We start from the raw sequence: 144,179 nt of genomic DNA, 5'->3' as shown, positions 1-144,179 counted from the left end.
CTGAATTAAAGGGGAAAAACTTTTTATTGTTTAATTCAGTAAAGAAATTCACTGCAAAAATCATATTGTTATCAAGTGTTTTTTTCTATTGTTCTCCATTTAAAATTGTCTAAAGATCCTTAAAACAAAATACATTTACTTGAGAAGCAACATATAAGACATTTAGACTTGCTTTAAGAGAATGTATCTTACTGTAAATATAAGTGTATTTTGTGTAATATATAAGTAATATAAAATATAAGTGTAGTTTTTCCACTTGGTTATACTTCTGCGAGTGCAGTAAAGACTAAATATACTCATATTCAAGATATATTCTCTAAAAGCAAGTCTATATATCTTATATGCTGCTTCTCTGGTGAATGCATCTTTTTTTTATTATTTTTAGATATTTCAAAATATTTTTATTTTTTATATTATATTCAACATTCTCAGATTTTACAATTGAACAATTTTTCTTCTGCTGTATAGCTGATAAAGAAAATGTACTTTGTTTTAATGGAGTTTTAGATATTTATATTAGAAAACAAGCCAAAACAAAATCAAATCAAAAACGTATTTTGTTGCAGTGTATAATGGGTGAAGACTGCCCTCTCTCACCTTTCTGTTCACTTCAATCCATCTTTGACTCACTAACAAATAAACTCTCTCTTATTAATAAAGCAGCGTATTATCAATTTCCTTCATGATAAGTAATGCACAGTAACACATATATTATGATTCAATATGTCTTGAGCCATTACATGATAATTTAGCTGCATTAACCCTCTGGGGTTGACGGATGCGCCAGCGCGTCCTGCAGGATTTTTTCGTCATTACAGCAGAAACAACATAAAATTCTCCATCATTTTGTGGCATACTTTTATTTGTGTACACTCACAATAACAACAAAATCTTGTGCTTTTGTAAAATAAAGAAAATAAAAAGGGTGAGCTTTCAGCAGTCTCTGTGTTTGCGAGCATATTTCTGAAACACGTCACAAAAATGAACTGAAACTCCACGAATACTTATCACACAAACATGAAACATATGTCTAAAGAATGCTTAAAATGTTTAGTTTTAAATAAAACAATTCAAATTTAAAACAAATATTCTCCTGCAATGTAATCTGTATGAAACAAAGCAATGTACAATTTCTCCTGGCTCAGCTAATTATCTCTAATGTGATCACACCCACAGGCAGAGGGCACTATTCATATGCTAATGTGCTGAGACGATCAATGCAAATGGTACACGCCCCCGACTGTACCGTAAAAACAAAGTTCATTCAATTTTCTGCGTGTTTGAAAGACAGCACGATACACAGGTGAGAAAAATCCTGTATAGAGACAAAGTGTTAACATTTTCCTCAGCAGATGAGCGGGACTCCGATGAACGTTTGTATTTTGTAGAGTGACTTGATCAAGCCGAGGATACAATTTCGGATGTGTAAGTCATTTAGTTTTCATTAGTTGACATGCTGTTTTATATAATAATTTACATATGTTACTAGTGGGGCTGTTTCCAGACTTGCCAGCCAGGATTCAAAGTATTGAAATTTGAAATATGTCCTAATAAGCAAGTTTTAGTTACGTTTAAATGCTGTTTCTGCTAAAGCAGGTATTTAAATTGTATGCTGTATGATATAAATATGATATGTAATATGATATAAAAATAATCATATTCATATTCAATATCATAATATGAATGTTTAGATTATATTTTAACTAGTATTTATGCTGCCTCATTATCAACAAAGCTTGTGCTTGCAAATATGTGTTCAGGTGTGAATGAGTAAAATTCACTTTAAATATGCCCATATTAGAAAATCAGCATATTATAATGATTTCTGAAGGACCATGTGACACTGAAGAATGCAGTAATGATCAGCTGTGATCACAAATTGCATTTTACAATATATTCAAATAGAAAACCGTTTACAATATCACTGTTTTTACTGTGTTTTGGATCAAATAAATCCAGTCTTGGTGAGCAGAAGAGACTTCTTTTAAATGGTAGTGTAGGTCTAAAATTATGTAAAGTATTTATGTAAAGAAAATGTATAGTCAGATTACTTCTTTTAAACTTAAAACTTGATTTTGATCATTAAGTCTCCTCATTCTTTTTCTGTCCCATTCCTCATTGATATGCCCAGGGGAGGGGTATTTTGTCTCCTCGGGTGTGAATTACAATCAATATTCATGATAGTTCACGCCTCCTCGCATATGACATTTCTAACACTAAAAGTGTCTTACAAAAGTTAAATTACTATATTGTTTTTAATGAATGAGTGATCAGGATGATTTTCACATCACTTTGTATCAAAAACTCTAGGCTACAAGATCCAGTTCTCAAAAGGCTTGTGGACAAATGTTTATTATGTGTTATATGGCCTTATTTCAATTACTTAAAATGTTTGTTTTTTTTCAGAAACCATGCATAAACGTTATTTTCTCAAAAATACAAACATGTACACACATGTTGCTCACATATCATTGTAGCCCATTTTGTGTTGAATACAGTGTTATCGGACTTTAGCCATTAATGTGTTTTTAAGCAACTGAAAAAAGCACAAATGTCAAGGCATGTCAAAATTCTCCAGGGCCCAAAACACCCTCAGAACCCAGAGGGTTAAGCGTGCGCGCTCAAGGGATGAGCATCCCCACGACAGAATGTGCATCAGCCGGATGCAGTTTCAATCTCTCGCCCTTAGATCGGGACATTCGCACAACTCATAGAAGAGGCACTTACCGCTCAGAGAAATGGCAATTTCAGAGTTTGTAGTTATTTACTTGATCTGCTTCTGTATTTTTTTTATCTTTAATAAAGCTATAACATATTAAATGTAACTGCATTAAAGATGTAACACCAGGGTGTTTCTTTTAAAGATGCTCGACACGCAAGTTTTGCTTCAGCAGAGCGGCAGCTCCAGCACAACAAGAGCGCTTCTGTATTTACTTATTTGGTATTGTTGTATAATTCCCTCATACTTTGCGATCTACATCACCTGAAGCTGTTTGGAAAGTTTAGAGAGCATCTGGACTGTGATCTGTGTAATTCTTCCTCTCCTCAGTCAGACGCGAACTGCAGTGCTGCTCTCATGCGTTAACATTAGAGTTTGTTACATTAAATACGATCAACTGACTACTCGACAATGGAAATTTTTGTCAACAATTCTTTATTTTCGACGTTGTCGATAATGTCGACTATTCGTTTCAGCCCTAATTTGCATCATATTTAAGTATTTGACATTAAATAATTTTGAGAAGTTGGGATATTCCAATCATGTGGGAGGTTGACATGACCTGCAGTGTGGCATGTTATACTCCATCTTAAACTATTTGAAACAGCATTTTACTCATTCGTGTCTAGTTATTATGCATGCATGTTTCTCAAAATAATTGAGATGCTACATGGAATATTTGTTAACTTCACATTTTATTTGTCATATTAAACTAGTAAATGCAAAAAGGTGATTAAAAAACACCAAAATATTCACATTCCCTGATACATTCATATAAATTTCAACCTGAAATGTTTGTGTTGATTAAGAAAAGTATAGATATGGTTAAACCACACATATCTATAAAAACAGACCAAGTGCAAGTAGCATATGTTATAAACCTCTCTTGCTCTGCTCTGTTGATGGAGCAAAACCTTGAAGTGGTAAGTCCTCCACACCAAGAGGCAAAAAAAAGAGAAAAAATAACAACTTTCCCATAAACAAAGCCAGAAAAAAATTCCCCATCCCTTAGATCTCTTAGATCCTTCTCTCTACCTCTCTTCTCAGTGGGCTCACCGCACGCCATCTCCCTGCCTTCAAATATGCTGCTGGCCCTTTAAATCCTCTCCGCTATAATTCCTGGAGCGAGCAGCTGGCCATAAAAAAAGAGCGAGAAAGAAAGGGAAAAGCACATACTCTCTTCAAAACACAAACCCAGACACATATACATGCTTGCTCTCTCACCTCATCTCACTGACAGGTGGAGGGACACAGTGGTGTATTTTCTAGCCAGCAGAAGTGAGCAGGAAGACAAGAGAAGTTTCCTCTCAGACAGGCTTGAATCACTCCACAAGACATGCATTCCTTTCTAGTTTTTCCTGCTCTTCTTTGGATTTGGTAATTCTGTAGACTGTAAGTTCTTTAAACAGTCTGAGAGAGAGAGAGACTGAGCAAGAGAATGCCCCCTCAGGTCATAAGGATTTTATATGTCTTGTCTTATTTCTTTTTCCAAGGGGGCTTTATCAGGTAAGTCATGCCGTGGTTTTTAATAGCATGCCTGAATTTGTTGTTTGGTTATTCGTTCACTCTAAGAAATGCCAGAATTGTATTGTTTTCTGAGAGTATTTCAGAATTTTGATTTGAGAATAATAATTGGGAGAGATTTTCGGTGTGTAACCATCAAACATGTATCGGGGTCATCAAACATTCAAACAATATATGAAATGTCTCTGCTTGGACTGTAAATTAGCTCTCTGTTGTAACTTTAAACTTTAAGGTGGTTTGGAAGGTTTTTGTTAGCTTATTTTGTATACATCTTTAATTTAAAAAAATCATAGAAGTGATTGGTACATGTAAACTGTCTCAACATAAAAAGTATAAAGACATGCAAATTAAGATAGCAAATTGTAATATGATTGTCTTCCTATATTCTTGAGAAATGTAAAAAGAAATGTGTTCTGTTTAAACTAATAGTGACAGACTTTAAGTTGCTGAGAGCAAGAGCAGTGCTTTTCTCCTTCCAACACAACATTCAGTATTTCCAAATGTATGCAACATTTTGGAGGGAGAAAGGGAAGCTGTTGAAATAAGCTCTGGATAAAAAAAAAAAAGAAGTTTGATTCATTGTGTTTAGCAGACAAAATGAGAATATTTTATGAGATTGCTGAAATCATGGGCTGCCTTATTGGAAACCACTGAACAATATCCAATAGCACAAAACTCATTAGCGCACAGTGAGGGTTGTGTCTCAATATTTTATTTATACAAGAACAAAAGAAAGATTTTAAAGCATATAAAAGACATAGAGGGTTGTCAGCACTGTTTTAACTAAAGAAGAAAAAACATACCACAATTTTAAAAAGCTCATAGAATAACAGTTATAAAGGGAAAAAAAAAAGGCACCTCTTTTTATTCGTCTCTCTTATTTCACCCCCTCTCTCTCCCTTTGAATGAAAAAAGCAAAATGTTTTTGCTTTGAGTGTACTCCCTGTTTCATGCCCCATTGCATCCAGGTGTGAACAGGCTGAAGTTATATTTGCATTATCCCAGAGCCTGGGTCTGTCGACGTGAATCCGCTCTTGGAGAAAGGTACTGACAGGAACTCATCAGAGGAAAAGCAGAGAAATAGAAGATAGTGAGTTATGATAGGGTGAATTCATTCAAGAGGAAGTCATGATGTTGCAGATGATGTAAAAGATGGTTAAACTAGCAAAGGTGTGAGTGCATGAGACATCCACGGGGAGAATGACTCTCAGAGGAATATGTTACATGTTACAGTATATCACATGTTACATACACACACACGCAGAGATGCACTGACTTCTGGAGAGCAGGTATGATTCCAGAATGCTGGTCTCCTGCTGGTCTATGAAAGGCGTACGGTGTGAGAGTGGGTGATGACATCCCAGCAGTGGCATTCACCGGATCAGTGTGTCAACCTGCAGACACTGTGTGGGCGATTCAGAGTGAACAGAACATGGAGGCAGAGATGAGCACTGTTTGGGCTGAGCTGTTGGACTGTGAGGGGGCGAGAATGGCTGTGACAAGAAACCTGGGTTGAAATCCAGCAGGTGGCTGATTATCAGGCAGACAGGTCAGGAGCCCTGATTCCAGCTCTAGTCAGACAGACATGAGTGTCATAACTTCATCACTTGCGATTCCACAATTGCATGCCCTGCTGAATGTTAGGACCATGGACAGCACCATGAATATATTAAACGAGGAAAAGCCCAGCAGTTAACAGGTCAGCAGTGTGGTGATTAAGTGAAGTTGAATTTAAGAAGTCACTATTTGTGTTCACAGATCTTTCATATTTTGATGGAAGTTTTGAACCAAGTATAACCTCAGCGAAAACATGGAATGAAAATTACGTCAAGAAAAAGGACTAACATGGTTTGAAAGACCATCTTGCACTGTGTAAAATGAAGCCATCCGTCAAGGTTGAGACAGTGGTATTTGTAAGGTAATATAAGTGACTCTGCCTGTTGCACTGCTGAGATGGAAAAAAAAAACTGTAGAATTTGTACAGCCCAAACTACACTCCGTGTCTAATTATTAATGAAGAAGTATTTGAATTCAGGTTTTCGTCTCAGGGCTAGACATAAATTCCAGACATGAGCATGCCATTCACACAAATGAGCTAAGAATGTTTGCCAAATATGACCCTTTGACCACAGCAACACAATAATCAGCAACAGAGGAATTGCAGAGGTCAGGGGCCATAACTAAACAGAATTCAAAAACAAAAACATTTTCAAAGTTTTTATATTGTGTTTTTGTTTTACATGTCTGTCCTAAAAAAGGCCTCATTCATGAACCCCGAGCAGAACATTTGTAAATTTTTGTGTACATTGTTCATCCAGCCATTCTATGTAAATTCTCAGATATATGAAAGTTTGCATATTTTAAAAACGTTAGTTGGTACGAACAAAATTTGCACCTGCTTTGAATCGTGTGAAAGACAACCTTGTTCTTTCAGGAAAACTGTCATGACTACATTTTGATAGAAGTGAAATTAAATAAGTGGTGGTGGACAACCTCCTGCTGGCATCAACTGAAATGTTTTGACACTCATGTCAAACCATTTTTTTATTGACTATTGATTCACAAAGGAGCCTCAGATGACCACAAAAACATGTGATGACAGTAAGTCCTTCATTTATTTAATACACTATTGTGATTGCTAAATAACAATTTTACAATGTGAATGCATTTCAGTCATAAAAATTACTACATTATTGTTCTGCGTAAACGTTAACTACTGGTAATTACTAGTGAACCTTGTGCCTTCCTTATATGGCGTTTTCAGGGGTGAGGGTTATGGCAATTGTCAATGTCTGCCTGTTTATTCACTCAACTTTCAATAACATACACAAGTTTTACTAACAAATCTGGAGAGTATGAAGCATTTGTGAATCCAGCACAACGTTTTAGGGAAGTTCCATTTTACACTCAAATGTATCCAAATTGACTATATTTACAAGAGGCGCAAAGAGTTTATATCTTTATAGTATTTATAGTAATATAGTATATATAACTATATAGAGTTTATAGTATCCATGCACATTAAAAACCAATTATTTGTCTTATAATTGGTGTATCATGTAAATTTATAATTTTTCTTAAAACCTTATTAACAGACTGATCTCACTATGAATTTGGTGACAGTAGGTTGAAAGTTCTTCAGCTGAAATTGGAATGTGCTTACAGAAATTTGAACCACTGCCCCCAGTAACTGAAGCTGGAAGTGGTGTTGAACGAATGGGCACGTGTGAGCTCATTTCTGGTTGAAATGTCCATAGAATGTTGCCATAAGTAAGTTGTAATGCGAGTTACTTTAGTTGTAAATAATGTAATAAAGTCATAATGCCTTTTTTATTAGCCATACATGCTCACCCAAACCCCAACTCTTATCGTCAGTGGAGTGAAAATGTGGCCTCTAAATTTATGATCATCAATGAATGAATGCAATCACTTCCTTTGTTCCATGGAACCAGGACCCATGTCTCTGAGGCTGCTTGTGCAACATGCTATCAGTAACCCCATAGGAAAAGACAAACCCACTTGAACTGATGCAAAGATGTCTGAGGGGAGTTGCCACTTTTCAGTAACTCTTCAGAGTGGGAGCAATGATGCAGTACTGGAACATTCTACAGTAACATCTCGAATTCCTGTGTGATCATGTTAATATTAAAGATCTCAAAAATATTTCCATATAATTTTTTTTTTTAAAAAGACAGCATTTTTCTATTATATACAGTATCTGTTCCATAAGCTGGTGAATGTAGTTATAAGTCCATCCTCCATTCTAATGTTCATGATTCATAATGGCATGGGTTGGCATGCATAAGTTTAGCATTCCGTTCCTTAATTATAATAAATCTATGAGAAAATAAAAACACTTTGATGGCAGGCCAAAAGAACAAACTAATTTGATTTGCTTTCTAGGCATTTTGTAATAATGACATTGACCCTATAACAAACATGATTTCAGGGGGGTTTGGGGATTTAATTTGTATTTGATTTAAACGTTTTGCTAATTGGGATTCAAAAAGCAACTCTGATGCAACATTGCTATTCACCCATTTTGCTCAAAACAAACAATGCTTGCAACCAGCCCACAAATATTTGTCTGTCTACCTCAGCTGCTTCAAAATTGAAAGAGAGAGAGAGAGAGAGAGAGAGACTGAGCACACAACAGTATGCAGAGGGGTGGATGGCAGGGCAGATTTGACCCATAGAATGCAACATCACTGTGGCAGAGCAGCATAGGTGGTTTAGTGATGTGAGCATGGACATACGGCTGAGAGGTGACAGACTGCCATGCAGGACTGTGAATGATTGCTCCTGGAGCCCATTTCACATACCATCAAATTGTGAGAAAACAACCCATGCCCGTTACTTTTAATACAGTGAAATGTGTACTTTGCCTCTTTTTGGGTTTGTGTGAGGTAATACATGCAAACTTTGAGTGGTCTGAAAGATGAGCTCTTTTCACCAGACCACCTTTGAATTAGAACCCTGCTTAGGTGTAGATTTAGGTAGGGATGGTAGGGACATGTCCCAAACAACAATTTTACCACATAGAAAATACTTTATCTTCACACTATGTTTTTAATATTAATTTTGAATGAAAATTCAAGTTTCTCAGTATCATTATTCATGTGTAAATTATTGCCCGACCTCTTGGTTGGTGTTGTCACGGTGCACCTGCTACTTTTCTCAGCAATATTAAGGATGCACCAATCACAGTTGTTTGTGATTACTGCATAAATATTAAAAAGAAACATTCCTGGAGATTATACGGGTGGATTTCTATTTGTATTTTAGGTACAGTTCTTAATAGTGATTAATAGATTTATACACATTTTGTATACAAATCTTTCCTGTGCAAGTCAAAGCCCAATTATTGGAGGTTTCTGCTTTTACAGCCGGCATGCACCCTCTTGAGGAAGACATCTTTGAATTTGAATGACTGTGCCAGGCAGATTAGTGGTGAAGGATTTTAAGATGCAAGTATAATTGTGCAGAGAACTGATTGCTATCACAAATTAAGAATATTAGTGGTGATCAATAGAACTGCAGAATTGATCAAATTTTGCGATGTATCGCAAATAAACTTGCGGTATGATTTTAATGCATTAGGCTATTAGGCATGTGCAAAAGAGTCTAGCAAGCAGCTTGTCAAAATCAGTCGGTCTACATCAGCGCATGGATGTTTGCATTTTTAACTATTATTTTATATTTTGTGCACACAAAGTGGGTATTACAACTGTGCTCGTCAGATAACACAATATCAGGGAGAGAGGCAGCCCTATTCTCGGGAGAATGAAATGAGAGCACAAGCATACTAGAGCCGTGTAATTCCTCTGAACGCTGAATAAATCATTACCCTCTGTATGGTTACCTCTTGACACTGGCCCACTATAGTAGAAACAAATTAAATTCAATAGTGCTAATCACAACTTTTCAGTAAACACCCCACTAGTGCGCTGACCTCCAGACGGGCTCTCAAACCGGGCCACACCAGCCAATTAAATTGGTTTATTGATATTTCTGTGTCACGGCAGTTACGAGAGCACCGATGCTAGCTGGTGAAGATTTGCTCTAGCGGTCAGTTGCCATGACAATTGTGGTGTATTGATCTGTTTAGCTTATGGCCTTATCCATTACCCTGAATGACAGCTGATTTTATCCTAATGGATAAATAGAAGCAGAGGCAGTTTCTCAAGAGCAAAACAGCAGTGGTCAAGGAGGATATGAACCCCCTAAGGTCACACTTCATGTCTTGCATCACAAATATGTTCAAAATCATTAGCATGACTGACTGACTGTCTTGATGAGAAAAGTGAAACAGGCCATGAAGGCTGGAGCCACCACGTCTGAGTACTATGTTTTTATGGTAAAATATCAGACTATTCTGTAGGACAAATAGAGATACTGTGATTTTAGATACAGATCTTAGGCCAGCGCACGTGATTTCAGACATCCTAATAACCAATGCAATGCTGCTGGTTCAAGTACAGGTCAATGTCTTTATTACGAAATGCCTAGAAAGCAAATCAAATTTAGTTTGTTTCTTTTGGCCAACGGAATCATTTGACTGGCATTTTGCACTAGATTTAATAGTATGGTGAGGACTGCAATGCAAAACATATGCTTGCCAACCCATGCCATTATTAGGATTGGGAACCGAGAACCTTATTCAGAAAATTTGTATTCATTTAAAATAAGTGATCCAATAACATGTGGTCAGTTGAGACACATTGCTGTTTACACTTGATCAATAAATGCATCTCCTGTGACCACATGTGTTTGGATTTGGAGGTGAGGTCTCCGATTTCATGACGACATACATACTGTCAGTGTGTTACTGCATGATTATAAACTGCAAAAATGTAATAAAAGACAAAGAATGCACACAAAAAAAAGGTGCGCTGTTTCAAGCAGATGCAGATGAAATTTAATCTAAGCACAAACACAACATTTCCAGTAGAATTCTCAGTTATTTCCGTGGATTACCTGTATTAAAGGTGCATCAGATGTCTGCACTTCTCATCTGGTTTGATATCAAATACACTGATGAAGATCCATGAAGTTCTTGTGCTTGTGTATGTAATCACTTTTATACATTTCCCAGTTGGATGGTTATTTCCTTTTAAAGTCACTTGTAAACTGTAAAGTTTAAAATCTTGTTTTAGCTCAGCGGTTGATTGACAGGTGAAGGGTGGAGCTTCACTGATGCTGGGATGCATACAGGACGGATGGAGTTTATACCTCAAATACGATGTGGTCACATGCGATATGATCAAAAAAACCTTTTAGACCCCATTTATACCAGTATTTAGTGCTGACCACATGTGATCGGATCACCCGAAATGCATCTTAATACCATGTGTAAACGGGGTCTTGTACAGCTTTATACTATGCATGCCATTTAACAGGCTGTAAGTTTATCCCACACAGCCTCGTTTTCATTCACGTCAAAAATCAAATGTAGTCTGTAGAATAACATTTATCTAGCTGACAGAACAGATACATTTAAATCCATAAAAAAGTTTGTCTTACTTCATGTTGTATGTAACCTGTATGCAATCCCTCAGGTTTGCTGAGGGCTAAAGCTGTAAACAACAGCCAAAAAGGGTGAATTAGGCATGCATGACCACGCTGGCTTGCTCTTTATCTCTGTCGGCACAACCACCTGCAAGTCCATGCCCCATCCATTACTCAAGTGCTACACTATCAGCTCATCGGGTCTTCCCACACCGCTTCCCTGCTTTCCCTCACTTCTCTGTCTTTATTTTCAGCCTCACCTTGATGAGGAATTTTTCTTGCCACAGATCTTCCGGACCCAGGCCAGACTAGACCTGACACTGTTTACTTTGACTAATTGAAGCAGTGCAGGATTCCAGGAGGTCAGGTAGAATAGTTATATAGAACTGTCTGGTAGATTCAGCTAGTATGACTGTTACAGTGCCAGTTTACTTTCTGGATTGGAGACTATGTCCCCTGCTTGTACACAGCATGCAAGCACACAGAGCTATTAGCAGTTAAATCAGTGTAGAGCCATCCAAGTCATGCAGCATGCTGGCTTCTTCTCTAAGACTATTTCCCTAACACATCCCTGTTTTTATGGATTTTATAAAAGGATTTATGTTTAAACACTCTCAAAGCGAAATGGTATTGGTTACTATATGGTTTTACTCACACAATGATGAAAGATTTCAGAAGAAAACAGCACATCATAATGATGTGAAAGAAAAGGGAAAATCTGCTCATTAAAGGTGCTGCAAGCAATTATTTATGGAAAGGTATGCAAAAAAATGTCCTGCTCCCTGAAAGATATTAATGAAACAAGATTAGTGAGATATCTCAATGGTGTCTGTGACAGCACTAGACTCTGTAAACAGCAAACAAAATGGTGTCTGAGGGCCATGGCCTCTGATGCTTTCTGTCTGTCAATCATTTTACACATTCTCATAATATTGTAGTTGCAGTGAATTATTGAGGCTTAATGCCATTTTAAGCCATGTTGCTCATAACAGTTGTCAGTTGAGGGTGCTATTTTGCTGCTGTTGTTTTTGACAACTTCTCCTGCTTGATACTGGCTTCAGAAGCTCATTTGATATCTTTTGAGTGTAGGGTTTTGGAAAGAGGGGGCTGGCTAATTCAACGGTTCCGTTTGCGGAAATTCTATAATGGCTAAAATAACTTAGAGCACCTTTAAGACAAATTAACAAGTAGTGACTCTGTTAGACAAGAGAAGGGCATTTCCTCTTTATAGTCTCTTTTATTTTAGTAGACAAAAAGTACTCTACCACATTGTAAAGGGGTAAGCTGGGCAAAGATGTGGTGGGAACCAGCTGAACAGTCAACAAGTTTTTATAACATAAATGAACTGAAATAAACAAATACAAACACATTAACACACACATACAGTGGCAGCATGTGGCTCTCTCTCTCTCTCTTGGACTGGCACCTCCGGATCATCTTTATCCCCCTCCTGGCTGATTAGCCCGATTCAGGGCTGGGCGTGTGTCCTCACGGCCGGCCCCACACTCCTCCATCGTCCGATTCATGCCAGGGAAACCCCCAGCATGATGTACTCCCCTCCCTTCCTGGAGGGTGGGTGTTGCCCTTCCGGCCGTGCATGCCAGCAGATCTTCCCTGCATTTCTGGAGCCCTGGGAGACATGAGGGGAGGAAAAAGGACAGAGTGACTCAGAGCGACAGTGAGAGACAGAGAGAAGAGCGAGAGAGAGAACTGTCTCGTCAGTCCCTGGACATGCCAACACGGTCCTCAGCCAGTCCTTCAACCTCTGGTGGATGACAGCTCGCTCCTCCCCTGGTGGATGGCAGTGAGGCCTACGACTCCAGGTGGACTGAACAGCTCCTCCCCTTTCTCGGTGGATGACAGCAGTTCCTCTGATTCTTCAGCCGGCAACGACCCCTCCGTCCCCAGGCAGACGGCCGCGGCTGCTCCCCTGGTGGATGGCAGCGTCGAGGACTCCACGACAGCGCATCCCTCCTCTACATTTCGGCACTAATGTAATGGGGTAGATGGGCAAGGAGGAGGCAGGAACTGGCTGAACAGTCAACGTAAGTTTTAATAACATAAATGAACTCAAATCAACTTAAACACATGGATACACACACACAGAGGCTTCATTAGTCCTCCTCCTCGTCACACGCATGTAGACTTTGCATGATCTTCTGGGAGCAATGCCAGCCGTAGTCTAGATTCAGGATTCCTTTAACTCGCTCAGCAAAGCACATACTTTATCCTCTAATTGCTTCTAAGATGCTTGCACATGAAATACCACCCACATTGTGAGTAAGCTTCAGACTGTGCAACTGTAGCTCTCCCTGTTTTTAAAGATTAATCACAGCTCTTCCTGTATGAACCAGGTCCAAAATGTACTCCTTTGCTGTGGGACAACAGCCTGACAAAATCATTTGTCACTCGCTGGTGTTCAGTCGTAGCCTGATGCCAAGATCCGACAAGGAGCATTGAATATCGCTCCAATTAAAGTGGTTATTTCAGGAGAGGCTGTGCTGGTGCAAACTGTCTACATTGACATGTGTCTCACTCCATAAAGGTGAGGGGAACATCCTGACCTCACTACACTGGCACAAGAACCAGACACTGCTGACTGGACCCACAACAGCTCATCCACACAATTTGTTTTCATTGTCACAGTCCCTGGGTTCAAAATTGCATGAACATGTACTACTCATATTACTTTTAAAAGGAATTCAGTATGCAACATGCAGACTATAAGGATTATGCAAAATTGTTCTACACATGAGATCCAGATGACATGGTACATTCATAAAAATTTGAAACTTCTAACTCATTTTTTGGAAAATGACAAGTTAGCCATGTGCAAACTAGGGTTGCCTGAATATAGGTAGCTGGTATTGGGTTCACCTAACCCCATTCGCACATGGCTCATTCACACATGGAGTTTGTGCAATTGTGAATTTCATGCAATGAACTGTCGGTACTGAAAACTTTCCCTCATAGATTTCATGTGTATTTCAAGTTAGTTGAACTTTGACCGTGTTGACCAATAGGATGTTGCTTGGTTTTCAGCTACACTGAATATTCACAATGGACAAGGATATAATTTCAGTAGCAAGTTTCTTTTGAGCATCAATCTCATAGAGTATAAGTGCAGCATTAAAAAGAGGCTGTTTGGCAATTCGATTTTGCTGGTTTCACACGCACTCAATGTACGCCCACGGCATTTTCACCTGCAGAATTATGCTGTGCAAAGGAATATATGACTGCACCTTTATGAGGGCATTTACATAAGACATCTAGCTAGGGGTGCACCAATTGATTGGCCACTGATCTAAATCGTCTAATCTTCGACTTAAATCAGGGATTTATTTTATGTGTAAGAATTGCATGTTTATGAATATTAAGTTGCCCATTTTTAAGAATCATTATGGTAGTAATTCTGACTTGCTACACAATAAGCAAGGAGAGGATAAAGATACTGCAAACAGCTATAAAAATGAATTAAACAACAAATAAACAAGCAAATACAAATCTGATTATAAATGATGCAATGTGAGTCATGACAATTCGATTTTGTGTAAAGCGATAGAGACTGTTTGAGCGATCAGGAGCACTTTTAGTTTCACTCCCTTCAGCATGTGCGGTCCCAGTGTCAATCAAACAATCACACTCTCCAGTTGCTCTCAGTATCTCATCATTCACTCACCCCAGTGTTATTCTGTGAGGATCCCAATTTAAATCAGATTAATGCTGGTCAAAATATCACTAATCACAGCAATTAGTTTAACCTTTACAGCACCGTGTCTTCATGCATTTGCTTAATAATTGATTTGTGTTACAACACAATGCCAAAGTGCATTTCTCACTGGAGCAGTTTTAGAGTTGTAATGGATATATGTTACTTATCTTTCGTTTTGGGGGTTTCAGAATGAGTCTCCCTCTCTCTCTCTCCACACACAGCCGTGAATTCCCTCAGTCGATGACAGGGAACAGTTGTGTCAGCAGTTGTCAAGGGCAGGTAATGGTAGAATTCAAGTGATAATGCACCAATACCAACAAAGAATCGCCAGTTTCACAAAACAGCATAGGATACAATTAAAGGTACAATTATGGACTTCTGAAGCAGCAAAACTAGTTGGTATACCAAGGGTATCTGCAAATATTGATTCTTTGAAATCATTATATGCAAACAGCATGGGGGGGAAAAAAGCATTCTGCATAAACATGCTTATGGCCCTGAATACGCCACTGCACCAGGGCCCCCCCAATTTAAATTTATTTTGCTCCTGTAACTCTTATGGTGGGTGGTCTGGGAACCCGTTTCTATGTAAATTGGGCTCATTATAGATTGTGCTTCATTCACAAAACTTTTCCTGCACAATTAACAACTCACTATTACCACCAGATGGAAGCTAATCAGATGCAATTAGCTAATTAATTTAGCAATTGTTTGTGTTCAATTTGTCAAGTATGTAGCATCCAAACTAAATGAAAGTGAGAGAGAGTCCTGCATCTCTCCTTTTTGAAACCTGCACCACATAATTGTACAAGTCCTCAAGGAGTGTTACTCTCTCAGGGTTCCAATAAAGACTCCAACACAGAAATTGTAACTCTGAGCCATGATGGACTTCTAAATCTCTTTTAATGTATTGCAAAAGCACAGAGTGATTGTGAGGGCAGGAACAGCTTGAGGCTCTTAAATGTAGCGAGTACACTCCAAGTACTTTTCTCCCTGAACCGGTGCCAAACCCCATCAGATCAGGCTTTACAGACAGGTGGAGCATTGTGGAAGCCAGCTGAGACAGGACCACCTAAGAGAGAGCAATGGCAGGCAAAACATGCAGGAAGTGGAGCTGTGAACTATCCACCGCGGACTCAAGTGCACCACAGACCCTGAGGTGAGCAGACAGGACGGCCTCATTACCTGAGCAAGGGAAGCCAGAGAGAGAGTGTAGCCGATAAATGCGAGAAACAGCAGGATGCCACAAGCAGATCTTTGAGTGGATGGATGGTGTAAAAAGATTCTTATACACCCATGCAAATAATCAAGATCATGATGAGATCTGACACTCCTATTCATATTCATACAGCACAAGCACTTAATGGAACTAATATATCATTGAGCCTTAGCATTCCGCATGTCCTAATTAGACATTTACTGTACATACGTACATGTGTGAGAAGAGACCGAAAGTAGAGGAAGAGTCTGTGTCGCTGCTGAACCTCTCATTAAACCTTTCCATTTCCTGACCTTCATTTCTCTGTCACACCTCAATTACACCTAAATTTATCTCAACTCTCATTTCATTAAAAAAAGAAAAATCATGGCAGAGCTCCTCCTTTAGTAGGCTAATCTTTCTTCTTGGTGGTGATGTCTTTGCATTGGAGTAATGAGATACATTTTTAAAATGGTTGCATTTCAGACAAAATTAATATATTTATATATATATATATATATATATATATATATATATATAAATATATATATATATAAAATTTATTATTTTTGTTTTACTGTTAAACCTGACTTCTGCTGAAAAGACCAGTTTAGACCAAATTTGTAAGTCGTTTAAGGAACTGTCAGGATCCTAACTCTCTAGTTGAGTTTTTGTTGTGCTGGGAACTATATTTGTATCTGTCTTGTGTTTGTACCCGTCTTGTCTATCTAGCGTCTGGATCCTGCCACTTCGGTTGGTCTTGGTTATAGTTTTTGTGGCCAGTTGTGTGAGTGCACTTGGCTTTGTGTTTTCTTATTGCCACGTGCACTCGTGTCTGTACTGTCTTAATTATAACTCCACCCCCCTCATTTCCCTCATTAGTAGTTCATGTCCCTCACCTGTCCTCCTCGGTAGCCTCTTGCTTTTCCCCTCTTTATATTCCCCTTGTGTGATCTGTTCTGTGCTGTTTCATTCCTATTGTCTAGTTGGTCATCTAGTCGGTCTTGTCTTGACCCATCTCAGCTATCTGTCAGAGCCCTGGCACCATCAGCCAAACAATCAAAGAAGTTGAAGCGCTGTCTCACAGACTGACAACATACAATCGCCACTGACCCAAGTTTCCCTTCTGTCACTCACTCAACGTTGTGTCGAATGTAGTGGCACAAGGGGTCTTTCTTGAGAGCCTCGTGTACCTCTGTACTTGAGAAAAGGCCAATGGAGCTTGAGAAATTGGCAGACAGAATTTGCATGTCCCACCCCCAGACATACGGGTATAAAGGGAAACTGACGTGCATCTGTTAGTCAGATTTTTTTTCTCAACCTCTGTTGGTGAAGCACTGCTGTTGAATATATGGCACATTACCAGTGTCTTTCTCCCTCTGTGCACGCTGTGCAGTCCACGCCCCTGGGCGCTTCACCAGCACTTCTGTCTAAAAGAGTGTTTCCTCCTAAAATAGTTTTCACTCAAAAAAGAGCAATACACAGCAGGCGTTGAATGTCCTTTTCAAGACGTGTTGTTTAAAGATGCCTTTCCGCCTCTATGTAGTTTCTGGATGCGGTCAATATCTCTCCAAGACTGACGGTCATAGACGCTGCCTTGTGTGCCTGGGTAGCAATCACACTGAGGCAGCATTTGTGGATGGTTCATGTACTCACTGCGAGAACATGACCATGGCAGCGTTGCGGTCGCGGCTTTCATTTCTCAAAGTGAATGCCACTTCACCCCCCATGTTGCTGCTCCTTCCTACAGAATTGAGGACGACCTGGCTGGCGATGGAGGCGATTTGGGGATGGCAGAGGGTTCGGTTTCACCGGGTAAATCCCCACGAACCACCCGCCCCCCAGTAAGCTCGCTTGCTTTTATCCGGGCTCAAGGTGAGTGCGGCTCGCCTCACGGCCAGCCTGCGTTCTCCCTCCAGCCCCCGGAATTGGATGATGACGTCGCCGCTGCATCGTAGAGCGTTCAGGCATCTGACGCAGAGGACTCGACTGGGCTGCCACCTTTGAGTCAGCCCGCCCAGTCTGAGGCTGATGCGCAGATGGCCGGCATGCTTGCCCGGACCGCTTGCCCGGGCCTCCGTCCTCCCCACAGCCTTCACGGCTTGACAATTGGTACCTTGGGTCAGGGTGCCATTCCTAGCCACGCCCCCTCCCCTGGTACCTTTCTTCCCGGAGGTGCATGACGAGTTGACAAGGTCATGGAGGGCACCTTTTAATGCCCGAAACCAGCCTCCTCAATTGTCCGCACTCACTACCCTTGACAGTGGGGCGGCCCAAGGGTACACGGAGGTCCCTTAGATGGACAGAGAGGTTGCGATCCACCTGTGCTCGCAAGATGAGGTTGTTGCTGATCTCAAAAGCCTACAGCGCCACCGGACAGGCCGCCTCTGCCCTGCATGCCATGGCTCTCCTGCAGGTCCACCAAGCCAAGGCACTTATAAAACTGCACCTGGGCAGTTCTGACCCCGATGTGCAGCAGGAACTGCGCTCTGCCACTGACCTCGCTCTCAGAGCCACGAAGGTCACAACGCGGGCACTCTAGTGGGCGATGGCCACCCTGTCGGTCCAGGAACACCATCTCTGGCTGAACATGGTCGAGATGCATGATGTTGACAAGGCCTGCTTTCTCAACGCCCCCTTCTCCCAGCTGTTCGCTCCGGAGCTGGTATCAGGACCACCCCCTTCGAGCTGCGGTACACACATTCTCAATTAAAGAGCTCGGCAAGCAGGCGCTGATGAGTTCTGATGAGTTCCGAAGATGTTCTGAAGATGCCTCTCCAGGACCTCTTCCCCAGTCTCTAACCCGCCCCCTGCCGGGTGCATGGAGCAAGGTAAGTGCTTTGAGTCTTTTTTCAGCACCCAAGCCTCAGGACGCGCTTTTGGCTCGCAACATGCAATTCAGATTTTGCGAGCTGCAAGTACTCTGTGCTGGGGTAGGGCTCCACAGGCTTAATTCCCTCTTCAGGCAACTCCCTCTGATGTATTTTCCACGGTACGCTCCTCCTGTCTGTGGACCCGCGCCTCCCTTGGGCAGTCCCTCTGCCCCCGGTCGCTGTGTTTGTAGAGCTCCTCCCTCATCAGGTAGGACCTTCCACCGTGCCACTCCCATGTGTGGCTTGACAACCCATGTGGTGTATTGGCCACATATCACCTCCCCCTAGTCTAGGCAGGATGTGGTCTCCGCAGGGTCTTTACCCCCTGAAAGAATAGGATCGGGAAAGATTGCCTTCCCCAGTGCATTTCATAAGGTTAAGATAGCCTCAGCCGCTTTACGCTCTATGTGAGAAACATAGAGAGAGAAAAGGCCGCCTGTTCCCCCCTTAGGGGTGCTGGGAACCTAAGGTCTGTATATGACACCTTTTTCTGGGGGTGTTGGTGAGGGTTACATGCGGCGGATACAGTTGCTTCTAGCACGCAGCAGCCTGTTGCACCTGTGTCAGCAGTTCACATAACATGGTCTAGTGCATGGCGTTTTGAAATGGGATCCCTTGTGTCACTACATTCGACACAACATCAAGTGATTGACAGGGGAACATCATGGTTACTGTAACCTCCGTCCCCTGATGTACTTCCAATTATCTCCAATTTTTTTTAAATATAATGACTGATGAATTGCGCATTCAGTTTTACATTTAAAATGTATTCAAATAGGTTAATTAGTTAATTATGTGATCAAAAAGAAAACATCAAGGCTACAACAGAAAGGCAAAAAAAACAAAACTGCTTACAGTATCATGTTAAGCCCCCTGCAGTTCAGTACAAACTTCACAAAAGTACAGAATTGGATATTCTGTCTTAATTGTGTTAAACAGAGAATCAAAGCTAGGAAAAGATACAGCTAAGCCACTGTTTAAACATAATTCAAATCTGGGGGAAAAAGTGGCTGGGAGCATAGAGTAAAATCTGATAAAATAAATACAAAAATAGACCATCGTGGCATTAAATGTACTCTCAAAGTGTTCTGCAACATAGAATAAATTCAGCATTGACGCATGATCAGATCTTCTGTCTTCTATGATGTCAGACTCAAATTCCCCAAGGTTAGAGATTGCATTGTAAATTAAAACTGTGAGCTGTGAAGAGTTTGAGCTGAGCTAGACTTTTAATAAAGTTCTGAAATAATCTCTATACTTGTAATAAGTCATTGAAATTTAATTTCAACTGAGCTGATTTTGCAACACAGCATATATGGTTTAGAACATTGAGTTTTCTTCTGTGCATCTACTAACATAATAATGATCATGCAGGATTTGTAAACAGTGAAAAATAATCCTGCTTGGGAATGAGCTGTGAAGCATCTCTAATGATTTTAGAGCTCTGAAGCTCCACTCTATAACCAGACTGGTGAAAATAATTTTACTTCTTTTTATAATGCTCACTGTATAGCCCAGTACTTGAATGTTATTCTTCATCTATTAAATTTCAGACATTAAAAAAGAAATATTATGATTAAGATTATGATGCAAAATGCTTTTTAAAATTCTTTGTGAACAATGTTTTTTCTATTGGCTAAATTGTTACTAGCTGAATTTCGACCTAGAAAAAAGATTCACCTTGAAGGCCTGTGCTATATTTTTCCTCACTTGTGGTGAGATGATTGCTGACCACTGCAGTTTTTTAGCTATTTCTTTTTCTTTTCATGTTCAAAAAAGGGCATCGCTGACCTGTATATGTGATCCGTGTCAGATCCTAAACATGTTTTTCTACAGAGGCATCTGTCCAGTCACTGCTAAAGGGCAGTGGGTGATTAAAATCACATACCAGCACAATATCCCTATCATGTCTCCATGGACACAGGAACATAACCACAGAAGAGGCATAGATCACATCATCCAAGACAAATGCATATCAGAAAATTACAGTGCAAAAACTAAATTGTATTCCTCCATAATGCTGTTGCTCACATTCAAAATTAATATGCTTTCTGATCACTGGCTCCCTAATGAAAATCAATTAGTAGCATATGTTTGCAATTCATGTGCAGTGTATGCTGGGACTAACTGAAATCAGGGCAGCTCTGTGATTTTCATGCTGTGCGAGAATATGGCAATATTAAATTTGTTAAAAGTTTTGCTGTTGCATGAGTAACTGGTTTGACAATACTTTGAGTGAAACAAATGGTTTAAGGGTTTGGGATTTTTCCCTCTCTGTCTTATTCAGTGGTGGGGCTGCATTATTTAAGTATGACCTCTCTGGTGCCATGATGATGAGTGAGATAAAGAGAAGGATAATCTCCACATCCTCCTATGGGCTCTTAAATGGGCAGCCCTTTAGTCTGACCCCTTAAACTCATGCACATTTCATTATCTAACCAAGCACTGTTGTGTTCCTGTTGTCCCAGGGCTTAGAGCTGAATCCTGGACATATTTTACAGTCTGCTTTGAGATCTAGGTGAGATTATGTAGCTGTGTGTGCTTGATTAAACTTTGAATAAATATTAGTGAATTATGTGTGTTCATATACATTATAATGGCTATAGAGGAATAGGATTCTCTAGCCTCCATAACTTATAGCATACCCAGAATTAAGGGTTTCAACATTCTTGACAGTTCTTTCAAATTGAGTATTGGCACATGTATTTGTGTCAGGTTTCAATGCCTCTGAGGGAAACCTGCACATCTTGCTGAGGATCACATACTGTGCTGTATTTAACAGTTAGGAACAAAAGGACTCAGAATGCGTTTCAGCAGAGTCAGGCCTCTTATGAAGTTTCTCATTCCAGCATGTTGCTCCAAAATAATATTGCAGCTGACTGGGCTGAAATTTATCCAGATTTACTTTCCTTTGAAAGTTGGCACATTGTAGGTTATGAGACGGAATCTCTCCCTTCACATTCTTGCTCAGACAATTAACAAATTACTTAAAATATAAACAGCGCATATGGGCATATGTTAAACAAAACCTAAATAAGACATACTGTTTAAAGCATCAAAACAAGAACAACAAAAACCACCAGAGAAATCAGAGAGTCCATGAGTGTCCAAATGCTGTGGAAGGCCAGATACTTTGTTTCCACAAAAAGGTAATAAACAGAGAAAGTCAATACTTGTTTATTAGCATATTTCTGAAGCCCTGTCAAGCTTTTAAAGTTGAAGTGTGTGATTATTATGATGTTAAATATTTTCTTCTATCTCAGCTTAATATGCAGGTACAACTATACCATTTGTAGGGTGATTTTCCCTAATAAGTGTGAGTACTGTGCCTCTATGGAGCTGTTTGTTTGAGCACCCCAACCATTCTGACACAGCGACACTGGCTCAACCAATCATGTGAGTGTGTGGTAGGACTATCTGTTTGTACAACCAATGGAAGACAGGGGGAGTGTTTAGGAAACATGTTTGAAAACATTCATTATTTTTGGAATTTTGTTTGGTGATGCTGGTCAGAGAGTATTTAGCCCCGGGATGGAGCACTTGTATTAAAATGAAAAAGATAAATTGATACCCAATATGGCAGGTGCAGAAAAGGCAGTCCCACCTTACAGGTAAAAGAGCCTATCACAGTTAACTCGAGAATGCGCATTAGATGGATCAGCCTTACAAATATCTTTTTCAGAGTGATCTGAGCAAAACAAGCACAATTTATGAGACCATTGTTGTCAGATTTAACTGCTGATTTGAAAAATTGTATTTGATCGTTATCTTTAACCATTTTGGAGATTTATGTCTTTCCCCATTCAAGTATATATCAAAAAGCTGCCCGGGAGCATTCCCAAGATGGCCGACACTTTTGAAGTAGACTAACTTGCCATGAGAGAGACAAGTAGAGTCGAAATTATACACTTTAGCTTTAAATTGATTTTCAGGCATCAGTTTTGTGTGTACTTGAATGTGTGAGTGTATGTGTCTATGACTGTGTCAGCACTATGATTAATCTCAGGTTTGTGATGAAACAAGTGAAAATGTTTGAGCAAGTGTTGAGCAAGGAAGGTATGTTAAATATTCTTGTCATTCCTCAGACAGGGACACAGGGATCAGACGGTAGTATTGGGCCCTGAAAGGTCAGGCTCATTAAATGTACCTTACTTGCATCTCAATGATTTAGAAAGAGCCCAAGCTTTCATTTAACAGGCTTCTTGCGAAGCCATTACCAGTACCCCAATGCCCTTATGACCAGGCTGACAGGAACAGCTCCAATCTGATGAGAGGCAAACACTTCACATACATTTTTGTTAATTACTCTTTTTCTCTATATGTAGGGATGCACAATATATGATCATAATATGTCTGCAGAGATTTAGCTTCTGATATATATATATATATATATATATATATATGAAATATATATTTCCAACATCGTGAATATTACGTTGATTTTAATGCAGCTTTTATTTGGCCATTACATTTCCTAAAGATCGTGCCATTAAACTAGTTTCATGAACCTCGTGCAACACACATATATGACAGCAATAATGGCGTCTCTAATTTAACTTCAGTGGCAAAAATGCCGTTAGATTCAGGTCAGACAGTCAATTATTAAAAAAAATCGTATTCATTTCATTGTTTGCCTATATAGGCTCACTATTTTTAACTTCAGTGGCAAAAATGCTGTAAGATTTTCAATTTTTGAAGTAAATTCAAACAGTCAATTTAAATATGATGATTCATTGAATCGTTTGCCTAAATAGGTTCACTATTTTATCATATATTAAAACAATTTAACGATGTTAAAAACATAAATGTAGTAAAAAAAATACATGTAGGTAAAAAAAATTATCTGTTTATTTGAAAGTATTGTTAAAATAAATGAAAATGACAAACATCATTTTTTCTTGTGCTCGTTTATTGAAAATGTAGATAACATGGCAATTTTTTTTTTTTTTTTAGAGTACTTTGTGATGTTCCACTTATTTAAAAAAACGCCCTTGAAAGCCATTTCAGAACAAATATTTAAAGCAGAGTGCAAAAGCGATATATGCTATTTGCCCCCGGTGCAAATGGTGGCAGATACTATTTACACTCCTCATTAAATACTAACATACAGTCTAGAGGCATCACTGTGCTGTGTTTGTTGCGTTTATTTAGAGTCCCAAAAACACCCTACACCAACCCCTACCACTAAAACGAACCCTAATATTCCTTTACAAAAATTAACCATGGTTTTACAGTAACCAAAGTCTCAACATTGGATTTTTTTGTAAAATCCTAGTAACCACAAAATTAAGCATGGTTACAAAATAAACACCATATTTCTGTAGTAACAACTTGGTTAATTGCATTAAAACTATGGTTTTCGCAAAAAGGATATTACTACAGTAAAACCATGGTTAATTTTACCTAGATCAAACATTTCTCTCAACTCCATGACCTTCACCATGACCAAATCACAGCAAATAAATCAACCTTTATATATATTTGTTTATTTATTATTATTATTATTATTATTATTATTATTATTAAAAGTAGTATTAAAGGAAATATTTAGAGTGGAGACAGGAAACAGGATAGGACAAAATGCGGACTCGAACCCTGGTCATCTACACAAAAAGTATATCCACACCGTCGTTACACCCCACACCACTGCAGCAACACTATAGGGGGCAGTTTGTCTTTAATTTCTGTGTTTCCACAACACAATTGGAGTGCATAATGTTAATTAAAACCTAGTGCAAATTCACTCTGAATATAAATTATATATAAATATTGAGATCTACATCAAAATTCAAGAAACAGCATATTGTAAAAAGGCTGAAAAACAAGATATTTTTAGTTATATCACCTAGAACAATCTACATTCATTTCTACAGTCTTTTTAGCTACAGTTTTCTGTTATGGAATTTCTGGCTCTTCATTTAATTATTACCACAGTGTAGATTTGTTTATCATCTGCCATCTTGGGAATCCCCTTAGCGACTCATTCTCTCTATCCCAACATTTCTACTCCTCAGGAACACTCGACTCAGGCTTTGATGAGTAGCTCTCATGTTCGCACATTTACATGACTGGATTGCTGTGTTGGTACAGTTCTGTCCTCTGGGACTGGATCTGAGATACTATGAAGTGAGCAATGGGCAAGGCACTTATTATTCATGGCGGTTGATGCAGGGGTCAGCCATCTCTCGAGGCTTACGGTAAAAAATGTTGTTCTTCTTCCAAGGCTATGAAATGCTACAGCCCAGCATGAAACAACCTTAGATCTGCCTACAATAATAGCCCCCCAACCCCCCTCCCCCCAAGTTATTTCCCCGGCTCCTTTGGTAGGTTCAGTGTGGGGAACTTTATTCTAATCTTTACTTGTACCCCCTCTGAACTTTTCTGCGGTGCTGTTGAAAAATTTAGCATGCTATAATACATTATGCTGATGTATTCAATATTTGAAGCCATTTCTGATGACTAAGAACTCATGAGGGGTAAAATCCTGTCATGAATCTTTTCATTTCTAATCATGACAAAAATAAAAAGACAAAATATTGTAGAACAGAACACAAAACTATGTATTTAACATCTCTATAATCAGTACTGTAAATCCTCCAGACAATTATGGTTTCTCAAGGCACCAGGTCAGAGAAGAAGTTTATTAATTATTTTTAATTGAACACTGTTGACAGACAAATTTTGTGAGAGACGGCACGTAATCACACGTGACTAGCTAACTTAATCCCTTCAATGCATGTTAATAATTCTTTTCCTGACCCCAGTGAACTTTTCCGTTAAATGTCTGACAGATTTATTATACCATTCACATCCACATTCAAAAGTTTAAGCGTTCCCGTTCAGCTAGTCATCTTCAACTATATTCATTCCTGTCAGAAATCGCTTCTAACACTGCAAATTGAATTAAAAGAGATCTGCATTTCTTGTGTCAATCTGTCTTGTAGATTAAAGAGATAACATCATAGCAATTTGTCTTTCAAAGTTCTTCTCAAAATGCAGCACTGAAATATTGTCCAAGCTGTCAAGGAAATAATATTATAGACAGATATTTTTTGTGCTTGCAAAAACAATTATAATTATAAAAAAGTCATAATTTAATATACATTTTATGATAATTTTAATTATATACCTCAGTGGCATGCAGTGCAGAAACCGGCCTACATTCAGTCTCACTTGTTCTGTTGTTTTTCTTGCATAACTTTTTATTCAGATGCTGCAATTAACAAAGGCTGTTGACACACTGATCGTGAATACAAAGTCATTGACTGGGCAATAATTATGATTGCGCAAAGGAAATGTGTCAATTAAGTCATTTGAAAGAAATAATGTAATTTGGACTCGTCTGCATAAAATCCTCCATGGATTTTAAGACTGCTTGCTTTGTATGTAGCTGTCTCACTGTTCACTGTTAGCCTCAGGTCGAGAGGAAAATGTGGCTTCAGGAAGGAAAACATTCTTCAATTATGTTCAATGCGTTAGCCCTTCTCCTTGGAGCAGTGAAGGTGCAGACTGCTAATGGCCAATCCCCATGGTGAAAATAATACATTTGATTGGTCCGATGTTTTTGTCAATCTGCTCATATAAATTAATTGCAGAGCTCTTCGCGATATCCTGTGCAAGGGGGCACAGTAACATAGAACTACAGAGCGAAAATTAGTAGTTTTGAGGTATAATCTACAGTTCTTTTAAGTTGTTTTTGAAGTTGTATATCATTGTATTTTAATGCTATTATTTATGTTACGAGCCTGGCTCAACACAAGCAACAGAGTAGGAAAAGGCCACACACGGAATAGGAATAAACTAGATTTATTAAATTAATATAATTTTAAACAGAATAAACTTTGTGCAGCCAGTAATGAAATTGGCCTTAACAGAAATAAGAAAAAATATAAACAATCAGTGCCATGAATAAGCAAAACAAAATCCTAAACGATGCGGGAGAGATACAACGGAGGCTGGTGTTGTCTTGTCTCTCACGGTCTCATCTGAAGCGTCTTTAAAGACCCAGACCAGGAACTAATTAGCACAACTCCAAACACCTGCGCCCAGCTCACCTGTAGGAGACAGACACAGAGCACAGCCAGGAGGAGGAGCCAGGCAAGGCCGTAACATTTATTAAATGCATATATTTTTTTATAAATGGGGGAAGAATGTTTCATAATTTAATAATTTATCCCTTCTGCATTTATGTTACCCCTTATCTGAAGGGTTTGAAGGGGCTGACTCCACGCCACTGATATACATTTGCCACTCTTTGCTGATAAATACATTTTTACAAGGATGTCGCTGGACTCTAACCTTTTGATATAATTAGAACAATGCCATTGTGTCTTAACAGATGGAGAAAATATGTACTGTAAAATGTTCATCAATACCACTACACCCACTCATGGCTTTACAATTGATATTTTAAACATGTAGACAAAGAATCCAGTCTTATCACTAGCCTGAAACGACAAGTTGGTGTGTTTTAAATGCGACTCACTGCATAATCTCTCTGGAATATTTGAAGTGGAGCTGAATAGTAGACAACAAAAACAACAGATACCATGGAATACACCCAGCACAGACAGAAGCAATGGGCCTTTGCCATGGCATTTTGCCATGGGTGTTCTTTGTACGCCTGAGCCACATATTGGATAAACCATTTTACTGGGGATTAGAATGTAAGCGGGCTGTCCGTAAAATACACTGTGGTGTTAGGAAAAACATTTATTGTTTAGGTGAACCAGAGAAAGAAGGATTGAGAAATTAAAGAGGGGGAAGTGGTGGAGAATCTAGTTCTTATGGTTTCTCTCCTAGATAGTGAAAGAAATTGTGAGAACAGTGAAAGCCAACCTCTAAAGAGCTCAATGGATTGAAGCTTCCCATGTTCAGAGAGACTTAGATATAAACCTGGCACAGCTACACGTATCAGCAGTGGAGTCGTGAGGTTTGAAAACACAACCTGATGCTGATGGAAGTTGGATGCAAATGTGAGTCAGACACTCAAGGTTGAGAAACAAACTCGATCACTACCTCCACTCTCCTGCGACTTGTTAAAAATGCATGTTCCGCTCTAGCACGGTCTCATAATAAAACTCGCTGAAAAATGTAGCAGCAATGTGAACGCAAACAAGACTTTCTAAGGCGGTTTGACCACATGAATAAAAGGGAGTGATTCATTTTGAAGGCGTTCTCTCATTTTATTTAGATAAATAAGCTCTTTTGAGCTAAACTCAACTGGATAATGAAGAAGCCCTGGAGCCTGTCTGGCAAATTTAAACAATAAACCCATATTGGACTTTATCTCTCTCCAAGAGAGATTCATATCTTCCAGGGCTTTTGAAGAAAACATACCCCTTGCGTACAAATTTTTTTCATACACCATGCAAGCCAAGTACAGAGATTCACCTGGGAGCTTCCACTGAAATTCACTCTCCAATCCAAAAACTTTATAAAGTGCTAGGAGTCAAAAGAGAGAGCATTTTATGCTGAAAAAGAACTGTGAGAAAGACTAACTGATAACCGTGTAGTTTTGCTTTACATTAATAAACACAGGAAGCATGGCTTCCCCTGCAGTTTCATTAGAAATTCTGCAATGATGAGTTTAATGTATGCACAAATAATCTATATAAATTACACATGACTCTATGTGCATTTCAGCATTTTAGCCAATATAAGTGTAAAATATCACGTCACTTTTAAAAATACTATAAAACTAGTAAACATAATGCAATCAGCTTTTCTTCACTAAGAGCTTTGTGACTGATTTCTGCATTAGATCTGATTGCTTATTTGACAATGGGTTTTCAATCAATGTATTTGTGTCACGACTGGAGACCTGGCTTCTCTATATGATGATTGGTCAAGCTCTCAAACAGTTGGAATAGACAATAATTGACACATTGATGTAGGTGATCAACAGCATTTGAAATGTAAAAGCACTGCTGTTTAGCAGTGGCTCTGAGATACACACAGTTGTTTGAAATCTGACGTAACACATTAATATCAGCTTTCATTACTGAATATTTAGCTTATTTTGCAGCAAAAAAAGAACTGAGTTTAGTTAATTATTTTCCATAAAGAAATGTTACTAGTTTAAGCAGCATTTGGGAGCAACATTGCAGATGCCAAAAACAAGTCTGTGCTTTCCCACTTTTGAAAAGTACCAGCATCCACTGGTCTGTATAAACAAATTATAAGAAACTAGTTGCAGTGAGTGTGATGGCACTCCGTCATTTAAACACTGGGGTCATGACTGATCTGCTAACAATTGCATCAAAAGCACTGGGAGAAACCAGTTCTTTTGAAGTAGCTCAAGAGAAAAAGATCCAGCCAAATCCTGGGCTCCAGGCTCTGGGAACATTTGCTCTGGCCTGGCCCCGGTGGAACTGGTATCAAAGCAAACTCCCCTTAACTGTGACATTCACTGCATTTCAATTGAGCCATCAAACTGTCAGACACAATGCATCCCTCTGCCTAGAGGTTTAGGGGCTTCGTTTTTCTTTTACATGATTACTTTGAAAGGATTCTGTGAAAACACAATATGAAGGATGTATGTTTGACACATTGTGTTTCTGTTTTGTACTTCAGTTGTGAACAGAGTATTTAAAGCGCTCATTATAAATGAGTTCAAATTGTTCATGGCACTTTTTTCTGTCATTATCAGTGACTGTGTCTATCACCTTTATTCTCATCTTTCTCTTCCTGTGTTTTCACTTCTTTTCTGCCCCATCTCTTTTCACCTCCCCATTTGCTTTTTCTATATCTGGCAGACTGGGCTCCTGTAAAGAGGAGATAAAGTCTTCTAGCAGGCCAGCCCAAAAGCCTATGTCCCCATCTGACTTTCTGGACAAGTTGATGGGAAGAACCTCCGGCTATGATGCTCGTATCAGACCTAACTTCAAAGGTGTGACACAATGTAAACAAACCTGTTTTTATTGGGATGTATGGGATATAACTTCTTTTGCTACTGGTGGCAGGTACACAGTTGTGGTTTATTTTAACTTAAAATTGATGTGTGTCATTTTTCCTATGTTAAATTCTTTCCCGTTTCCCAGCTTAATATGCAGAGACAATTATTAGTAACACCCTGTCTACAGCAGATGCGAGCAATGTAGCATCGCAATGGCATGACACCACAAAAATTGCTGCAAAATTGCTGTTTGTTGTCGGACCAGACTTACGCATTCAATGTAGACAGCATCATTGATTATAATGGGAGAGTTTTGCTTTGTCATTTTGATTTGCGGTTGGCATCTGGTGTAGACAGGGTGTGAGGATGTCTACACTGGACACATCAAAACAAACGTTCTAAGCTAATGATTTCTATTGTTGGCAGGAGTAGTGCCAGAGCGTGCTATGCAAAATTGCAGTTTACTGTAGGCGCAAAGGCTGTAAGCCATTAGTAGGTTGATTTTACATAAAGATTAAACATGTTGCTCTGCGGTGCTATTAAAACATCACTCAGTTTGTTGAAGCATCTCAGCTATCCTAACATAGCAACACTGGCTCAACCAATGGTGTGTGTTTGGGGCGGGACTATTCATTTGTACAACCACAGGCAGGCGAGGGAGTTTTCTTAAATCTGTTTGACAACAGTGATTAATTTTTCTAATTTCTTTTGGGGATACTAGTGGTGTAGAAATTACACACTTTTGCTTTAAGTTTCCTTAAAGTGTGAATAGGGCTGCACAATCAATCGAATAACTAATCAAGATTATGATTACAATAAAACTGAGGATTGCAGCATTCCATTTCTGTTTACTCCTGTTGTGTCAACTGTTTCTATTTACAACGATTTGTGCAGCAGTATTCTAACCAATCCCAGACAAGTCCGTTGAGCAATGAAATGGCAATGGTGAATAATTAGAAAGTATAAAAGATTATTATTGCTCTTTTGAAGGTTCTCTGTTATTATTACAAGGGTTATCCATTTTCCATTCACTCTCCAAACTCTGGTGAACCTGTCTAAAAATATGTAAAAATTAGGACCTTCTCTCTCTTCTGTTTCAACAGGGCCACCAGTAAATGTCACCTGTAACATTTTCATCAACAGTTTTGGGTCCATTACTGAAACAACAATGGTATGTAACACTGAAGTTTTTTTTTTAAAATCAAAGATTCAGAGATACCAATCATATGGTTGTCTTTTGAACACAGAACTCATACAAACATAGACCTTCACCTTCAGTGCAAAGGGAATTCCATTTCTTTCCCTCCATTCCTTGAGGCAGCAGGCTGAACAAGTTTTAATCACTTACCTGATTTCTCCAAGAGCACATCACTTAGAAGTTTAGAGTCCATTGGGTCAGCTGATGTGCTGATAATGAACTGTCCACTTTGCAATTAATATGAAAAATTGAGAGTACGAACATGATCTCCAAGCAAAAATTAAATGCCTATGTAGCCATCCTATAAAGCCTGTGCTTGGGGATAAGTATCTCTGTCAGCAAAATGTGTCAGTTGACCATTACAGAACACCATTGTTAACGGCCTGTTAGTCTGTTAGCCAGAGGTTAGGTCATTGGAACTGGAGGACTTCCAACAGAAATTACTGTCAGGGGGGAAAGGGTTATTAAAATAAGGAGCATATTTGATAAAACCTCAGTTGGTGAGGTTTGCAAAATAAACAAAAAATGGCACATTAAATGTTTATAAATATTTGCAATATACTGTATGTAGGAAATCATGACTTCATTCAAATGAAGACTCCAGTAATATCAGTAACCTTATAAAAGCTGTTTTATTATATATGAAGAGGGTCAGTGCATGGGGGCTGCCATGTTAGAATCACATGACCAGCCAAATACTACTCGCTTTATCTCAGTAACTGTCCTGTTATTTGACACTTTCACTCACTGATTAAAGCAATCATGGCTGAATATGAATAGTACATTTCTACTATGGAATCTGAAACTGAAAACTATTGATTTTAAATTATGCTGAATCCAAGCCGCTAGGTGTCAGTGTAAGTCGAAGATGACACAAAGACAAAAGTTACTGCATGCCCCTTTAAAGAATTTGAAATATAAGACCTAAAGGCCTAACATATTTATTTTTTCCCTCTACAGGATTACAGACTGAATGTATTTCTACGGCAGCAGTGGAATGATCCTCGATTGGCCTATAGTGAATATCCCGATGCATCACTAGACCTGGACCCTTCTATGCTGGACTCTATATGGAAACCTGATCTGTTCTTTGCTAATGAGAAAGGTGCAAACTTCCATGAAGTCACAACAGACAACAAGCTACTGAGGATCTTTCAGGATGGGAATGTTTTATACAGCATTAGGTAAACAGAAACGTCTTTCACTGATTTGAGGGAATGCAGTCATAATTTTGACAATGCTGGTTTTAAGATAATTTGATTTACCCTGCTTGGATCATGAAAATATCCCTGCAAAATATTTGTTTTTTATGTATTAATTTGTTCTTTTAATTCTTAAATGTTAATCACCTATATGACAGGGTTTGCTAGTTCAAGGTGAAATGTCACAGACACTACTCGGCTTTGAAAAGAAGTGCTTTGAAGTCTTAGTCATAGGTGTTTCTGTGAAAGTGTTCTTGTTCTTAGAAAATTTAATGCAGCCCAAAGAAAGGAAAATAATGCATGTGTCTCAAGGTGTGCTTTTAAAAGTTTGAATTCTTTTAACTTGAAACGGCATCCAAAAACCTGGTGCTCCTGTGCGAGACGCTAAAGAAAAGGTCAAAGATGTCTGTCTGGCACATGTTTACATTGAAAAACAATTTAAAAAAAAAACAGTGCAGGTGGATGCAAAAACATGCTTGGTGTGAAACTGACCCTTATTTCCCAAGCTCATGAGCCTTTGGGTTTTTGGGGGGCTAAATATATCTATCTCTCCTTATATCTAATGAGTAAAGCCAAAATAAGTAGCACTATCAACTAATATCACAATGGATTTTGAGCCATTACTAATCTATTAAACATTGTTAAAGATGGGAGCTATTTAAATGTACTTATTGACTTTCACAAAGACTTGTTTCAATTCTGCAGTTACAACAACTAATGAGAGATAACTCTTGTCTCTGTCATTTACATTTATTCATTTAGCACTATTATTCAAAGTGACTCTAGTGATACTAGTACTACCATACCAGTTTTTAAATGAATTGTTGTTTTTGTTTTTCAACCACTGTATCCATAAAATCAGATATGAAAATGTATAGACACACACACACACACACACAAACCAGAACTTGGTGTAAGCTTTTGTCATTAAGTTGATCCTAAGGATGGATTTAATTGCAAACAATCATGCCTGCATGTCTCTGTGGGCACCATAGAAAAACTGTATGTGTTGGCAAGCGGGGGGGGGGTTGAATTTAGGATTATCACAGTACAAAAGAAATTGGCTCTTCAAAACAACGCTGGTGGCTCTTTTCTTGCGTGGAGGCATTGCATTACAGCAGGTAATTACACTGCTCCCTTTACCCAAACTTTCTGATATTGGCTTCTTCCCCATGGCTGAAACCTTAATGTGTCAACAGAACGATGAATAAGAACTGTCTGGCAGTTGGTTTGCTATTACCAATAAATCACGTGACCAAAACAGTCAGCAATTCACCGCTTCTTTTGGGGATGAAAAGAAAAAACTATTCACTCTATAATCACAAACCAAAGATTCAAGGTGCACAGCTATACAGAACGAAACTGGCTCAGAGCCAGTATGTTGAGCTTTTGAAATAATGGTTTGTTCTGAGATTAGATTTCTGCTCAGTGCACTGCCCTTAATATTCTTAGCATCCGTGTTTCTGCCTATCTCTCTAGGAAACTCTTTTTCTTTATTTATTTAACACATTTTTTGCCTTTTTTCTTACTACTCCCCACTTTCTGCTCTTCTCTTTTTGTAATGCTTCATCTCAGGCTAACACTCATCCTGTCCTGTCCCATGGACTTGAAGAATTTCCCAATGGATATTCAGACCTGTACCATGCAGCTAGAAAGTTGTGAGTAGGCTTCTTCTCTTTATCTTTACCTCCACCATCACTCCTCATTTTCATCTCTTTACACTTTGTTGCAATCCCTTCTTGAGGCACTTATATGGTGTTTTAATGATTGCGCTGATTGCCATCAGCATGAAGGTGAAGCACAGTGAAAGTGATTCCCCGACTGTCGCTCACTTCGACGTTGTGTTGAAAAAGTGCCACAAGGGGTCTCTCTTGAGAGCCTCATGCATCTCTGAACTTGAGAAAAGGCCAATGAGAAATTGGCAGACAGAATTTGTATGTCTGCCCCCGGACATACAGATATAAAGGGAGGGAAATATGTGTCTGTCCATTCAGGATTTTTCCTTCGGAGCCGAGCGGTTGTGTGATCAGCGAACTGTATTCACTGACTGTTCACTCATCTCTACAAGAGCGTATGCTGTTGGATCTACGGCGGATATCAGCGGCTTTCTCCTTCTCTGCACAACAGTGCAGCTTTGCCCCTGGACCCAGCACTGTTAAAAGAGAATATTTTCCTAAAAGAGCAATACACAGCGGCATTGAATGTCCTTTTCAGGACGCATCTTTGTAAAGATGCCCTACCCTAACGCTGCTTTAGGGTTTTGGGGTTGAACACTTCAGAATGTCAAGGGACTGGAACCCTCCGTCCTCCCCACAGCCTTCATGGCTTGACGATTGGTGGAGGATGTCCCCCTCAACCTTGAAGGTGTATGTAGCCGCTATCGTGGCCCACCACGACGCAGTAGACGGCAAGTCCTTGGGTAAGCATGACTTGATTATCAGGTTCCTTATAGGCGCCCGGAGGTTGAACCCTCCCCGGCCAAGCCTGTTCCCCTCCTGGGATCTCTCAGTGGTCCTCCCTGGCCTTCAGAGACCCCCCTTTGAGCCACTAGAATCAGTCGAGCTCAGGGCCCTCTCCTTGAAGAAGGCCCTCCTGATCTCACTCATTTCCATCAAGAGAGTTGGGGACCTGCCTGTAGTTCGGTCTGGCAGACACTCATGTCGTCCTAAGGCTACGTGCGCAAGGTCCATATGACCCCCTTCAGGGACCAAGTAGTGAACTGCAAGCCCTGCCCAGGGAGGAGGCAGACCCAGCCTTTTCATTGCTGTGTCCAGTACGTGCCCTTGCGGGTTCGGGCATACTGGAATAGGTACTCCACAGGAACGGTCCCTGTGTGGATTTTCCACGGTACGGTCCCCCCATGGGCAGACACGCGTCTCCCTTGTGCAGTCCCCGGTGCCCCCCAGTCACCATGTTGTAGCAACTCCTCCCTCTCAGCAGGTAGGATCTACCTCCGCGCCATTCCCACATGTGGTCTGAAAACCCATGTGATGTATTTTGCCACTCTTTACCTTCCCCCAGCCTGGGCAGGTGGTGGTCTCCACAGGGTCTTTTCCTCCTAAAAGAATAGGAGTTGGAAAAGAATGCCTTCCCCGATGCATGTGATAGTGTTAAGACGGCCCCAGCCATTTTGACTCTATGTGAGAAACATAGAGAGAGAAAAGGCGTGGCTAGTGCGGCCTGCTCCCATGCTTGGCACATTGCCTTGTTCACCCCTTCGGGGGTTCCGGGAACCTAAAAGGTTTATGGGTCGTTGGAGTAAGTCTGATGCAGCCTGTCGCTTTGGCACACAACTGCCTGCCTGCACCTGCGACAGCTGTGTCTGTTGGTTCCTTAATCTAACCTTAAAACTCTAGGTGATAGAGCTTTTGCGGTGGCAGCCCTAGACTTTGGAACGAGCTTCCGTTGGCCATGAAACCATCTCTGTCTCTAGTGTCTTTCCAGGGGGCCTTTAAAAACGTATTAATTTTTTCTAGCTTTTAGTTAATGGCATCATAAATTGTACTATGTCCATTTCTCTTATCCTGTTTTTTAAATGCTTTTTGTATTCTTAAGACGTATATATGTGATTTTATTTTTTGTAAATAAAAAACTCCATGTACAGCACTTTGATACCCAGTGTGGTTTTTGAAAGTCCTCTATAAATAAAGTTGAGTTGAGTTGATTTGAATTGATTTCATTCAATTAGATGTGGAGTTGGATGCTGATGTTTTTCTTTATGGAAAGCAGAAGGCAAAACGAAGGAAGTTTGCGGTCAACTACAATATCTCGTTCACTTTTCAACAAGATTTATGCAGCCTGTACCTCTATGACCCAAAAGCCCCTAGCTATAACATTGTAGCTACCAAGCAGGGCTGTTTGTAAATGGTCAGAATGGCATTTTTAATGTTTTTAACAATTTTTGGTATTTTAATCTTCTTCTTGACCCATTATTTGATTAGACTGACAATTATTAAAACAATACATGACACAAAATTGGATATGAAATGCAAATGAACCATATTTTTATATGATAACTGAATGCCACTTGCAGAAATTAAATATACAACATAGTGTAGTCCTGTGACAATAATGTAGTATATGTAGTATATGAATTATTTTTACTAGGCTCGCTTCCATATTAGGACCTGTTTATACCTCTTTTACTCCTTTCATTTTAATTGTCAGTTTTAGATTTATTTTTGAATCACTTTGTATGAGATGTGAAATAAATGTATTTACACAGCTATTATAATTGTGGTAAACAATGTTGTGGTGGTGGGGATGTGGTCGAGCACCAGCTTGTGAATGGAGAGCGAGATCAGGAGATGGGAACGTAAGGATCATCACCTGTCAATGATTGTCTCTAACAGCTGTTTGTAATTGCAGTGAGAGTTGGAGACGGATTTAAGGGCAAGCCATATGCCAGTGAGCTACCCACACGCACCCAGAGACTGTGCTGAATCTATCAGTGATATAGCATCCTCTTTTTTAAATTGTTTGTAAAGTGTCCTTCCTTATTACCTTGATAAAAGGATGAGGAATGAAAATAAATCACCTGTTCACCACTCCCATGCTCTCCGTGCTGATAGCATCTTATCTCCTGGAACCAATTTAAAGGATATCAATAATGAATCTAATTTTGTGTCCCCTTTATTATGTGACCCAACTCAGCAGCCCTAGGGGCTTTTAATTCCACATCCTTTAGACAAAAAAAAAATCCCCTTTTCAACCAAAAGCAGAGCCAAATAAGGCATTGGTTTAATGCAAACATGCACTGCAGATACCACTTAGTTCTAAATCTGGATTTGTCTGCGGGATTATTTGGTTTGATTCACATTTAACTGTAGTGACCTCAAACAGCACCTGAAGTACATTTTACATTCAGTGACTTATACGGTTTAAAGATTTAGGGGATGGGCTACACATAGTGTCCTCTGTATGTCCACTGCATTTACACAAGGAGAGGAAAAAGCCCTCTTCTGTGGCCACATTTAAAATTGCCCTCTTCCACGAAATAGGGGCAGACAGAGAGAGAGAGAAACACAGGAAGATGGGCAGGTTTACTGCCTAACAAAGCCATTATGGAGGGCATAATAATTTCAGATTAGACAAGAGCATCTTTTATAAGGGATTTGAAAGGGCCTGCTGAACACTGTTTTGACAAGTGTTGGGACACAGCCGAGGGTTGAGATCACCTTGTCTGGCAAGGACATATCCTGGTAGAGAAGTGTGATGCTGTTGCTGTTTCCCAAGTGGCAGAGATTAAAGCGAGGGCACAAGCAAACAAAGGAGGAAAGTAAAATTTTGGACATTGGATGTGCATTAGTGTTGTCCGGGGAAGATGCTTTGTCAAGGAGTTTTGGCCATTTTAGGGGTGAGGATAGAAACTGTTCCACTAAAGGAAAAATAATCATTACCAAGGCAAGAGATATGGATAAAGAGTTGAGAAAAGTAAAAAAGATGGCAAATTAGAGAAAATGCAGGATTATTCTACACACACAATCTGTAACACTTTGGCGTTAGGATCCCAAAAATTCATGCTTTTTAGGTATTATTCACAGAGATTTAATAAACTGGCACTTTTATGGGTTAAAATGGGCATATGAAAATGGCCATGACATTCTTGTCCAATCATATGATACATGATAAAAGTGAGTTCAGCCTGTTTCACCCTGACCAAGTGACATTAGAAAGCATTAAATAAATGTCTAGAAATGTACTTTTCAGTATTTTCCCATTTGAAGAGCTCTGTGGCTGGTTTAGACTGTAATCTAGTCCATATCGCCACTCTAAATCTTTGGGCATGGCTTGGGATCGATGCATTTTTCATGCTATCTGAAGATTTTCCAGATGATTATCAATATATATTGGGATTTTTTCTGATATAAATAAGGCTACCTGTTGCACAATATTGTATAATTTTTTTTTTAGATATTTCTCAACACAACTTTGGTCAGTTTTTGAACTTTTGAGTCAATTAAAGGGTGTCACACATCGGACGTGTCTGACGGATGACATGGCGCATTCTTAAATTCAAAACATTTATTTTCTATGAAGGTATGTATGCACACACCATGGGCTCACCGTTTCTCGAAGCTGCTCAAAAATCTGAAGTGCCACGGAGATCAACTCACATAGTTTTCAATTAAATTCGACCCAAGTCGTTATCAAATGACAAAGATTATTTACTCTAGCCATCAATAAATTATATTTTGTGTACACCGGTATCTTTCATTTAGCCTTTTTTGGTAGTTTGATAGCTTGAATGAAACCTCTTGAAAGATCCATACAGAGAAATTTCTTTATAATAATAATTTCTAATCGTTCAGTTTGTGTAGTTAAACCAGTTTTATATACATCACTTTCATTCTGGAAGAAGTGCAAAAACCTTTGTAACTTTTGTGTTTATACATTGTGCCTTGCAACCAGTAGATTCAGTAGATGCCCAACTGAGTGAATTGGAAAGCACGCAAATTATGCTTCTAATTTAAATGTCGCTAATGTTAAATATTGATGCCTCAAAAATATATTGATAAAATAACATGCCAATTAGAAATCAATTAATCAATATTTTATGACAAGCATCCCATTTACTGTTTATCTAAATTACATGACCATATGGAACATGAACAATTAAAACAGAAAGGGAAGCATGAGACCACACAGTCCATCAAGTGTAGAAACTGAAGTGTGGCAATCAATGGATGGATGGCCCACTTACACTGCGTCTGCCGGATGTCTGTTCAACAAGCATTTTTTTAGGCTATAAAATATGTATTATGGGCCAATTATATTTGCATATAATACCTTCTGGACATTTGTCTGTTTCTATCCTGGGGCTAGAGTAGGACAAAATCATTTCCTCATCTTAGAAAAACATTCATTTTCCTCTAGCTAGTTTGACGAGGATGTTTGAAACCACACCAAACTTCTCAAAGATTCTGTGACGTTCAAGGACAATATGTGTTCATCCTTTTTTAGTGGGTTTGTTGTTTTCTGGAAAGATTTGAAGATGGAGGGAGGCTGGAAGGTTTGTGAATAATAGATGCCTTTGTAAATCCCTGAGGGTCTCTGATAGACATCAATATTATTCAGATTTGTCAAGTATTCTACATTGTTACTGCATGCCTCATGCATTTTTAATAGGTCCCTAATCTCACCGTATACCATGAATGGAAAGATCCATTACAGAATGTGTGAAGAAATTGAGGCAAAGTGGCATGAATGAACAAGAAAGAGATATTTCCACTCGATTGCTCAAATACGTCTTGGTGGTCATATGTGTATGGTTGTCTGTGCAGAGCCATGACAAGAAGATAAACAGACAGAGTATATTTTGAGTAATCATCAGTGGTTGCAACCCATAATGCCTCCTACCTTCAAAGACATCGGATCGTGGTACCGTTCATATTACACATCTGTCTTGGTACCGTTCATATTACACATCTGTGTGTCTTGTCATGGAAGTCGTAGCGTTTTCAAATTACACAAGGAATCAGCAATAGGGGAAAACACATTACAAAACATTTCACTATTGACGAATCCCCGACGACTACAAATTACGTTTCACAAAAGAGTACATGCAAGAAGTGATACGAGATACGAAAACAAATGCAAGATCATATGTTATGCATTTCAGAATATGATGTGTATGTTTTTAAATCGCCTAAAGGCATCATATATTTTATTGGTTACAATATTAAAAAGTACCTCCTACAGAAATATCTAATTATTTGCTTACCTGACTGTCCAAAAAATTGGAAATTTCTCTTCAACTCTTCTCTTTCTCCACCCAGTTGTGGTACAGTTCAGATGAAACATCAAATAGGCACTGGTGCTCTTGCCAATGTTCCACAAATTTTTCCTCCATTTCTTCAGTCCAATGAGACTTTCTTGATACCGCTGTCATGCTAGTTGATGTTCTGTTGCAGGCACTGAAACTTCCCATGCCCCGTTTCTTGCTCTCTCATTGACTGTAAGTCAACGCTGCAGTTGTATTTTGTCAAAACATATTTCACATTGTGCAATTTGGAATCGCAGACAGGTCCAGATATTTAAAATCCTAGATATCTCGCTGACATCGGTGACGCATCAGCGCTTCTCTCAAATCACATCTTTGATAATTCATACATTGTGATCTTCGCTCATGGGAGCGAGCTCTGATTTTCCTAAGATTTCGGGCTTTTGTCGGCGATCTCCACAAAACTGTCGGCGAGCGAAAATCGGGCTTAAAATCGTGTAGTGTAAACTTGGCATAACTGGTAACACTTTTCACTGTTTAAAAGCATAATGGTCCTCTGCTCTCTGTACCAGACCTGTCTACCTGTCTGACACTTTGGTTGGTTGTCTGGCAAATTAACTTTACATGGCAAACAACATATGGGATGAGAGTTGAAGCTTGACAGGTTCAATTCAAACTTTTTCAACAAATATGCTGAACATTTTTTTTATCTAATTCTTTCTCCCTTTTCACAGTTGGCTACACCATGAATGATCTAATCTTCGAGTGGCTTTCTGATAGCCCTGTGCAGGTAGCGGATGACTTGACTCTTCCCCAGTTTTTACTGAAGGAGGAGAAAGATCTTGGCTACTGCACCAAACACTACAACACAGGTAAACTGATAAGCCACTATGACATTCACATCATGCCAAATTATATAGTATGTATACAATCTACAAACCAAAATCCATCCATGTTGAAAAGCTGGGAGACTGCTTGTGATACTCGCTTTGAGAGGTTGAATCACTTAGCACTTTTATAAAGTATCTCAAGACACCTGTTAACTAGGGTTTTACTTACTCTTCTCATTCTCCCAGGTAAATTCACCTGTATTGAGGTGAAGTTTCATTTAGAGAGACAGATGGGCTATTATCTTATTCAGATGTACATCCCCAGCCTGCTGATTGTCATCCTGTCATGGGTGTCTTTCTGGATCAACATGGATGCTGCCCCTGCTCGAGTGGGCTTGGGTATTACCACTGTGCTGACCATGACCACCCAGAGCTCAGGTTCACGAGCCTCTCTACCCAAGGTAACAAAATCACTCTAAATACAAACAGAGAAACAATTTGGAATCAGAGCTGTTACAAAGTATGGGATAATGAATAACAAGACAATAATTAATTAAATTCAGGATTGCAAATTCATGATGAAAAGTGTAAGAATAGGCAAAGTGTACATTTTAATGGTTAAAATATAGGAACAAATTATATTGTACTATTAGCTAGGATGTTGAAGAGCACTTGCTTCTGTTTATAAAAATAAAAACCAGGTTCACCTCAAAGTAAACAAAATAGCCTTCATGTTGAGAAACCTATATTAAATGAAACCAGACTTTGACATTTTATGTAGATTCTTTATGAATAATTCAGTTCTGAAAATGAAATGAAAACATTCCTTAAGTGAATCATGTTGATTCAAGAACAGGAACATTTCTATATTATCTATAGTATGACCCCATAACTTCTGTGGTCAGTGATATAATTTGTCGTTAAAGGGCCTCACCTCAGAAAACATCTAGGTAACTATTGTAACCCCTGTTCCCTGATGGAGGGAACAAGATGTTGTGTCGAATGAAGTGACACTAGGGATCTTTCTTGAAGGCCTCGGTTACCGCTGAACTTGAGAAAAGGCCGATGAGAAATTGGCAGACAGAACTTGCATGCCCCTCCCCCAGACATACGTGTATAAAAGGAGGGAATCGTGCATCTGTCCATTCAGGTTTTGCACTGAGGAGCCGAGAATGAGGTTCTGCCGTTACAGTGGCTCAGTACAGCGTCGTGACCAGGGGTACACGATGTCCTGTTCCTTCCATCAGGGAACGGGGGTTACAATAGTAACAAAGATGATCCTCGTCTGTCGCTCACTCGACGTTGTGTTGAATGAAGCAACAATAGGGGTCCCTATTCAATCATGCCATGCACTGAACCGTGTACGTGAACTGCTGACACAGGTGCGGGCAGGCAGTTGCATGCCAAAGCAGCAGGCGGCGTCAGACTGCACATACCCTTCCCCAACGCCCCATAAAAACGTCATAAACGTTTTCGATTCCCGGCATCCCCGAAGTGGGGGGACAAGGGACGTGCCAAGCATGGGAGCAGGCCGTGCCAGCCGTGCCTTTTCTCTCTCTATGAATTCATAGAGTTCAAGTGGCTGGGGACTTTTAAGGCTTGGGGAAGGCATTCTTTTCCAACTCCTATTCTTTCAAGGGGAAAAGACCCCATACAGATGACATGGCTGGGGGAGGTTAAATGTGGCGAATACATCACATGGGTTTTCAGGCCACAAGTGGAAGTGGCGTGGTGGTAGATCCTATCTAGCGAGGGAGGAGTTGCTACAGACACAGTGACCGGGGGGCAGAGGGGACTGCCCAAGGGAATACACATGAGACCTGGAAGGAAGCGCTTATTCAAAGTTAAAAAGGTTTTAATTATCAACTTGTTTCTTACATAACCTATCGATTTGTTCAGAAGACATGCATGGATGACTTTGATGCCTTGATGTGACATTTGTCACAAAGTGCTGGCACCTGTTTTCTTCCATTATAAGGACCTGACAAACCTCTATCTTGTTCTAAAATCTTAATTTGTGTTCTGCTGAAGAAAGACAGTCAAACACAACTGGGATGGCATCAGGGTCAGAGAATAATGAGAGAATTTTCATTTTTGGGTGAACTATTCCTTTAGAAAACACTAAGAACCAGTGCTTGGGCGTATGTCTTAAAGCAAAATTTCACCCAAAAATTATAATTCTCACATAAGGGTGAGCAAATGATGATAGAATTATAATTTTTGGGTGAACTAGTTTTTTTTTAAGCCCAAATGAAAAGGATGCCACTAAAATCAACACCACCCCATTATTCCCAGGAATGCCCCTATTGATCATCTGTTGATGTTACTGTTACCTCGTGAATCCCAGGTTTCCTACGTGAAGGCCATTGACATCTGGATGGCTGTCTGTCTGCTGTTTGTGTTTGCGGCACTGTTGGAGTACGCAGCAGTCAACTTTGTCTCAAGGCAACATAAGGAGTTCATCAGGCTGCGCAAGAAGCAACGAAGGCATAGAATAGTAAGTGTGATAAACACATATACACACATGTACACACAAACAAATACAGGCTCCTGTCACAGTGGATAGCACCTCTTCTCATTGTGCGCTGCCATATATCCAAACACTGGCAATCCTACATACTACAGTTGGCTGTCACATCCAGTGTAGGGGGGAATTCAGATCGCATCGTTTCAATAGTGAGCAGTCCCCTATGCTGAGCCCACTGTATTTGCCATCTTTTAAAGCTTTTTCACAGCCAGTTTCCAAAGGCCATTAACCTGCTCCCTGAATCTAGATCACAGATAATGACTAAAATGGCAAAGAGCCTTCAAAGTGAAAGCTGGGAAAATACCCCCAAGGCTTTGGAGCGTAAAATCTCATTGAACACAAACAACGTTTACAGATTTAGAATGTAAGCTCTTTAAATCCTGAAGAGTGCGATGTTATATCCATCCATTTTAAAGTTATAGTGTGTAACGTACATCTTTCACATAATATGGGAAGTTAATTTGTCTGTTTTTTTGACTATTTTTAAACAAAGCCAAAGTAGGACCAACCATTGTGTGTCAGAAAGCAATGCAGTGAACGCACAGATTTCCAGTCTATCAGCATACCAGTGTTTTGTAGTAAATATTTGCACTCTTGGAACAGTACTTGCCCAGTCAAGAAATATTATACTCTTGTATAATATTCAATACAGAATAGATCAAGCATCAACAATCACATTTAAAAATGCAGGGGCACTTTCTGGGCTGGTAGAATAGCAATTGCTGTCCAAGCTCACAAGACCATGGAGATTTATGAGTGTGTTTCTTGGATCTGAATCAATAATGAGAGAAAAATGAGAATAACACTCTTTAAGAATGAGAGAGTTCTCCTCCCCCTTCTGCTTTAAAGATCTTGGCAGCCATTACTCTTCGTCCCATTCTTTCCCACCAAGAAAGTCTCTGTTCTGAATGATCAATCTGGGTGTATCGTATCGATGCATGGGTCACTGGCTGAGAGAGCTGTTAGGCTGATGGACCAACTACTGGCCAGGATTAATCAATACAACAAATCCTCGGCTTCATCCTGCCTTAATAACACTACAGACAAATTAGGCCACATGTTCCTGCATTTGCAAACACAGAGAGATCTGTTCTGGAAAAACGTGTGTCTGACTTGTAGCTCACTGTACTCATCAGCTTGAGCATTATCCTCTTGACTTTTATCAAGTTTAGCAGAAGAGACTTAAAGATTGTGGCCAGTTAGCTTGAGAGCACACGTCATTGGAGTGTCCCTTAGCAACGTGCAAAGAAGTGTGCACTTACTTGCAGTGTTGCCTAGCAACTTGGATGATGCACTGGAACATAGGCTTTGAAGCGCTTGATAATTGTTGTTCTTTAAAATGCTTGTTTAATTATTTACACAATTGTCAATATTGGTGATTTTCAGTCCGCTTTGCCTGACTGCATTTGATGCATAAAATGTACTGAACTGTGCAAGATTAAAAAGGAAGTGATCTCTAGATAGACTTATGAATGTGCTCTGTTGATCCCCAGATGTTAAAAACATCAGACTGGTGCCTGGGTAGCTCAGCGAGTAAAGACGCTGACTACCAACCCTGGAGTCACAAGTTCGAATCCAGGGCATGAGTGACTCCAGCCAGGTCTCCTAAGCAACCAAATTGGCCCGATTTCTAGGGAGGGTAGAGTCACATGGGGTAACCTCTTTGTGGTCGTTATAATGTGGTTCTCGCTCTCGGTTGGGTGCAGGGTGAGTTGTGCATCGATGCCGCAGAGAATAATGCGAAGCTTCCACGCGCGCTACGTCTCCGCTGTAATACAAGCCAAGTGATAAGATGTGCAGATTGATGGTCTCAGACACGGAGGCAACTGAGATTCATCCTCTGCCACCCGGACTGATGCCACTATTGAGTCACTACCCCAACACAAGGACTTAGAGAGCATTGGGAATTGGGCAGGAAAAAAAAGCATCAGACTAAGGTTCCAATTAAGCAGTATCAGAAGTATGGAGCCAGAAATATGCCAAAATAATTTGAATTTGAACTGTGTAAATATGAATTATAGACTTTGGAATTTGAATTATAAGTGTGATTTTGCCAAATTTAATATTATGTTTTATTTTAAATAGGTTTGAATTAGAATGTTTTAAACTCCAATCCTGGACATTTCATATTTAACCAAATTTAAATTGAATTCTTACACTGTAAAATAAATACAGCTTCAAGTTTTCAAGATGAAGAAGAAATTCAGAACACCAAATTCAATATTATAAAATTCAAACCACAGAAATTCAGATCTACAGAAAGTGGGTCAGAGATCAAGCTTATGTGTTCCACAGGGAAGAGTAGAGTGTCTCGGAAAAGTCAAACGGCGCATTTTGTATAATTCTCAGGCGCGAGCGTGATTCAAAAGGTCGCCATTCTGACCATGAAGTGGTTCTTAAACTTTTATGATTTATATTTTTATGGTTTGCACGTTAGCACATTCTCAGCACATAAGACATTTGTCTAAGCGGTCTCTGGTATTTGTTTTAGTATAAAGTATATTTAGTATGAAAGTATGCGTAAGAGTAAGCATCACATATAGCTCAATAATGAATTCTGCTTCATTCTGTGATCAGAATCCACATCAGATCTAAGTCGGATGTTATTTCAAACACTTGTTGGTGTTTGTAAGTGCGTTTTGAGCTCAAGACATGAACATCACGAATGATAATTCAGATGTGTGTGATTTAGCAGGCGTGATTACATTATATGATTAATTTCATGCAAATTGTAGGATTATTGTATTTAATGGCTAATTTACACACCGAACTCCAACAAACGTTACAAACACAGGATGACTGTCATTCTCACACGTGCACATCCCTATTGATGTTTTCCCTATTGATGTTTAGTCATTATGCCATTTATTTTTAGTTTGACTGGCAGAATAATTTTAAACGGAAGATTTCACGTGTTCTTGTCATAAATCTTCAAAGCTGCAAAATAAGTTTAAACAAGCAGCATAAAAAGATTCGATTTTAAGTAATGTTGATTATTGTTAATAATAACAATGAAAAAATGTATACGCCTTTTTACTGTTTCATAATTGTATTCATCATTTTAACGGCATTAATCCGCACACGTTATTGATGCTCGCACTTGCGATAGAGTAAAGCCGCGCAAGGCTTTTTGGAGGAAATATTCAAATTCAAACCTATTTAAAATACAAGATAATATTAAATTTGGCTAATTCAAATTCAAACCTATTTAAAATACAAGATAATATTAAATTTGGCTAATTCAAATTCAAACCTATTTAAAATACAAGATAATATTAAATTTGGCTAATTCAAATTCAAACCTATTTAAAATACAAGATAATATTAAATTTGGCTAATTCAAATTCAAACCTATTTAAAATACAAGATAATATTAAATTTGGCTAATTCAAATTCAAAAGTCTATAATTCAAATTTACACAGTTCAAATTGTTTTGGCATATTTCTGGCTCCATACAGAAGAGCAAGAGTGCTTTTGACCTGGATATCAGAACAGCTGTGATTAATCCATATGTAATCAACAGCATAATTGCAAGTGTGACATTGCTTTTACACAACAGTTCTATTATCATATCGAGTAAATTGTGTTTCAGGCAAAATTGTAATTTTGTTTTTCACCACCAACAAAAATAGTTCCCAAAGAAGTCTACACAAACACAGATGAGCAGTGATACAAACATTAAAACTTTCTGCTGCTGTTACTGTATATGAAATATCACCAATCTCGGAATGCCTCTTGTCCAATCAAATTAATGCACCGAAACTAAATATTGTATAAAGTGTTGTATAACATTTAGAGACTAAGAATTCACAAAACATTTGATAAAAATGCATGTTCATTAATGTTCTTCCTCATGGAGTATCAAGCAAGTGAGCCTGGAAGCATCGACTTGCAACGGAAAGTGAACGAGCTCCCTGGCAACAGCACGAGCTTCAGCAAACCCAACCAGCATTGCAACACCTGTGCCAGGGTAAAACTACCATCTGTTTCCCTATCCTCTCTGCCCACGGGCAAACACTGAGCCCCAGAATCCCAGAACCCCCTCAGTCTAGTTGTTCTCCACACATTTAGTGATGTCTGAATGTCTTTGTACTTTTTCATTCTCTCTTGAAAGTGATAAGATGTGTCCCCATGGAAATTCAGTCAGTACTTTAGCTTAAGCACATATGTAATATGGAAACTTGACACCTACCTATGAGTAAAAACAAACAAAATAAAATTGTTAAATATATCCCTGAATTTAGCAAATTCATTAAATGGTAGTTCATAATCATAATTTACTCATACTCATGTCGTTCCAAGTTTCAGGCTTTTTCTCACTAAAACCTGTTGAAGCCTTGGAATATGATGCATGGGTCACATTGGCTATTTTAATTTAATATTTGAGTACTTTTTTAAGCTTTAAGGGGAATTATTCCAGGTTCAAAATAATTTAAGCTCAATCGACAGCATTTGTGTCATAATGTTGATTACCACAAAAATTAATTTCAACATTCCCTCCTTAAAATCTGAATTACAATGAGGCATTCACAATGGAAGTGCATGGGGACAATACGTAAATGTTAAAATTTCTAAAGTAGAGCCACAAGATGTGAACAATATGTTTTAACATGATTTTAGCGTTATACAATGTCTATCTAACCTTTTCTGTGTAACTTTATATCAGATTTTTCAAATCTGTTGTTGCCATGATGATGTAACGCCATAAATACTAAAACCCTTAAATGACCATTAAAAAACACTAAATAAACAACTTTACAGTTCAAATAATAAAAACCTTTTAACAGAAAATGTAATATAGGTGTTTTTATAAATGATAAGCTTTACATTTCTGTCTTTAAATCTTCCAAAAATTGACCTCATTCACTTCCACTGTAAGTGTCGCACTGTAACCTTAATGTTTGCTCTTTTTAAAGAAAAGGAGGGACGAATCGAAATTACTTTTGTGGCTGAACTTGTATTGAACCCAGAACATAACTTTAAAGTGAGTCGCTACCAACTGCCAGTGTGCTGAAAATATGTGAAACATCTTTTATGTGTGTTCCACATAAGAAAGAAAATTGGATTTGGAACAGCTTGTGGGTGAGTAAATTATTTTAATTTTTCATTTTGGGTGACATGTTCCTTTTAGAAGTGTGAAAGGGTGTTATACACAAATATGTGCTTATGGTAAGGTGTGCATATCCACCCAATATGGTTTCTTTCCTTTATTCCATGCTGTTGAGTGGCCCCCAGTCTGTGTATTGCGGTGCGTATACGGTACAGGAGCAGCACTCGCTATAGTGCTTTCACATATGCTGCGTTTGCAGTGCGCTACTGATCCGCAGTTTCTGTGTCCCACAAAATCAAAAATGTGTAAGTAATTATGATTTTAAATCCAAACGTTAACTCTGACACAGTATGAAAATTAATTTTAATCATTGTGATTCTTTGTTTTACATGTAGTTCGAGTTGTTGACAGAAGAAAAGCTATCGCGCTATAACTGTTGCTAAGAAGGAGAAGAATGAGTCGCATTTGGGTTCACTCTGTCTTTTTTTAGGGTAAAAAAATAATATATGATGGCATTTTAAACTTTTGGGACTATAATCATACTTTTTTGTTTTTCTTGACCCTGTAATTTAGTAACTGTAGAACACATTAACTGTAATTATGTGTATATGATGAAATTATTACAGTTTCTTGTCAATCTATGTCTATTTTAATGTGAACAATGCGCTGCCACTTTAATTCAGTGCGGTGCAGCACAGCAAAAATAAACTCGGTCCGTAAACGATCGCTGCACTGCTGTATACACACCGCAACTGGAACGGATCGACGGACTGCATCCGCATGCAGTGTAAAAGCTTTAACCTTTAACCCCTAATAAAGAACTAAATGAGAACTTAATCTTCTTATCCTCTCGAGGAAAGGGGTAATTTGTCATAGATTGACAGATAAACTGATCCAATTTATATAATAATAGAGGCACAGAACTAGGCCAAATTACTACAAAGTACCCTGCTATTGTTTTTAGATATACTTAGATATACAAGTAATCATACACTGTATGTGTGAGTTTAATTCCTGGCTACTAGTTGCATGACTTTTAAAGTAGTATTTCTACAGTGTAACTGTATACTGTGACTTCACAGGGAACAGGACCAATACATTTCTGTAATGTAGCAGTGCTGTGTTGTAGAATCACAAAGATCATCTGTATTTTTTTATCTACAGTGTTAATTGTCACCCTCATTGAGTTTAGTAGTAGTGTTGATATCTTGCGTGCCTGATTGACAACTCATAATAAAAAGTTAATGAGCAATTAAACCAAAACATATTATAGCCTAGCTTTAGAATGACTAACTATGTAGGTTAAGTTAACTAGATGCAAGTAGACTTTGTCAACAGGGTCCAAATTGACCAAATGGGACACTGATCACACTAATGGTGACATCACACGAAACAAATATTTGCAACAAAACAACATAAATAATAAAACGAAACAGATTAAACCCCTATAAAGTTTTAATTACAACTGTTTAAATGCCCCCATAACTTCCCTTTGACCAAGGAAACTTAATAGAGGGCAACAGTCTGGATGCGGAAGTAAAAATCCCATTTATTTATCTCATAGACTAATTGATTTACAACGATAAATTATAAACCTTTAGTGCTACGAGATTGTTCATCAATAGTATATGCTTCCCTTGAAGCCATCTGTCTGCACTATTTCAACTTCACTGTTAAAAAATCATGTTTGATAGCATAATTTATGGTAAACAACTACATCACCAATGATACAGAAGAGAGAGAGAGATCCACCAATCAGAGAACTGCAGCCAACGAAACCCAAGAAACATGACCTTGAGCTCCCATGACACACTGTGAATGACATAACTGAGTTTCTATACATATAATCCACAACCCATAATTAATAGTTTTATATATACCCAACATTTTTAATTCAATTACATAATTTGCTATGCTTCATGGGATTGTAGTTTGTGCCCTCATGAAAGATGTTAAATACAAAGTCTCGTACCTTTGTCTTTATGTCCGGAACCCAGACGGCTGGAAAAAATGGGCAGGCATTGTTGCGCTCTATTAAATAATTCAAGCGAAAAGCATTATGGGTATTCCCATCAATTTTGTACTTTTAAGTTTGAGTTATTAACACTTAAAAATCTTAAGTCTATGGATTTTTAAGATAAATAAGTTCAATAAACTTAAAAATTTGAGTTATGAGCTCAAAACTTGACATTTCAAGTAATACTTAATTAAGGAAACTTGATATTTCCAGTAATGACATCGTTAGGGTTTACAGTGAACAGGATACCCTCTCTCCTTTGGTTCTCTGTGGCTGTTTAGCTTATAATTTATTTTCCTCTCTGATAGCCTGATGGTTGAGAAATTGAAAGATGTATTCCACATACTGGAGTTAATTTAGCCACATATTGTACCAGTGTAAAATTGTTTTTTGTTCAGCCTGAAGAATATTCTTTTCACTCTTGGTGTGAATAGACCATTCATCTGTGAATAGTTTCACTTTTCCGTTTGACCTTTGGTGTGAAAAATCTTTACCCTGCCTTTCTGTGCCTCTCAGGAATGTTTAGACTGGGATATACGTATGTCTATTAATATTCCATAACAATTGTCTTAATAGGGAGAAGACTTAAATTCTGTGAGTCTGCAAAAGAGGCCTGGTCATCCATCACATGACAATTCCCATTGTAGGTTTTTTGGTTGAGGCCCTTTCACATCATGTGGGTATTTTGAGAGATTTATTACTTCAAATGCCAAATAAGGGAAACAAATATCTATCTTTGTCCTTACTTCTTTGAGAGACAAAGTACATTTTTTGTGATCAACCATTGCTCCATAAGCTGCACACAGTTAGCAATCATAAAAGCGTGGAACTGTGTAAGCATTTCCTTGATTTTATCTACTGTATTCTGTAACAGTATTCTAGAATATTCTAATTCAGTAGCCCAAAAGACCACTTTAAAGTATGTTATTTTAGTTTTAGTTTGCTGCTCTTCATTTGAAAGCTGGCATATGTGCCCTGAAGTCTTCATATCAGCTGTAATGTAGAACACCACATTTTATTGTGCTGGGCGAGCAGTGTAGGTCAAAGTTTCTTTATTGCCTGCCACTAAACAACATTTAACAAGCACTGAGAAGGCTTTTCTTCCCTACTTCTGTTAAAGGAGGAGGAGTTTGTTCGGGAAAGCCGGGGCTTTTACTTCCGTGGGTATGGACTGGGCCATTGCCTACAAGCAAAAGATGGGACAACTGTGGAAGGGTCCAACGTATTCACCCCACCACCCCCTGTGCAAGTTTTGTATGATGGTGAGGCCGTCCGGAAACGCTTTGTGGACCGAGCCAAGCGCATTGATACCATATCCAGAGCCGTGTTTCCTCTCAGCTTCCTTATATTCAACATCTTCTACTGGATCACCTACAAAGTGCTGCGACACGAGGACATCCATGCCGACTTGTAATCAGTCCATCTCTCCTGGTTATGCCACTTATTCATCTTTACGGCTTCTTTTCTTTACTAGTATCTTTCTTTGAATCAAAACCCACCATGAAATCCACAGTAGAAGTGTATTTCAAAAGCATATTCATGCCAGAAATGCCATCAGTGCTAAAAACATGTGCTCAGGTGAGACTTCTGGATTTCAAAAAGAATATAAAGTGCCCACACAGTCTGACAAAGGGGCTCATAGATGCAAATGCTGCAAATTCTGTTGGGGACCTGGCTCTCCTCTCGTTCTTATCTTCATTTGAGTGAACTGCACAAATATTCAGTGCGTTGTCCTCACTGTGTCAGCTCCATCTGAGTTATCGGCTGAAAGATTTTGTTCTTGTTTGGATAGAAAATATTGACTTCAATTTTACCACAAGGCGCATCCTTGAATGAATGTTTTTAAAAAAAACTCAAAACAAATGTGTTTTTTACACCTTAAAATGTCAAATTAATGGGCTGTGAAGGGAAGGATTTTGATTTACTATTTATGGGTACAGCTACAGCAGGATGGTTTACTGTTTTATTAATATGAGATTATAAATATATATGTGTATAAAGTGTACATATGCAGAGTTGTTCACAGACTGCAGACAGCACAAATGTGTATTTCTCTTTTGTCTAAATTTGAATAAATGGATATTCTACCAAGAAATCTGAGTTCTTTTTTTACTGTGGTGCATTATTTTCCCAGCAGTTTGCCACAGAAAAATGTGAGTGTTACTCACTAGCACAAATAATGTTCTTTTGTTGTTGTAATTTATGAAAATTGCTCTGGATATTAAATCTGTACATTTCCAGACTGATTTATTATAAGCTATTCATAGTCATAAGTATATATATATAATTATAATTATTATTTTTTTAATCATTTATATTTATCATTCACACTCATAGGAAAATACAAAATAGCCAACTCGTTCCAGCAGTTTTATGTTAAGATTAATGATTTGTGATGCTCGGTCACTCTGGCAGTTTCAAGCTTTAATTGTCAACAAACAAAGACATGTATCACACATTACAGCCATTCTCTATTAGTGCGTGCCCCAAATGTGTGCCTCAGACAAACATAAATCCGTCATTTATTTTCCTGTCCATATTAATGTTGAAGGCTGTGCAGAGATACAGGGTGAAGACAGAAAAGCATTGGTGCTGAGGAAGGACGAATGGGGATTTTAATGGGATTCACAAGGTGTTTTTTATCAGCTAATGAGTTTGAAAAGGACTCTGCATACTTTGCTAATGACATGAATTAAGACCGCCAACCTCTGTGTGCAGCCCATTGTCTGAGGAGGAACTAATCTAGTCTTCTGTATGCTACAGTCCCAAGGGTGAGTGGGTATACGTACACATGTGTCTGTGTAGAAGGAAACAAAATACTTAACTCAGGAAATGGTAGATTAATTCCACCCCATTTGTTAATGGATTAACCCAGGTTTCTAACACTCAACCGACAGAATAACAATGAGTTCAGGCTCATGACGGTTACTCAGTGAGATCTTGAAAGTTACAAAGTGTGTATAAAATTCTATATAACATTATAGACGTGCACAAATTAAAGCTTATTAACCAGTCAATCTGTATTACTTTAACTGTGAAGATGATCTTAGAGTCCCATCAAGCAAATAAGTCCTTGTCAGCTATAATGTGTTGCTGTCAAGAGTTCATCCACTGCTCACTCATACAGCAGGCTGCTTTGGACAGTTTTAAGGTTTCTCCATTTGAGCAAATGCGGTGGCTTGACATTCGCTTAAGCCCTGCACACTCACTGCTGACAGCTTAAGTAGATTTTTTTCCAAAAGGAAATCTGGGGGCAATAGACAAATGTCAGAAAAATTGGCTATTGTATCTCACAATGTGCATTTTCCATGAGAAGCTTTTTGAGTTAACACAGTGGGATACTGCATTTACTGGCCCAGAGCAGGTTTACTCAAACCATGAAGGAGAGATCCAGTGGCAAATAGGAAATAAAGAAAGAAAGAAACAATAAGAATAGAGGCAACCATTTGGTGTTCTTAAAGTAAATTCCAGGTTCAATAGAAATTAAGCTCAATCGACAGCATTTGTGGCATAATGTTGATTACCACAAAAAAATTATTTCAATTAATTCTTACTTTTCTTTAAAAAATAAAAAAATAAAAAAAAGATTGAGGTTAGAGTGAGGCACTTACAATGGAAGTGAATAGGGCCAAATTTTGGAAGGTTTAAAGGCAGAAATTTGTATAATTTTATAAAAGTGCACATTAATTCTTCTGATAAAACTCTTATTATTTTTGTAAAGTTGTTTAAATCGTCATTTCAACTGTAATTTTAGTGTTTGTTGACATCTTCATGGCAATAAAGTTGTAAAATTGGCTTTAACTTTACACATAAAAGGTTATTATGTGATTTTATCACACTAAAATCATGTTAACATTCGTATTGTTTATGTCTTGTTGCTATCATTTTGAAACAGTGAGTATTTTAATTTTGGGATTGGCCCCATTCAGTTCTGTTGTAAATGCCTCCCTGTAACCCAGATTTGAGTTTTTTCTAAAGAAAAAGAGAGGCATGACAAATATATTTTTGTGGTGATCAATACTATGCCACAAATGTTGTCGATTGAGAATAACTTGTATTGAACCCAGAATATTCCTTTAATTAGCTTTTGTTACATGGAGTTCTTTGTTTTAGTTTTTATGGGGCAAACGTTGCCTTTGTAGGATTTAAGAAGATTTTCTAAATCTGCAGCCCATGACTGACAAACACAAAATGAGTCTGTGATTTATAGCATACAACTACACTCCTTCACCCCTCCCCCAGATCAGTGTATCTCCCCCAGTACCGCCTGTATCACAGATACAGAAACTCTGGATTTCAATCACAGAGGAAAGAACAGAGATGCACCCCATGAGATTGCTCAATGCTGCTTCCCCTCAATAAGCACAGAGGAATCGCAGCCTATCATCATTATGCTATACCTCACATCATGAGACTTTTACAAATGTACTGTATATATCTGATCTGTGCAGGTGTCTTGAAACTTCTAAAAATTAGACTCTCAATTAGATTTCAATTGATCATGTTGGTGTGGGCATTAATGAAATATAGGAGGAATATGAGAAGGATAAGAGAGAGAACAAAACAGAGAGATTTACAATAATGGACACCCTGTGAGTAATCAATAGAACATACTCAAATGCACTAACTGCACACTGTGAGACAAAACTAATGAACACAAATAAATATTATTCCCAAGATTTCAGCAGAAATCAGTTTAATTCACCACAAGGCAGAAGCCAAACACATTAGTCATATTCTCCAGAGAGCAACTTGCATTTATTGTTCATCTTCATGTAAGGACTCAATAACATGTGAAGTGGGCAGGGTTGTTGGTGTGATGGATGAGTGGGTCAGATCTTATCCTGGGCCTGTCCTTGCACCAACCCAAGAGGATAATCAACATCTGAGTAGAATGTTAATAGGTCCTTGGGGAAAGTAATATATTGGAACCACATTCTCATTCGTATATACAACCAGAGAAAATGTACATGCTTCTCTCTTTAAAACATTTATGGGTTGTACACTGTCACTGACCATAACTACATGTATAAAAACAGTAGTACACAACAGCCTCCTTAAACATTCTCTTAAAAGTACAGAACATATATATGCTATAGCTATTTATCTGTGATATGTTTAATTTCAAATCAGTCCCAATGTTACAAAAGCTCTAAGTTTATACAGATGAAAAATAGTTGCCCTTACAAAGACACAATTGCTTTACCATTTTCTGAATAGAACTCCCACAGTTAAGTTATCATTATTCACATTGTGAATCTGTAGGACAGCTGTGAAAATGAAGAGTAAAGAACATTCTTAGAGATTTCTAAGAACTGAGAGGTACAATAAAATAAATGCATGAATTGGTGAAAAGGTACAAAAGAATATTCAAGTACTGCGATTTCTGTTGGTTCCCTTATCTCGAAGTGAAGACTACATCAAACCACTCATATGCTGCCTTGTGAAAGACTTTTCAAATTGCAGTGTGAAAAAGGAGACTTAGAAAAAAGTGAATCCAACATTGGCTTTGAGGGAGCAACAGAGTTCAGTAGCATCAGTCAACCATATCAAGAGCACATGGTTGTGAAAAATTCAGAGAAACACTGCAAGAGAACATGTTTCAGTTTGTTTAATACTTGATTAATTCAGAAAAGGTCATTCAGTATGACAATGATTCTAAACACCAAAATTAGTACTGTTGCACAAAAAAGATGAATGACCTAAATCAACACAATGGCCAAGTCAATTTATTGAAAAAAATATCTCAGACATGTCATTATAAGAAACTGAAACACTATTTACAAATTTTGGTATACAAGCATCATTCGACTAACATTCACAACCTTTAGTAAATCTCACAGTTAAATCGGGAAACAGTTGGTTGACTTTTCTTTAGACTTTTCTTTGTTTATTGAAAATCTAAACACTGCCCCCAGTGGCCAAAGCAGTAAGTGTTGTTGGGAATATGGGCATACTTGAGTTGATGCAAAAATGTCTGATAGGAGATGCCTCTTGTCAGTGATTTGGGATAATTTGTCTGATCCTAGGGTACTGGAACAATCAGAAACATTGACTTCCTGTGCAATCATGTTGGAAGTTGATTCACATTCTTGAAGCTGTCATTTCTTCAGATAGCAGCTTTACAAAATATAAAATTGTGGGTATTGATTATTTAAAAAAGCATATTTTTCCATTTTATTAGAAAAATATTTAATATTAAAATTATTTTTCATGTCTTTGCAATACAAATATTACAGTAAACAGCATTTCAGTGTAACATTTGTAATTCTCTGAATTTGGGAAATAATTGCTTACGGGTCTGAAAACCTTTGCAAGGCACCATACATGTAGTGTTTTGAAGTGTATGAAATAAAATGTTGTGAATGAGCAGGCTTGTCAATATGGATTGAAATGTGGTCATTTCACTGACTTTAGCCATTGGTGGTTATGTGCCGTTGTCCTATTTCTCTGATACTCTGTCTTCAGATGTCCCCTGACAGCATTATGCTGCTGTCAATATCTATTTCTCAGTGAATGTCACATGTACATTAAAGGAACAGGATTTAACTCAAAATAATATGCAATGTTCAGTTGTGCATAATCTTATAAATTACAGGTTATATTCTATTTAAACATATAAAAACAATCATAGTGTGTGAAGATGTTCTGTAAAAAGATGTATTTTAGTGGTTTGGTTCAAGTGGGTTGATTCAAGTCTCTCCCTTTTCTTTCCTTCCATCACATTGACTATCTGAGCCATGTCATGTCAGCAGGGAAAGGGACATACCCATCACAGAGATGAAAACTAATTTTGGAAGCTGTATGCTTCAGGTCTTCTACGAGATCAAGTACACAGAGAGGGAAGCATTTTCTTCCTGCTTGGCCACCCATCTGTCAGAGCCCACCCCAAGGTTTTTGCCTTAAAAGCCCCTTCAATTGATGGAGCTTGGAGGTCATGATGAGACAATATTTGATACAGAATATAGATTTCTGAAACTCACTGGACCCTGTTAATAATCTGTGGAGGAGGACAAAGAGGAGGAGACGGTGGTGTAGTGAAAGATTCAAGTGTGGGATGGGGGTACAGATAGCCTTATGCAAAAATTCCAACCTCCCGGCTCCTCACTGCAGCAGTTCTTTCAATCACTCTAGCTAGAATAAAAGCGAGCCACATCTAACCAATCGAGTAGTTCATCAATCTGAGGCATTGGGTACGCATCACATTTTTACACCGCATTGACTTTTGTATAATCCTACACAGAACCAGACTGTAGATTGGTCCCAATCAGCCTGAGGGATAAAGGCAGCTGGTGACGACAGTTCGACGGAGAGAGAATTACAGGCCGCTTCCCTGTACGTGTTTTTGTGTGTCTTTTTATTTAATTAAATATGATTTATATTATTAAGCCGGTTCTCACCTCCTCCTTGCCCATCTAACCCCCTTACACGGACCGAACAGTCACTCTTCGGAGCCAGCACCACTGGGCTGGCCCAGTCACTGTGGGATTCTTCTATTACCCCATATCTAGCATAGATTTTAAATCTTCCCAAACCACTTTTTTTTGTGTTAGGGTTATCTGTAGGGACGAATGCGTGACCGTGGTGACGCGATCAGTGGCCTTTAAATTCACCTCCGGTCCGAGCTCCTCCCACTCAGGAACCACTGTCGCCAAATTTACAGGGACCGCTATCTCCACGGTTGGCAAATCTAATGAGCTCCAGCTCTATCCATTCGTTTAACCTCATAATCGATTTCCCAGACTTGCTGTGTGACCTCAAATGGCCCTTGCCACTTGGCTAGTAATTTAGAGCTCGATGTGGGGAGTAAATTACCCTAGCCAAGTAACCTTATTATACAGCCACCTTTGACGTTCTTGAGCATGGAGCAAATTCTCCGGTGTTAATTGCCCCAGTGTGTGGAGTTTTGCTCTCAGGTCAAGAACATATTGAATTTCATTTTTGCTGTTTGAAGGCACCTCCTCCCAATTTTCCCATAGGACGTTGTGCACGCAGCCAATAAGTCAAATGGGGAGAGCCCCGTGGAGGTTTGTGGGACCTTTGCTCAAAGCCAATTGTCACAATTTTGAGTGTCTTCATTCATACATTTTTCGATCAAGCCATTCATTTGGGGGTGGTAAACACTTGTCCGAATCGATTTAATCCCCAACAATTCGTACAGTTCACATAGTCATGCCAAATGTCATGCCTTGATCAGAAGTCCACCAGAACCAACACAAAGCTGCAAGATGGCTTTATTCAGGTCGTGATAACCCAGGAGGTTGGTGACCTAGAGTTGTTGTGCGGCCAGCTGGGATTCTCCCGACAGCAGCAGCAACAGTCGGACTACCCACTGGGTCTCTGGCCATCCCAAGGCTTCTGCCGCCCGCTCGAACAACTCCACGAACGCCTCCAGAATGTCTTCTGGTCCCATCTTCGTAAGCGCGTGGTGGGACCCCGCTCCTGGTGCAGCTCGAGCAGAGTCTGATGTTGGTTCTGGTGGATGCTGGCAAGGGTCTTGATCAGTTCGGCGAAGTGCAAGTACTCCATGACAGTATATCTTCCTCCAAATTCCCGGGTTTCTGCACCACTGTGACAAGGTCTCTGCCTTTGTCGAGTTCTCTTGGAACGAGGAAGCGGGAGCTGGGTGAACACTCCAACTTAAGTCTTTTTTATTTCTCACATTTTTCAGTATCTCACACAAACTCAAATAATGCTTTTCATCAACAAACTGATCACACACAAACACACTGCTGCGTGCAATTCTTTCTCCCACTCCGGCAGTCTGGATTGCCCCATTTACTGTATCCCTCTCCATTCTCACTGCAATCACAAAGCTGTTTAGAGCTGTCTCTCCCGGCCTCGCTCACTACAAACGTCACTCGGCCACGCCCCCCATCACCACATTACATAATAATATTATTTACTATTAGGACTTTATCTCTACATCTGGCTTTCTGCACAATTTAATTGTATTGCTTAATTTTTCTCTCCCAAATCCAGTGGAATGAAAATAATAGGAGCTGCACAGATTAATCCAAATTTGAGAACTGGGGTTATAATGAAATAACAACCATTAATGATGATGATCTCTCTTCTCTTTCCTCCTCCCCTTTACCTCTCCTCACTATTCTTCCACCTCTTTTATGTGGTTTCTTCATTTCTCTCTAACTGAGGCTGCCTGAGGTGGGCTTACTAAGAAAATTATAGGAAATCACACATGGTTAGTGTTATAAGAGGCTCTAACAATTTATTTTATTGCTTTGGCAATTGCATTTCTGTAGAGACTCCATTTATCCAGCAAAAAAAGCATTCATCTGCCAATCAGTTGTGTCCCATGCCTTTTTGGTGGTTTACTCTATTTCAGGTGTGGGTTGGCTGACAATGCATACAGTTGATCTGGGTTTGGTGCTGGTTTAGTTGATGGATGCTGTTTGACTAAGAAAGTTTTAGTTGTTAAAGGGAAAGTTCACTCAATTTAAAATAGTTAAAAAAGTCTCCATTTACTCACCCTTATGTTGTTCCAAACCCGAATGGAACACAAAAGGACACATTATGTAGAATGTTAGTCTCAGTAACCATTCACTGTTATTATATGGAAAAAATGATGCAATGAAAGTGAATGGTGACTGAGACTAACATTATACATAATATCTCCTTTTGTGTTATATGGAAGAAAGAAAGTCAAACGGGTTTGGAACAACAAGAGTGCGAGGAGACAAAATTGTATATTCTCTTCTCCTCCTTGTTATTTCTTGTGCTCAGGTGCTCCTCAGGACACCGCTCTCCTCCAATGCATTCAGGGTAAACAGAGAATTTTTTTCCCTGGCTCTTTCTCCCCTAGTATTAAACATCCTTCACTTTAATGCCTTGGAGATAGCTTGAAAAGGACAAGGTGTGCTATTCCTTCAATGTGCTGACACTAAATCAGTGCTGCAGGTCAGCAGTGTGAGGTGAGAAATAATGACTTTCCAGGGAGAGGGAGGCAGGTGCTCCTGGTGCACAGGCAGTAGGGTTAAAGTGCAATAGCTTCACAGTTCTTACCATTCCTGTAGTAAGACCAGGGCTCCCCGTAACCCACAATACTCCAACAGCAAGCAGACTAGCTGTCTGTCACCATGACAACTGGCACTCACACAGAGGGGTTCCACAGCCTGCAAAGACCACTTTATACCTGAAAGGACTCAATAGATATTTAGATCAATCAAATATGCACAGCAGCTCTCTGGATTTTCACTAGACACTTTTTGATGGTAAGTAACAAAAAATTTGCACCACCCTTAAAGGGTTGTGAAAACCCAAAACACATTTGTTAAATGTTAACAGATATGTAGAGGTTGCACATCACTGAAAACCATTACAGTACTCATTATGTTTATTGTTAAGGTTAAAGTGGTTCTTATTTAACATTTTCGAGCCATTTCGTTCTTTTGGTGTAAAAATTAAACCAGTCCATGTATAAAATAAGAGTTGTGATTGGTAGTAGAGTACGCTAATTAACATCTGAGCATTTCTCGCTTTAGTCATGAGAAAGAACACTTTCATCCAATCACTGTGCTGCCTCATGCATGAGCTTGCATTAGAGCAGAGAATTCAAAATTGTATGCAGACTTGACAACAGTTTCTGGTCGGCGTGAGTTTAACAGGACTCGCAGAACACAGTGATGTATGAGAGGGGCTCCGTGGTGAGATTGCATTACAGTGTAGAATTCAAATCACACATGGACGTAACAGCAGTTCTTGGGCAAGATATGAGACACAAAACACTGGTTAGACCGGAATCACTTGTCAGAATGGACTGCAGTCAATAACCGGACCAATAACACAGTTCTGCTACTCACGCACCAAACATAAAGCAGCTGTTTGGTTAGAGATGCAGGCATTCCGTCACATCTTCTCTGTACGTTTGATTATGGACAGGATAACATGGGAGCTTTTTTTAAAACAGAAGACAAAAATTTAAACCAAAAACACATCATGTCTTTTTGGTTTTCTTTAGATCATGCAACATTTAACAGGATTTAGGCCTACAGGGGTTACAGGTGCTTTGTCATCAAAACAAAAAATTTTAAATAATGGATAACTTTGAACAGACAATGTGCCTTATTGAACAAAATTTTTTTAAATAGTCAAAATAATTTTCTGTGGTAATCAACATTATGCCTCAAACACTGTCAAAAGAGTTTAACTGGTATTATACTCAAAACATTCCCTGTAAGAATAAATATCTATGAATTAATATTAGGTCTCTAAGCATTCCTGGTTTTGGTGGCAATTAGGCTTGGGATCAATGCCTTTTTTTAGCATCAATAATCAGAAGCTTTTCCCGATGATTATCAATATATATATGGATTTTTTTTTGTCAGATATAAATAGCACTACCTGTTGCACAACAGACTGTCTTTTCAAACATATTCTCAACTTCGGTAAATTACATTTGCTAATTTACCAAAACTTATCGCCGCCCATTCAGCCCGTTTCGTGGCCGACCCACCGGCCTGCTCGGTTCTCCTGATGGCCAGGCTGCCCCTGATCAGCCCCAAAGTGCGTCGGCCCACCAGGAAAATCCCCGGTATGCCAGATTACCAGTCCAGCCCTGTGTATATGCAACTTTCATATAGCCTGCACAATGTATTTTCAGTTTCAAGTCTCTTAGTGGTTTGACAGCTTGAATGAAACCTCTTCAAGGCTACATACAGAGAAATTGCATAATAATTTCTAATCGTTCAGTTTGTGCAAATAAACCAGTTTCATACACAAACATGCAAACTCATCATCACTTTCATTCTTGAAGTACAAAAACCTTTGTAACTTTTGTTGTGTATGTGCCCTGTGCCAGGAGCTCCAAAATACCATTCTATGTTGTAATACTGATGCCTTGCAACCTACTTCAATAATGTTATATCACCCCATTGTGGTTTCCCAATGCTATTACGCCAGACATTCAACAGAAGCCCAACTAAGTGAATTGGAAAGCATGCAAATTAGGCTTCTTATTTAAATGTCGACTAATGTTAATAATGTATATCAATGTCTAAAAAATATATTGATAAAATAACGTGCCAATCAAAAATCTATATTTTATGACATTCCTTGTGGCAATACTTGAGGTGTGAATGACTGATGCTGAACAAGGTAGGTTTCATTAAACAAAATGTTTGAAAATCCCCTAATTAGTTTTCATCCTCAATCACTCCCAAATATACATAGGCCTAATTTAAATCTAAAGACTACAGGCAAGCAGAAGTCTTATGATTGTCTTTTACTCAGATAATTCCTGATGACAGGTTGGTCACACCGCAGCTGCTATCAATCAGCATCATCCTTTCTTCATTAAGAATTTTATTCTTCATTAAGTATGAGAATAATTTTGAATGCAGTATACAGAGGAAGAAAGGTAACAAGGCACAGACTCCAATATTTGCATCACATCTTGTCTACTAATATGCCTTCATCTGATTGGTTCTGAATAGGGATTTCCCGAATCGAAATAGGGTCCGATACCAAAAACCGATACTGTTTGATGTACTAATATCATTACCTAAACAATCAGCGCATAAATTCTAATCACATTATGTCCTAGTGAGATTATTTAACCGCAATAGCTGCAATTTAGGGAGATAAATATATAGTTTACTTTGCAAGTACAGTGCACTTCAAATGTGAGAAGAGCACTAGTGAATGTGTGGAGAAAGTTGTGCCAAAGCCGGCTGCACCACACATACCTTTTAAAGCTCCTCCTTGGCACATACAGGGAAAACACTGTCATGCGCATCGAGCACTGGGTTTGTTGCAGATGATAGCGAACAGAGTGCTAATTCACTTTGTAGCGTGAGGCACGTACAGAGTACACACTTATTTAATTAAATAGCAGGCGTCCATTTTTTTTTTTCAACTTATTACTCCATTTCTACTGAGAAATAAGCATTACATTCACGTGATACTTGCATGGTCATCTCTAAAGCTCACCTAAATTTTTTTTAGACCAAACAAGAAAACAACAAGAAAAGTTGATCCAAGATGGCGGCGCGGTAGCACGCAGCGGCCACTCCGGATCCAAAATGGTGCTATTTTTGTCACTTAGCCCGACTTTTACAGCACATTGACGTCGGAGAAACCGGTGTTCATGTCTACCATTGCCAGACACTGCTAAAATATAAGATTCATGCAACAACCAAGCAGCATGATGATCTGCAGGAGAAGCTACGTGAACTTGGCTTGCTGCAGAGACCAGGCCTCCAGTCCTCTGCGTCGCCTGATGCCGGTGACCGGGGGAGGGGACGTCGTAAGCGGTGTGCAAGGAAACGAATGCGCGGCAAGAGGGCGGGGGTCCATGCTAGGCTAAAAACAAACCCTAGCCGGCCGGCTCTCCCGTCTATCCTTCTCTCAAATGTTTGCTCCCTGGACAATAAACTGAACTACATCCTACTCCAGCAGACTACGCAGCGTGAGCTTAGAGACTGCTGCGTCTTTGTTTTCACAGAGACGTGGCTCAGCGACAGAGTTCCGGACGCCATTCAGCTAGACGGGCTCGCCTCGTTTCGTGCCAACAGAAATGCAGCTCTAAGACTCGCAGTGGTGGCTTGTGGGTTTACATCAACACGGAATGGTGCAATAACTCTATGCTAGTCTCTAGTTACTGCTCATCGCTGGTGGAGCTTGTGACTGTTAGATGCAAACCTTTTTAGTTACCATGGGAATTCCCCACTGTTATTATAACCAGAGTTTACATTTCCCCCAGCGCTAACGCTAAGGAAGCGCTCAGTGAACTGTATGGGGCTATTAGTGAACTGCAACACACTCACCCTGACGGACTGTTTATTGTCGCCGGAGATTTCAACCATGCAAATCTCAAGACATTGATCCCTAAATTCCAGCAGTATGTGGACTTTGCAACAAGAGGGGCAAACACGCTTGACCTTGTTTACACAAACATCCCAGGCGCGTACGGGGCGGAGCCCCACCTCTACATCGGCTACTCAGACCACATCTCTATTATGCTAATTCCAGCATACAGACTGCTCGTCAGATGCACAAAACCGCTCCAGAAGCAGGTGAAAACCTGGCCAGCAGGAGCCATCTCTGCTCTTCAGGACTGTTTGTGTGTACTGACTGACACAGGGCATCCAGGCCATCACCAACTACAGGACATCATCAGTTGCCTGTGACAAAGATGCCTCCCTTCCAGATGCACTGAATGACTTCTACACTCGGTTTGAGGCACAGAACAATGTGGTGGCGAGGAAGACCACCCCTCCTCCCAACGACCAGGTGCTCTGTCTTCCCACGGCTGATGTGAGAAAAGCTCTACGTAGAGTCAACCCACGGAAGGCTGCTTGACCAGACAACATTCCTGGCAGGGTGCTCAAAGGATGTTCAGACCAGCTGGCAGATGTTCTTACCGACATCTTCAACATCTCTCTGAGCAGCGCCGTCGTTGCAACGTGCTTCAAGGCCACCACCATCATCCCCATGCCAAAGTAGTCTTCAGTGTCCTGCCTCAATGACTACCGTCCCATCGCACTCACACCCATCACCATGAAGTGCTTCGAGAGGCTCGTCATGAGGCACATTAAGACCCAGCTGCCCCCCTCACTAGAACAACTGCAGTTTGCGTATCGTCCCAACCGTTCAACAGATGACACCATCGCCACCACCCTCCATCTGGCCCTCACCCACCTAGATAAAAAGGACTCATACGTTTGAATGCTGTTCATAGACTTCAGCTCAGCATTCAACACAATTATTCCTCAGCACCTGATTGGAAATCTGAACCTGCTGGGCCTGGACACCTCCCTCTGCAACTGGATCCTGGACTTCCTGACTGGGAGACCTCAGTCAGTCTGGATCGGGAACAGCATCTCCACCACACTGAGCACTGGGGCCCCCCCAAGGCTGTGTGCTCAGTCTACTGCTGTTCACTCTGCTGACTCACGACTGTGCAGCAATGCACAGCTCGAACCACATCATTAAGTTCGACGATGACAGGACCGTGGTGGGTCTCATCAGCAAGAATGACGAGTCAGCTGTGGCAGGGCGGAGGGCGGGGCCGGGTTGTGATCCTACACACCCGGTCCCGTATTAGGCTAATTAAGCCTCCGTGAGGGATAAAGGTCGACTGCAGGGGATCGAGCGGGAGAGAGAGATCGTTAACGGACATGTCCGTCATGTGTGTGTTTATGTTGTCTTTTAAGTTTATCATTAAACCATTATTTATATCGTCAAGCTGGTTCTCGCCTCCTCCTTTCCATTGATCCCTTTACACTGGTGCCGAAACCCGGGAAGGAGGAGGGATACGCCGTAGTAGAGTTCTCGCCACTACCGTCCACCCCAATGGAGCAGCCGCGGCCATCTGCCGGGGGACGAAGAGCCCAGCCGCCTGAAAAAGGATGATGGCTGCCGACCGCAAGGGGAGAAGGGGCTCCTAACTGACCGCCTGGAGCAGTCAGGGCCGCTGCCAGGGGCGGAGGAGTTCCCTACCAGCTGCTGAAACGCGGTAGGGTTTAAAACCGCCGTCCGCAAGTGGGGATGGGCTCACTGCCGACCACCTGGAGCGAGAGCACCGCTGCCAGGGACGGCGGAGACCCCTTCTGTCCCCGAGAACGCGGCAGGGCATTCCGTCTGCCAGGGGCAGGAGGACTGCCTCTGATCCGCCCAGAGAGGCACGGCTGTCGTCCGATAGATGGTGGAGGAGTGGCCGAGGAACAAGCTGCGGCGTATCGGAGAACTGGAGAGTAAGACTTTTTTTCTTCTCTCTCACTGTCGCTCTGCGTTGGCCTTTTCCCTCTTTTAAATTTTACAGTTTTTTGGGGGGTACTACACTGTTACAGGAAGTACCCCCCCACACACATTTTAATTATTTCTGTTTCCCTCCCCTTGTCCCCTCCCTCGTCCAGGTAGATGGGGATGACCTGCCGGCAGACTAGACTTAAAGCACGCCCTCCCCCAGGGAAAGAGGGGGGGGGGTGTACGTCAGGCCGGGGGCTCCCCAGCCTGAGACAACGAGGGAGGAATGTGGCAGGGCGGAGGGTTTTTAAGCCTCCGTGAGGGATAAAGGTCGACTGCAGGGGATCGTGCGGGAGAGAGAGAGATCGTTAACGGACATGTCCGTCATGTGTGTGTTTATGTTGTCTTTTAAGTTTATCATTAAACCATTGTTTATATCGTCAAGCCGGTTCTCGCCTCCTCCTTTTCATTGATCCCTTTACATCAGCATACAGAGAGGAGGTGTAGCGGCTAATGGACTGGTGTAGAGCTAACAACCTGTATCTGAATGTGGACAAAACAAAAGAGATGGTTGTTGACTTTAGGAGAGCACAAAGTGACCGCTCTCTGCTGAACATTGATGGCTCCTCTGTGGAGATCATCAAGAGCACCAAATTCCTTGGTGTTCACCTGGCGGAGAACCTCACCTGGTCCCTCAACACCAGCTCTATTGCCAAGAAAGCCCAGCAGCATCTCTACTTTCTTCCAAGGCTGAGGAAAGCACATCTCCCACCCCCCATCCTCACTACATTCTATAGAGGGACTAGAGCATCCTGAGCAGCTGCATCACTGCCTGGTTTGGACCGCAAAGCCCTGCAGAGGATAGTGAGGACAGCTGAGAAGATCATCTGGGTCTCTCTTCCCTCCATCAAAGTCATTTACAAAAAACACTACATCCGCAAAGCAACCAGCATTGTGGATGATCCCACACACCCCTCACACAAACTCTTCACCCTCCTGCCGTCTGGCAAGAGGTACCGAAGCATTCAGGCCCTCACAGCCAGACTGTGTAACAGCTTCTTCCCCCAAGCCATCAGACTCCTCAATACTCAGAGACTGGACTGACACACACACACGTGTCCTGAGTTGCACTTTAATTATTGTCACTTTATACCTGGCTGCTACCTCAATAACTGCTATGTGCATAGAACACTATCTCATAGTATGTTATGTTTACATTTGGCATTTTTTTGCACTACTGTGTACTGGACGGTGCTGCACTGTCTCTCACTTTCTCTCACTGTGCCTATTGTCCTGTACATTTTTAGTAATTTATTGTACTGTCCCGTACTTTTTACACACGTTTGCACGTGCACTTTATATAGGTATGTTATTTAGTCTGTGTAGTCTCATGTGGTTCTGTGTTTGTCCTATTATTATTGTTATGTAGCACCATGGTCCTGGAGGAACTTTGTCTCGTTTCACTGTGTACTGTACTAACTGTATATGGTTGAACGACAATAAAAACCACTTGACTTGACCATTAGACATGACATTATGGTGCTTTTACTGACTAAGCACGAGGCAGCAAGGCAGCTGCCTCAGGTTTTGGACACAACCATCACCTACTTCACCCTCAAAAAGACGTGTCTGTCTAAGATGGGAGGAATCACCTCTGCACTGCCCCACTAGCTCCACAGAGAACTGGATAGTGATAAATTAAAAGGTCACTTTCTCCATTCCAATTAATGGGGGGGGAGTACGTTAAATATCACATTGGATTTCTCAGAATGCCATATTCAGCATATTAATGAACATTTGTGATGTTTCTTAAGGTTAGGCTTGATTGTTATATTGTCCCAGCTTGTTGCTTCAGTAAAGGACAGGCATTGTTTCATCATATTGTAAAGAGAATCATGCAGAACAATTATTTTGCACTTTTCAACACATAATCAATAGAAACTACCAGAAACTAACAAGAGAGACAGTTCAGAGACTTTGTGAATGCATTTCACAGTTCCACAGTAATTTAAAGAAATAGCTTGAGCTTGCGATAACACAGACCCTTTTGGGGCATCAGTTCAGAAGTCAGAGAGTTTATAAACCACTTTTGAAAGATTAAGCCATGAAAATTTTGACTGGAATGCCAAAGTAGGACAACATCCTGCCCATCAAATTCAACACTGATTGAGAACAACCATCAAAACATCACAATGATTAATACTGAGTCATTTTAGCAAGTCAGCCCATTCTGCGGCCATCTTTGGAATACTCCTGGGCAGCTGTTTTCTATGTAAACATACAGCATACAAGTACAGTTCCTATCTACTTCAGTGGGGAAAGACAAAAATCTCCAAAACGGTTGGTCAAGGTTATGATCAAAGAACATTTTTCAAATCAGCAGTTAAATTTGACAACACTGGTCTCGTAAATTGTACCTCAGGTTACGTAAATAAATACATTTTCCTAGCTTGTGTGCTCATTCACGTTCTCGAGTTGATTGAAAGGCGATGTCTATATCTAAAAAGGTTATTGGCTCTTTTACCTGTAAGGTGGGACTTCCTTTCTACATCCTTTGACTGAAGGGCATTCCAATTTCTCCCATTAATTTTAATAGAAATGGCCCATCTCTGCTAAATAGTCTCTGTTAATACTAAACATTGTTCAACATCATAGCAGGCAAGAGTAAGAAAATATTTAGCATTACGTCTATAATGTAATTTTTTATATATACTATTGACTTATCTGTACCTTATGCATTTGTCATCACTTATGTTCACCCCCAAAAATTAAGAATCTTTCATAATTTACTGAGTTTTTTATTTTCATAATTTACTTTACCCTCGTGTTGTTCCAAACCTTAGTCTCAGTCACCATTCACTTTCATTGCATCTTTTTTCCATACAGTAAAACTGAATGGTGACTGAGGCTTATTCTGACTAACATCTTGTGTCCTTCCTTTAATTTAAGTCTATAGGGTTTTTTCACCATTAGCAAGCATCACTAAAAAGTGATTTCCCTAGTCTTTAGCGTGGAACAAGTGGGATAACCTTTGTTGCCATGGAAACCATTGCCTACCAAGGACAGGATAGTAATAAGTCTAAGGGAGTGGCAGGGGGTGGGGGGGTGTTACCAAACCTAAAGGGAAAGGAAAAGATGAGAGTGAGAGGGATGGAATGGAAAGGAGAAAAAGATGTAACTGGAGCTCAAGTGAATTGAGCTCATGCACCATTTCTCCACCTCCACTCCCAACTCCCAGTGCCATCATTATCACTATCAACAACGTTTGTCTCTGCTGGGGCCTCTATCATAGAAATCACATCATTTCTCTTTATTACTACTGTGGTAGAGCAGCTAAGGCTTGCCTCATCACCCATGGAGGATGGCGTTTCAGTCCAAGGACCAGCGATGTACCCATATCTAGAGGTGCTGCTGAAGGAGTTCCTGTACCCCATTATTTACTGCTAGCCGCCTGCAGAGTTGCATCCTGTCCAAACAGGCATTCCTGAAAAAAAAGCTGGAATAGCATTAATTTGTCTTTACAGACACAACCCTTTAATATAAATACATTACATATGCTGAAATTGTGGCAGTCATCTGTTAAGGATTTCAGCACAGCTCTCAGTACCACACTATTTTGGGGGTGGGTTAAGTAAGGAATAATTGATAACGGACCATTGAATTGTTAAAAAATAATGCACACCCGAGATGGTAATGCGGCCACGACGTGCAGCGGGAGTGACCGTTGCACCTCGGGTGTGCATTATTTTTTAACAATTCAACAGGCCGGAGTCAATTATTCCGCTTATATCATGGTTACCACACCTTAAAACATCGTTCACTGTTTTATCTCAAAACATTTTCTGGTTTTGTCGCAGTATTGTATTTTTGTCGCAGTATCGTGGGGCGGTATTGGTGACTTTCTTCTACGGAAGTAGCTAAGGTTTCTCCATGAAGTCACTAGATTTGTCGTTAGTCGCTTTTTTGAATAAAAGTCACTAAAGAGGTCTGAAAAGTCGCTATATGTAGCGACAAAGTTGCTAAGTTGGCAACACTGATGTTTTGTCCTCGAGTGTGTGCGTTACGGGTGTAATGTGTGTCCAAGTGTTTTTCACACAGATATCTCAGATAATATAGAAACTGTTATATTGTCTTTAATACAGCTCAAGTCTTTGTTGCTAGTTCGAAAAGATCATGTTAGAAACAGCAACGGAGGCTTGCACTGCTCTCTCTCTCTCTCTCTCTCTCTCTCTCTCTCTCTCTCTCTCTCTCAGTTAAATTCAAAGTGACTTTATTGGCATGACTGTAAACAATACAATATTGCCAAAGCAGAGGTTGTGTAAAAACTCTCTCTCTCTCTCTCTCTCTCTCTCTCTGTGTGTGTGTGTGTCAGTGCGGGGTGGGGGGGGTACGAGGGAGCGAGAGTGCTCTTTTTAAACGAAATTTAAATAAATGTTATATATTTTAGACGTTCTTAGCCGATTTACTTGAACCAATGACTTTGTTTCTATTGTTATTTTTTGTTGGTAGCTTGTGGGGCTAAATATTTGGCGAAGTGATATGGAACCATTATGCGGTCAACACCTTGAACTACTTTAGAGCTGTGCGTTTACTTAAAAAATAATTGCACACCTTAGAATGTCTGTGAACCAATCAGAATCAAGCATTCAACAGACCTGTGGTATAAGGCCTGTTAACACCAAGTATGATAACTATAATGATAACTATACATTTGTCCACACCAACAGATTAGAATTTTCTGATTATTCTAAGTGGGCGCTGAAGTTATGGTCAAGAAAATGGATGTAGATGACCTGCAACTGCTCTACACTTAGCACAAAAAAGAACTTAAGAAAAAAAGGATGCCATTTTAAAGTAGATAAGATAATGTTGTCGACATTAGCACTAAATACCTGACATAATTTTATGTTACCAGCTTGAGTTAGATTTACATAATCTCCTCTCCGTTAAGACTGAAAAAGAAGGCAGGAGAAACATTGCCGGTTTTTGAGCAGGAGTTTCCATTTCGTTTGTGTGCGTAATAAGTGGCGATCCGGTGCTAGAATGTGTTATTTTGAAGATGAGTGCACCTTGCATATGCATTCCTCTTTCTCTTCCTCGTCCTACCAGTCAACCTTCTCTGTCAACCTTGTTCGCATAACGCAACCATTACAAAGCTGGCCCCTTTTACAGAATGTAGATGTCAACAATGATAAAGCAAAACAGCTGAGTAGGTTATGAGCTAAAAGAGAAATCTGGTTTTATCAGGTTTACTTGAGAATTCTTCCATATGAAAATATGGTAGAAATAAAGCATATTGCTGTCTAAATCAGTTTATTTGACTGTTTTTATGGAAATATAACAATTTGAAAACAGTATGTAAATGTGTGAAAAATTTGCTCTAGGTAACACAGTTTTTCAAACTATTTGAATTTGAAAGAAAATATTTCATTGAACGATAAGATGATCCACAGTTCAGTCCATAAACACTAATACTGTGCTGATAGTATGAAGAGTTTTGAAAATGTATACTAGGTATTGAGAAAAGCATTCAACCAATTGTAAAAAAAAGAAATTGAAAATGAGCATGAAGCTTTTGGTTACAGCAACTTTTCCTTTTGTGCGCAGTTGGTTTTTAGTCAACAACCCAGAACAAATTAAATAACAGTATGGGAACAGATTTATTAGATGGTTTCCAATCTCTTGACAGAAAATGGCTGCAGTGAGAAAAATTGTATGAGGCGGCACAACACATAATGAAGCCGAGTCTGTTAACTTGAACGTTGTGTTGACATTAGTTTGCAGGCGTAAGCAATTCCCCAGACAACTGTGTACAATATTGCTGCTCATAACTATTGGTTGAAATAAACATGAAAAATAACTTTTAAAATGAATTAACAAAGAAGTTAATAGTCCCATGCAGCCAGCACTTCATGGTCATACAAAGGTTCTCTGCTTAATCTACAAGGCATAAGACTATCATGTTTCCAATAAAACAATAATTACAAGTTGGTCCCAGAGTAATGTCATTCAGAGGCAGCACTGCAAAAAATTCCAGCATGAATGGGGAGGTCCTGCAGGAGCCATTTTGTGAACATGCCTCAAATTGATTTGTTCATACAGGACGCAAACTAATTTGAATAAAATGTAGCCCTAGGCAAGTGGATCCAATGTTGCAATCCATGCTATTCATGTGTAACAAGAAGGAAATGGATTGTGGTTCCTTCATTTAGTGTAATGGACAATTCACAATGGAGCACATTGGAGAAAAACACCAGAATATAAAACTCTGGATTAGGCATGCCAAAGTATCAATACAATTTGATTCAACAAGTAAAGTGTGAAGTGTGAATCTTTATATGTCAATGGGAGAGTCAAGAGGTATTCAGCCTTGCTCGGCAATTTACATCAGCTGTAGTAGCCATAGCCTAAAACAAAGTTTTTCAAACTGGGGTCCGGGGACCCCCAGGGGGCTGCAATATGGTGCTAGGGGGGTCAGCTGTAAATTTAAGAGGCAATAAGTATAAAATGTGTACTAAAAAAGTTTACATTGTAAATATACACTCACTGAGCACTTAATAAGAAACACCTGCACACCTACTGAGCCATGCGATTATTTAATCAGCCAATCATGTGGCAGCAGTGCAGTGCATAAAATCACCAGAACCATGGGGCACAAAAAAGCACAACAGTCTCTAGAGTTTACTCAGAATGGTGCCAAAAACAAAGAAAATAGCCAGTGAGCAGCAGTCCTGTGGATGGAAATGCTTTGTTGATGAGTGAATCAACGGACAATGGCCAGGGCTGCATTTCCCAAAAGCATTGTAAGTCTAAGTAGATCATAGAAACAATTGGGGCCAATAGTCTCTACGATCAGCTTAAGCTTATGATGCTTTTGGGAAAAGCAGCCCAGACTGGTTTGAGCTGACAGAAAGAATACAGTAACTTGGATAACCACTCTGTTCAATTGTAAAGAGTAAACTAGCATCACAGAATGCACAAAATGTCGAACACATATGATCCATCCTGAGGCAGAAGACATGTATTTTAAATAATGGAAATAGGCCTACTTTACTAGAAACTCTTTATAAATAAATTGTATATTATCAATGCAAATCCACAAGGCACTTTAGTAAAACCCATCAAACAAACTCCTTGGATTTTCCAAGGAAGGTAGGTATATTTCATATAAGAATATACAGCCACTTTTGCAGGTCATTGATTTCACCATGTCCTATTTACTGGCAACACCGCAGTAATAAGCAGTTCTGTCTAATTACTACAAGAGCAAAAGATTATTTGATCTTTACAAAAGGTAGAATGTAAAAGGCCACACTATTATAGTGGAGTAATCACACCATTCAAGAAGGTCATTTCTGCTCACGCTATGATGCTTTGGAGGACTGCAAGCAGGATCGTGTATTGATCCCAATATTAAAATTGATTTCTCAAAATATACTAGAGCTCTCTCCCCTCAGCCTTGTAACTCTCAAAGTGTTGCTGTGAGATCATTGCTAATAATGTTTGAGTGTAATAACGAACAAACCATTATTGGAAACCTTTTTCAAAGCAAACTGACACTGGGACTATAATTAAGACCATAATTTCTGCAGTTGCACTTTTGACAGGCATCTTCATAAAGGAAAGAAGCACTAAGGAGGAGGGGTGGTGTTTTGCTCTACCTTGTATTATCTGCGGGGTACAAAAATAGCTCCACCCAGACCTCCAATGCCTTTGATATTACAAATTCATAAAGAATGTTCAAGACCAATATACACCCTTGCTGTGACATTTTTTTTTAACAAATCTACCATGACTGATACATCATTGAGCATTGTGATGGATGGACCTCTATGTTTCTACACAGAAATCTGCAATACTATAGCTAATCTATTTCAGCCGGCAGAGCTAGGTCAGGTTCTGTTTTATTAAAAGATGCTGATAAACCAGCGCTTACAAACTACTATATAAGACACAACCACAAGAACAAACCTCACAGTGGGATTTTCCACTATCCCTCCTGCACACCCTGACTGTTTCCATATTTATCTGTTATCTTATAACATGTCTATACATAAGCCAGGGGACATAACCAGTTCAATGACATGGCACGGTGGCAAAATGGCATGTAATGGATAGGTATTTGGGCCCCAGGAAGAAATGGGTGGGCTGTGGGCTTCCACAATCCATCCTTTGAAAAACAAAGCTGAGGTGGAGATAGGCAGCTCCTTCCATGCAATGGAACAAACATCAACAAATTGGAGAATCTATCACTGCTGCAAACCCTGCAGATCTAAGGACATGACTAAAACCAGTTTTAATACCAGACAAGTTGACTGGCCCATCCATCAGGATCCCAAGAAATATTTATATCTGACATTTAGAGGCCTTTGCACCATTGCTTTGACTTTGATATAAACTACTGTGAATGACTAATTGTTTTATCATGCCTGTTGCCCTGGAAGCAAGGTACAATATTTAGGTTGAAATTAGGGTTACCACACCATTGATGTATGAGAAAAGGTCAAAGTTTATTTTGAATGAAAAGTCACTTTTTTGGCCTGAACAGCAAGGAAACATAGACTTTTGTGTTTACAGCTGAAGTATGTGACTTTTTCAGTGTTAAAATACTTTCTTCTATCCCAGATTAAAGGGATAGTGTGCCAAACATTTTTAATTCTCTCATAATTTACGCACCCTCATGCCATCCCAGTAGATCCATACAATGCAAGTGAATGGTGGCCAGAACTTTAAATCTTCAAAAAGCATATAAAGGCAGTATAAAGGTAATCCATATCACTCCAGTGGTTTAATCAATGTCTTCTGAAGTATTATGATAGGTGTGGGGGTGAAACATATATATTTTTAAGTCCTTTTTCACTATACATTTCCACCTTTTACCAGCCCTGACCAGTATGTGGCTATATGCATGAATAATTTGAATTGGCCAAAAAACAAAAGAAGAACAATTTGGAAGTAAAAGTGAAAGTGGATATTTATAGTAAAACCATGACTTAAATATATATCACCCACACCTATCATATCGCTTCTGAAGATATGGATTTAACCACTTGAGTCTTATGGATGACTTTTATGCTGCCTTTATGTGCTTATGTGTCACATTTCTGGCCACATTCACTTGAAATGAAAGGGCCAGTAGAGCTGAGATATTCCTCTAAAAATCTTAATTTGTTTTCAGCAGAAAAAAAGTCATACACATCTGAGATGGCATGTGGGTGAGTAAATTATGAGAGAATTGTCCTTTTTTGGGTGAACTATCCCTTTAAGTATTGTTAGATTATGGATTCTCCCTCATGCTCATAAATCGTGCAAAGGCAACCTGCCAAGTGCATCATGCAAGAGACCTATCTTTTCCTACATGTATAGAAAACACTCCTTCTTTAATTTTTTTTTAAATAAAACACATAGGCTATGTTTACTGTTAAAGTAAGTCAATAGTTCAGAAATAAATTAGTACAGATACTAAATTTATAGTTACACATTAAACAAGTATAACTTTTGGGCCAGTTGTTATGTAAAATCCCGGGCCGAAAAAAAAAAGAAGGCAATATCGAAATGATATTACCACATTAAGCAAAACTTAACATTACAAGTATGTCATGAATTGAATAGTCTTATGGATTGGGCGGGGCTTCAGCGCAACAGACTGCTGCCCTCATTCAACACGGAAGTGCAACAACTTGTTGCCATCAGATCCAGGCATTCATCGGCAGTAACCGACCATGCGTGTCTTAAACCTAGTCTTTATGGTGGTCGTGGCTTTATTAAGCCAAGCCTCGGCGCTGGATAATGGCCTGGCGTTGACTCCGACGATGGGCTGGTTGCACTGGGAGAGATTCACGTGCAACATAGACTGTGATGCGGATCCTCAAAACTGCGTTAGGTGAGCATGTGACATTTATGACATGACATGACATGATATGATTGCTTACTTCCTCATAAGCAATCGTTCAAATTGTATGTTTTTTTTAGTTATTATAATGTATATCTGAAATATGCGATATTATATACTCAATAATGATATTATACCTTTTTTTTTTAATAATGTTAAATTTAGAGCATTTGCTCTAAAGCTAATAATTCCCGACATTGCACATTCTATGCCCAAACTAACCATGATAATACCATGTTTTTATTTTTATTTGGTCAGTTACCATGGCAATACCATTTTTTGGACCAGTACCATCATAGTATAGTATAGTATTCTTTGAAGTATGAGGTCCCATTTAAATACATACAGTCCTTTGCATATTTAAAGGAATATTCCGAGTTCAATACAATTAAGCCTGATCGACAGCATTTTGGCCTAATATTATCACAATTTATTTTGACTTGCCCTACTTTTCTTAAAAAATACAAATAAATCTTTGTTCCATTGAGGCGCTTACAATGGAAGTAAATGGGGCCAATCCCAAAATTAAAATACTCACTGTTTCTAAAGTATAGCCACAACACATAAACAATAGGCATGTTAACATGATTTTAGTTAGATAAAATCACTTACTATTCTTTTGTGCAAAGTTATTGCCAATTTTACAACTTAACTGACATGACAATACTGTCAACACACCCTGAAAATACTGTAAAAGACTATTTAAACAGCTTTACAGCTCAAATAATACATGAGTTTTAACAGAAGAATTGATATAAGTGCTTTTATATAGTTGTAAGCTTCACATATCTGTCTTTTAAACCCTCCAAAAATTGGCCCGCATTCACTGCCAATGTAAGTGTCTCACAGATTTTTGCAGATTTTTTATTTTTTAAGGAGAGACAAGTAGAAATTAGTTTGTGGTAATCAACATTATGCCACAAATGCTGTTATTGAATATTCCTTTAAGTATTATGGCATTACCACATTACGCCATCACTGTACCACGGTGCCCCCACATGGTACTTTTTGTGAGGGGAGAACTAGAAATCTGTAAGACACTTGAAATATAGAGAATCATCATACATATCAACTAATATTTTCAGATAATACATGGTGGATTAGATAGTGAACTAAGTAACAAAAAAGTACATGTTATTCAGTCACAGAATGAGGAAAAAGAAAACCATGGAGCTCAATGCAGTTGTTACACAAGGATCAAACTGCTAAGGCATGTGATGTAAGATTTCTTCATCGAGTACTGTTTAGAACAGATGCTGGTCTTCACATGTGCACATCTGTCTCATAAAGTGGACAGATGTTTGGCCACTATGCCCTCTCCATGATGCCCTTGTGTGTCCTGGCAGAGAGGAGCTGTTCATGGAGATGGCAGATGTGATGGTGAAGGAGGGATGGAAGGAGGCCGGTTATGAATATGTGTGCATTGATGACTGCTGGCCCTTACACGAGAGGGATGCCCAGGGACGTCTGCAGGCCGACCCCAAGAGATTTCCCAGTGGGATAAAAAAACTGGCAGATTATGTGAGTGTCTACTGCCAGCATAAAAGACGTTACATTGACTGAGGTGACATTGATTGTATTCGTAAATCGCCATGTTCATGTTATGTCCACTTAAATATCATGTCAAAGGTGAATTAGGACACTTTTTTTTTTCATATGGCATTATATAGTTATCCAACATTGACTGCTCCAGATCTTTCTGTCAGTTATAGATTGCCCCCTACTGTTCTTTTGCTGATATCACAATAACTCCATATGTGAACGGTAAATACAGCTTTAATGTCTTCTCAGGTTCATGCCAAAGGTCTGAAGCTGGGAATATATGCAGATGTTGGTACACATACATGCGAAAGGTACCCTGGAAGTTTAGGTTACTATGAGATTGATGCCAAAACCTTTGCAGAGTGGGGTGTGGATCTGTTGAAATTTGATGGCTGTTTCATGCCTGACTGGCATCAGCTTGCGGAGGGTAAATAGATACACAAGTCAGAATGTCTGTTTTCCTTTAAAAAAAAACTAAAAAAGTACTGACCCAAAAGTACTGATGTTTTCTAGGCTATAAAAACATGTCAAGAGCTCTAAACCAGACAGGCAGAAATATTGTATACTCATGTGAATGGCCATTATATGAGTGGCAATACCAACAGGTGAGATAATTATTTTTATATGTTACATTTTAAAAGTGAATGTGTTATCAAGTAGAGCTAATTTTCTAATAAAAGAGTTTTCTTGATCATCCTTATGACATTTCAGCCTGACTATGAGGCTATTCGTAAGACCTGCAACCACTGGCGAAACTATGGAGATGTCTATGACAAGTGGACAAGTGTGACAAGCATCCTAGACTGGACAGCTGATCATCAGAAGATCCTGGTCCCAGTGGCTGGACCTGGTGGATGGAATGACCCTGACATGGTATGAAACATCTTGTCTGCAGCCTTTACAAGAAGCAGTCAACATGAAATCCTGTTTGACTCTATTAACTTTCTTAAAGGTATATTCTGGGTTCATACTGTCTTAATATTAATATTGATAACCACAAAAATTTATTTGGACTTGCCCCTCCATTTTACAAAAAAAAAAAAGCATAAATCTGGGTTCCAGTGAGGCACTTACGATGGAAGTGAATGGGGCCAAACATTAAACTACTTACTATTTCAAAAGTATAGCCACAAGACGTAAACAATATGCATGTTAACATGATTTTAGTGTGATAAAATCACTTGCACACCTTTTATGTATAAAGTTATTTCCAATTTTACAACTTTTTTTTTACAATGTTTTTATAAAATTATAAGCTTAACATTTCCATTGTAAATGTCTCACTGTAACCATGATTAACATAATAAAAAAAGTTAATAATTATTTGTGCTAACCATTATTATGCCATAAATGCTGTCGATTGAGCTTAACTTATTCCTTTAATGCACATTTAGGTTTTTTTGTGCATAATTCATTGGTGCACCTTATAGCAAAAAGAAAAAAGTGTTTGTCTATGAAGGTTTAATAACTTGCTCTGCATCTGAAACAACTTTTCTTTTCGGATTACAATACAAATCTTTTCGACCCCTCAACTCCTCACATTTGTCATGATCTAATCCATTCCCGAAAGATAAAATCAAGTCCTGACATACATATTTTCTTATCGAATATCCTGTTTCACTCAGAAATGTGTCAGATTACTGAAGTAAAATAGCATGCAAACTACAATTCATGTTGACTTTATATTAGCTCAAATTGTGCCGCCTAACCCAATATGCATCAGACATCTGTAAACATTTTGCCTTTAATACATCTAGTTGATCATTGGAAACTTTGGCTTGAGCCACGATCAGCAGCAGACTCAAATGGCCCTGTGGACTATCATGGCTGCCCCACTTCTGATGTCCAACGACTTACGAAACATCTGTCCGAAAGCCAAGGAACTTCTGCAAAACAAAGAGATCATCGCCATTAACCAGGACCTTCTCGGCAAGCAGGGCTATCGTTCATTCAAGGTAATGTATCTCAGCCTACCTTTTTTTTTATTACAAAGACTGTCAAGTGTTAGATGAATTTGATTACTAAGTACAGCGTTCCATGTGCTCAAAGGCTGACAGTATGGAGGTGTGGGAACGACCCTTGTCAGGCAACAGGCTGGCACTAGCAGTGATGAATAGACAGGAGATTGGTGGCCCACGCATATTTATCATTTCTGTGGCGACGCTGCCTAGTTGGCAGCTCTGCAACCCTAAGTGCAATGTGACACAGATTCTACCTGTGTACAAGGAAATGGGTGTCCAGGATCTCTTTTCAAAGGTGATGGTTAAAGTCAATCCTACAGGCACTACACTTCTCACTGTCAGACCTATAAAGAGCAACTCTGATTACACCCTGTGAAATTACTTTCAAAACTAAAACTTGAACAAAAAAGGGGAAACTTATTATTGGACACATTTTATTACTTTAACTGTGACTTTGAAACATTTTAATTGGTTCTTTCCACTTTTTCTTTTGAATGTTACAGAAGATTGTTGTATTTGAAATATATTGAATCTGTTTGTAAAAATGTTTAAAGTGAGCACTAAGGAATTAAATTTCATATGTAGTTATGTATCATTTTTACTGTATTCACAAAGCACTTTAACTCAAATAACTGTCCCTCTGCCTTTTTATAAATCTATGAACCTGCCTTTTATATTTACAACTGTTTGCTTACTGTGAGCGATTTTATCACTCTAAAATCATGTTTATATGCATATTGTTTATGTCTTGTGGATATACTTTTGAAATGGTGAGTATTTTAATGTTCACAGTGGCCCCATTCACTTCCATTGTAAGTGCCTCACTGTAACCCAGATTTTTTAAAGAAAGTCCAAATGTATTTTTGTGGTAATCAACATTATGCCACAGATACTGTCGATTGATCTTAACTCGTATTAAACCCGGAATATTCCTTTAAATTAACAGACATAAAAACAAACTCAGGTATTTTACAAAGCATTTGACATCTGTGATGAAGCTCAGGCCTTGTTGGTAAATGGATGTACTTGACATTAAATAAAGCATTTGTGGAAATGTCAGTGGTACTATTGCATTACCATAATCTGTTATGCACATAACACTCAATATAGCTATATGCTTCTGTTGCTTTACTTCATTGTTTTCATCTCTTCCATTTCTTTGTCATATTCTTACAAACACTGTTGCCAAATATCACAAAGCCATCAGTAACAATAACCTCCTACAGATTAAATTTGTAAGTATTGTTTCCTACTTTGAACCATTAGCATCTTTTGAGGATCGCTGTCTTTTGCACATGGGTGCTTGGAGAATTTTTTTTATATATTAATCATTCTATGAATTGATGTTTTGAAACAACCTTAAAATTATCTGTTATGATTTGTATTATATGGTGCAAAAATTACTAAATCATCCATTTAGGAAATGTTTAAAACATGCCTCAAATGTTGTTTAAAATACGGTGTGTGTGTGTAATTTTAATTATACATTTATTTTCTTATGAACTCAAAGAACACGACTCTCCTAAATGTAAAGTAACAGTTTTGTATTTATATGTTTCCTGCGGAGCTCACTCTGAACAAATGCTTATAGCGCCACCGTGTGTTTCGGAGGTGGGCATTTATTTATTACAACAGTGTGAGCTGGGTCATTCCAGTCATTCACACAAACTTGAATAGTCATTGCGCCAAATGACCGAAACCTACCAGAAGTTCTGATTTTAAAACCTCTTTTGCTGGCTTGCTGTCTTTTGCAATTGAGTGTTTGACATGTAAGCAACAAAGTAGGTGATAACTGAAATCAAGCCTTTGAGTAAGTATATGAGCTGTTTTTGATCAAACACAAAGCATAGAAAACCAAAATATTACATACATTGTAATATTGTATTGTGTTATATAATAATTGAGAAACCTTTAATTGTCTTATGTATCAAAGGAGTCAAGAAGGCATTGGATTGACCAGATTTAACCCCCTTTAAAACAGAAAATTGGAGATGTTTACAGGGTCCATTATATGCAGCATTTGTTAGTGTCAACATATTTCGTGAAACTTAACAGCAGCCCTGCATAAGCGACAGTATGAAAATGAGCAGGAAGCAAAAGGGGAACTGGGTAACAAGTCCTGTGGTAGGGTGGAGTTTTGTCAACTGTTGATCACATTTACAGTCCGGTTTAATAACCTGCATTCTGTTTAAGACTGGTTTCATCCTGGTGCAGGATTACAGGTGAAGAAAACTGAGGTAGGAATTCATAGCTTTCTTTCATAGTTGAAAACAGGGGCTCCTCTATAAAGCAGAAAGGCTGTGTGGTTTACCAGAGATAATATGCAAGCCTTGACCTAGACTGTATGGACAGAAAAGTACCTTACCAAAAAAAAAAATAATAATTTATATTTAGGAACATTCTTGTGTTAACTCATAATTAGAAATGTTGGAAAAAGGAAGAGTTGCATGAACAGTAGGTCAACATTTCCAACTAAATGTAATGGAGTGCAATAGTCGCTCCAGTGTAGAATCTTTGGAAGCTGTAAGTTACTAATGTGTTTTAGCTTCTCTCACAGCATGTTTCCTTTGTGCAAAAAATTTTTTTTCTCCTTGAGCCCTCTTTACTGTTAAACCATCCTGTTTTATAGTCACTCAAAGCAAATCAACATGCCAGAACTGCATTAAATTAATCTTGCATGCAAATTGTACTGTTATATGGGAGTAGCAAGTGGCTTGTTCTTGGCAACAGTAAATATAATTCACAGAATAGGAGTATATACTGTAAACCTTGTAATACTGTAAGTATAAGCAGTGATACCACCAGAGAAAACTGGTTGTGAAACTAAGTGCACATGAAAATGGTTTACTATTTATGGTCTACTGAAGGCCCATTATGCTTTTACTTTCTCACCCCACACTGTTACAGCATAATGCAAATACAGATCCAAAGTTCATTATAGCACAGTGGTTTAAAGACATTATTACAATTATTAATTAGAATATTTGGCAGGTGTCTTGGGAGCAGCTTTAAAATTAACATTACATTTATTCATATTTGTAATTGTAAGCAACTTTTAAATGAGAAAAACTAAGTGAACAATTGAGAAATGAATAACACTGATGAAAGAGAATACAGAATGAGTTAAACTAAGGTTAAACTGCTGCACACTGTATTGTAGCTTACTGATGTAACTCTTTCAGCCAGTCTGCTCCAGTGTTTTTAGCACTGTTAAGTGCACTAACAAATGTCTGTTCACAATGGACCTTATTCATGAAACACAAGAACAAATTTTGTATAAATTGTTTATAAATCCATTCTTGCATAACATGTCCCATTGAATTGAATGGGATGATTTATTAAGACAAATGATTTACACAAATACATTCTGCGTATGTTCCATTAATAAACCCCAGTATACAGTTTACTCCTACATATCTAATGCATTAGAATCAAGATATAATCAGCTAATATGCCATATTTTATGCTTTGCATTTACACAACACACAATGAAAAGAGTCAATTTCAGTAGATATCTGTCTTATACAGGAATGCAAATACAAATTCAAACAGACATTCCAATGAACAACATTTACTGCTCAGTTGTGTTGCCTATGTCCTATTTTAAAGGAAATTTGAATTTAAAGCAACGTTTTTTCTTCATCAGTGCACTCAATAGTAATAGCATGTGACATATTGCATAAAATACTGGAATGCACTGTGGCATTTGATTTGAAATATGCAGAATATGATGTATTAGTAAGAAACCACAGAGGTATAGATAAATTGTGGTCTAATGTGGCAGTCTGTCTTTTACCCGGTTCCCTCCTTCATAACATCAGCAAGATACACCAGCTTATCACACAGGAACCTTTCAGAAACTGGACACTCTGGAGAGTTCCTGTTGCTCAACATTAGTTTCAATGAACACAAAGTGTAACATAAGTAAGCGAGTAAGTATATTGGTAACCACAGGGAGTACATTAATCTAGTGTGTTTGAAGCATTTACATTTAGTCATTTAGCAGATGATTTCAAGCATATATAATTCCAACTATTACACACACACAAATATACCCTGAGATCTGAGCATGACTGCTGTGTGCATTTTCCTTTTTGATTTGTAACTAGTAGCACCTAATACATGCATTAAGAAAACATTCTAGAGCAATCGTTTTCCTAAAAATTGATTGGAAACATATGTGGATAGCAGGACTAAGTTGTGAAATTTTAAATAACTCATTTTTAAATTTTTTTAATCAAATTGTTTTATGTGTCCAGGTAAATAAAATATACATTTCCCAATTTTTTAAAATGGCATAACTGATAAAACTAGAGACTAAACTTTTGACTCAAAACAGGTTTCATTGTATACATTTAATTAGGTTTCTTACCAGATGTTGTTTTGTTGGCATTTCTCCCAAAGACAAACTCCGCTGTGATCGGAGTCATGTTGTTTTGTCACATAATTCTGTGCATCGAATGTTTAACCCTTTACTGACAGCCCAGAGTCTTCTGAACTGAGATCAGTCGGTTTAAATGAATTTATGCATTGCATATAGTGAAGCCAAAATACAACGTCCACGCATATGCGCGTGGGAACGCACGAGGATACATATAAATAAAGTGACATTAGTCTTTTCTTGAAGGGAAACATAAAATACAGAACTGTCATTAATAATTTGCCCTAAAATTAAGATAAAAAAAAATTCCCTTGTCACACTTCTAATTCTTCATTCATACTTTGGAATTAGAGGAAGTTGTGGTCTTCTTAATAAGTAAATCAACAAAATGTTATGGTGTAGCCTACTGTAGGTTTGTGAAACATCTGTCTGGATAAAATACTGATGTGAAACAAAGACAAGCTTAGCAGTAATTATCTGACTCGTATTTCTTTAGTACTGCATTTAGCAGAAGAAACCAGGAAGTGCTCTGGTGGTATTTAAAATAGGCATTTGAGTTTCTCTACCAGACGCGGCTCAGCCCCGAATGTATTTTGAAAAGTTGACTGACAAATATGAAACCGGACAATAGCCTATGTAAACCCCCGAAATCATAAGTTGCCTTATTTCATTGTGCTTTGGCTTTGCACATACTGCATACAGCCTGTACAAATAGACATAGGTCTTAAAAATAATCTAGCCTACAGAATAAGTTTCTTTGCTGTCGGTAGCCTATGGGCGACTCCGTTTCTTCCTCTCTGTTGAATATGCAGCAGGTAGGGGAGGAGCTGACATCAACTAACTTTACTTATTGGCGAGTTAACTGTAGTTAGCAGGAAAGACAGCAAAAACGAAGCAAATGAGGCTTGGGGGATTTTTCGGGAAAAAGTCAGTTGGGTAAGAATTCCAAAAATGTTTTGTTGTCCTTAAAGTCTGAAGAGTAGGCTATCATCTGGCTGGCTTTCTCCCACAGTAGTAGGGTGACAATTCGTCCTCTTTTTCCCGGACATGTCCTCTTTTTCGGACGTTAAAAATGCGTCCGGCTGGGATTTCTATATTTGCGAATATGTCCGGGATTCTGCTGTAGTTGCATTATGATGTATATCTGGTCTTTATTTAGGGTGTGCGCATGTTTGCATTGCTTTAACCCCTATTTGTAAGTCCCGCCTTCCCGCACACCAATTGGTCGATTATAAGAGGCTTACAGCAACTATTGGCCAAATTCCTGCCTGTCAATCTCTCCGCGAACGCACTAAGTGCTGTTGTGTTCGGCATAACAGAAGCTTGACAGCTCAGCAAATGACAGCTGTGTGGAAACAATGCTCAAAGAAAAGTGCAAATTTACAGAAGATTTGCACAAAAAATTCCCATGATTTCGTCCAGGTCGAGATCCGTATGAAGCAGAATGTAAAGATGGCACTTATGTGTCAGTTGCTAATAAAGGTGCAAGTGATTGAAGCACACATTAGCTCTGCGAAGCATAAAGGGTCAGCAAAAGGTGAAAGTTCATCAGGTTAATTAACGGACACATTTTTCTGACCAGGTAAAATTATCACATTGCTTCATTTTCCATGTCCATTCAAAATAATAGTAATAGTAAATGAAGGTACACTAATGGCATCACATTTTTTATTTTAGTACATGGACATTCAAAAGAATGTTGGAAATTGTTATTTATTTATATACATGTTATATATTATGTTGTGCTAATTGAGTGTCTTTTTCACTGCATTAAAGTTTGCATTCATTGTAACACTGTTCATCAGGTGTTGTTTTCTCTAAGGATAACCAATAAGCATTAACATAAAATGTATGTGTGACTTGTTTTGTGATATTAGTTTGTAGTAAATATACACTTTGATTTGATTAAATGGTTTTGTAAAGGGTAGCAAAGATGAGCAACAGACTGAGGAGCAGCAGCAGCAGCTGTGCCAGAATCAGTCATGGAAACTGGTAACAATTAATCAGTCACTTTACTTTAGAGAAAGTTAAAAGTGAAACTTTGTTTATCCCAATGATCCTAATGAAAGTATTTTGACAAATGAACATTGAGAATTATATACAGTTCGATGCCATGGTGTGTCAATGAACTTAGACTAAAGTAATTCATGTATTGCTTTAACTTAGGATCTTATAAATCATTTTGACTATTTGTCAAAAAATATAAATTATTTATATAAAATATTTTTTTACTTCACTTTACTCACTATAATATAACTCTTTTGTGATGACTTTATGTTAATGTACATGCAAATTGAAGAATCATGATAGATCTAAGGGCAATCCCACTGATCTGCTCTTCCCAATACTTGATGAATTAGTTGTTTGTAGCTGATTTGCAATAAGTTATGTGCTGTATCTGTTCTTTTGCATCACAGATGATTCAGGGAGGAGAGAGGATGAGTTAGTCGAGGATAGTACTAGAGTGGAAGATTTAGGAACTGTAGAAACAGGCCCAGCCAGAGCAAAACTCAAAGAATACCCTCTCACCAGCTTTGGACTACAGAGAAGTGGTTGCTAGTGTGAAAATAAAATGGTCTGGGCTAAGCCCCGGATGTCCTTCAATGCTGGAAATGCCTCTGTTCTCTACCGCAGAACACCGACAACTCAGCATTTAATGACTATGTGAGATAAGCTGACTGCTGTTGCAGCTTATTGTACTGGCACTGAAAGTAATGAAGAACACAACTTCCTGAGATGTAGTTTTAGAGGACACTGAAAGACAGGTTATTTACTAACTGCTTCTATGCAGTAAATACTGAGAATATGCCACTTTCCCTTATTTTGGGAAAAGATGGGAAACCTATCCTTACCAAAAAGAAAATGTACCTTGGTCTTTATTGCTTAATTTAAGTAAGTGAAGTTACAACTAAGTTAGAGATTTCACAGCAAACCTAAAAGCTGTTAGTTTAGTTTAACAAGGTCATTAAATGATTAAAACACATTTTTACCCCTCTCAACAACATTTTTCACCTGCCCATTTTGATGGAATCAATGCTTGCCAAGTTACAGTGTGCTTAAATCAAATGTGGGGTTTTTGTTTTTATAGTGTTTATACATTTGACCATGATTTTATTATTGTTACAGTATCTACAGCCGTGGCCAAAAGTATTGGCAGTGATATAAATCTGTTGTTTTGCAAAGTTTGCTTCTTCAGTATTCGTAGATTATTTTTTCACGTTTCTATGGTATACTGGAAAACAATGATAACAAAGAGTCAAAAATGTACAGTGTTGACCCTTGTTCTTCATAACCTCTGCAATTCGCTCTGGCATGCTGGATATCAGCTTTTGGGCCAAATCCTGATTGATGGCAATCCATTCTTGCCTTATTAGTGCTCGGAGTTGATTACAATTTGTGGGGTTCTGTTTGTCCACTTGCCTTTAGAGGATTTACCACAGGTTCTCTATGGGATTAAGATCCAGGGAGTAGCCTTTCCACGGATCCAAAATGTAAATGTAATGATCTCTGAGCCACTTCATTATTACTCTTGCCTTGTGACATGGTGCTCCATCATGCTGGAAAATGCACGGATCATCACCAAATTGCTCCTGGATAGTTGGGAGAAGTTGCTCTTGCAGGACGTTTTGATACCATTCTTTATTCATGGCAGTGTTTTTGTGCAGAATTGTGAGAGAGCCCACTCCCTTGGATGAAAAGCAACCCCACACATGGATGGTCTCAGGATGTTTCACTGTTGGCATGACACAGGACTCATGGTAGCGTTCACCTTTTCTTCTCCGGACAATCGATTTCCCAGATGTCCCAAACAGTCGGAAGGGGTCTTCAGAGAAAATATCTTTGCACCAGTCTTCTGTTGTCCAAACCTTGTACTACCTGCAGAATTTCAGTCTGTCCTTGACGTTTTACTTGGAGAGAAGTGGCCTCTTTGCTGCCCTTCTTGACACTAGGCCATTGTCCAAAAGGCTTCGCCTCACTGTGTGTGCAGATGCACTCACACCAACCTGATGCCAATATTGAGCAAGCTCTGCACTGGTGGTGACACAATTCTGCAGCTGACTCCTCAGGAGGAGATGGTCCTGGCGCTTGCTGGACACTCTGGGACATCCTGAAGCCTTTTTCACTGCAGTTGAACCTCTCTCCTTGAAGTTCTTGATGAGCCGGTAAATGGTTCTTTCAGGTGCAATATTTTTTGCAGCAATTTTGTTGCATATGAGGCCATTTTGATTCAAAGTGATGATGGCTGCATGTCTTTCTTTAGAGGTAAACATTGCTAACAAGATCACAATGATTGGAAGCACTTCTTCCCTCATTTTATAGCAAACAGTCTGCTCTTATAATCCAATCACAATGATAGAGTGATTTCACCTGACTAGTACTCGTTCACGCTTTCCCAGGTGCTGCTGATATGATTAGTGAAATTATGTTGGCTGGTCATTTTGTGCCAGGACCAGAAAAACAGTGAAATTTGTGTTTTTGTGATAAAGTTCATTTTTTCGGGCAATGAAGCTTTTTGCAATTATTTAAAATGAATCTGATCATTCTGCACAATAATCTAGAAAAAATGTGAATCAACAAATTTGTGAAACACCAAATTTATGTCATTGCCAATACTTTTGGTCATGCTATGTAGATTATTTTTCCCAAGAGCTCTTGTTATGGCATTAAGATGCAGGCCTCTACTGGGCTCAGAGAGGAGAGATGGATGTGAAGGTTCAGTTTTGGATTGTAGATAGTGGAGCGCATAAGGTGAGAATCTAATATGCAATGAGAAGATGTGAGAGGCGGGTTTACAGCTGATAGAATTGCAGGAAGAGTTGTTCAAAGGAAAACCGTAAAAAAAAAAAATCCTGTTAAAGTTATGGTAAAAATCTGGCAGCTGTGGTTGCCAGAAATTCACCGTTAAAAATACAGTAACCATGTTTTAGGCTTTACGGGATGTAATTTTGATGCCTGTATATTTTATGGTGCATTACCATCATTATATATTTATTAAATAATAAATTTGATATAAACCTTCTGAAACTTTTCACTTTATAATGTATTGTTAATCACCACAGTAATTTCAAAAATACACTTGATGGCATTAAGTTCATCAATAGGAGTCCTTCCTGGAGTAATGGCCAATAAACATGTAGAGACAGTGCTCAGTGTCTCTCACACAAACACTAAACACCATCAGGGTAACGTGAAATTAAAATTATGCAATTAACATTAACTAAACTACATCAAATATAACATAGAACACCCCAAAGTACATACCTAATTAAAAAAATAATTAGAAACACAATTATTCCCATAAAATTATAATGAAATTTACTGGGTCACTCAGGGAATTCTGGGAGTGACCAATTATTGTATTTTATCATTGATTTTATCTTGTTAAACATAATATAAATTTTTACTGTTAATTATACCAAAAATCATACTTTTTACTTTAAATAAAACTATATATTTGTACAACATTTTAACAAAACTGCTTGGATTGTCTTTTTAAATATATTTTAAAAAATGTATATTTTAAGGTAACTACCCATTAACCAAGTCTTTTACCATTAAAATTATGATTTATGATTTTTTTACAGTGAAACAGAGCATCTAAAAGAGGAAATATTGGCAACAAAGGATGTCATTAACACTGTCAGGGGGCACATGCAAAACATTTCTAATCAGACACAGATGCCTGGATCTGTTTTTTGTTAGAGAACTGTTGAATAAGGAAAACTTGGATGTAGCCAGGGGCGAAAATTTCATAAAAATGTTGGGGGGGACTAGAAACATAACAATTCTCAAGAGCAATTTTTGAAGGGGACACCAATAATACAGGCAAAATTGTACTTGCAAGGATACGTGTACACCGAGGAAAGCCTTACTACTATTATTAGTGTAGCATGGAGCTAAAACAGGCAACATGGTGTCTAAAATGTACACCGCTTAATATCAACTTCTTGTTTTTTAAACTTGTATAAAATCAAAATCAAATTTGTTATCATGCTAATATCTGGAGAAAAACTGCACTCTTCGTGTGATATTATATTAAATTAACTATATTAAATGATATAAACCGACTAAATAACAGTGAAAGCGTTAAAATCTAAATGCGCACCCGGACTAGTCTAATCTACAAGACTAACGTTACATCACGTAGTGTGTGTGTGTGTGTGAGTGGGGATATACTACTGTATTAAACAAGCTAGGTAAACACATAGACTGTATTAAACAAGGGTAACGTTAAACGTTATAATCGCTAACATAGCAGACTGCATCAGTGTCAAAAGTACATTGGTACACAAGTACACAATCATATATTTGTTTTTTGACATGATTTATTAATGACTCAGCATCATCTATATTAAAGAGAAAATAATCACTTCATCCGATGTTTAAAGTGAATAAAATAACATTGACTTACTGGAGTTCCACAACTACTCAAAAACTTTGTTCTTCTCTCCCGCCACCGGAATGTGTGTGTGTCGGTGGTGTGGTAAAAGGAGCGGAGGCAGTGGACCAAAGCACTGTGAGGCAAGGGAGGGGGAACTAAAAATTGTTAAACGTGGACTAAAAATTGTTAAAACGGGGACTAAAAATTGAAAATCCGCCTATGGATGTAGCATGCAGTAACATGAATCATTATGATGAACTAGTTTTAGTTCTGTCAAATGCGATTGACAATTATAGATAACTGCTGATCTCCTGGGATTTTCATGCACAACAGTCTCTAGAGTTTACTCAGAATGGTGCCAAAACCAAAAAACATCCGGTGAGTGGCAGTTCTGTGAATGTAAACTCCTTGTTGATGAGAGAGGTCAATGGTAAAATGGCCAGACTCAGATTTGAGTAGTTTGTAGTGAGCAGAATAGCATCACAGAATGCACAATGAGCCGAATCTTGAGGTGGATTGGGCTACAATAGCAGAAGACCACGTCAAGCATTTTATTAGGACCATAGTGTTCCTAATAAAGTGCTAAGTGAGTGTATATAACAATAAGGTCATGAAATCAATGATTTATAGAATTTGCATCATAATGCCGTAAGCTTACTTAAACATGTTCAACATGACAAACACAACATAACAGTTTCACTTTTTGTTCCCCAGAAGATTACATTTGATATAAAAGATCATGCCAGACAGCATTCTGGAGGAGATTTTTATAAAAAGATCCCAGCAAAAGAAGAAGACCTCACCTTTAAACTTCAAAGAGAGGTTGTTTGTACTCACTCAGGATAAGATATCATACTACGACTATGACATTGATAAAGGGGTATGTATGGTTTTGAAAATAGAAAATAATGATGCTGTTAAAGGGATATTATGATTTTTATTTAGTCATTCAGTATTAAAAAAAAAGGAGGGATATACTTGATTCCAACACACTAACTACTTTGACAACAAATCTAACCATACAACAGAATGTTGTGGATTCAATCTTTTTATAGCATAACTCTCCTAATGACTGTTTAGAAAAGGAAAGGGCTGAAGGGCTATGTTGACATTGAAAAGGTCAAATGTGTGGAGGTGGTGTTACCTGAAGACAGTGCGCCTCCTGAACGACTCTTCCCATTTCAGGTGGGTATCTACAAAGAAAAAGCTCTCAGTTCAGATCTACATTTGCTCATCCAGCTTCTGTGGAATCTCTAGATCATATCATTAGCATTTCTAAACATTTTAATTTGCCATTTAGCTATTGATGTTTACTGTAATCACATTACTGTCAATTCGACTTGCCTCATTAATATCATTGTATTAGGCTTCTAGCCTTAAAATTAATATTATTATGCCTTTCTTTTCAATATGAGCGAAATTAGGTCTGTATATCATCTAAATTAACTGTGCACCTCAAAAGGCTCCCTAGTTCAGTAGTCAGCAAATCGCCCATTTCTAGGGATGTCTCGATTGCAAAATCGTTCAAGTGCACTGAAACATTTGCACACTAAGAATTCCCTGAATGCACTGTAAAAACCAGGGAGCATAGTCACTCACTGTGTTCCCTGTCAAAACCTACACTTAATGCTGCATTTGATTCAGCGCTTTGGGAACGTCTTTTAGGAGTTACCAGCTGTGAATATATGTGCAACACGTTAATGACATGATAGCCTATGTTGGTGACATCATCAGAATGCACCAGTACCAGGACTATAAAAAGATGTGCCACAGGCGCACTCGTCTCTCTTACTTCCAAAAGCCGGCACCCACCATTCCATTGTGGGGCTCCTGTATGGATCTGGCTGAGGAGCAAGAGACTGGTCCGTCCCTATCACTCGCTCTCTCTCCAAGTCCAGCTGGTCCCTCATGTGTTCTCGAAGCGGGCCCAGGTGCCTCTTCAGTTCATGAGGGGGACGATGAATCTCTTGGGTCTGCAGACTTTGAGTTGCCGACCTCTGAATGTTCCTCACGCAATGATAAATTGTTTGAGGAATTACTCGAGGTGGTTACTCGTGCGGTGGCCAGATTACAGCTAGACTGGCCACGTGAACAAGAGACCCTCAAGCAGCTGAAACTAGAAGGCAGATTTCTGTCTGGTGGTCAGGGGAAGGGAAAACAGAACCAGTTTCTCCCCTTCTTTGAAGAACTCTTTGACGAGTTAACTCATTCATGGAGGAAACCTTATACTTCCCGTATCTTTGTACCTTCGACATCGACGTATTCGACTATCGCGGTTGCTAAGACACGGGGGTATACAATGATGCCTCCGGTAGAAGAGACGCTCACGGGCTATCTCTCGCCTGGTTCGGCATCATCAGTGAAGAGACCAACTCTCCCCACAAAGCCGTGTAGAACCACCTCAACGCTTGTGGGGAAAGCTTATCAAGCAGCAGGTCAGGCTGGTTCTGCGCTACACACCATCGTGGTGTTACAGGCATATGTAGGGTTTCTTGGTTCAGGTTTGGGGAATGTACAATTAATATTAATGATTGTAATCAATGATTAATCATACGGTTTGAACTAGATAACAATACATTCTAAATTGCCCCAAAAACAGGGGTTATATAGCCCAAAAGTCTGCTTCGGATATATATAGATAATTAAACACAACAAATTATAATTAATTAGGAATATACATCATATGCAGACAGGCTGTATTAATTTTCAGAACACCTTAATGGAATTAAACCGTACCGCAATCAACCAGTTCGTCCAGCAAACCACTTTGCTCGATACTCTTGATCAATTCTCCAGAAGGTTTATTCTTAGTATAAGCCTACTTAATCAAAACACGTTAACTTACTTTGATAATATCAGCTCGTAGCTTTAGATCGCACATTAAAGAGGCTTTGCTCTATGACCAACAGAGACAATCAAGCGTATAATTGGGTTTAATACAAGGAACTAGGATATATCACAAACTTAACAAACGTAGAACACATTTAACAACAAACATTTAACATAGAACAAACAAAGTAAAACAGTAAGGAAAATAAAGAGATTACATGGATAGCAAACTTGTTACAACAGTTAAACCTTAAGAGCCAGCACGGGAATTACACACTTTAACGCATTTGAATTTAGATGAAATAATACTTGCACAACGGACCTTTGTGTCGCTGAACAAGACTGCATGTTTATTGTGTCCTCGTTGCGTCCGTGAGATGGAGGCCTTCTCTTGGTGCTTCCTGAGCGTGGATCGCTCGCGGGAAGTTCAAAACGTCTTAAAGAGTAGTTGTTGACTGAGGGAGCTGAGTTTTGTCCGAAGACAAGGAAAAGACTGAGATAAACACCAAATAAAACAAAAGACATGTCTGACGAGAGTTTGAAGAGAAGTTGAAGAAAAGTTGAAGAGGTTCAGAAGAGAAAGCAAGAGAGAAGTGTAAGAGAGAGATGTAAGGACAAGAGGACGATTCAACACCAGATCCTGACTTTTATGGTAGGGAGGTCATGCCTCCTCTGGGAGGAATGACCCAATGAGGCTCGTCAGTTTTGGCGCGAGATGGTTCCCTTTGTCTTGTCAAGGCTCGTCATTTGCCTAATTTTCAACAGGGTCCGGATGTGGTTTGAATCACTCAAAAGATGGTAAAACATAGCAGAATACATTTTAATGTAACCATATATATATATATATATATATATATATATATATATATCAGCATTGGCGAGTCGAAAGGTTTAATTTGATACCAAGAAACTTGTATTTGGTACACTTAAAAGTGAATATATACTCTTAGACTCTTTATATAAGCCCTCAGAGTTTAACTACACACTAACAATCTTAACTAGTTTGATACAACAGTAGAAATACCCAAGCATAAGGGGATAAAACATATTTCCTTAAAAATAAGCCATTTCTGGGTTTTAAATGGTAGGAACGTGTGTGTCTTTCAACCTATCACATTCCTTTCTCATCTAAGGAGGGGGGTGTGGGGAGAGTAACAGTGTTTGGGGGTTTTAGGACCCTTCGCAAGAATGTGTGCATTGCATTCAGAATTAATGAGTTCATGATTTTCCGTTCATACTCTACACATACCAGGCTGATCTGTTGAAGGACCTGAGTGCGAGTGGTACAATCAACGAGGGAGCATTCTCAGAGCTTTGTCAAGCCACAGATTTATCTCTCCGTGCAACCAAGCAGGTGACTCGCGCAGACGGCCGTTCATTGGCTGCTTTGGTCAGCACAGAGAGGCATCTGTGGCTAAACCTCGCGGGCATCAAGGATAAGGACGGATTATTCCTACTTGATGCCCCGGTCTCACCTTCCGGCCTGTTTGGCGATTCGGTGAATACGGTCGTCACCAGGTTTCAAGATAATATATGAGGAAGCCTTTGTGCAATTCCTTCCTCTGATGAGAAAAGCATTCTCTCTCCTGCCAAGAGGACGACATTTTTAGGGATCATATGGAATTCTATCACAATGCGGGCACAGCTGTCTCCCGCTCGATTCGAGACCATTTGGAATACCCTGAGCAAAGTCAGGCTAGGCCAAAATCGTACTGTTCTTCAGTATTAATGGATGTTAGGTCCTCTGTAATCCCTATGGGCCTTTCCAGATGAGACCATTCCAGTTGTTGCTCAAAGCCAGGGGATTTCATCCAAGGGCCAATCCCTGAATGCAGACAATGGTTACGTACCCTCTCTACGTTGTTCAGACCCCAGTTCCTCACTTTGGGTCCCACTCTAGGTGCATCTTGCCGTCACAAATTGTTAACTACAGACGCTTCCCAGATGGGCTGGGGAGCGGTCTTAAGTGTCGTCCAGCTCAAGGGGAATGGGAGGGTCATCAGCTCGATTGACACATCAACTGTCTCACGTTAACGGCTGTATTTCTGGCCCTGAAATACTTCCTCCAGCATCTTAGGCTGCCATGTCCTGGTGCAGGTGGACAACACAGCAGCAGTCTCTTAGATAAATCACCAAGGAGGTCTGCGGTTGCACCAGCTAAACAGATTAGCGCGGCATATTTTCCTTTGAACCCAGGGCAAGCCTCAATGCCTCAATGTGGGAGCGGATTTACTGTCCAGACAGTAAAGGCCTCTGAGTTAGAACCAGGATCCCTTCATGGGACTTAGCTATAGTCCTTGAGGGTCTGGTTGAGACCTCCTTTGAACCTCTAGAGTTGGTGTCTGACAAGCTCCTGACTCTAAAAATGTTTTTTCTTATGGGTATTACTTCTATGAAAGAATTGGGGACTTGCAGACTCTGTCTGTCTTGCCATCCTGCTTAGACTTTGCTCCAGGAATAGCGAAAGCAATATTGTATTCTCATCCTGACTACCAGCCTAAGGTTCCTCTCTTGAGGCCTTCTGTCCTCTGCCGTTTACAACGCTCGATCAGGAGAAATGTTTCAGACTGTGTTCCGTACTTGCCGGTGGCATAAGTCAGGGCAACTATTTGTTTGTCATGGGGGCCCTAAAAAGGGGGCGGCTGCCACAAAACAGACAATGTCACTTTGGGTGAGGGACGCTATTGCCCTTGCCTATGAGGCGCGCGGTCAAGCTTCACCAGTAGGCATCAGGGCTAATTTTACCAGGGGTGTGGCTTCTTCTCAAGCTTTGGCGGGAGGTGCCCCTCTGCAGCATGTTTGTAATGCAGCATGCTGGTCCTCTCTGCACACATTCATAAGATTTTATAGTTTGGATGTTCATGCCAATCCTGGCTCTCATGTCCTTGAGTCAACATCAAAAGCTCATGTCTGAGACCTTTTCGTGTTCTTGTGAGCACAAACTTCACAACCGTAAGGGGTCCAGACACTCACAGTGCAGTAACCCTTGTTCCCTGAAAAAGCGGAACAAGATGCTGTACTTCATTGCCGCATTGAGGATGTCCCAGGACTCCTCTTCAGACAAATATACCTGACGATGCACCTATTGCACATCTTTTCATAGACCTGGTACTGGTGCATTCGGATGATATCACCAACAGAGGCTATAAAAGTTCTAGTCAATTTCATTGATGTGTTGCACACATATTCACAGCTGGTCACTTTTAAAAGATGTTCCCAAAGTGCTAGACCAAGAGCAGCATCTCGTTCTGCTTTTTCAGGGAACAGGGGTTAAAGTTAAGTAACCTGAGACATTCCCTTACCAGAAACGTTGTCATGTCTTCTGAAGTCTTTCAAGTCATTAGAAGACAAGCACAAGAGTAAAACTATGAAGCCAAAGCCTTATTTTCTCTTTGTTGTGCTGAAATTTAAATTTCTTAAACCCCACCAAATGATTGGTTCCTATCCCTAAAGGCCAAACCTACACCTACCCCTAACCATCCGCACAACATTTGAGATGTTGTTTGCAATGTCTTTAATCCATAATGACCATGAAAGGAAAATAAACTTTTTTATTATTAGTTTTGTTAGAAGGTTAAAAATATACTCATTTGCATTTCTTTATTTATGCCACTTATATTTCATAATAACACCGTATAATTAAATATTTACAATGACAGTGCACAACGGTGTCATTTATACAGCAATGTTGTTGATTAATACCAGTGCGAGCTTGTTATCGTGTCATATGTTGATTAAGTTAGAAGTGTCCGAATATTTAGTGAATGAATTTGTGACACACTGATTCACAACATGGGGAGCTAGGGAGATGATTGAGACACACCCTCTTTTAAGAGCATCAGCTGTCAAGTAAATATAGGTGTAAAACAATACAAGGAAACCAGCGTCAACTTAAAGGGTAAGTCTTTTAATCTTTTCTTTAAAGGGTATCCAGAGACAGTCTTTGCTTCTTTTTTCTCCCGTGCTCTGTCGCTCCTGCCCTTTTTATGCCGCTCTCCTCATGTTACTGCAATCAGACACAGGTGTTAGTCATCATTTAGCTCAGGTGTGAGCGCCCTTACCGCTTTTCTCTCGCTTGACCACGCCCCCGCTGCCACAATAGGCTAAAACAGCTAGTGTAAAATCCCATAGACTGGTAAAAATACACCTTATTATTGGGGCTGATAGATCAGAAGCAGAAAAGCAGCCTAGGCTTTCAACCAAGATAAGAGACTGACAATGACTGAGCAGACGTGAAACCTTTTCACTTCAAAGTCCAAAATCAGAGGAACAACAGAATTCAACAGGTGCTGACACTATAACTGTGTCAGACAGAAAAAAAACAACTGTACCTATAGCTTCAGCAAATTTAGCTCCTCAGATTTTCTGACAAATAAAGAGTGGTAGGAAATGGATGGCTCCACAAACTACAGAATTAAATTTTCAATCAATTAACAGTCAAATGATTGACTCTTAGAATTAAGAGCTTTATGCCATTATATAGCTTTGTATTTATGTAAGTGTTGATGAAAGCCTATACAAATGTTTTGCAACCTTCAAATTAACACAAAGAAAATGAACACCTTTTAGAAACCAAAAGCAATAAATAACTGCAGAGTAAATGAAGCTCCCAAAGAAAGAGGAAATAATTGGCAATAGTAGATTGTATGTTGAAATACTGCTAACAGTTGATTAATCTGTAAGCCAATATCATATATAACTAACACATTTGTTTCTTCTCTCCCACAGATAATCTATGATGAAGGTCCCCTGTATGTATTTGCAAAGTCAGATCAAGTTCGAAAGCAGTGGCTACACAAATTAAAGAATGGTCAGTATGTATTGAGGTCATTATCGCAAAGTCCAACAGTCAAATTAGTAAGCCACCTTTATGTGGGCTACATTAAAGGAAAGATAAGGAGAAAAGTATGAATGCATAACATATAATTCAAGTCATATGCAAAACCCTGTGTTGATTCAATGTAAATAACTTCACATGTACCTGTTTTAAAGTGGTACGGTTCAACAAAGACTTGATACAGAAGTATCACCCCTGCTTCTGGGAGGATGGCATGTGGAAGTGTTGCCAGCAGGAGGTTAAGCAGGCCATGGGTTGCAGAGTGCTGGAGACCAATAATGGAGGTGTGGAAACAAAGAGCAAAAATATATTAGGGTTTACATTTATTTGACAGCTACCCTTTCTTTAAGCAATACAATTATTTATTACAAATATGTGAGTTCTCTGGGAATGGCAACATAATCTGAATGTTCATGTACCCTGAAATTGACCCCATTCTGCAGAATTACTGTTAAGCACAGTACTCTCACATGTTTTTTGCATCAATTTGTGATTGTTGCTTATTGCTCGATAAATTTCTGAGACATGGGTTTTGATCCTATGGAAACAAGGAAGTAATTCGTTCACATAAACACATGGTTTGGAGGTTGCATTTTCGCTCTAAATGTATTTTTACTTCACTAATGGTTAGGTTTTGGGTAGAGGTTTGGTTAGGGGTAGAGGTCAGCAACCTGACATGGGCAAGAACCTGTCAGGTTTTCGGGTTGCGTTCGGGTCAGTTTTTTAAGGAGGACTTCGGATTCGGTTCGGGTTTGTAATTAAGGAAAAAATAAACAGGCCCACCTAACTTGTTTCATGCTCTCACTCACAGACATGCATATGGATAGGTTAGGTATGACGAATGTGTATTTGCGTCCTCCTGCTCGGTTTTACCATTTGCGTCCTCCTGCTCTGTTATACAAACACATGCTGGATGAATGTCTTTGAATGTTGCATCGTGTCTTTTTGTTCAGCGTCTCACACAGGACCAGAAAATTTTAAACCAGTTAAAAAGAACTTTACAAGTTTCAAAAACGCATGTCGAGACACCTGCATTATGTTTCATTCATTGTGCTGCTACTTGATTGTTTTTAGCGCAGGTGTCACAATAAGATTCGCCATTGGAGGGGACTGTTATATTGTTTAACATTATTCCAGATTGTTCTGTACCAAGCAAATTTTCAGAGCATAAACGGTAAGGCAGTGTTTTTCCCCCTCTACTCTAGTGTTCTGAGGGCCTGTTGTGCCTTGTTAAATCTGTATATGTTTACTGTAACAATATGGTTACAAATGTTGTCTATATGCTTATATAAAATACAGCCTATTGCGAGGTCTTGCGGACATCATGCGAGAAGCAGACGTGTGAGCAGCAGCTCTGCGCACTTTGCAAATGTTTAAATTGGTTTCATGCTATAATCCGGTGAAATTCGATACACCTAGCTACACATTTGCTCTTTGAGATAATCGTGGCAAAAAAAGTCAAAATCCTCTGGATCCGGAGACATTAAAAGACACTTTAATGAAAGTGTTGATGGGCCTGCAGACCAGGGACTCGATTTGGATGGTGCGGCCAGGTAGATTCAGCATCAACTGCCAACATGTCGCTGATGCTGACGAAGGTTGTTGCTGACTTGGAGGATCTCGCTGTAATACGTCGATCGATTACTCCGATGGAAATAAAATTCTCTGAGTTGGTCATAAGAGTGGCAGATGTTTAGAAATGGATTGATTATCTGGAGTCATCGGAAAGGGAATTATACATTAATCCGCCCGCGACCAAAATAGATGTGGAAAGCATTTTGGAAAAATTGGAAGAACTGGAAAGCAGGAGCTGAAGAAACAATGTACGGATTGTTGGAATTTCTGAGCATTAAGAAGGCAGAGATATGTTGACATTCCTGGAAAAGCTCTTCCCGAGTCTGTACAACATAACATGGCATAAGCTGGAAATCGAGCAACCTCACAGAGTCCCGTCTCTCAGATCGGCTGAGGGAGACAGGCCTCGATCAATTCTGGCCAAATTTCTGAGATCATCTGATAAAGATCTCGTGTTACGCAAGGTGAGGAGCAAAGGAAAGCTTTCTTGGATGAATCACAATATTGTCTTGTTTCCGGAATTTGCGAATTTGAGAAATTCTTGCATCAACAGAAGATCGCTTTTGCACTGATGTGTCCGGCCAGACTGAGAATAGATGCGAAGGACGGTCGCAAAGTATTTACATGTCCCAAACAACCATTGTCTTTTATACTAACAATGGGTGAGTAAACCATTGGGTGTTTCTCATTTAAGTGGATCGACTCGCTGTACATTGACTCTGCATTTTTGCATTGACGGAAGATCGCTTTTACACTGATGTTCCCGGCCAGATTGAGAATGGGCACTATGGTTGACCGCAAAATATATACATGCCCACACAAAGGATGTCTTTTATAAAGTGGATGGACTGAGTAGGTCCGAGGAACCAGGACGCCTGTTTTGTTTCTTTTTCTGTTGGTTTCACCTAGCGGCAGGAGTTAGTTTTTTGGAATACACTGCTTCAAGACAGGATGTGGATGAATCGTTCCTTGTGCTTATGCCTCCTGTTGGCTGGATTTGATTTGTAGGATAGATAAAGTAGGACGAGTCATTATTGTTTTAGCAGAAATTCAGGGGCAAAGGTTGATTTTGGCTAATATTTACGCACCTAACACTGATGATCAGGGCTTAATAATATTGGGTGTGTAAATATTATATACCACGTTTTATATATATACTGTATATATATATATATATATATATATATATATATATATATATATATATATATATAGAGAGATATATATCTTTTTTTTTTTATATTTGTATTGTTATGTGTGCTGTATATACTTTATATGATCACAGGGTATCTATTTGGGGTTAGGGTGGGGTTGGGGATAGGGAGGGGTGGTTGTGGGGTTTAAATGTTTGAATGATTCCATTTATATATATATATATATATATATATATATATATATATATATATATATATATATATATATATATATATATATATGTATTTTTGTTCTTGTTTTGCTCTTGTGCCACACAGTCTCAGCTAAGAGTTGGGTTTGGGTTTCATGTTAAGGCCTGTGCAGAGCTCTAGTTATGGGGTTGGATTAATAAAATATGCATTCCTACTGAATGCATTGCATCACTTACAACAAAAAATACAACTAACTTTTGACACGACCTTGTGGACGTTTCACCCAGAAACTGGTCAACAAACACTTCCATACTCTTCCACCGGGGGTAGTGATTCGAATTTTGGTAAGCAGAGACCGATTTCAGCAGGACTTTTGACCTCCTGTTGCTGAAATTACTTTGTGATCAGTCTGGGGCATCCACCATACATGGCCTATGCATTGCTCACACCATGTTCTGCCACTTGAGCTATAAGAAGTCGATGCCATTGATCATGACACCATCGTTTGTTCATTTCAGCACTAAATATGCTACTCATTATGCTTATTTTGTATTTTTTGTAGTTGTCACTCACTCACATTTTCTCTGAGCATAGTTGAGCCAAACTCATCTGTAACTGGACAGATCATAGTTTAGATGATCCAACTTCAGTCATAACACAATTTTGACAAAATGTGTACTGCATTTTGCTTTTGTGCAACAAAGTTGTGCATTAGCTAGAGTTAATACTAATTAAACAGCAATCTTATTTATTCAAAACTGTCAAAATTTTCATTCTTACTCTAAGGGTTTCCGAGCAGATGTTCCAGGAAACGTGATTCCAGGAAGCCTCTCCCACCAACACCACTCGAGGAGGTCAGTCACCAATCTATCCAATCGATGGCAGTAAATGTGTAACGTAGCATTAGATTTGCTTGAGAACTGATCGGGATTCCCCTTCTGTTTTAGGAAAAGCCACCCAGACCACTGCCCCCCCAGCCACCCATGCCCACAGACTTCAGTGTGGGCATGACTGTTATAGCTGAATATGAGTACACACAAATGGCTCCCCAAGACTTGGAGTTGAGGAAAGATGAGGAGTACATACTTTTAGAAATCAATGATCCCAACTGGTTTAAAGCTAAAGATAAGTACGGGTAAGAGACTGCACCATTACTGGGGGAACTATTGTTAACTAACTTAAGTTAGAATCAAAAGTGTTTACCAGTACAAGCGATTGTGCGTTGTTAGAGACATTAAGATGCTTTAAATGTTGCAAAAGTGAAAATGTATTAGATAAACTGCTGTGGTTGCTATCAAATTATTTCCATATCTGGGGAAACTTTTACAGGCTGTGGGTTAAATGTAGTCAGGTGAAACTAGCTGTGCAATCAGGGTTGTGCCCAAATTATATGTCTTGTCAGATATGAAAAGCATTACTAAATCATACTGATCTCCATCACTGTTTATAGAAATGAGGGCTACATCCCAAGTAACTATATTGCTCAGGCATTGAATGGATTGGAGAAACACAGGTGAGTACACACCACATTCACAAACTCTGACAACTACAGTTACACTAGTTGGAAAAGTTGACATGAACAGCCATCTTCCTTTTAAGCACAGTTCAACCACAGTTTTGCAATAAAAAAATTATTTAGCTCACATACCGAAGTTCAAGTCACGTAGAGCATCAGATGAACAGATTTTTATCAATGTTTTGTAGCTGGTACTGCAAGAACATCAACCGAAGTCAAGCAGAGAATTTACTCAAAACAGAAGTATGTATAAAGCCTTGCTGGTAATCAACAATGTGATTTGGTTTATCATCAACTATTATCATCTATAATTGTCTATTAACTATTTTCATCTCAGGACTGTGACCAATTCTCCAACTGGATGATTATATAGTTAAAAGAAATTCATGCTTCTAATGAGCAGTTGTTTCAAAATTATTTGTACACTTCATTCACACTTAAAAATATAATTTCATTGCATTCAAACTAAATATAATACTAAATTCCCTCTGCAAAAAAATTAGGACAGTCCTTTTTTTTTAGAACCAGAAAGTGCCCACTAATTTGACTTTGCTTTATCATTTAAAACCTTAAAGGAAAATTCTGGGTTCAAAGCTAAGCTCAAACGACAGCATTGGAGGCATAATGTGTGTTACAACTAAAATAAATTAAACTCATCCTTCCTTTTCTTTAAAAAGTGCTAAATCAAGGTTTCAGTGAGGCATTTACAGTGGAAGTGAATGGGGGCCAATTTTTGGATGGTTTAAAGGCAGAAATGTGAAGCTTATAATTTTATAAAAGCACTGTGGCATTCATTCTTCTGTTAAAACTTGTGTATTATTTGAGCTGTAAAGTTGTTGAAATCGACCTTTTTACAGTAATTTTAGGGTTTGTTGGCATTTCATCATCATGGCCATACACAGAAAACTTTACACAGAAAGGTTTAGTAAGCGATATTCTTACATTAATATCATGTTAACATGCATGTTGTTTATGTCTTGTGGCTATAATTTTAACGTGCAAATGCAGTCGACTGACCTTGAACCCGGAATATTCTTTAATAAACTTATTTTTGTGAAATATTTTGCTTGAAAAGTATGTTCATGCTTTCTTTAAAATAATGCCACTTGGTCTGATATGTTTAATAATATGATGTTTTTTTATATTTATTGATAATTATTTTTATGATAATTTATTTAATTATATTTTTATTATTTTAAAGTGTGCCTTTAAAGGGTCCAATGAGTTTTTCGGATCACTGTGTATAGGTATAAATAATATACAGTATATATGTGTATTGTATGAGTATATAATATATTGTATAGTATAATTTTGTAATGCTGTCTTTAAAAAACTAGAATAAAGATGGTGGTTTCTTGGTGAGAGACTCTGGAAAATTCACTGGAAAATACACTGTCTCTGTCTTCACCAAGGCTGGTGGGTGAGTTTGATCTATCCACTTCAGAGCATTTGTTTTGCAGTTTAAAATCAGCATATCAAAAGCAGAACCACAATGAAAGTGGAAAATTGACCCTACAGAGGAAGAGAGGTGTAAACCACTCAAAACTAGGATCCGTCATTTCACAAATCAACGTCCTCACTGTGGAAATTGTCAAGGGACTGTGCTGTTATTCAAGGACCATAATGATTCTCTAAAAGACTGATTGAAGTTTCAACTTTAATCCTAAGTGATTATTTGAACCTGGCAGTAATTTCTTTTCACTTTGTAGGGATAGTGTTGGCAGCTGCAGACATTACAACATTTGCGTCACCACACAAGGCCAGTTCTATCTAGCAGAGAAGCACAACTTTAGCAGTATCCCAGAACTTATTAATTACCACCAGCACAATGCAGCAGGTAAATTATACCTTAACTACAAACGTAAATACTAAATGACAAATTATGTATGTAAAAGTACTTAATGAATTCAGATATTTCTACTTCAGGTCTGGTGAGCAGACTAAAACACATTGTGTCAAATCGGGCTCAGCATGCTCCATCCACTGCTGGTCTGGGTTACGGTGAGTTATTATTTTACTATATTATGATTCTGATAGATAAATATGTTTAAAATTCTCACTGAACGGTGTTCATTTAACCATTAAATGCATGTGTGTTTCACCAAACATTATTACATGCAGTATATTTGAGACTTTAGAGACCCGGCATGTATATCTTATCACAAGTGGATCTATATAATGCCCAGGTTGTGTCAAATTTTCCAAATATTTTCAAGACAATTAGAAAATAATAGAATAAAATATATTTTGATTTAATTTGAAATGTCACATAAAATGTGACCCATAAAATAAAAATGTTTTATTTTGTCATACAGTATATCAAAGAGAAGATGCAACAAATCAAAATACTTTGCGTGTAATGAACCATTCACAGCTGGCTGTCAAAAACATACTGAGCTACACATAACACATAAGATACACAAGTATTTTCTCAGGCACTTTTAAATGTCTAAAGAGACACACAACTATAATTTCGAATAACAAAAAACATCCAGCGAGCGGCAGTTCTATGTGTGAAAATGCCTTATTGATGAGAAAGGTCAGAGGAGAATGGCCAGACTGGTTCAAGCTGACAGGTAGGTGAAAGTAACCCAAATAAACATGTTACAACAGTGCTATGCAGAAAGGCATTTCTGAAAGTACAAGTCGAACATTAAGGCAGATGGGCTACAGCAACAGAAGACCCTTCCGGGTGTCACTACTGTCAGCTTAGAACAGGAAACTGAGTCTGCAGTGGGCACAGGCTCACCAGAACTGGACTGCATACGATTGGAAAAACATCACCTGGTCTGACAAATCTGGATTTCTGCTGATGTACACAAATAATTGTCCCTCTGCAGCCTTAGTTTTCGGTTCTTTGATGACAGAAGTGGAACCCAACAAGGTCTTCTGCTGTTGTAGCCCATCCGCCTCAAGATTCAAAATGTTGAACAACTGGTTGTTTTTTGTTTTTGGTACCATTCTGATTAAACTCTAGAGACTATTATGCATGAAAATCCCAAGAGATCAGCAGTTACAGAAATACTCAAACCAGCCCATCTGGCATCAACAATTATGCCACAGTCAAAATCACTGAGATCACATTTGGTTGATGTGAACATTAACTGAAGCTCTTGACCCGTATCTGAATTTCTTTATACACTGCACTGCTGCCATAGGATTGGCTGATTAGATAATCCCATGAATAAGTACAAGATGCACAGGTGTACCTAATAAAGTGGCCTGTGAGTGTACTGTGATAGTAAACTTAAATATATATATACATATATATATAAGTATCATCAAATATGATTTTTGGAAGCGGGAAAAAAAAAAAACAGACACTATTACATATCTAGGGTCTTTAATGACCCTATACACTTTTCATAATCGAGCAGTTATACAAAAATTATTTTTTCAATTATTTATTCACACTATTCAGAAGAGAAATGTTGAGGAATACTAAAGACGTGTGGGCATAACTCCAAAAAATGTATGTGGTACAAGGGGTGGAATGAGGTCCCGGGTCACTAAAGAGCTGAGGTATGCATTAAAGTGTTTAAGGGTGGGCTAAAATTTGCAACGCCCTCTATTTTTCATTTCAGGTGGCTGGGAGATAGATCCTCGTCAACTAACATTTATCAGAGAACTTGGCAGTGGGCAGTTTGGTGTGGTAAAGTATGGGATGTGGCAAGGCCGTCATAATGTGGCAATTAAGATGGTCAAAGAGGGCTCAATGTCTGAGGATGACTTCATTGATGAGGCCAAGGTCATGATGTGAGTAGATTACTGTGACAGGGTGGAGGGCGGGACCGGTGTGTAGTATCACGACCCGGCCCCGCCCTCCGCCCTGCCACAATTATTTAGTAGACACACTTCATTACTGATTATCAAAGTGTCTATCCTACTATTGATTTTCTTCTGTATAACACTAGGAAACTCTGTCATGAAAACCTGGTGCAGCTCTATGGTGTTTGCACAAAACAACGACCCATCTACATAGTCACAGAATATCTGGAAAATGGATGTCTGCTGGACTACTTAAGGGACGGCTTGCAGCACCCCTCTAGCATTCTGCTCCTTGAAATGTGTAAAGATGTCAGCGAGGGCATGACCTACTTAGAGGCCAATCAGTATATTCACAGAGACCTGGTTGGTTTAACAAAATGTATTTCATGCTAAATGAAAGAGAGATTTTATATAGTTTTTTCAAAAATATATTGTGTTGTGATTTTTATTATTATTATTATTGTTGTTTATGTTTGTAGGCTGCTAGGAACTGTTTAGTAGATTCAAATGGAACCATTAAAGTGACTGATTTTGGATTGTCAAGGTGAGAATTGTATGCATTGCTCACAATACTACTTGTGCTAAAGTGCTTCTGCTCTACAGAGAAATCATTTTATTTCTGGGCCACTGTCTTGCATCTGCTTCCCTTATAACAGGTATGTCCTGGATGATGAATACACCAGCTCTGTTGGCTCAAAATTCCCAGTGCGCTGGTCACCTCCTGAAGTCCTCCTTTTCTGCAAGTTCAGCAGCAAGTCAGATATCTGGGCATTTGGTGTGTCACATAACTTTGCCTTCTGTCAAAACTGTGGTGTCATTTTCTCTTATCTCATTGATTTGACTTTTCCGGTCATTACACTTAACTGTTCTTGACAGGTGTTTTGATGTGGGAGGTGTACACTCTTGGCAGAATGCCATATGATCGGTGGAACAATACAGATATAGTGGAGAAAGTATCTGCAGGTCACAGACTTTATCGGCCACAGATGGCCAATGACAAAGTTTATTCCATAATGGCCAGCTGTTGGCATGAGGTACACAAGATTAAACGGTTATGTGATCGTATTTGCAAATATAAAAATGACACATCATATAGCAATTACAGAGCATTCTCTTTCTGTGTAGAAACCAGAGGAACGACCCACATTCCAGGATCTTGTCATGGTCATCAAGGATTTGCTCTTCAACATGTAATAGATAATGACCATAGACAACTACTGTGGGTCGTTGGACATTTAGGATACAATCCATGTGTATGGGACAGCAAGAATCAATATAAAGGACTCCATTAAATTCCTTCTATTAAGGAACCCAGTAATGTGAATGTTACTTCTTTAATAATTTGGCATGCATTTAAAATGTTGCATTCTTTGTTTTGAGCCAAGGGAAAAGGTGATTGGAATGAAACTGATCATTTAACATTTCAGAAGCTATGCTTCATTTATAAAATTACCCTCTACATGTTTCATATCCAAATCAAAAGCTACTCTTTAATATTTTTATGTTTACAATAATGAATAATAACCAGCTACAACAATTATCATAGCAATAAGAAATCCAGGATTGTATGCATTTCATGTACATATTGACTGTGTGTTGAATTTAATTGTTGATTTGACTAAGACTTGATATTAAGAATACAATATGAGTAAACTTGAGTAAAACCATAGTTACAAAGCACCACCTAGAAGAAATCTTCCAGTCTTGGTGTGTAAATGTTTCTTTAATTAAAATCCCATCCTCTCCTGTTGTTGAACTTTTATGCATATTTAATTAAAGGCTTTTATGTTGCTGTGCAATTAATAAAATGAGAGTGGTTTCAAGTAGGCTGCTCTTCTTTCTCGACTGATTTTTATCCCCATTCAACCCTTTGTCACACCATTAGTGGTTACCACCATTAGATAGGCTATGATGAGTAGAGAATTGTTTGAATTTCGATGCAGACTCTTTTACATCCCTGCAAAAATTAGTTGAAACACTCTTTTTAATCAATTACTTCCCACAATCACTTGATATTTACCTTTATGTCTGAGGGGTGAACACATTTTTAAACCAAAATGAGTTGAAGCTGTAAGTACATGAGGGCTAGAAAGTAACTTAGAAGTGTTTCATTTTAATTAAAAAAATGATTGGCCTATTAATTCTCACAGTGCACAGAGTTGGTTTACTAATCAGGATATTGCTAAAAATGATCTGGCAACCCGGGTTCCAAAAGCGATCATCCCTATGACCTCTTCCCTTCGAAGTCTTTACTATCCACTGTGAGAGCTTTGGAGGACTAAAAGGTGTGGCACTCAAAATGAAAGAACTCATTTTTTTAAGTCATTTTTATCAGAAATTCTGTTAGAAGCGATCTTACAGCTTGACTATAATAATTGTTTGCCTTCAACGTGCCATTCAGAGGGTGATTTATCCCATTTAGACAGACCAATTGAATTCAAATTAATGGAAGTTGGAACGCCCAATATGGCGGATGTTTAAAAATGAAGTCCCGCCTTACAGGTAAAAGAGCCAATCACCTTTTAGATACAGACATCGCCTGTCAGTTAACTCGAGACTACGCATGCGCATTCGCTGTATCAGCCAGAAAATTTGCTTTTTTTTTGGCGTGATCTGAGTTAAAGAAGCCCATTTTATGATACCATTGTAGTCAGATTTAACTGCTGATTTAAAATATGCACTTATTATGTGATCATAATCTAGACGACCTACAGTTTTGGAGAATTCGATATTTCCCCATTCAAGTTGACAGGAGCTGTACTTTCATGCTGCTTGTATTAAGGAGCGTTCCAAAGATGGCCGCTGAGTGGACCGACTTGCCTCGAAAATTTAGTCACATTCACTTCACAAGGAAGTTTATTCACACAATACTAAATGCCACCAATGGACAATACTGATACAATGTTTGGAAATTCAAGTCCAATTCTTACTTAATAGGCAAACAGCCAACAGGATTTTGTGGAGTGAGTGAAGCATGTAATTGTTCAGTGTAGGAAATGTAGAGTGGAAAGAAAGTGTAATTGAAGAGTTAAGTAGAAAGGGGATCTTACATTAAAGAATTTGTTCAATCCTCAAATAGGAAGTTATAAAAGATCTACAGGGATGAAAGTTCTGAGCTAGTTATAATATAATGTGAAAGGATTTGTATTATTATTATTGTTATTTTATTTGGAGATGGAGGAGCGAAACACGCAGCGCTAGATCAAGCTGCAGCGCAGACGGTGTTACTGTACGTTCACACCAGAAGCGGCGAGAGCGTCCAAATTCGCTCTGGCTGCCCTGCCTTCGACGCTCAAGGACGCTCGTGGACGCTCTGACGTAGTTGAAATAGGCGGCAACGTTTGTTCAGAATGCTTTGTTTTGTGAACTATATTTAAAGGGGGCCGCAATTTAAACATCCAGACATGTCGACCATTTACTTTTGCCGACCGATCACAAGTAGCGTATATACTCATGAACTCTTTAAAATGTGAAAATAAGAAATCGATCGATGGCAGAAAGTAATTAAAATTACAGTTGTTTGTTATCAAAATAAAATACATTTGTAATAAAAACTGTGGTCTTGGTCATATATTACAGGGAAACCCGTCACGGCAATAATTCGTTTCTCCATTTTATCTTCGGAACGAATGTTTGGTGGGAACCAAAGTTTACACGGTTGTGTTCTCTAGACTTCGCTACAGCGGAGCACTTCTATATTCCAATAGGTTGCCGCCGAACCGCGTCACAGCTTATTACCATAATGTTGACTGCACTTGAACTTCCATCTGACGCCCACGCCGCCCAAGACTCGCCGCGCCGCTTCTCGCCGCCGAGAGACGCTGGCTGTCATTGAAAATGAATGACTTCCGGTCGATTTGACGCTCTCGCCGCCTCTGGTGTGAACGTACGGTTAGGGGTGGGTAGTAATTTATTGGTAAATAGAGTGTTATTGGTCCAAATAAGCGATAGGTGGCGGTAATGTACCACCAATGGGTTTACGAACCGCCGTAAAACAGCAAAAAGAAGAAAGTCCCATTCCAAATTCTCTCTCTCTCTCTCTCTCTCTCAATTTTTCAATTTCAGTTTAAAAGTACTTTATTGGCACGATTGTGTTTACATACAATATTTCCAAAGTATTAATACACAAAACAGATAATGACAAGACAAATAATAATGATAAGATAGAATTCAAATAAGGTGCCAGGTAATGAATCAAATAAAATAAAAAAAACTATAATAACAATATACACTATACAATATAAAGTAAAATTATGGACATTATGAACATAAGAGAATAAAAGTACTGTGAATGAAGTGCATTAAGGCAGTAATTGGTTTCTGAGGAGGTGCAGTTCAAAAATGAATTCAGCTGCAACTGATGCATGATGGTCCTCCCCAGGAACACCAGCATCTGATAAGTTTCTGCCAAACTGGAAAACTGTGGCATGAGGTTTGAGAGTTTGTGGAGGTATCTCTCTCTCACCTCTGTAAATTTCTCACAGTGAAGGAGAAAGTGTGTCTGTCTCAACCTCACCAGTGTCACAGTGAGCACAGACTCGATCTTTGAAGGCCCACTCGCCTTAAAGTAGAAATGTCTGATTAAAATAATTAATCTTGGATCGTTTTTGATTCTAGAAGTTTCAAAAAGAATCTGTTTATAATTTGTAGGCATACATCATAAAGTATGTTTTAGCATTTTAATTATGATTATTTTAAGTCATCTTGAGGCCCCCTAGTGGGTCCCAGCCCCCTGGTTGAGAAACACTGGTCTAAAAGATTACATAGCATGCATTAAGCTTTGGTTACTGTATTAACTGAAATGTTCAAGTTAAATGTACTGTTAACACATTAATCAATATTATGTCGAAGTAAATTTGACTTAATTTTTTAACATTAAATTTGCTAAAAAAATAAATAAAAAAAAACTGCAGAGTAAATCATACTAGATATTTTTTTTTTCAGTGTAAAGTATTACTGAAATATTAACAGACCTACTTTCCTCATGCAGTCATTCGTTATTTATTGTTATTTTAAACGTGTGAGGTTTATTGAATCTTAATAACAAAAGATCTCCACTTTAATGTAATTTTGGGCACAGCCACACAGCCTTTGTCTTGTCTTGCATTTTATTTTTAGTGGGAATAGGCGAGTCTGCAAATTTTGCAGCATATGCATTTGCACCTGCCACACTGTTAAAATCTTTAGGAGCATTGGGTGTTTTGGTCAGGTAAATTTACTCAATTTATTTTAAAGTTTTAATAATTTAATCACGGTGGAATCAATTGGCCCTTAGATATTATGATAATATGCTTCGACTAAATGCACTACCTTGTCTTTCCTACACAGTTCTGTGCTTTCATCATATTTCCTGATCGGCTGAATGGCCATGGGAATATTGGCTGCTTGCTGTGCATCTTCGGTTCCATGGTAATGATGATCCATGCTCCACAAGAGGAAGAGGTTGCTTCCTTGAGTGCAATGGTAGAGAAACTCAAAGACCCAGGTATTTTTCTACCATTTCAACCACAATTACAAGACAGCAATCACAATATGACACCTTGTATTTCCATTTTTGCTGTCTCTCTTACGCACATCCCAGGATTCATCGTTTTTGTTGTCTGCATTGCTGTGACCAATCTGGTCCTGATTTTCCTTTTCGTACCTCGTTATGGTTGGAAAAATGTGCTGGTGTACATCCTCATCTTCTCTGTGATTGTTTCACTATATGTGTCCTGTGTGAAAGGCCTTGGCATCAAAGAGTTGTTCGCTGGAACAGCAGTTCTGAAAGATGCACTGTTCTGGGTCCTGCTCATTTGTCTCATCATGTGTCAGTATTCAGATAAGCTACATTAATAAGGCTCTTGACATCTTCAACACCTCTTTAGTTACACCTATTTATTATGTCTTCTTCACAACATCAGTCATGGCTTGTTTACAGAGGTGTTTCACATGTCCAATGATGGGGCTGCTGGGAATGTTAGCTTTCTTACCATCATCATTGGCATCTTCTCCATGCTTTCAAGGACATCACTTTTAGCTTGGATTCCCTCCCACTTTATCTTTACCTTGGACCTCAAGGCAGCACACGGAGCCAACCTTACATTGCTCTGCTAACCATTGAGAGAATTACTGGGGACAAAAGTAATCTGACTAAGGAAAGAAGTACAAAGGATTTTTTCCCTGAGAGTTCAGACAGGAGGAGCAATGGCACATTTATTACCTAGCATAATACCACCTGCATGTGGTAAAATCAAACTGCAAAATGAAGACTACTCAATACCTATTTGCTATATGCAACTGTACAAGCATACTTAGAAAACCTGTTACTGTGGGATAACTTCAATTTGCATTTCTGCTTTGTGTATTAGCATACACGGTACTTCTCTGACATTTTCAAGAACAATATTGCCATTATCATCTTACCAGTTTGTTACTGTTCCACACTGTTGATATTTTCAGGGTAAGGAGGATTTTTCCCAACACTTTATCGTTTATAGTATATGCAGTAGCAGCATAGTGTTTAATAGTCTGCTGTACATCAACATCTTATTAAATGTATTACATTATTTATTCTAGGACCAAACAGCTTTGCAACCAACCTTGTTTTTGGTTATATGTAGGTTTACATTAATCTATAATAAGGAGAATCAAATGAACATGTAATGCCAAAATATATGCAGTATGAAGCAAGATTTGGTTTAAAACACAAAACTATATGGGCTTGACAACTTTTAGAATTTGCATTACATAGGTGCCCCGCCTTTCGCCCAATGTTAGCTGGGATAGGCTCCAGCCCCCCGCGACCCTGTACACAGGATAAGCGGTTGACGATGGATGGATGGATGGATTACATAGGTGATAGAGTAAGGCCATTTGAAATAATTGCAACAACTGAAATTCTGAGGTGGTGCATTGTTCTGTTACATATCTGAAGTGCATGTTAAAAAAAAAAAGTATTTTAATAGCCAGCTTAAACTTTTAACCTCTTCTTTGACAAATCTAATTCAAAGCTTTCCAACTACTCCAACTTTCTAACTCTTATGACATTTTTAGGCATCATATAAATAAATGCAGGCTATTTCACCTTTTATTAAAAGTCCACATTTCAACAGACATTACATGCCACAGATCTTCAAGCATTCCCAATAAGACAATGCATTGCGGATATGGTATGACAGGAGTACTGGTATTTTGAAAAGAAGTGAATGGAGTGCCTCCTCCCCAATTCCAGGTAATTAGATCCATACAAATGGACCAATGAGAGGAGATGTTCCACTCAAATCATGTTCCAGTATGCGTACTAGTCTTATCAATGGAAAATGTCTACACCGATGGTACTGATTAGAGACTTGCTGGCCTTCAAAACAAAAAAGGAGCAAAACGAGGCACTTTGAAAAATTAATTTGATTTTGTTCACTTTGTTGATAGCAGTTACCTCAAAGTTTGTATGTTGGCATGCCAAAGCCTGAATAAGTGGCTGACTGGTGCAGTCTTTTCATCCAGACATTGACTATAGTTCTCTAGTAGTCTGTCATGGTCTCTGAGAAAGATGCCCTACTCTTCTGGGTTTGCTCTAGTCTGTTGAGGATGAACTGGCTTGTGTCGATGAATCGTTCCACACAGTTTACAAAACAAACCTCTGTCCTAGAGTCAAGCTTTGGACCAGGTTTATCCATGCAATTCTCCTGAAAAGACACATTAACAGATAATTAATTATAACAAAAACTGATATCCTTGCTGTATATAGCTAAGGAACCATGCATAATAATTATCAAGCCAAAATACTGTAATTTTTCCGAAATACCTAAACCAAGACCAAAATTATCAATTGTAGGCTTACCCCTCCTCAAGCTTTCAAGCAAGCAACATCCACCAAACTTGGCACAGACCTTCACACTGTTAAGACTTGTGTTGCTTTATCTTTTCTAACTGATCAGAATTACGGTTTTCACTGAGCTGAATGTTCAAATGCGCCAAGACTATTCAAACTCCAACTGTCAAAATGTTTTAATGTAAATTACATTACAAAATCTATTTGTCTATCTACCTTTTTGAAGCTTATGGCAGTGAAGAAAAGAACTGCTGTCTATGGGTGCTTTGCTCAAATAAACTGAACATGCCTAAAAAGTGTTATTGTGGGGTTGAACAGTGCATTTCTGAAAGATTATTGGAGATTTTGGGCTTCTCTAAATTTCCATCAGGATTGGTGAATTAGGATAAACTAACAAATAAATCACAAACCGCTGTTTTTAATTTCTAAAGTGCTATAGCTGTGACCGATAGGAGTTCAAATATAATATAACATTTATCTTATATGAACAAAACCCATGGAAATTCTAACTTATCCCAGCACATAGGCTACTGTTTGTGAAAGAAATTAATATTGCTAAAATTATGTCTTTGCATTTATTTTTGATGTAGTAAGTATATTTACCTACATTTATCATATAAGATCTATTTTCAAAAAACACTGGCATTTGCTAACATCTGATCCAGAGCTAAATGCTTTATTCCAGCACCCTCCTCTTATCGTTTTTAAACGGACTAAAAATTAAAAGATTGTTTAGTCCATGCCCAACTCCGCAGTAAGGTTTACGCACCATCTCAGAGACTGGTTAGTCTGATCCCAAATGGTAACTATCGATGTGGTAATTGTGCACAGTGCAATAATACTTTTAAATCATCCTTTATTTGTCATCTGTGAACTGGTAAAAGGTATTCAATAAACGATATTATCACCTGTTTCTCTAACCTTGTTGTGTATTTGATTCGTTGCCCTTGTGGTCTTGGATATGTGGGGAAAACGTCACATCAGTTAAAACAACAAATTAGTGAACATAATAGTTCGATCAAGAGAAAAGATCTAAATTATCCTGTCGCAGCTCATTTGGTTGAATTTAATCATGAGGTCTCCTCTGCGTTTGTGGCATTGAGTGTTAAGATGCCACCAAGAGGAGGCAACATTGAACTGATTTTACAGAGACAGGAGATTTATTGGATCTACACACTTCAAACCTTATCACCGATGGGACTTAATGATGAAACCTTGTTTAATGTGATGCTGTAGATATACTGTATCTAAAGATCAAGTTTTTTCCATGTATATGTACAGTACTGTGCAAAAGTTTGTGTTTAACTTGTGAGGATGAGTATTCTTTAACCTGTTCCATGTTCAGTGTGATATTACAGGCCTATTAAATTATGTTAAAACTGTTTTTTCGATAATTCAGAAAGAACCTACATATCTATGGTGTATATTTAATATACACCATAGATATCCCTTTATAATAACTTTTTTAACATCAACAAACATTATCACATTATATAATTAAAAGATTATTAAAACGGCAGCGCTGCCAATGTCCACTGTTGAAATCGATATTATAGGTGTGGATGAGAAACAGCTCAATTCACATTCATATTCTTTGTGTATATCGCCACCTACTGGGCAGGGAGGAGAATTAATAGTAAAAAATAATTAAATATTTATCTATTTCTCACCCACACCTATCATAATACTTCTGAATATATGGATTTAACCACAGGAGTCTTATGGATTATATTTATGCTGCTTTTAGATCCTTTTCCAGCCACTATTCACTTGCATCATACAGAACTGCAGAGCTGAAAAATTATTTTTGTGTTCAGCAGATGAAAGAAAGTCATACACTGGGATGGCATGAAGGTGAGTAAATGATGAGAGAATTATAAGTATGGTTAGAAATAAATGCCCTCATAAATGTAAAATATGGCCCTTAAAATCAAATCCAGGGAGGAAATATTGTTCCTTAATGTAAATGTTGATTACGCTTACATAATAAAACACCTGCCAGATCTACAGGCTCATTCTATAATTGGGGGTAAATTTCATGTCAATAAAACAACTATTGGTTAATATATTTCTTTAAAGTAGCATATATAAGTTGCAAAGCTTAAGCACTGAACACCTTTTTGATGTTATAAGGGAAACTATGTTTTCCTTAGTGAGTTTGTCAAATATGTTACGGACAAACCGCATGACATTACACACACTTATTAAATGCTACACTTAAAGTAACACACAAAATGAAGGGTTATTTTGTCCATTCTACCATATGTGCAGTAGTTCTTTTAAAATTATTTTAAGAATTGTATGTTTTTGCAGATTGTCAAGTGATATTTTCAGCACCATCACTAATGACAGTAAAATGTTTGATCATAAATCTGCCTTAAATATAATTTTGGTAGTTTTAAAAGATGCTTTGTGAATGTAAAATATACCTTGAAAAATATCAGAAGCAGCATTCTTGTTATTTGAAATGTAAAAAAAAAAAAACATACTTGACATTGACAGTTACATAGTTGAAAAAGCAATATCCTGCTTTTTTCTCAAAAAACAATGATGCAATTTACATAAGAAGAATTTTAACTTACAAAGGAACAATATCCATTTAATTCTGTAAAATCAATTAAATGCCCCTTAATTCCTAATTATCATGATTCACATGCACGAGGACACACACACCCTCAGAGTCCTCTGAAAGATACAGGCTTAAATTATGACAAAAAAACAAAACAAAACAAAAAAACAGATCAATAGAAAATAATTTATTATCATCAGTGAACACAGTAGTGTCCCGTCAAATATGCTACCCAAGAGCTGGCCCTTAGCTAGCAGAGTTGACAGGTAACTTTAGTTGACAAGTCCCCCATTTTGACTCTTAATTTCAACAGTAGGCCTTTCCTGGCCAACTACGTCATTTTCTTAATCAGGTAAAATTTGTATTATATATTTTAGCTAAAATAATAACAAATATTGCAAAACATAGATTTACCCAACATAGTTGACTGACAATTAGATGAACAATCAAATATACTCCTTGACAATATGTTACTGTAGTTAAAATATTGAAAAAACAAAAATTAAAGGACCCTCGCCACTATGTGTTCAAAATGGTCACATGGTTTTGGAATACATAATTTTTTAGTTGCAGGGGGTGTTTGTTTAGTATCATAGTTAACCGAAATTTAGAAGACCTGAGTAAAATAAGATACAATTTTTTTATTATTATTATTATTCTGAAGTGTTTAAATAAAAAAAAAAAAAAATCAAATATAGATCACGTTGACTTGAAAAAAAATATTCATTATTTTGAACAAGACCCACTCAGTTCAAAAACGGGCCATACAAAAACTGTCAATTAAGAAGCATCATGGCAATTTCAAGCAAAACAAAACATGCGGTGCACAAAATATTTGTGTAATATTGTAACATGCGTTCCCTTATTGGGAAAAAAAATTATATTTCTGAAGAAATTGGTTATATATATAATTGACATTGCATGTGCCCTAAATTATAGAATGAGCCTACTGCATCCTGTAGTATCTAATTCTGAATAGATTAGAAGATTACCAGTGGGTAGACAGGACATACTTTACAAACAATGCCTTGTCAGACTTGTCTTTTATATGTGTGGAGTGGATGCCTTCTGCAGGCTAGCAGAACAGCAACACACTTACCCAGCACACTTCTGTCATTTGATGAACCAGCTGTTGAAACCTCTGCTTTTGAGACTCGACCTCGATGAACTGCTGCAATTGAGGATCTGCCGTGACTGCTTGATTATCCATTGGGGGAGAAGAATAGAAAACGCTACCCCAAATCACTAAATGGTGGTATCTGACCAGTCTACAGTGTGCCAGTGCTGTGTTGACCTTAACGTGTCTCGATAGACAGGAAACAATCGAGTCAAGCGCCAATGAGAAAACTACAAATCTAGAGGAAACGGATCTTACGAACACGGAAGTCGCGGAAGACATAATAACAGGACAAGACTACTGAGGAGCAGTGAGGTGGGTGATCAGAATTTCGACTTTTATAAGATAAAACAATTATCTATGCCTCAATGTTGCACTTTAATGTATGTTTTGGGAAAGACGCAATGACGATTATGAACGCAGACTGTGAGACAGATGAATGTCAAGCAAGGTCTCACTCAACCAGTTACTATAGCACACAAGCTACTGAAACATTCTGTTTGTTTGCCATTTTTTAACTAGTTTAACCGCGTATTTGTAGTTGATTCTCAGAATTATGTGTATGTTTTAATGCTCCTGGCTCACTAAAGGTCTGTTCATATGGGTCGTTGACAAATTACGTCGTAAATTATTTAAAAATGTTATCTGGTGCAACCAAATAAAAGGTATTAAAATACTTATCTTGATAATTGAATACATGCGAGTGTACACAATTTAATATTTAATTTCTATAATTAATTATTTCACACCGTGCCACTATGCCACCTCGAGGATTTGGAGCGAATTGGGCATTTGAAATTGGGGAGAAAAATCCAGAAAATTAATCAGAATTAGCTTTGCCAAGTATGCTTACACGCACAAGAAATGTGTCTTGGGTGACAGATGCTTCCAGTTTACAGACAATACAACAAGACAGAGATAATGATAAAAAGTATATTACAAATAAAAAGAGAATAGAAAATATAAGTGTATATAGAAATACACAATAAGACAATATATATATATATATATATATATATATATGTACAAATACAAATCTGTTATATACAGATGCAAAGGAATGTACTGGCAAAAGAGGTTGGGTATGTTGGATAAATATAAATGGACTAAACTGTGTATTGCACAATGGGGCAGTTATATCTGTTCATGAGATGGATAGCCTGAGGGGGAAAAAACTGTTCCTGTGATTGACGGTTCAGGTGCTCAGAGCTCTGAAGCGTCAGCCAGAAGGCAACAGTTAAAAAATGTAATGGGCAGGGTGAGTAGGGTCCAGAGTGATTTATTATTTATTAATTTTATTTATTTATTTTTTTTTTTTTTCTTCCCAGCCTTTTTCCTCTGGATGTGTATAGTTCTTGAAGGGAGGGCAGGGGACAACCAATAATCCGCTCTGCAGTCCGAACTGTCCTTTGTACAATGCTCCATTAACAACACAAAATATATTCTTGTAGTGCAAACTCAAGTGGATTAAGTATTTTACGTTTTACAAATTTAAATGGGTAGAACACAATAAAATCAAGTTGTCACAAAATGTTCTAGAATGGTGCTGCTTTAGTTGCTTTTTAATCAAGTACATTGAACAAGGAGCAAAAATATTTTTCTTTTTTAAATACGTTTGTAAAGAGGTCCTCTGTTTTTCTCTTTTCTTTCACTTTTTCAGGAATATTTTTTTTATTATTAGAAACGTCTGAAAACACTTAAATTCCTTTTACTGCGCATGTGAAAAAAAACATAAGAAGTGTGACTCTGATGCATTGATATGGTCTAAAATGCAATTGTCCTCCTGTTCTGCCACCGGACAGTGTGGAGGTGGCCGTAATGGATCCATCAAAACAATTGAGCGTCACTTCATTGGCCCATATATGTGTGCGTTAAAATAGTATGATATCATAATTATATACTGCTTATGGTAACAATTTTTATTCATGCTTAATTCAATCATTCAAGTTAGTTAATTTGTCATATCCACAAAAATAGGGAAATGGGCAGCAATAATTTTCACATTGAAATTGTATTGTTTACAAACTGAATGTTGATGTAATGTTATTTTTAAGTCAACAAAGTGAAGCCTGAAACTTAGGCATTTATGTCCCCCTCCTAGATCAGCTTTCTTGGCAAAATGGGTCGTCACTTTGGAGATTTGGCCAAAATAAGGCATGTGATTACCTACAGTATTTCCCCCTTTGAGCAGAGGGCATTCCCAAATTACTTTTCCAAGGGAATCCCTAATGTGTGGAGACGATTCAAAGGATCTGTGTTCAAGGTGGCACCCCGTAAGTCCTATTTGACCAAAATTAAGGAATTTACGGGCATTTAAAAAATTATTTTCTATATTATCTAATCTTAATATAGATTTAGGATAACATTTTGTATGACTTAATTTCTCTCTTTCTATTAACCTGTATCTCTACCTACAGCCATGATCCTGATGTACCTGACCTATACATGGGGCAATCATGTTCATGAACAAAGCAAAAGGAAGAACCTTGCAGACTTTGAGCAGTGAAAACTGATTACTGACATGTTGCCATTGTTAATGACTTGGTGGCTGTAAACCATGTTTAATAAATGATCAACACTAACTGATTTGATGCATTACTGCAGTTTATCCTCATTGGTAGCTATGTATCTCAGTGTAATGACCTTTTCTGAAACATTTATATGGAATTCAAAACATAATTCTATCGAATAATAATGTTTTGTGTTTGCAGTTAAGATTGTTCATGAAGACGTTGTGTGTTAATTTACACTATGGAATTATATTTTTTTTGCCTCGCAGACTTTAAACAGGGATGAGAGATGTTCTTACATTTATGCTTTTGGCAGGCACTATTATCCAAAGCGACTTAGTTCATTTCATGCATCCATCTACACTCTTAGGGTGTGGTATTTACTTACAATTAACATTCGTGAGTCAAAGTCTCTTGCTATTTTCAAATCTTGCCAAAAAAGTTTTTTTCCCGGTTGATGTTTTATGTTTATGTGTTTGATTCACTTTTATTGTATATGTGTGTATTTTATTCTATGGTTATTTGTATTTTGTTGTTTTTGGGTTGTTCTTTCTTGCGTAAAGTGCTTTGAGAAGCCACTATTAAAGGATCTATACAAATTAAAATGTATTATTATATATTTTATCAGTTTGCATGTTCCCCGGGAACTGAACCCACAATTTTGGCATTGCGAGCACCATGCTCTTTACCAGTTGAGTCAGATTCTGTGACGTATTCCATATTTAATATTATTGCTACCTAACAATAAGAACAATCACTTCATTTTGTAGACACTTTTATCAAAAGGTATTTATAGAGGCAGTTCCTTTGGCGAAACAAGGGATTAAGTACATTTCTCAGAGGCTATTAAAACACTCTTGAGTTAGTTGAAACAGTGGTTCTGAAACCGGTCCTGGAGGCCCCCAGCACTGCACATTGTCACCATTTCTGACACACACAATTTAAGTCTTGAAGTCACCATTAAAGAGCTCATGAGTTGAATCAGGTGTGTTTGATGGAAGAGACATCCAACATGTATAGTGTTGAGGGGCCTCCAGGGCAGGTTTGAGGACCACCGAGTTAAACAACTTTAGTCCAGTGGCGCAAGCCTGCGCAAAAGCGCATGCTCAGTTTAGCCATGATTATTTTAGCAAGTCAGTTCACTCGGTGGCCATTTTTCTATTTAAATTAGCGGCATACAAGTGCAACTCCCATCTACTTTAATGGGGAAAGACCGAAATATCCGAAACGGTTGGTCAGTATTACGAGCAAAGACCGTGTTTCAAATCAGCAGTGACATCTGACAACGCTGATATAATAAAGAATGCGCCTTTACCTTAGATTACGCTTTAAAAAAACGCAAATTTCTCGGATTGTATAACGAATGCGCCTGCGCGTTCTGAAGTTGATTGACAGAAGTTGTCTGTATCTAGAAGGTGATTGGCCTTTTTACTTGTAAGGCGGGAGTTCCTTTGTACATCCGTTGGCCGTTGTTAAATAATCTCTGTCAACATTCACTCATTATATAAACACTACAACGTGCATGCAAAGATGGGCAGTATAGCTACTACACCTAAAGCGACAACAGAGTTCAATCTCAACAATTATAAGTAACGACACATTATTTTTGTGTAAAAAGTATAAAACCATGTACCACAAGAGGGTTTCCGTTACAAGTCAATATATAACGGCTGCACTTGCTCGGTGAGTTCGTTATTAATGGACATTCGTTTTCCACATTTGTTTTGCTCCATTGTTGCCAAAGTAATTTAATTTTATAAAATGCATTTCGTATTATCAAGTAGACCGACGTATTTTCTATGTCACCATGGCTCAGCACATATTTAAAACTGAGTTCAAAGTAAAAAGAATCACGCGGGATTGGAAACAGGATTAACAGTTGGACAGTAATAATAAGCATGAATAACTATGACGATTCCAAACTTCATTCTGGGATTTACACACTATTGTGTCAGTTCACAATGACTAAGCACTGGCTTTCACGTCCCTCCTATTAGTTCAACTACGGCGTTGGTCAGGGTGTTGGCTTCCTGGTTATGGAGATATTAAAACTGCGAGCGTCTTTTCTTGCTCTTGGCCGATCGCTATCATATTCTCGTAGACTCTTCAGCAGGAGCATGGCCTCTGAATCCGTCACCCGCTATGATTTCCTGGTATTAGGCGGCGGATCTGGAGGGCTGGCCGGTGCGCGGCGGGCGGCTGAACTCGGCGCCACTGCTGCCGTGATCGAAAGTCACAGATTCGGAGGTACCTGCGTGAGTAACGACCATCCTGCTACTGCAACACCACATTTACTATAGGACTATGAAGTTATAAGATGGAGAGTTATTTACAGTAGTTAGTCACATGGATAGAGGTGCTTTGGGAAGCCTCCAAATTGAGCGCTTTTTTGTGTGTAATGTTATGGTTTGTTGCAGTTTAAAAGCATCGGGCACGTGTTCAGCACCAATGCATTTTTTCTGTTGGTGATTTTGTAGACGTAATTCATTAAACTAATTGTGATAAACCCTTTCCCTCCTTCTGCTGCAGGTTAATGTTGGTTGTGTTCCTAAAAAGGTAACATTTTCAGTAGTTTTATCATTACACCTTAAAAATATATTTATAAAATTATAGAAAGTATAATATATTAAATATTTATGAATGTGTCTTTTTGTATGGTTCCAGGTCATGTGGAATGCATCCTCCCATGCTGAGTATCTCCATGACCATGAAGACTACGGCTTTGAAGGCGCAAAAGCACATTTCAGCTGGCAGTAAGACATTTTCTTGTCAAAAAATTTTGGTTGTTTTGTTTGGTCATTGTGGATTGGTTTGTTGTTCCTTTAAAGGGCACCTATTACGCCCCTTTTCACAAGATGTAATTTAAACTTTGGTCACGCCAGAATGTGTCTGTAAAGTTTCAGCTCAAAATACCATACATATAATTTATTATACCATGTTGAAAATGGCAATTTTTGGGTGGGAAAAAAAATTGGCATGTGTGTGTCTTTTAAATGCAAATGAGCTGGTACTCCCGGCCCTTATCCAGAATAGGGCATAGTTTTGATATCTCTGCTTTGGATAACTAGACATAAGCAATAACTAGACATAAGCAATATGACTGACAGCGAAATTAGCTGTGTTCAGACTTTTATGTTTGAACCAGAGACAGACACTGATGAGGGAGGGACTTCATCCGAAGTAACAACTTTGAGAATGAACCAGGAAGTTTCAGAATGTTTATTTGATACATTTATTTATTTGTAGTAGAGTTTTTTTTTCAGCAGTTTTGTCATGATGGATGAGCAACACACACACAAATACTTTTACAACATTTGCTATGTGCAATAATGAAACAACACAAACAAACAAACATGTCCATCAACAGTCCTGGTGACTTCATGATTATGATTAATGGGGATTGAAAAAAAAAAGGGTGGATTTTTATCGTTATAGGATGGTTGTGTACACACACTGCCAACACGCATTTATGTTCAAACACCATGTAAAAGTGATTTTTGCATAATGGGTCCCCTTTAAGATGTGGTAATCCTTCTCATAGAAAGGATTTGTGACAGTTGCGGATTGTCAAGTTCCTGCTGGCTTGGATTCATTTCAGGTTGCAGTATGTTTTGCTTCCCCATTGTGGTCAATAATACCAGTAAAGCTTAATGTGTTGTTGATTTTGTCACACACAAAGTCCTGTGGTGGAGTAGTTTGATAGTGTAGAGGAGGAGGTAGGCTGTATAGAGTTCAGCTCAATCAGGATTTTCACTGACTCTGATATGAAATATGATAAATGACTGGAATATGGTTACTCATTGGTGGTTATGTTTATTTTCAGATTAATTAAACGGAAAAGGGATGATTACGTTAGTCGCCTCAATCACATTTATCGGAACAACCTTGACAAGGTAGGCTGTTTAAATATTCCACACACAAAATAAACTTATTTGTGTAGGGTTGCCACTCATCCAGGATTTCCCAGGATCATCCCGGTTTTTGGCCATCTGTCCTGGAAAAATGAAATTCCATTGCGAATGTCCTAGAATATTTTCCAGACATGTTCACGTGTATTAACCCTTGTTTATAAGCACATTATGCAAAGGAGGAGAATCGCATTCTTATATAAATCATAAGAGAGTCTGATTCATTTGAGTTAACTCTGGTTTGTTTAGATGATTGAGATTTCTCACTTTTGGGAGAACAATCCTTTCAAACTTTTGTCTACCGGTACTTACTGTGATGCTTTAATGTTCTGGAAAACAAAAAATAAAAGCCTGTTTTAAGATTTACACATTTAAATGAAATTGAATCGTGATCTTTAACTAAATTAAATTGGTAAAACTTAAAATATCTAAGATTTTTTTTTCTTAATTTTGTTAAAGATTTCTCCATTCAATTTGATGGAAATTTGTTGTGAAATTGAAATGCGTAAATCTTGAAAATATTTGAGTAAATGTTTATGTGCACTTATTTTATTTCCTTTGGTTTAAATAAAAAAATGTAAACTTTATACTTGCATATCTATACATTTAAAAAACAAATAATAATAATAATAATGTTAAGTGTAAACCATAAACTCAAGAGAACTGCTTGGGGCCAGAATTTGTCAATAATATGTTAAACCTGTACACACACAGTACTTTTTATTTTTTTCTTACACATTTCAATTTCATAAGTAAATTACACAGAGTCATCTTTTACCAAAAATATGTAATATTTTAAGTTTTATTTAATTTTGTTAAAAATTACAAAATTCGTTTTGATGGGATTTTCGTATGAAATTGAAATGTGTATCTTAAAACTAGGCTAAAATATATTTTTGAGTGTACTGATGTTATTGTTTGATATATATGCAATAATTTCCATATCAAACAAGTTGGGTAGTGGGGGCGGATGAAGGACCCAAAAGCAGAGAGTGAAAGAGTTCATCTTAATTCATAATTAATTTAAGCAATCAAGTCTAGGCGCGCCAGCACCAACTGAAGAAGGTAGGGGTACATAGCTGCTCCTGGCTAGAGGAGAGTGTGTTCTTGAGGGTAGTGTGTGCATATGAAAGTCAGGAGCTCTCTGATGAGAGTCCGTTGAAGAGAGTGAAGTGCAAATGAAACCCAGACAAATTACTCCAAGACACTGGCAGAAACCAAGGAATCCTCCACCGCAGTCTTTGGCATCAAGTGAGTGACAAATGCAAGCAGACGGGCACCTCAATCGACCGGCAGCCATCAAGGTCCGTAGAAGGATGGTGATTTGCATACGAGACCCAGAAGAATCTCCCGAGACGTGGGCAGATACAGAAGAATCCTCCTCCCGCAGTCCTGAGCACCTCGAAAGACAACCAACAGATACTTAAGCTCACACCAACTGTACAAGAGAGAGAACTTAACAGCACACATGTCAACCGTAACCGGGAGCAATAAATTGTCAAAGGAGGAGAGGAAACACAAGGAATAAGAAGTTAGTTCAGTTAGGAGAAAACAGGAGGTAACAGGCATGAAACTCATCACTGTGATCTGCATCTCCACGAGACCGATCAGCGTTCCCATGGAAATACTGATCGCGTGTGTCGGCTCCACCTGTGAGACGTGAGGAAGAGAAACACAAACAACAGTTAGGCCCGGCACAAAAATGAGTAGCCTAAACAATCATAAATAACGTTTTATTTCTTGTATGATGGCCACCAATATGTTTTTCAGTCATTGATTTTTACAGGGCCAAGGTGGCAACCCTAAATGTGTGGAAGATAAAATATTAACATGGTCTTAAACCTTTGTGATCTGTACTAATGTAATGACTGAGGAGGAACTGTTTGTTATTGCACACAGGCCAAAATTGAGTCTATTCATGGCTATGCAAGGTTCACTGATGATCCTGAACCCACCCTTGAAGTCAATGGAAAGAAGTACACGGCACCCCATATTTTAATCGCCACTGGCGGCCACCCGTCCACTGTCAGTGACGATGATGTGCCAGGTGGGCTGTTTATTATGAACCTTCTGCTGTACCTCTCCTATACTGTCACTGCATCCGTGTGGAGCTATATGTACCCACTATTAAAGGGGAAGTGTGTAATTTCTGCACAACTAGCTTCACCAAACGGAAATATTGATTATTTTCAAACCGGGTTCCCAAATGCTCCTCCACCTTCCATTGGTCGGAAAAACAGATGGTGCTCTACCCAAACTCACTGCATTTGTTGCTCTAATGTTGCAATTTCATGCTCGTCATAGCTCAACAATATTTTAAAAGCGGCACACAGCCACAGTGTTTACAAATTTCTGTGAATCAGGCAACAAATAGCTTGCTTAAAGATGTCTCTGCATATTAGGAGAAAGTGTTTTAACATTTCAAAAAAATTACACACCAAACCTTTAATGTGATTTGTGTATTTTAATGTCGTAGTGGTAAAACAGTATTTGCTTAGAACACGCTGTAAATGTAATTGTGCCATTGCAGGAGCCAGTTTAGGCATTACCAGTGATGGATTCTTTGAACTTGAGTCTTGCCCTAAGTAAGTTAATATATTTTGCTTAAATTATTGTTTTTTTTCTTGGCTTATCATAAAATAACCCATAACTGTATCCACACCAAGACGTAGTGTCATAGTTGGGGCAGGGTATATTGCTGTGGAGATGGCTGGTATCCTTTCCACTCTGGGGTCCAAAACGTCTATCATCATTCGACAAGACGGGGTAAAAGCCCTTTTTATTGTCACTTTATTAAATGCTACTGTCAGATATATCCCACAACAGGCAATGACTTTGTTCTTTCTTTTATTAGGTATTAAGGAACTTCGATGCCTTGATAAGCTCAAATTGCACTAAAGAATTGCAAAATCATGGTATTGACTTACGGAAGAATACTCAGGCAAGTAGTATTAAATAAGGTAATGCATAAATGGCCTCTTTTCAATGTGGTGCGTCGGTTTGTTTGGTGGATTTTACATTTTCTGATGTATTTTTAAGTTTGTGAACTGATATTGTTTGTAGGTGAAGTCAGTAAAGAAGACTGACAAAGGCCTCATGGTTACGCTGTTGACAAAAAACCCTGACGACAAGGATTCACAGGAGAAGTATGACGCCATCCATGAGGTGGACTGTCTGCTCTGGGCCATTGGCAGGGAGCCCAACACAGCTGGACTCAACCTCAGTCAAATAGTACAAATTGATTAATTTATTTTAATTAAGTATGGAGACTATGCATTTTGTGTGTAATACTCTGATTAGCATTTGCTATTCGCATAATTCAAAATCTCGTTGTTGTTGTTATTATAATGTCCCTCAGTTGGTAAAAAACACAACTAGTGTGTTTACAATACTGGTAATGCTCTTGGGGCAAGGCATTGCACTGGGATAAATATTCAAATACTGTTTCAAAGATATAGCCACAAGACTATGTGCTATACATGCTTCGGTACTGGTGTGGTAAAATGTTTTAATGCAATTTGATGCATAAATGTTTGGCTGTGCAAGTTACGTGCATTATTTTTCAGCTTATGACTATGTAAAACTGGTAAACCCTGTAACTTTCGTGTGCAATTATACTAGAAAGGGGCTATTTACAATAGGGACTAAAACGGTTCAAGGAAGAAAAAAACTAAACTTTTTGCAGAACATAACTGAAAATGTGAACAAAGTCCCTTTCGATTGTTCTGGAGTGAAAATGTATAAATGCTAGTAACCGGTTAATAACCACTTCATTTTGTTCAGATAATTTTTTTTTAATGAAACTTTTTCGGAATTACACCTCTTCCTGATGCCCCAAAAATGGGCTTAACTCTTTTTAGTAGACCTTGATAAGCATGTGGTTTGATCAAGAAGGAAACCTCTACAGCAAACATTTTTGCCTAATTGCACTTTGTGGATGTAGCCTTCTGTGACATGCTGAAGACCTTTTAGATGACTAAATATAATTAATTACTAAATATAAATGCAGGGTTAATCCAGATACAGTGAGAAATATTGAGGTAAAAAGTATCATTTCTTATTTGTTTCCACGGCTTCACTAAATTATTGTTCAGCATTTATACATATTTGATGCTACAGGATTTGACAGAAGCAGACCTGTTATTAAAACGAATAATTAAAATGAAATAATTCCTGTAAGATTACATTTTAGTCCAAACAGCCCACTCAGTGTGTGTGTGTGTGTGTGCGTGCGTAGGAGTAAGATTTAGGTTATTATGGCATTGAGGTTATTAGTGATGGTGGCGTAGTGGGCTAAAGTACATAACTGTTAATCAGAAGGTCGCTGGTTCGATCCCCATGGCCATCACCATTTTGTCCTTGTCAGTTCCCAACTCCAGGTTGCTCCAGGGGGATTGTTCCTGTAATAAGTGCGCTGTATGTCGCTATTTTCTATAGGCTACTGTATACTACTGTATGATTTCTATGCTGATAATTCCCCCACAATGGAGAAAAAAATCTTGAATTTTCTCTTGTTTTGGGTGAGGCAAGTCCCTCATTGTGTTTTTTTTTCTCAGGCCAGGTGGCTTGTTTCTCTTGTGAAATCTGGCAACACTGTAACTTGTATATCACCCACCCGTCACTTTCAAATGAACAGTTCCTTTTATTTATGTCTTAAATGTTACAATTGGAAAGGAGACTGCAGAACGCTGGAACTGGAATGAAAACATAGCAACCCAAATTAAAAATATTTCGTTTTTAGTCCCTGGTTTACATAGAGAAAAATCCAAATTCACCACTAAAAGGATGATTTGGAAAACTTTACAGCTCAAATGAGGCTGTTTCATTACAGGAGAATTAATTATTGATTAAGTGCTTTAACAAAAACACAAAACATTTCTGTTTTTAAACCTTCCGCAATGCATTGCCCCATAGACGTCATTGTGAGTGCATTAATGTACATGCACATATTTTTGGATCTTTTTCAAGCAGAGGGACAAGTAAAGATTAATGCCTATGTTATCTTAAAAGAATAAATCTTTTTGAACACAGAACACTGTATTGTAGCACAAAATATTGTAAGCTTTGTCTTCTCACTTTATCACTTATCGATGAAGTACAAATAACAGAGGCTGTATTTCCTGTTATTCAGGGTGTGAAGCTGGATGAAAGAGGACATATTGTGGTGGACGAGTTCCAGAACACCACTCGACCGGGCATATACGCAGTTGGGGATGTTTGTGGGAGAGCTCTCCTTACACCTGGTATGGTTTCAATTAGTGATGCACCGAAATGAAAATTCTGGGCCGAAACCAAAAATTCAGGATGCACTTGGCCGAAAATGACTTTTTTATTTATTTTTAAATAGTTTTTATATATATATATATAATTGTATTAATATTATACTTTTTTTTTTTCTTTTATTAATTTAATGAATTTTATGAATCTGAATTGAAAAACTACAAATCAATAAAATGATCACACCTTTATTGAAAGTAACACAAAAATTGGACCGAACATATATTATAACAATTTTAAATATATTATTCTTTATTCAGTTCTTTAACAATCAAATTTAACAAATTTTTTTTTTTTTTTTTACCAGTTATCCAATAAATGTAACATTCTAGAAAACTCAATGATATGCAAAACAGCAGTCCAGTAATGAATTTAGCAGCTCTAGGCTAGCATCTTGCAAATACAACAAGTTTAAATATGCTACACAGTTATGGAGCCAGAAATATGCCAAAACAATTTGAATTAGAATTGTGTACATTTGAATTATAGACTTTTGAATTTGAATTATAAGTGTGATTTTTGCCAAATGTAATATTACGTTGTATTTTAAATAGGTTTGAATTTGAATTTTTTAAACTCCAATCCTGGACATTTCATATTTAACCAAATTGAATTGTTTTTTTTAATGGCACAATTTTATAAATATGTATTTTCAAACAGCAAATGTTTGGTTCTGAATTCTTACACTGTAAATATCCCGTTTTAAAAAATACAGCTTCAAGTTTTCAAGATGAAGAAATTCAGAACACCAAATTCAATATTATAAAATTCTGATCTACTGAAAGTGGGTCAGAGATCAAGCTTCCGTGTTCCACAGTGAAGAATAGAAGGTTTCACACCGAACTCCAACAAACGTTACAAACACAGGATGACTGTCATTCTCACACGTGCACATCCCTACTGATGTTTTCCCTATTGATGTTTAGTCATTATGCCATTTATTTTTAGTTTGACTGTCAGAATAATTTGAAACGGAACATTTCACGTGTTCTTGTCATAAATCTTCAAAGCTGCAATATAAGTTTAAACAAGCAGCATAAAAGGGTTCGATTTTGGGTAATGATGATTATTGTTAATAATAACAATGAAAAAATGTATAAGCCTTTTTACTGTTTCATAATTTTATTCATCATTTTAACGGCATTAATCCGCGCGCTTTATTGATGCTCGCACGCGTGATAGAGTAATCACGAATAAAATTATGAAACAGTAAAAAGGCGTATACAAGAACACGTGAAATCTTCCATTTAAAATTATTCTGACAGTCAAACTAAAAATAAATGGCATAATGACTAAACATCAATAGGGAAAACATCAATAGGGATGTGCACGTGTGAGAATGACAGTCATCCTGTTTTTGTAACGTTTGTTGGAGTTCGGTGTGTAAATTAGCCATTAAATACAATAATCCTACAATTTGCATGAAATTAATCATATAATGTAATCACGCCTGCTAAATCACACACATCTGAATGATCATTCGTGATGTTCATGTCTTGAGCTCAAAACGCACTTACAAACACCAACAAGTGTTTGAAATAACATCCGACTTGGATCTGATGTGGATTCTGATCACAGAATGAAGCAGAATTCATTACTGAGCTATATGTGATGCTTACTCTTACGCATACTTTCATACTAAATATACTTTATACTAAAACAAATACCAGAGACCGCTTAGACAAATGTCTCATGTGCTGAGAATGTGCTAACCATAAAAATATAAATCATAAATGTTTAAGAACCACTGTCACTGCGGTTCATGGTCAGAATGGCGACCTTTTGAATCACGCTCACGCAAGAGAATTATTGCACCTCGACCTGCAATTGGCCAAAATCCTCCGTTCGTCTTCTCCGAGACCCTCTACTCTTCCCTGTGGAACACGGAAGCTTGATCTCTGACCCACTTTCTGTAGATCTGAATTTCTGAATTTTATAATATTGAATTTGGTGTTCTGAATTTCTTCATCTTGAAAACTTGAAGCTGTATTTTTTAAAACGGGATATTTACAGTGTAAGAATTCAGAACCAAACATTTGCTGTTTGAAAATACATATTTATAAAATTGTGCCATTAAAAAAAACAATTCAATTTGGTTAAATATGAAATGTCCAGGATTGGAGTTTAAAAAATTCAAATTCAAACCTATTTAAAATACAACGTAATATTACATTTGGCAAAATCACACTTATAATTCAAATTCAAAAGTCTATAATTCAAATGTACACAATTCAAATTGTTTTTGCATATTTCTGGCTCCATACACAGTCATTTTAATGATAACAATAGGCAGAACACAGAATGGCAGAGGGCCTATATTCTGTTTATGTAAACGTATTTATACTTTAATTTAAAATTATTGTGCAAAACAGTAGTAATTGAACTAAAACCAAACTCGACTGTAAACGACAGATGTAGCCTCAAATGAAGAACAAAGTTTTGCAGGGCTAAACAAATTTTACTGTAATTGCTATGCACAGCAAATTGGACTGCTTTCTATTTAAGAAAGACGTGTCCTGTTTCTCTTCAAGAACAAAAGATGCTCAGCTTTCTGGCACCTCAAGAACTTGAGATGCTGCACTGAACATTCTCTCTCTCTCTGTGCTGGTGCTTGGGCAGATAAATACCTGCGTGTAATCCGCGCAAGCAATGGAAAGCGATCTTCGTTCATGCCCTAGTAGTCAAGAGGATTGTCGCGTTCGCGTGATTTGAGCGTGAAGCGATCTACTGTGTTCCGCAACTGCTTTAGTGTCATGGAATAACGTATAACGTGCGAGGAAGGGCACCCGGTGGACTTTCTGGTGCCCTCCTAGGTAGTTGGTGCCCTACACAGAATGGTTAGTATGCGTATAGTATTATATGGGTACTGATTATTAGTATTATATAGTATTTCCACACCGCTGACAAGCCTTTGCTTGTTAGCGCCGTGATAATGATTAGATCGATCGAGAGTGAAACCTGAGCACTGAGGGGCGGGGAGGCATTTATATCGGCTCATATTTTGGCCTTTATTCTCTTTCGGCCAAAACAAAAAATGCCATTTTCGGCCAAAAATTTTCGATGGCCGAAATTTCGATGCATCCCTAGTTTCAATTAGTGTTGCCACGGTACCAAAAGTTCTCCAGTCTGTACCAATACCAATTTTGATACAACAGAAATAATGTGCTAATATGATAATGTGCCATTGAACACACTCCTTTAGCCTATTTACAGTACAATTTCAATGTAAATAATACATCAAAATATATGCATGTTTCTATTTATAACACTTGTTTTTAAGCAGGGTCCTATCCGATTTTTCCTTTTTTATTATTATTTTTTATTTTTTTCAGAATTGCATGTTTTAAAGTGTAATTTAATTTAATTTTCCAAATGTTCCTTAAACTTTTAACAAGTAAAAAATAGAACAATTCCTTATCAACATACCATTTGCATTTATTTTTTACTTTTAATGTTTTTTTACTTTTCAGTACAAAAGCACTCTTGCTTGTGATAAATTGCTTAATTTTTATTATTATTACAATAATTATGTATTATTATAATTGTAATTATTTGTACAGTGAGGATTACATTTTACTATACAGTTATAATATATTTCTGTTGCCATTTCTTAAATTTCAGGCGTTTAGCTTTTATTATGAATCGTGATTTTATTTTGATGGAAGTTTAACCTCTCTGGATAAACCGTTCACTAAGTGTGATTGATAAAGTGCAAATGCTGTGATTTTAATTATTTGAATAATATAAAAATAATGCTTCAGAGCTCTACTCCGTTATCTCATACAATGCAAATGTTTCTCATAGTCTTTGGAGTTTCCATTGTATGAGTGGTCTGCTTCACACATTCATTTAAAGCTCATACAGATTAAGATTGCAGCATTTCGCAGTTTAATAATCACACTAGGACAGGTCATGATTTTAATTTGATTAGTTGTGCATTTCGGTTGTAAATTAAGTAACAGAGCACACCCTGAAATAAGTGAGCATTTGAAAGCCGTGTGTCAGTAAGACAGTGTGTGGGTACCGAATTATGTCGGTACTTGGTACTGTAAAAACTGGTATAGTTACATCTTTTTTTAAATTTAGTATCGGGTTGGTACCGAAGTAAAAGTACTTTTGAAAACAAGTTTTTTGGTTTTGTTTTTTAAATACTTGTGTTGTATAACATCTGTTAAAAGCAAATTCAGCTTTTATTGATGAGCTCTATTGTCTCCTGTTTTGTTTGTGTGGACAGTCGCTATTGCTGCTGGCAGAAAGCTTGCTCACCGATTGTTTGAAGGCAGTGAAGATGCCAAAATCGATTATAATAACATCCCTACGGTTGTGTTCAGCCATCCACCAATTGGCACAGTGGGACTAACTGAAGGTGAGCATGTGTACAGATAACTTCATGGCCTCCTTAGGGTTCAGATTAGAGCCTGATCATTTTCATTGTCCGGTCAACAAAGTCTCTGTAGTATGTCCTGAGGCGTGTATGGTAAATAGATTGACTGACTGACTTGGTTGCCATCTTAACAATTACAGTGTATGAACATTTTGTATGTTTTATAGATGAAGCAATCAAGAGCTGGGGAAAGGACAATGTGAAGGTTTATACCACCTCTTTCACTCCAATGTATTATGCCATGACCACTAGAAAGAGTCAGTGCATCATGAAGCTGGTGTGTGCAGACAAAGATGAGAAGGTGAGTAACCTTATTTCTATTAAAGGAATAGTTCACCCAAAAATGATAATTCTCCATGTACTCACCCATATGCTGTCTCAAACTCTTATGACTATCTTTCTTCTGTGAAACACAAACTAAGGTATTTTGATGGATAAATGATGCGTGTTTGTCCATACAGTGCAGGCCAATGGGGTCCAAAACTTTTAATTGTATGTATTGCATTGTATGGATGTATAACAAATCTCCATCAAATTATCTTCATTTGTGTTCCGCTGAAGAAAGTCATATGAGTTTGAGAGGGCATAAGAGTAAACGATAAAAGAATGATCATTTTGGATGAACTATTCCTTTTAATAGGTTTAAGGTTTTGTCATTCTTTACTATTCTAAAATACAATTGAGCAAGTTCATTGAATTAGAATGATTCTTTTCCATTGTATGTTAATGGTTTGAGTTTATATCTTCCATGGAACACAAAAGGAGATGTTAGGGATCATTCACTTTCTTTCTAGGGAAAAAGATGCAAACAAAAGATGACTAAGGCTAACATTCTACCAAACATCATCTTTTGTGTTCTTGAGTAAAGGCACATAATTTCAGATTTTTCACATTGTAAAAGTGAAACTACTATTGTTATAAATTGTTATAAGTAAATAAGCTAAACACTATTTTGCTTTTAATTATAATCCAGTGCCTTTTTTCTTTTTTAGGTGGTTGGTCTCCATATGCAGGGTTTTGGCTGTGATGAGATGCTTCAGGGTTTTGCTGTGGCCATCAACATGGGGGCAACTAAAGCAGACTTTGACAAAACTATTGCCATCCACCCCACATCATCAGAGGAGCTGGTTACATTGCGCTAATCACAATCTATATCCCAACATACCATTGTTCCAATGCAAACAAAAAAAATAAAACTTCTCTGATTGTTTTCCCAACATCTACATATAGCAGTATTTTACAATGACAGTGAGCATATACAGGGTTTGTTATGTCTCCTAGAGTTGTGCGCTATTGCCAGTGATTGATAAAGATAAATCTAAACAATAATCTACTGACTACATTGTTGGACCCTTATCACTCAAAAGTTTATATAAAAATTTTCAAACATTGTTGCTTACATTTCTAAAAAAAAGTAAATTCAGTTGTGGAAAAACAAATGAGAGTTGCATTCAATAGTAATGGGTAGTAGATAGCTCCATATAAATGTCCTGTGGGGTTCAAAAGTCCACTTGTGAAAATGCTTATATTTTACTTTATATATAATTTTTTTTACTACAAATTATATTATCAGGAAAAGAATGAGTGAAACGTTTAATTAAACCATTTATTTGTATGTCCATTTGCTATGTCCCCCATATACTGGCAGCATGCTTGCAAAATTTCACTCCACAAGCTTGCACAAAAACTGATGATTTATGTTATCCCACCATGATTTGATAATGTTCCAAAGAGCAGCTTGTGTTAATCTGAAGGTCACAAATTTGTGACCTACAATTAGTGCAGAATAGTATATATTTCTCAAAATCTATTTTATGTTACAACATTTGTTTAACATTTCTCAAAATCCTTTATTTCAGGGTTGAAATTAGATTTTGGACCACATATTTTCAGGGTGGACAATGTGAACCCCACCATATGTCAAATAAAATTGGCTATATACAGTTCAGCACTTGTGCATAATCCCTGAATTCTGTAGTCCCTGAAGTCTTTGTGTGATTAATAGTTTGTTGAATTGATCAAATATACTTTTAATAAACCGGTAACTTTTTATAAAAATGTATGTTTACATCTCAATATCTTTTATCAATTCTTTAAAAGCTGTAAGTTTTTGCATTTATAGAAGTAAAAGGTAAAACTGAGCAACATGAAAAACAAGAGGTTCATTAATGTTCTTAGATGTATATTTGCTGCTTCACTGATCGCATGTTATATATATATATATATACACACACACCGATCGGCCACAACAATAAAACCACTTGCCTAATATTATGTAGGTCCCTAACGCCAAAAGAGCATCAACAGTTTAAACTGCTATTCTTCTCGCCACTGTTGTAGAGCGGTTATCCGAGTTATCGTAACTTTGTCAGTTCTAACCAGTCTGGCCATTCTCTGATGACCTCTCATTAACAAGGTGTTTCCATCTGCACAACTGCTGCTCACTAGATGTTTTTGGCACCACTGACACGGACTGTTGTGTGTGAATATCCCAGGAGATCAGCAGTTACAGAAATACTCAAACCAGCCCGCCTGGCACCAACAATCATTCATGCGATTATCTAAACGCATGATGTTATGGACTGCTGACACACGATTGGCTATTTAGATAATGGCATGAATGATTGTTGGTGCCAGGCGGGCTGGTTTGAGTATTTCTGTAACTGCTGATCTCCTGGGATATTCACACACAACAGTATCTAGAATTTTCTCCAAATGGTGCCAAAAACAAAAAACATCTAGTGAGCAGTTCTGTGGAAGGAAATGCATTGTTGATGAGAGAGGTCAACAGAGACTGGCAAGCCTGGTTCGAACTGACAAAGTCTATGGTAACTCAAAACCTCTCTGTCCAATTGTGGTGAGAATATAATTTCAGAATACTATTCTGAGATGCAGGTTGGTGCTGTTTTTTGGCAGGGACCTACACAATATTAGGCAGGTGGTTTTAATGTTGTGGTTAATCGGTGTGTGTGTGTGTATATATATATATTTATTATTTAGGTTAATACGGATGTCCTCAAGATGTAATGCAGTCATCACAATTACAAAATAATACAATTAGCCTTCATTTAAGGAAGTATAATTCAAGGTAGATTATGTTTGGCTTTGCCAAACTTATTCCAACATGGTTACTTTTTCTATGGGATGGTGGTGACTCATGGGTTGTCATTCAAATCCAGGAAAAGACAAGGAATTGGAGCATTATTGAGATCCCACTGTGCTCTTGAGAAAAGGCACATCATTTCAGATTTGTCCTTGACTGATGTCCCTGTATTAAGGTACTTTCTATAAAGCTTGAGAAATGTATATTGAGTCACACAAGGTGAGTTACATCTTGTTGCTCTACAAAAATTAAATTGGCAAAAGTGCCATTGAATGCTACCATTTGGAAAATACAGCATAAAATAGTACTCATGTGTGACCAAGCAGTGTGTATGGTCATTATATATTATTGGTTGCAGCAGATTTAGTCTACAAACACATTTAAAATGTATTATAGGAGTAACTAATTCACATTCTAAATAGCAGAAGAGTGGAGGAGAAAGTCAAACAAAACATTTATGAAAGTCGTTTTAATGGTTAAAGGTTTATAACATGGTCACTGTTTGATCAAATAAAATAAGACTAAAAACAGTTTATACAATATGAACTGTGTAATAGCGTTAAAACAAGACAAATGTCATCACATAAAAAAAAATACACACGTCAAAGAGGACATGGAGGGGAAAGAAAAAAAAAAAAAAACTATGAGCTGCTTAAATTTCGTTATAACCCCTGAGTTTCATCTCACTAAACGATGGTCTTACATTCAGTAAACCAAGAACAGATCGGCCTGACCTGGGTAAACGTGACCACTTTAAACCTAAACAAAATTAAAAACAAAAACACAAAAGTGAAACAAGACTCTGGTATCTAATGGTGCTGCTAATGGCACCGGAAAGCGACATTATGGCAATGTGGGGGAAGAGGTTCCCCAATAATACAGCTCACAGTTACTCAATATAAACCAAACTACCAATACCCCGATCAAACAACTCATTTTTGAAAGTCCAGTCGTAAGTGTAAAAAAAAAATAAAATAATGAGTCACATTGGTGCTTCTAATATGCGCCATAGCCTCCCCTTCCATATCCTCCCCTCCTCCACCACCACCACCACGTGTGTATGGCGCAGCGCTTCTGCCGCCATATGCTCCTTTCATGGCACCGTAAGTTGACTGTTGCTGTCCATAACCCTCACCGAAGTCACTGTAGCCATTCCCGCTGCCGTACCCACCGCTCGTCTGATCGGTGTAGCCTCCTCCGTAGCCCCCGTAGCTTTCGTTGCTGCCGCTGTTACCGTAGCCACCATTCTGATAATCGCCATAGTAACCTCCTCTTCCGCCGCCGAAGCCGCCTTGAGGTCGGCCCATACCCCGGCCGCCGCCGCGACCACCGGCCCCTTGCATCTCCTGTTTGGTGAGAGCCTTCTTTACCTCTACCTTGTGTCCACTGACAGTGTGGAACTTCATCACGACTGCTTTATCGGCAGAGTCGTTGTCCTCGAAGTAAACAAAGCCGAAACCACGTTTCTTCCCGGTGTCTTTGTCGGTGATCACCTGAGCCTTCTCAATGGCGCCGAACTGGCAGAAATATTCGCTGAGATGTTCGTCCTCGATGTCGTCTTTCAAACCCCCGATAAATATTTTCTTGACTTTGGCCAGGGCCTCTGGTCTGCCTGCGTCTTCTCGGGCCACTGCTCTTTTCAGATCCACGGTGTTGCCGTCTACGACATGTGGCCTTCCAGACATGGCGGCGTCCGCTTCCTCGGTGCTCGAGTACGTTACAAAGCCGAAGCAACGGGAGCGCTGCAGTGGCTGATTCATTACCACCACGCAGTCTGTTAGCTGTCCATACTGTTCAAAGTGTCTCCGCAAGCCTTCGTCGGTTGTTTGGACATTTAGGCCGCCAACGAACAGTTTACAAAGCTGGTTAGTCATTTTCTTACAATGGACGTACTGACCGGAATTACACAAAATGGAAGAAGTCACTGCGTTTGAAACGCGAGGGCGCGTCTTATTATGTGCGTCAGCAAACACGTAGTTGACTCTGATTGGTTACAAAGCAATTAGCATAAAAACTACAACGGTCAAAACAATTTTGTCAATGTCACCGTCTTAGGACATGTTACATTTAAATGTTGAGTTTTAACTTAAATAAGTTTACAAGAGCATGACAGCTGGCGCATTAGGATACAAAATGTCAACCGTTACACATTTCTGCACTGTTATACTTGCATAGGTATGAGGCTAATTATTTAATATATATATATATATATATATATATATATATATATTATATTTCATACTTCAAAGCATAATCTACAATAACAAGATACGAAATACATTTTTGTAGTGCTTATAAAATTTTACCGTTTTAATTATATTTTTCCGAGTTTAGCTTAATCGAATGCTAGTGGCTAGCTGGATACTGTACACAACCCATTTTATGATATGGCTGTGCTACTGTGAGAACCTGAGCATTCATGAACATCTATTATCACTCTGCAAAAAGTCAAGTCACGTGGGTTTTATTGTCATTCCCTCCTGCGTACAGGGGAAAAAAGAAACAAAAGTGCATAACATTAAACATGTCTTAGTGTAAATATATAAATATGTGCAAATGAATAAGAGGAACATATGTACGTAGAGGGGTAGATAAGAAAAACATGTTTATATATATATATATATATATATATATATATATCTCTCTCCAAGTTAGCAGATGCTTCCCAGAGCAGCAATTATATTGAAAAGCCATGTGTCAGCAATCTTATTTAGTGCAATCATAATCCAAAGATGATTGAATAAACTCAATAAATGTACAAGGTTATTTGATTAACTGAGATCAGTTAAAGAAATAGTTCACCCAAAAAGTAAAATAATATCATTTACTCACCCTCATGTCAACCCAGATGTGTATTTCCTTTTATTATATCTTTATATGTAGGTCCATACAATGCAATTGAATGATGACCAAAACTTTTAAGCTCCAAAAAGCACATAGAGACAGCATTATAGGTACTCCCTTAGACTGCAGTGGCTCAATCCATTACTGAAGCTATCAAAATACAACTCCTTTTCACTGTATTCTGGTCTCTAGGCACAATCATAATCCAAGCTTGTTCACACTTCCTAGTTCTTGACACATGCACAGAAGTGTAATTGAGCTGGAAATCATGATTACCAAGGAAACTACTGATGTCAAGATTTACAGTGAAAAAAAAAAATATTTTCTCCATGCTCACAAAAAACCAATAGGATCCATTCAAAAGACATGTCTTCAAAAGACATGGATTAAAAAACTGGAGTTTTATTGTGTAACTTTGTGATTTTTGGAGCTTCAAAAATGTGGTACCTATTCATATCATAGATCTTCTAAATATCATTTAATTCATCAGAAGTCATACACACCTGGATTGCCTGAGTAAATAAGGATAGAATTTACATTTTGGGGTGAACTATCCAATTATGGACAGTTGTTTCCCTTGCATCCTGATAGTTTTGGTCTGCCAAATGCATAAATGTTTTGGCCTTAGCACAGTCCTTGTTGAATTTCCACATATTGGGAGTGTTGTTTTGGGCCATCTCTGATGATGGGTACTGCAATCGTTTGTTCATGTTTGACCTTCTAAAGACTAAAATTACCATATTAAGTTCTTCCTCACACCTTAGGTTCATAAAAGCTCACAAACATACAGATGGCCAAACAAGTCTTTGCTTCTACATGTGTAAGCTTAAATGCATTATTGCCTACGTTAACACATGCCAATCTAAATACACACATAAGAGCAATTTTAAAAGACGTTTCACATGCAAATTAGGGATGCAATGCTTGATAAGTTTTTTTTTTTTTTTAATAGTATAAAACAGAATACCCTCCAGTCCCTCAAGATTTCTTTTTTCAGTCAACCCTTAAAATGAAAAGCCCATTTCAAATTGCATTAGAATAACAAAGACAATAATTTCAACAATTTTATTACAAGAAAATTGCTGTTGTGTTCACCAAATTCAAAACATTGTTAAGTTACATACCTTTAAGTGTCTTTATGTATACAGATATGCCATTTAAAAAATAATAATCTGGAGTAAGATTATTTTCCCTCAATCTAATGAAGAATCCCATGAAATCACTGTTGTATCAGTCCTTCATACCTGAAAAGGATTTTGAAACATAATAGCTATTCACTGGATCTTGCAGATAACCAAACTCCATGGCCACAGTTGATGTGGGTAGAGTCAGGCATCCAAGGCTGCCTGGTGAGGGAGACAGGAAAAGACAAAACATTAGTCATAAAGTATGGTAAAATATGGATTTGATTTATTAAAATTGAGAAAATAAATCCTTTAGGGCATATTTCAGAGGCCCTAATAAGCGCCGTGTTACAGACCCAAATTTTATCACACCAGTTGAGGTAAAGTCAGTAGATCCACTTGAATAGCAATTAAAATATCTTAAGGAATAAATATATCTACGAAATACAATTGCAATGCTTGACCAACACGTAGTGAAGACAGGTTGATTACATACCTAGATCGCAGGATGATATCCTAATGAGATATTTCAGTCCTATCACAATCGAACCCAGGTACTCAACAGGTTCCCTGTACAAACAAACTGCTACAGCTATATGGAAGTACTGGAATAAGACCTAAATATAGGAATCAAGAATAAATATAAACCCTTAAAACATGAAGCACTAGACCACTGGAGTGTTCTTGGGGCCACAAACCTTAAATCCTGAATGAGGGACAGTCAGGTGTGTGTATATATGCCTAAAACACTGAATTAGTCCTTAAGCCAAAACGCCTTAGAGAGAGTAGGATACTTAAGTTGTGAAACTTTTATTTAAAAAGTAACATACAATTGCATATGAATGTTTAACAATATTGGTTTGATTTGAAGACATAATATACAATACACAGGAAATAATGAAGCTCATACAGCGGAGGACACTGTGCATCAGCGTTAGTTTACAAAACGAAATGCCACGAGTGAAACATGGCCTAATCATGATCATCTATTTTGAAAAAGGCTGGTGTGTGTTTTGCAGAGATCGAACACGTGAGGCCAAAACGAACTCAAACTGCATGCGTTAATCCCCAGCAGTTTAGTTAAAAAAAAACAGATTACGGAGAATGCATATTGACAAATCGCCAGCGTTGAACATAATGGAAGTTAAAAACGAATTGGTTGTGAACAGGTTAACAAGACTTGCACGAATTTTTTATAAGGAAAAGAAAACATACAAGGCCAACTTTCCGCGTGACCTAAACGTGTAACACAAGAGAGAGATATATATGATCGAACATGTCCTACAACTAAAGATGATCGAGCAAGTCAGGTTTCTGGGAAGAAGTCTTCTTCCTACCTGTTTAAGAATTGAGGTCTTTAAGGTATGCTTTCACAGTGTCCGCCATCTCTGCATGGTCGGGGGGAATGAGCCATACTGCCCAATATGATCATTTCGAAAGACTCAAGGGGACAGCTTCCGAGTCTTTTCCAAACCAGGTGAAAATCAGTAGCCTCCGTAGCCACCTCTGCCATACGCGGCCCCACCACCTCGGGCGTAAGGGGCTCCTCCACCCCTGCCTCCGTACGCGCTGCCACCCTTCATGGGCCCGTAGCCAGACGACTGTTGGCCGTATCCGCTGCCAAAGTCACTGTAACCGTTCCCACCGCCATAACCGCCCATCTGATCACCGTAGCCTCCTCCATATCCGCCCCCGTAAGCACCTCCGTAGCCTCCGCTTCCATAGCCGCCGCCGTAGCCGCCATCATTGCCTCCGCTGTAGCCACCCCCATAGCCGCCATAACCTCCTCTCCCGCCACCGAAGCCATTTTGATTTCTTCCCATTCCTCTTCCTCCTCCTCCTCTCCCTCTGCCGCCCCGGGCTCCACCGGCGGCCTGCATCTCTTGCTTCGTGAGCGCTTTCTTGACCTCCACTTTGTGCCCGTTGATATTGTGAAACTTGAGCACAACGGCTTTGTCTGCCGAGTCGTTATCCTCGAAGTGAACAAAGCCGAATCCCCGCTTCTTGCCGGTGTCTTTGTCTGTGATGACTTCAGATTTCTCGATCATGCCAAACTGTGAGAAATACTCGGTGAGGTGATTCTCCTCGATGTCCTCCTTTAAGCCCCCAACAAAGATTTTCTTGACTTTGGCGAGAGCTTCGGGCTTCCCGGCATCTTCCCGAGCCACGGCTCTCTTCAGCTCCACGTTTTTGCCTTCTACAACATGTGGCCTGGCGGCCATTGCTGCATCCGCCTCCTCCCCGGTGGAGTAGGTTACAAATCCGAAACAACGGGACCGCTGTAGTTGATCATTTTGGACCACAACGCAGTCGGTTAGTGTCCCGTACTGTTCAAAATGAGCGCGGAGTCCATCATTAGTAGTTTGGACGTTCAACCCGCCAACAAACAGTTTGCAAAGCTGCTCCATTCCTGCAATACCGTGTCGTTTACCCGCCTGTACGAATGAACTGCGGAGAAAGGGCCTTTTTTTAAACGGCTATCGTCATGACGCAGTGTTCACTGCTGCAGCAAGACACGCCCTTTCGCATAGAAAAAGGCGGGCTTTCTCAAAAGGAGTACCTATTTTAACCAACGTATTTTACGTTTTTAATGTAAAAGATTAAATTAAAGAAAAACACGCAAAAATTTTGTCACAATAATGTGTGTAAAAAAAACAAAAATGCTTATTTCTGGGCTCGGAACCGTACTCAGTTCGCATAGCCTCAGTATTATGAGTTTAGACCACTGATCTATATATATCAGTGGTTTAAACACAATGAATCTTTGGAAACACACATCGTCTCACTTCCAGGACTTTAGAACTGTTCAGCTTGTCCAAAAACACAGAAGATAACTCAACACGGGTTCCCTCTTTAATTTCCTATGAGTTTTTATAATGGGGGGTTTGAATTTAAGAGAAAAATGAGGTCTGTGTTAAACCTGAGGATACGTGGACTTTTATGTTTGTTGTACAACTTAAATTACACCCAGTCATAGCTCGAACATGAATTTTGAAGCCGTATTGAATTACATACTTTTTAAAAACACACAGCGGCTTCAAAATTTGCAATTGAGGTATGATAGTATGTCATTTATGTTGTAGAACCAAACATCCACGTAAAAAGCCTATTAGGAAAATCCCAAGGGAACCCATGGCGTATTAGACTTCCAGGTTCGACTACAAATTGATGTAACCACTGATCAGCTCTATACAGTCCTTGGCAGATTACTTCTGAATTGTTATCCGGTACTGATTACAAATTAGGCCTACATGACAACAATTGCCATCAGTAATGTTATCTCTTGGATTATATTTTTAGGTAATCTAATCTGATTA

General features: G+C 38.4%; 9 protein-coding genes across 12 annotated transcripts; 6 read left to right on the top strand and 3 right to left on the bottom strand.

Moving 5' to 3' along the window:
- Positions 1–4,119: 4,119 nt before the first annotated feature.
- glra4a (glycine receptor, alpha 4a) lies at positions 4,120–52,385 on the top strand. The gene is made up of 9 exons (XM_052150039.1): positions 4,120–4,225; positions 29,792–29,925; positions 31,035–31,102; positions 32,090–32,313; positions 33,907–33,989; positions 40,789–40,926; positions 41,131–41,345; positions 43,232–43,381; positions 51,600–52,385. Exons 1-9 carry the CDS (start codon positions 4,158–4,160, stop codon positions 51,891–51,893), a joined length of 1,374 nt encoding a protein of 457 aa, XP_052005999.1. The 5' UTR covers positions 4,120–4,157; the 3' UTR covers positions 51,894–52,385.
- A 23,460-nt stretch (positions 52,386–75,845) lies between these two features.
- Positions 75,846–80,949, top strand: gla (galactosidase, alpha). Its single transcript, XM_052149971.1, has 7 exons — positions 75,846–76,067; positions 77,423–77,597; positions 77,868–78,045; positions 78,132–78,223; positions 78,330–78,491; positions 79,376–79,573; positions 79,668–80,949. The coding sequence occupies exons 1-7, from the start codon at positions 75,907–75,909 to the stop codon at positions 79,953–79,955; spliced, it is 1,254 nt and encodes a 417-aa protein (XP_052005931.1). The 5' UTR covers positions 75,846–75,906; the 3' UTR covers positions 79,956–80,949.
- Positions 80,950–81,713: 764 nt separating this feature from the next.
- On the top strand, positions 81,714–108,034 carry btk (Bruton agammaglobulinemia tyrosine kinase). 3 transcript variants are annotated; one of them, XM_052150195.1, is made up of 18 exons: positions 81,714–81,816; positions 91,060–91,222; positions 91,423–91,527; positions 97,900–97,981; positions 98,164–98,292; positions 101,716–101,783; positions 101,877–102,064; positions 102,380–102,442; positions 102,634–102,688; positions 103,783–103,865; positions 104,155–104,282; positions 104,372–104,446; positions 106,030–106,201; positions 106,360–106,576; positions 106,693–106,757; positions 106,870–106,988; positions 107,090–107,247; positions 107,339–108,034. In XM_052150195.1, the coding sequence occupies exons 2-18, from the start codon at positions 91,082–91,084 to the stop codon at positions 107,405–107,407; spliced, it is 1,917 nt and encodes a 638-aa protein (XP_052006155.1). In that variant the 5' UTR covers positions 81,714–81,816; positions 91,060–91,081; the 3' UTR covers positions 107,408–108,034. The 3 variants fall into 3 exon arrangements, with proteins under 3 accessions (XP_052006155.1, XP_052006156.1, XP_052006157.1); XM_052150196.1 differs by having other exon boundaries at positions 81,728–81,816; positions 91,057–91,222; XM_052150197.1 differs by lacking the exon at positions 81,714–81,816 and adding an exon at positions 84,858–84,896 and having other exon boundaries at positions 91,057–91,222.
- zgc:101583 (uncharacterized protein LOC494104 homolog) lies at positions 107,414–112,472 on the top strand. Its single transcript, XM_052149745.1, is given in 8 exon segments — positions 107,414–107,432; positions 111,332–111,422; positions 111,542–111,564; positions 111,567–111,698; positions 111,795–112,017; positions 112,019–112,125; positions 112,128–112,202; positions 112,205–112,472. Coding segments are annotated over 8 exon segments (885 nt in total). The 3' UTR covers positions 112,420–112,472.
- Positions 112,473–112,508: 36 nt separating this feature from the next.
- Positions 112,509–117,897, bottom strand: timm8a (translocase of inner mitochondrial membrane 8 homolog A (yeast)). The gene is made up of 2 exons (XM_052150198.1): positions 117,695–117,897; positions 112,509–113,880 (listed from the first exon to the last, which is right to left on the bottom strand). The coding sequence occupies exons 1-2, from the start codon at positions 117,803–117,805 to the stop codon at positions 113,716–113,718; spliced, it is 276 nt and encodes a 91-aa protein (XP_052006158.1). The 5' UTR covers positions 117,806–117,897; the 3' UTR covers positions 112,509–113,715.
- Positions 117,898–117,971: 74 nt separating this feature from the next.
- Positions 117,972–120,298, top strand: LOC127660026 (cytochrome b-c1 complex subunit 8). The gene is made up of 3 exons (XM_052150076.1): positions 117,972–118,027; positions 119,814–119,985; positions 120,130–120,298. Exons 2-3 carry the CDS (start codon positions 119,832–119,834, stop codon positions 120,216–120,218), a joined length of 243 nt encoding a protein of 80 aa, XP_052006036.1. The 5' UTR covers positions 117,972–118,027; positions 119,814–119,831; the 3' UTR covers positions 120,219–120,298.
- Positions 120,299–121,742: 1,444 nt separating this feature from the next.
- gsr (glutathione reductase) lies at positions 121,743–135,830 on the top strand. 2 transcript variants are annotated; one of them, XM_052150161.1, is made up of 13 exons: positions 121,743–122,477; positions 122,752–122,778; positions 122,887–122,975; positions 124,046–124,115; positions 126,030–126,177; positions 126,661–126,715; positions 126,797–126,896; positions 126,985–127,071; positions 127,194–127,361; positions 129,262–129,373; positions 133,642–133,773; positions 133,959–134,092; positions 134,784–135,830. In XM_052150161.1, the coding sequence occupies exons 1-13, from the start codon at positions 122,259–122,261 to the stop codon at positions 134,931–134,933; spliced, it is 1,491 nt and encodes a 496-aa protein (XP_052006121.1). In that variant the 5' UTR covers positions 121,743–122,258; the 3' UTR covers positions 134,934–135,830. The 2 variants fall into 2 exon arrangements, with proteins under 2 accessions (XP_052006121.1, XP_052006122.1); XM_052150162.1 differs by having other exon boundaries at positions 122,338–122,469.
- A 1,507-nt stretch (positions 135,831–137,337) lies between these two features.
- Positions 137,338–138,834, bottom strand: hnrnpa0l (heterogeneous nuclear ribonucleoprotein A0, like). The gene is given in 2 exon segments (XM_052149624.1): positions 137,338–137,926; positions 137,929–138,834. Coding segments are annotated over 2 exon segments (876 nt in total). The 5' UTR covers positions 138,769–138,834; the 3' UTR covers positions 137,338–137,890.
- A 2,822-nt stretch (positions 138,835–141,656) lies between these two features.
- On the bottom strand, positions 141,657–143,342 carry hnrnpa0b (heterogeneous nuclear ribonucleoprotein A0b). Its single transcript, XM_052149623.1, has one exon. The coding sequence runs from the start codon at positions 143,268–143,270 to the stop codon at positions 142,347–142,349; it is 924 nt and encodes a 307-aa protein (XP_052005583.1). The 5' UTR covers positions 143,271–143,342; the 3' UTR covers positions 141,657–142,346.
- Positions 143,343–144,179: the final 837 nt, after the last annotated feature.

Source organism: Xyrauchen texanus, chromosome 19, assembly GCF_025860055.1.
Source record: "Xyrauchen texanus isolate HMW12.3.18 chromosome 19, RBS_HiC_50CHRs, whole genome shotgun sequence".
Classification (NCBI taxonomy): Eukaryota; Metazoa; Chordata; class Actinopteri; order Cypriniformes; family Catostomidae; genus Xyrauchen; species Xyrauchen texanus.
The sequence above is the reverse complement of the archived record's forward strand: the minus strand, read 5'-3'. Positions and strand labels throughout refer to the sequence as shown.

Coding starts and splice junctions, on each gene's coding strand:
- LOC127660026 (XM_052150076.1), top strand. CDS start 119,832: ATGGGTCGTCACTTTGGAGATTTGGCCAAAATAAGGCATGTGATTACC. Junction 119,986..120,129: donor TGTGTTCAAGGTGGCACCCC/GTAAGTCCTATT, acceptor CTCTACCTACAG/CCATGATCCTGATGTACCTG.
- timm8a (XM_052150198.1), bottom strand. CDS start 117,805: ATGGATAATCAAGCAGTCACGGCAGATCCTCAATTGCAGCAGTTCATC. Junction 113,881..117,694: donor AAATGACAGAAGTGTGCTGG/GTAAGTGTGTTG, acceptor GTGTCTTTTCAG/GAGAATTGCATGGATAAACC.
- gla (XM_052149971.1), top strand. CDS start 75,907: ATGCGTGTCTTAAACCTAGTCTTTATGGTGGTCGTGGCTTTATTAAGC. Junction 78,224..78,329: donor ATGAGTGGCAATACCAACAG/GTGAGATAATTA, acceptor ATGACATTTCAG/CCTGACTATGAGGCTATTCG. Junction 78,492..79,375: donor GATGGAATGACCCTGACATG/GTATGAAACATC, acceptor TAATACATCTAG/TTGATCATTGGAAACTTTGG.
- glra4a (XM_052150039.1), top strand. CDS start 4,158: ATGCCCCCTCAGGTCATAAGGATTTTATATGTCTTGTCTTATTTCTTT. Junction 31,103..32,089: donor CCATTACTGAAACAACAATG/GTATGTAACACT, acceptor TTCCCTCTACAG/GATTACAGACTGAATGTATT. Junction 33,990..40,788: donor TACCATGCAGCTAGAAAGTT/GTGAGTAGGCTT, acceptor CCCTTTTCACAG/TTGGCTACACCATGAATGAT.
- btk (XM_052150195.1), top strand. CDS start 91,082: ATGCCAGACAGCATTCTGGAGGAGATTTTTATAAAAAGATCCCAGCAA. Junction 97,982..98,163: donor GCTACACAAATTAAAGAATG/GTCAGTATGTAT, acceptor CCTGTTTTAAAG/TGGTACGGTTCAACAAAGAC. Junction 102,689..103,782: donor AGAATTTACTCAAAACAGAA/GTATGTATAAAG, acceptor TTAAAAAACTAG/AATAAAGATGGTGGTTTCTT.
- gsr (XM_052150161.1), top strand. CDS start 122,259: ATGGAGATATTAAAACTGCGAGCGTCTTTTCTTGCTCTTGGCCGATCG. Junction 126,897..126,984: donor TCATCATTCGACAAGACGGG/GTAAAAGCCCTT, acceptor TTCTTTTATTAG/GTATTAAGGAACTTCGATGC. Junction 134,093..134,783: donor GTGCAGACAAAGATGAGAAG/GTGAGTAACCTT, acceptor TTTCTTTTTTAG/GTGGTTGGTCTCCATATGCA.
- hnrnpa0b (XM_052149623.1), bottom strand. CDS start 143,270: ATGGAGCAGCTTTGCAAACTGTTTGTTGGCGGGTTGAACGTCCAAACT.